Here is a 144,179-nt window from a genome sequence, read left to right as displayed (position 1 = left end):
TAGTCTCTCCCTGACTGGTCAGACACCAATATAACTGTTTAAAAGAGTCTGGTGTAGGCCAGAAAAATATAACAGTGGATTGGCAGTTCCACGGGTCAAATCTCTATATTATCCTTTTTTTTGACATTTTTTTCAGTAAAAAAAAACTGTATTAGTCTCTCCCTGACTGGTCAGACACCAATATATCTGTTTAAAAGAGCCTGGTGTAGGACAGAAAAATATAACTGTTGTTTTGGAGTTATACGGGTCAAATCTCTGTATTATCCTGTTTTTGCCATTTTTTGTTGTAAAAAAAAAATGTAATAGTGTCTCCCTGACTGGTCAGACACCAATATATCTGTTTAAAAGTGTCTGGTGTAGGCCAGAAAAATATAACTGTGGTTTTGCAGTTCTACGGGTCAAATCTGTGTATTATCCTGTTTTTGACATTTTTTGCCGTAAAAAAAAACTGTAATAGTATCTCCCTGACTGGTCAGACACCAATATATCTGTTTAAAAGAGTCTGGTGTAGGCCAGAAAAATATAACTGTGGATTGGTAGTTCCACGGGTTAAATCTCTGTATTATCCTTTTTTTGACATTTTTGGCAGTAAAAAAAATACTGTAATAGTCTCTCCCTGACTGGTCAGACATCAATATATCTGTTTAAAAGATTCTGGTGTAGGCCAGAAAAATATAACTGTGGTTTTGCAGTTCCACGGGTCAAATCTCTGTATTGTCCTGTTTTTGGCATTTTTTGCCATAAAAAAAAAATTGTGTCTCCCTGACTGGTCAGACACCAATATAACTGTTTAAAAGAGTCTGGTGTAGGCCAGAAAAATATAACTGTGGTTTTGCAGTTACACGGGTCAAATCTCTGTATTATCCTGTTTTTGGCATTTTCTGCCGTAAAAAAAAACTGTAATAGTGTCTCCCTGACTGGTCAGACACCAATATATCTGTTTAAAAGAGTCTGGTGTAGGCCAGAAAAATATAACTGTGGAATGGCAGTTCCACGGGTCGAATCTCTGTATTATCCTGTTTTGGGCATTTTTTGCCATAAAAAAAAATTGTGTCTCCCTGACTGGTCAGACACAAATATATCTGTTTAAAAGAGTCAGGTGTAGGCCAGAAAAATATAACTGTGGATTTGAAGTTCCACGGGTCAAATCTCTGTATTATCCTTTTTTTTGACATTTTTTTCAGTAAAAAAAAACTGTATTAGTCTCTCCCTGACTGGTCAGACACCAATATATCTGTTTAAAAGAGTCTGGTGTAGGACAGAAAAATATAATTGTGGTTTTGGAGTTATACGGATCAAATCTCTGTATTATCCTGTTTTTGCCATTTTTTGTTGTAAAAAAAAATGTAATAGTGTCTCCCTGACTGGTCAGAAACCAATATATCTGTTTAAAAGAGTCTGGTGTAGGCCAGAAAAATATAACTGTGGTTTTGCAGTTCTACGGTTCAAATCTCTGTTTTATCCTGTTTTTGACATTTTTTGCCGTAAAAAAAAAACTGCAATAGTGTCTCCCTGACTGGTCAGACACCAATATATCTGTTTAAAAGAGTCTGCTGTAGGCCAGAAAAATATAACTGTGGTTTTGCAGTTCCACGGGTCAAATCTCTGTATTATCCTGTTTTTGACATTTTTTGGCATAAAAAGAGAACTGTAATAGTGACTCCCTGACTGGTCAGACACCAATATATCTGTTTAAAAGAGTCTAGTGTAGGCCAGAAAAATATAACTGTGGATTTGCAGTTCCACGGGTCAAATCTCTGTATTATCCTGTTTTTGAATTTTTTTGCCATAAGAAACTGTATTAGTGTCTCCCTGACTGGTCAGACACCAATATATCTGTTTAAAAAAGTCTGGTGTAGGCCAGAAAAATATAACTGTGGTTTTGCAGTTCCACGGGTCAAATTTCTGTATTATCCTGTTTTGGGCATTTTTTGCCATAAAAAAAAAATTGTGTCTCCCTGACTGGTCAGACACCAATATAACTGATTAAAAGAGTCTGGTGTAGGCCAGAAAAATATAACTGTGGATTGGCAGTTCCACGGGTCAAATCTCTGTATTATCCTTTTTTTTGACTTTTTTTGCAGTGAAAAAAACTGTATTAGTCTCTCCCTGACTGATCAGACACCAATATATCTGTTTAAAAGAGTCTGGTGTAAGACAGAAAAATATAACTGTGGTTTTGCATTTCCATGGGTCAAATCTCTGTATTATCCTGTTTTTGGCATTTTTTGCCGTAAAAAAAAAATTGTGTCTCCCTGACTGCTCAGACACCAATATATCTGTTTAAAAGAGTCTGGTGTAGGCCAGAAAAATATAACTGTAGATTGGCAGTTCCACGGGTCAAATCTCTGTATTTTCCTGTTTTTGACATTTTTTGCCTTAAAAAAAAATTGTAATAGAGTCTCCCTGACTGGTCAGCCACCAATATATCTGTTTAAAAGAGTCTGCTGTTGGACAGAAAAATATAACTGTGGTTTTGCAGTTCCACTCGTCAAATCTCTGTATTATCCTGTTTTTGGCATTTGTTGCCGTAAAAAAAAAAATTGTGTCTCCCTGACTGGTCAGACACCAATACATCTGTTTAAAAGAGTCTGGTGTAGGCCAGAAAAATATAACTGTGGATTGGCAGTTCCACGGGTCAAATCTCTGTATTATCCTTTTTTTGACATTTTTGCAGTAAAAAAAAACTGTAATATTCCCTCCCTGACTGGTCAGACACCAATATATCTGTTTAAAAGAGTCTGTTGCAGGCCAGAAAAATATAACTGTGGTTTTGCAGTTCTACGGGTCAACTCTCTGTATTATCCTGTTTTTGACATTTTTTGCAGTAAAAAATAACTGTAATAGTCTCTCCCTGACTTGTCAGGCACCAATATATCTGTTTAAAAGAGTCTGGTGTAGGCAAGAAAAATATAACTGTGGTTTTGCAGTTCAACGGGTCAAATCTCTGTATTAGCCTGTTTTTGCCATTTTTTGCCGTAAAAAAAACTGTAATAGTGTCTCCCTGACTGGTCAGACACCAATATAACTGTTTAAAAGAGTCTGATGTAGGCCAGAAAAATATAACTGTGGTTTTGCAGTTACACGGGTCAAATCTCTGTATTATCCTGTTTTTGGCATTTTCTGACGTAAAAAAAAAAATGTAAAAGTGTCTCCCTGACTGGTCAGACACCAATAAATCTGTTTAAAAGAGTCTGGTGTAGGCCAGAAAAATATAACTGTGGTTTTGCAGTTTTACGGGTCAAATCTCTGTATTATCCTGTTTTTGACATTTTTTGCCGTAAAAAAAAAACTGTAATATTGTCTCCCTGACTGGTCAGTCACCAATATATCTGTTTAAAAGAGTCTGGTGTAGGCCAGAAAAATATAACTATGGATTGGCAGTTCCATGGGTCAAATCTCTGTATTATCCTGTTTTGACATTTTTTGCCTTAAAAAAAAACTGTAATAGTGTCTCCCTGACTGGTCAGACACCAATATATCTGTTTAAAAGAGTCTGGTGTAGGCCAGAAAAATATAACTGTGGTTTTGCAGTTCCACGGTTCAAATCTCTGTATTATCCTGTTTTTGGCATTGTTTGAAGTAAAAAAAAAAAATTGTGTCTCCCTGACTGGTCAGACACCAAGATATCTGTTTAAAAGAGTATTGTGTAGGCCAGAAAAATATAACTGTGGTTTTGCAGTTCCACGGGTCAAATCTCTATATTATCCTGTATTTGGCAATTTTTGGCGTATAAAAAAACAGTAAAAGTGACTCCCTGACTGGTCAGACACCAATATATCTGTTTAAATGAGTCTAGTGTAGGCAAGAAAAATATAACTGTGGATTTGCCGTTCCATGGGTCAAATGTCTGTATTATCCTGTTTTTGAAATTTTTTGCCATAAGAAACTGTATTAGTGTCTCCCTGACCGGTCAGACAACAATATATCTGTTTAAAAAAGTCTGGTGTAGGCCAGAAAAGCAAAACCGTGGTTTTGCAGTTCCACGGGTCAAATTTCTGTATTATCCTGTTTTTGGCATTTTTTGCCGTAAAAAAAAAAAAACTGTAATAGTGTCTCCCTGACTAGTCAGACACCAATATATCTGTATAAAAGATTCTGGTGTAGGCCAGTAAAATATGACTAGTTTTGCAGTTCCGCGGGTCAAATATGTGTATTATCCTGTTTTGGGCATTTTTTGCCGTAAAAAAAAACAGTAATATATTGGTGTCTGACAATTCAGGGAGACACTATCTGTTGAAAAGTGTCTGGTGTAGGCCAGAAAAATATAACTGTGGTATTGGAGTTCCACGGGTCATAGCTCTGTATTATCCTGTTTTTGGCATTTTTTGCCGTAAAAAAAAAAATTGTGTCTCCCTGACTGGTCAGACACCAATATATCTGTTTAAAAGTGTCTGGTGTAGGCCAGAAAAATATAACTGTGGATGTGCAGTTCCACGGGTCAAATCTCTGTATTATCCTGTTTTTGAATTTTTTTGGCCGTAAAAAACTGTTTTAGTGTCTCCCTGACTGGTCAGACACCAAGATATCTGTTTAAAAGAGTCTGGTGTAGGCCAGAAAAATATAACTGTGGTTTTGCAGTTCCACGGGTCAAATCTCTGTATTATCCTGTTTTTGCCATTGTTTGCTATAAAAAAAACTGTAATAGTGTCTCCCTGACTGGTCAGACACCAATATATCTGTTTAAAAGAGTCTGGTGTAGGCCAGAAAAATATAACTTTGGATTGGCAGTACCACGGGTCAAATCTCTGTATTATCCTTTTTTTAACATTTTTGCGGTAAAAAAAACCGTAATAGTGTCTCCCTAACCGGTCTGACACCAATATATCTGTTTAAAAGATTCTAGTGTAGGCCAGAAAAATATAACTGTGGATTTGCAGTACCACGGTTCAAATCTCTGTATTATCCTGTTTTTGAAATTTTTTGCCACAAAAAAAAAAACTGTAACAGTGTCTCCATGACTGCTCAGACACCAATATATCTGTTTAAAAGATTCTGGTGTTGGCCAGAAAAATATAACTGTGGATTTGCAGTTCCACGGGTCAAATATCTGTATTATCCTGTTTTTGGAATTTTCTGCCGTAAAAAAAACAGTAATAGTGTCTCCCTGACTGGTCATACACCAATATATCTGTTTTAAAGACACTGGTGTAGGCCAGAAAAATATAACTGTGGTTTTGCAGTTCCATGGTTCAAATCTCTGTATTATCCTGTTTTTGGCATTTTTTGCCGTAAAAAAACTGTAATACTGTCTCCCTGACTGGTCAGACACCAAGATATCTGTTTAAAAGAGACTAGCGTAGGCCAGAAAAATATAACTGTGGATTTGCAGTTCCACGGGTCAAATCTCTGTATTATCCTGTTTTTGAAATTTTTTGCCATAAGAAACTGTATTAGTGTCTCCCTGACTGGTCAGACTCCAATATATCTGTTAAAAAAAGGCTGGTGTAGGCCAGAAAAATATAACTGTGGTTTTGCAGTTTCACGGGTCAAATTTCTGTATTATCCTGTTTTTGGCATTTTTTGCCATAAAAAAAAAAACTGTAATAGTGTCTCCCTGACTAGTCAGACACCAATATATCTGTTTAAAATATTCTAGTGTAGGCCAGTAAAATATGACTAGTTTTGCAGTTCCACGGGTCACATCAGTGTATTATCCTGTTTTGGGCATTTTTTGCCATAAAAAAAACAGTAATAGTGTCTCCCTGTCTTGTCAGACACAATATATCTGTTTAAAAGTGTCTGGTGTAGGCCAGAAAAATATAACTGTGGTATTGCAGTTCCACGGGTCAAATCTCTGTATTATCCTGTTTTTGGCATTTTTTGCTGTAAAAAAAAAAAATTATGTCTCCCTGACTGGTCAGACACCAATATATCTGTTTAAAAGATTCTAGTGTAGGCCAGTAAAATATAACTGTGGATTTTCAGTTCCACGGGTCAAATCTCTGTATTATCCTGTATTTGGCATTTTTTACCGTAAAAAAAACTGTAATAGTGTCTCGCTGACTGGTCAGACAAAAATATATCTGTTTAAAAGAGTCTAGTGTAGGCCAGAAAAATATAACTGTGGATTTGCAGTTCCACAGGTCAAATCGCTGTATTATCCTGTTTTTGGCAATTTTTGCCGATAAAAAAAACAGTAATAGTGTCTCCCTGACTGGTCATACACCAATATATCTGTTTTAAAGACACTGGTGTAGGCCAGAAAAATATAACTGTGGTTTTGCAGTTCCACGGGTCAAATCTCTGTATTATCCTGTTTTTGGCATTTTTTGCCGAAAAAAAAAAACTGTAATAGTGTCTCCCTGACTGGTCAGACACCAAGATATCTGTTTAAAAGAGTCTGGTGTAGGCCAGAAAAATATAACTGTGGTTTTGCAGTTCCACGGGTCAAATCTCTGTATTATCCTGTTTTTGGCATTTTTTGCCGTAAAAAAAAAACTGTAACAGTGTCTCCATGACTGCTCAGACACCAATATATCTGTTTAAAATATTCTGGTGTAGGCCAGAAAAATATAACTGTAGTTTTGCAGTTCCACGGTTCAAATCTCTGTATTGTCCTGTTTTTTGCATTTTTTGCCATAAAAAAAAACAGTAATAGTGTCTCCCTGACTGGTCAGACACCAATATATCTGTTTTAAAGAGACTGGTGCAGGCCAGAAAAACATAACTGTGGTTTTGCAGTTCCACGGGTCAAATCTCTGTATTATCCTGTTTTTGCCATTGTTTGCTGTAAAAAAAACTGTAATAGTGTCTCCCTGACTCGTCAGAAACCAATGTAATTGTTTCAGAGTCTGGTGTAGGCCAGAAAAATATAACTGTGGTTTTAAAGTTCCACGGGTCAAATCTCTGTATTATCCTGTTTTTGGCATTTTCTGCAATAAAAAAACTGTAACAGTGTCTCCATGACTGCTCAGACACCAATATATCTGTTTAAAATATTCTGGTGTAGGCCAGAAAAATATAACTGTAGTTTTGCAGTTCCACGGTTCAAATCTCTGTATTGTCCTGTTTTTTGCATTTTTTGCCATAAAAAAAAACAGTAATAGTGTCTCCCTGACTGGTCAGACACCAATATATCTGTTTTAAAGAGACTGGTGCAGGCCAGAAAAACATAACTATGGTTTTGCAGTTCCACGGGTCAAATCTCTGTATTATCCTGTTTTTGCCATTGTTTGCTGTAAAAAAAACTGTAATAGTGTCTCCCTGACTCGTCAGAAACCAATGTAATTGTTTCAGAGTCTGGTGTAGGCCAGAAAAATATAACTGTGGTTTTGCAGTTCCACGGATCAAATCTCTATATTATCCTGTATTTGGCAATTTTTGGCGTATAAAAAAACAGTAATAGTGACTCCCTGACTGGTCAGACACCAATATATCTGTTTAAATGAGTCTAGTGTAGGCCAGAAAAATATAACTGTGGATTTGCCGTTCCACGGGTCAAATCTCTGTATTATCCTGTTTTTGAAATTTTTTGCCATAAGAAACTGTATTAGTGTCTCCCTGACCGGTCAGACAACAATATATCTGTTTAAAAAAGTCTGGTGTAGGCCAGAAAAGCATAACCGTGGTTTTGCAGTTCCACGGGTCAAATTTCTGTATTATCCTGTTTTTGGCATTTTTTGCCGTAAAAAAAAAAAAACTGTAATAGTGTCTCACTGACTAGTCAGACACCAATATATCTGTTTAAAAGATTCTGGTGTAGGCCAGTAAAATATGACTAGTTTTGCAGTTCCACGGGTCAAATCTGTGTATTATCCTGTTTTGGGCATTTTTTGCAGTAAAAAAAAACAGTAATAGTGTCTCCCTGAATTGTCAGACACCAATATATCTGTTTAAAAGTGTCTGGTGTAGGCCAGAAAAATATAACTGTGGTATTGGAGTTCCACGGGTCATAGCTCTGTATTATCCTGTTTTTGGCATTTTTTGCTGTAAAAAAAAAAATTGTGTCTCCCTGACTGGTCAGACACCAATATATCTGTTTAAAAGTTTCTAGTGTAGGCCAGAAAAATATAACTGTGGATTTGCAGTTCCACGGGTCAAATCTCTGTATTATCCTGTTTTTGAATTTTTTTTGCCGTAAAAAACTGTTTTAGTGTCTCCCTGACTGGTCAGACACCAAGATATCTGTTTAAAAGAGTCTGGTGTAGGCCAGAAAAATATAACTGTGGTTTTGCAGTTCCACGGGTCAAATCTCTGTATTATCCTGTTTTTGCCATTGTTTGCTATAAAAAAAACTGTAATAGTGTCTCCCTGACTGGTCAGACACCAATATATCTGTTTAAAAGAGTCTGGTGTAGGCCAGAAAAATATAACTTTGGATTGGCAGTACCACGGGTCAAATCTCTGTATTATCCTTTTTTTAACATTTTTGCCGTAAAAAAAAACCGTAATAGTGTCTCCCTAACCGGTCTGACACCAATATATCTGTTTAAAAGATTCTAGTGTAGGCCAGAAAAATATAACTGTGGATTTGCAGTACCACGGTTCAAATCTCTGTATTATCCTGTTGTGAAATTTTTTGCCACAAAAAAAAAAACTGTAACAGTGTCTCCATGACTGCTCAGACACCAATATATCTGTTTAAAAGATTCTGGTGTTGGCCAGAAAAATATAACTGTGGATTTGCAGTTCCACGGGTCAAATATCTGTATTATCCTGTTTTTGGAATTTTCTGCCGTAAAAAAAACAGTAATAGTGTCTCCCTGACTGGTCATACACCAATATATCTGTTTTAAAGACACTGGTGTAGGCCAGAAAAATATAACTGTGGTTTTGCAGTTCCATGGTTCAAATCTCTGTATTATCCTGTTTTTGGCATTTTTTGCTGTAAAAAAACTGTAATAGTGTCTCCCTGACTGGTCAGACACCAAGATATCTGTTTAAAAGAGTCTAGCGTAGGCCAGAAAAATATAACTGTGGATTTGCAGTTCCACGGGTCAAATCTCTGTATTATCCTGTTTTTGAAATTTTTTGCCATAAGAAACTGTATTAGTGTCTCCCTGACTGGTCAGACTCCAATATATCTGTTAAAAAAAGGCTGGTGTAGGCCAGAAAAATATAACTGTGGTTTTGCAGTTTCACGGGTCAAATTTCTGTATTATCCTGTTTTTGGCATTTTTTGCCATAAAAAAAAAACTGTAATAGTGTCTCCCTGACTAGTCAGACACCAATATATCTGTTTAAAATATTCTAGTGTAGGCCAGTAAAATATGACTAGTTTTGCAGTTCCACGGGTCACATCAGTGTATTATCCTGTTTTGGGCATTTTTTGCCATAAAAAAAACAGTAATAGTGTCTCCCTGACTTGTCAGACACAATATATCTGTTTAAAAGTGTCTGGTGTAGGCCAGAAAAATATAACTGTGGTATTGCAGTTCCACGGGTCAAATCTCTGTATTATCCTGTTTTTGGCATTTTTTGCTGTAAAAAAAAAAAACTATGTCTCCCTGACTGGTCAGACACCAATATATCTGTTTAAAAGGTTCTAGTGTAGGCCAGAAAAATATAACTGTGGATTTGCAGTTCCACGGGTCAAATCTCTGTATTATCCTGTATTTGGCATTTTTTACCGTAAAAAAAACTGTAATAGTGTCTCGCTGACTGGTCAGACAAAAATATATCTGTTTAAAAGAGTCTAGTGTAGGCCAGAAAAATATAACTGTGGATTTGCAGGTCCACAGGTCAAATCTCTGTATTATCCTGTTTTTGGCATTTTTTGCCGATAAAAAAAACAGTAATAGTGTCTCCCTGACTGGTCATACACCAATATATCTGTTTTAAAGACACTGGTGTAGGCCAGAAAAATATAACTGTGGTTTTGCAGTTCCACGGGTCAAATCTCTGTATTATCCTGTTTTTGGCATTTTTTGCCGAAAAAAAAAAAACTGTAATAGTGTCTCCCTGACTGGTCACACACCAAGATATCTGTTTAAAAGAGTCTGGTGTAGGCCAGAAAAATATAACTGTGGTTTTGCAGTTCCACGGGTCAAATCTCTGTATTATCCTGTTTTTGGCATTTTTTGCCGTAAAAAAAAAACTGTAACAGTGTCTCCATGACTGCTCAGACACCAATATATCTGTTTAAAATATTCTGGCGTAGGCCAGAAAAATATAACTGTAGTTTTGCAGTTCCACGGTTCAAATCTCTGTATTGTCCTGTTTTTTGCATTTTTTGCCATAAAAAAAAACAGTAATAGTGTCTCCCTGACTGGTCAGACACCAATATATCTGTTTTAAAGAGACTGGTGCAGGCCAGAAAAACATAACTGTGGTTTTGCAGTTCCACGGGTCAAATCTCTGTATTATCCTGTTTTTGCCATTGTTTGCTGTAAAAAAAACTGTAATAGTGTCTCCCTGACTCGTCAGAAACCAATGTAATTGTTTCAGAGTCTGGTGTAGGCCAGAAAAATATAACTGTGGTTTTAAAGTTCCACGGGTCAAATCTCTGTATTATCCTGTTTTTGGCATTTTCTGCAATAAAAAAACTGTAATAGTGTCTCCCTGACTGGTCAGACACCAATATATCTGTTTAAAAGAGTCTGGTGTAGGCCAGAAAAATATAACTGTGGATTGGCAGAACCACAGGTCAAATCTCTGTATTATCCTTTTTTTGACATGTTTTGAGGTAAAAAAAAACTGTAATAGTGTCTCCCTAACCGGTCAGACACCAATATATCTGTTTAAAAGATTCCAGTGTAGGCCAGAAAAATATAACTGTGGATTTGCAGTTCCACGGGTCAAATCTCTGTATTATCCTGTACTTGGCATTTTTTACCGTTAAAAAAACTGTAATAGTGTCTCCCTGACTGGTCAGACACCAATATATCTGTTTAAAAGAGTCTAGTGTAGGCCAGAAAAATATAACTGTGGATTTGCAGTTCCACGGGTCAAATCTCTGTATTATCATGTTTTTGAATTTTTTTGCCACAAAAAAAAAACTGTAACAGTGTCTCCATGACTGCTCAGACACCAATATATCTGTTTAAAAGAGTCTGGTGTAGGCCAGAAAAATATAACTGTGGATTGGCAGTTCCATCCGTCAAATCTCTGTATTATCCTGTTTTTGACATTTTTTGCCTTAAAAAAAACTGTAATAGTGTCTCCCTGACTGGTCAGACACCAATATATCTGTTTAAAAGAGTCTGGTGTAGGCCAGAAAAATATAACTGTGGTTTTGCAGTTCCACGGTTCAAATCTCTGTATTATCCTGTTTTTGGCATTGTTTGCCGTAAAAAAAAAAAAATTGTGTCTCCCTGACTGATCAGACACCAAGATATCTGTTTAAAAGAGTATTGTGTAGGCCAGAAAAATATAACTGTGGTTTTGCAGTTCCATGGGTCAAATCTCTATATTATCCTGTTTTTGGCAATTTTTGGCGTATAAAAAAACAGTAATAGTGACTCCCTGACTGGTCAGACACCAATATATCTGTTTAAATGAGTCTAGTGTAGGCCAGAAAAATATAACTGTGGATTTGCCGTTCCACGGGTCAAATCTCTGTATTATCCTGTTTTTGAAATTTTTTGCCATAAGTAACTGTATTAGTGTCTCCCTGACTGGTCAGACACCAATATATCTGTTTAAAAGTGTCTGGTGTAGGCCAGAAAAATATAACTGTGGTATTGCAGTTCCACGGGTCAAATCTCTATTATCCTGTTTTGGACATTTTTTGCCGTAAAAAAAAAAAAAATTGTGTCTCCCTGACTGGTCAGACACCAATATATCTGTTTAAAAGATTCTAGTGTAGGCCAGAAAAATATAACTGTGGATTTGCAGTTCCACGGGTCAAATCTCTGTATTATCCTGTTTTTGAATTTTTTTGCCGTAAAAAACTGTTTTAGTGTCTCCCTGACTGGTCAGACACCAAGATATCTGTTTAAAAGAGTCTGTTGTAGGCCAGAAAAATATAACTGTGGTTTTTCAGTTCCACGGGTCAAATCTCTGTATTATCCTGTTTTTGCCATTGTTTGCTATAAAAAAAAACTGTAATAGTGTATCCCTGACTGGTCAGACACCAATATATTTGTTTAAAAGAGTCTGGTGTAGGCCAGAAAAATATAACTGTGGATTGGCAGTACCACGGGTCAAATCTCTGTATTATCCTTTTTTTAACATTTTTGCGGTAAAAAAAAAACGTAATAGTGTCTTCCCAACCGGTCTGACACCAATATATCTGTTTAAAAGATTCTAGTGTAGGCCAGAAAAATATAACTGTGGTTTTGCAGTTCCACGGGTCAAATCTCTGTACTATCCTGTATTTGGCATTTTTTACCGTAAAAAAAACTGTAATAGTGTCTCCCTGACTGGTCATACACCAATATATCTGTTTTAAAGGCACTGGTGTAGGCCAGAAAAATATAACTGTGGTTTTGCAGTTCCACGGGTCAAATCTCTGTATTATCCTGTTTTTGAAATTTTTTGCCGTAAAAAAAACTGTAATAGTGTCTCTCTGACTGGTCAGACACCAATATATCTGTTTAAAGGCACTGGTGTAGGCCAGAAAAATATAACTGTGGTTTTGCAGTTCCATGGGTCAAATCTCTGTATTATCCTGTTTTTGGCATTTTTTGCCATAAAAAAAACTGTAATAGTGTCTCTCTGACTGGTCAGACACCAAGATATCTGTTTAAAAAAGTCTAGTGTAGGCCAGAAAAAGATAACTGTGGATTTGCAGTTCCACGGGTCAAATCTCTGTATTATCCTGTTTTTGAAATTTTTTGCTATAAGAAACTGTATTAGTGTCTCCCTGACTGGTCAGACGCCAATATATCTGTTAAAAAAAGGCTGGTGTAGGGCAGAAAAATATAACTGTGGTTTTGCAGTTTCACGGGTCAAATTTCTGTATTATCCTGTTTTTGGCATTTTTTGCCGTAAAAAAAAAAACTGTAATAGTGTCTCCCTGACTAGTCAGACACCAGTTTATCTGTTTAAAAGATTCTAGTGTAGGCCAGTAAAATATGACTAGTTTTGCAGTTCCACGGGTCAAATCAGTGTATTATCCTGTTTTGGGCATTTTTTGCCATAAAAAAAACAGTAATAGTGTCTCCCTGACTTGTCAGACACAATATATCTGTTTAAAAGTGTCTGGTGTAGGCCAGAAAAATATAACTGTGGTATTGCAGTTCCATGGGTCAAATCTCTGTATTATCCCGTTTTTGGCATTTTTTGCTGTAAAAAAAAAAAATTATGTCTCCCTGACTGGTCAGACACCAATATATCTGTTTAAAAGATTCTATTGTTTGCCAGAAAAATATAACTGTGGATTTGCAGTTCCACGGGTCAAATCTCTGTATTATCCTGTTTTTGAAATTTTTTGACTTAAAAAACTGTTTTAGTGTCTCCCTGACTGGTCAGACACCAAGATATCTGTTTAAAAGAGTCTGGTGTAGGCCAGAAAAATATAACTGTGGTTTTGCAGTTCCACGGGTCAAATCTCTGTATTATCCTGTTTTTGCCATTGTTTGCTGTAAAAAAAACTGTAATAGTGTCTCCCTGACTGGTCAGACACCAATATATTTGTTTAAAAGATTCTGGTGTAGGCCAGAAAAATATAACTGTGGTTTTGCAGTTCCACGGGTCAAATCTCTGTATTATCCTTTTTTTGACATTTTTGTGGTAAATAAAACTGTAATAGTGTCTCCCTAACCGGTCAGACACCAATATATCTGTTTAAAAGATTCTAGTGTAGGTCAGAAAAATATAACTGTGGATTTGCAGTTCCACGGGTCAAATCTCTGTATTATCCTGTTTTTGGCATTTTTTGGCGAAAAAAAAAAAATGTAATAGTTTCTCCCTGACTGGTCAGACACCAAGATATCTGTTTAAAAGAGTCTGGTGTAGGCCAGAAAAATATAACTGTGGTTTTGCAGTTCCACGGGTCAAATCTCTGTATTATCCTGTTTTTGCCATTGTTTGCTGTAAAAAAAACTGTAATAGTGTCTCCCTGACTGGTCAGAAACCAATGTAACTGTTTCAGAGTCTGGTGTGGGCCAGAAAAATATAACTGTGGTTTTGCAGTTCCACGGGTCAAATCTCTGTATTATCCTGTTTTTGGCATTTTCTGCAATAAAAAAACTGTAATAGTGTCTCCCTGACTGGTCATACACCAATATATGTGTTTAAAAGAGTCTGGTTTAGGCCAGAAAAATAAAACTGTGGATTGGCAGAACCACGGGTCAAATCTCTGTATTATCCTTTTTTTGACATGTTTTGAGGTAAAAAAAACTGTAATAGTGTCTCCCTAACCGGTCAGACACCAATATATCTGTTTAAAAGATTCTCGTGTAGGCCAGAAAAATATAAATGTGGATTTGCAGTTCCACGGGTCAAATCTCTGTATTCTCCTGTATTTGGCATTTTTTACCATAAAAAAACTGTAATAGTGTCTCCCTGACTGGTCAGACACCAATATATCTGTTTAAAAGAGTCTAGTGTAGGCCAGAAAAATATAACTGTGGTTTTGCAGTTCCACGGGTCAAATCTCTGTATTATCCTGTTTTTGGCATTTTCTGCAATAAAAAAACTGTAATAGTGTCTCCCTGACTGGTCATACACCAATATATCTGTTTAAAAGAGTCTGGTGTAGGCCAGAAAAATAAAACTGTGGATTGGCAGAACCACAGGTCAAATGTCTGTATTATCCTTTTTTTGACATGTTTTGAGGTAAAAAAAACTGTAATAGTGTCTCCCTAACCGGTCAGACACCAATATATCTGTTTAAAAGATTCTAGTGTAGGCCACAAAAATATAACTGTGGATTTGCAGTTCCACGGGTCAAATCTCTGTATTATCCTGTATTTGGCATTTTTTACCGTAAAAAAACTGTAATAGTGTCTCCCTGACTGGTCAGACACCAATATATCTGTTTAAAAGAGTCTAGTGTAGGCCAGAAAAATATAACTGTGGATTTGCAGTTCCACGGGTCAAATCTCTGTATTATCCTGTTTTTGAATTTTTTTGCCACAAAAAAAAAACTGTAACAGTGTCTCCATGACTGCTCAGACACCAATATATCTGTTTAAAAGATTCTGGTGTAGGCCAGAAAAATATACCTGTAGTTTTGCAGTTCCACGGGTCAAATCTCTGTATTATCCTGTTTTTGGCATTTTTTGCCGTTAAAAAAAAAAAGTAATTGGGTCCCCCTGACTGGTCATACACCAATATATCTGTTTTAAAGACACTGGTGTAGGCCAGAAAAATATAACTGTGGTTTTGCAGTTCCATGGGTCAAATCTCTGTATTTTCCTGTTTTTGGCATTTTTTGCTGTGAAAAAATCTGTAATAGTGTCTCCCTGACTGGTCAGACACCAAGATATCTGTTTAAAAGAGTCTGGTGTAGGCCAAAAAAATATAACTGTGGTTTTGCAGTTCCACGGGTCAAATCTCTGTATTATCCTGTTTTTGGCAATTTTTGCCGCAAAAAAAAATACTGTAACAGTGTCTCCATGACTGCTCAGACACCAATATATCTGTTTAAAAGATTCTGGTGTAGGCCAGAAAAATATAACTGTAGTTTTGCAGTTCCACTGGTCAAATCTCTGTATTGTCCTGTTTTTTGCATTTTTTGTCATAAAAAAAAAACAGTAATAGTGTCTCCCTGACTGGTCAGACACCAAGATATCTGTTTAAAAGAGTCTGGTGTAGGCCAGAAAAATATAACTGTGGTTTTGCAGTTCCACGGGTCAAATCTCTGTATTATCCTGTTTTTGCCATTGTTTGCTGTAAAAAAAACTGTAATAGTGTCTCCCTGACTGGTCAGACACCAATATAACTTTTTCAGAGTCTGGTGTAGGCCAGAAAAATATAACTGTGGTTTTGCAGTTCCACCGGTCAAATCTCTGTATTATCCTGTTTTTGGCATTTTCTGCCATAAAAAACTGTAATAGTGTCTCCCTGACTGGTCAGACACCAATATATCTGTTTAAAAGAGTCTGGTGTAGGCCAGAAAAATATAACTATGGATTGGCAGTACTACGGGTCAAGTCTCTGTATTATCCTTTTTTTGACATTTTTTGCGGTAAAAAAAAACTGTAATAGTGTCTCCCTAACTGGACAGACACCAATATATCTGTTTAAAAGATTCTAGTGTAGGCCAGAAAAATATAACTGTGGATTTGCAGTTCCACAGGTCAAATCTCTGTATTATCCTGTATTTGGCATTTTTACAGTAAAAAAAACTGTAATAGTGTCTCCTTGACTGGTCAGACACCAATATATCTGTTTAAAAGATTCTGGTGTAGGCCAGAAAAATATAACTGTGGTTTTGAAGTTCCACCGGTCAAATCTCTGTATTATCCTGTTTTTGAAATTTTTTGCCACAAAAAAAAAACTGTAACAGTGTCTCCATGACTGCTCAGACACCAATATATCTGTTTAAAAGATTCTGGTGTAGGCCAGAAAAATATAACTGTGGTTTTGCAGTTTCACGGGTCATATCTCTGTATTATCCTCTTTTTTAAATTTTTTGCCGTAAAAAACTGATTTAGTGTCTCCCTGACTGGTCAGACACCAAGATATCTGTTTAAAAGAGCCTGGTGTAGGCCAGAAAAATATAACTGTGGTTTTGCAGTTCCACGGGTCAAGTCTCTGTATTATCCTGATTTTGGCATTTTTTGCCACAAAAAAAAAAACTGTAACAGTGTCTCCATGACTGCTCAGACACCAATATATCTGTTTAAAAGATTCTGGTGTTGGCCAGAAAAATATAACTGTAGTTTTGCAGTTCCATGGGTCAAATCTCTGTATTATCCTGTTTTTGGCATTTTTTGCCGTTAAAAAAAACAGTAATAGTGTCTCCCTGACTGGTCATACACCAATATATCCGTTTTAAAGACACTGGTGTAGGCCAGAAAAATATAACTGTGGTTTTGCAGTTCCACAGGTCAAATTTCTGTATTATCCTGTTTTTGGCATTTTTTGCCGTAAAAAAAAAAACTGTAATAGTGTCTCCCTGACTAGTCAGACACCAGTATATCTGTTTAAAAGATTCTGGTGTAGGCCAGTAAAATATGACTAGTTTTGCAGTTCCATGGGTCAAATCTGCGTATTATCCTGTTTTGGGCATTTTTTGCCATAAAAAAAACAGTAATAGGGTCTCCCTGACTTGTCAGACACAATATATCTGTTTAAAAGTGTCTGGTGTAGGCCAGAAAAATATAACTGTGGTATTGCAGTTCCACGGGTCAAATCTCTGCATTATCCTGTTTTTGGCATTTTTTGCTGTAAAAAAAAAAAATTGTGTCTCCCTGACTGGTCAGACACCAATATGTCTGTTTAAAAGATTCTAGTGTAGGCCAGAAAAATATAACTGTGGATTTGCAGTTCCACGGGTCAAATCTCTGCATTATCCTGTTTTTGAAATTTTTTGCCGTAAAAAACTGTTTTAGTGTCTCCCTGACTGGTCAGATACCAAGATATCTGTTTAAAAGAGTGTGGTGTAGGCCAGAAAAATATAACTGTGGTTTTGCAGTTCCACGGGTCAAATCTCTGTATTATCCTGTTTTTGCCATTGTTTGCTATAAAAAAAAATGTAATAGTGTCTCCCTGACTGGTCAGACACCATATATCTGTTTAAAAGAGTCTGGTGTAGGCCAGAAAAAGATAACTGTGGATTGGCAGTACCACGGGTCAAATCTCTGTTTTATCCTTTTTTTGACATTTTTGCGGTAAAAAAAATACTGTATTGGTGTCTCCCTAACCGGTCAAACACCAATATATCTGTTTAAAAGATTCTAGTGTAGGCCAGAAAAATATAACTGTGGATTTGCAGTTCCACGGGTCAAATCTCTGTATTATCCTGTTTTTGCAATTGTTTTCTGTAAAAAAAACTGTAATAGTGTCTCCCTGGTTAGAAACCAATGTAACTGTTTCAGAGTCTGGTGAAGGCCAGAAAAATATAACTGTGGTTTTAAAGTTCCACGGGTGAAATCTCTGTATTATCCTGTTTTTGGCATTTTCTGCAATAAAAAAACTGTAATAGTGTCTCCCTGACTGGTCATACACCAATATATCTGTTTAAAAGAGTCTGGTGTAGGCCAGAAAAATAAAACTGTGGATTGGCAGAACCACAGGTCAAATCTCTGTATTATCCTTTTTTTGACATGTTTTGAGGTAAAAAAAACTGTAATAGTGTCTCCCTAACCGGTCAGACACCAATATATCTGTTTAAAAGATTATAGTGTAGGCCAGAAAAATATAACTGTGGATTTGCAGTTCCACGGGTCAAATCTCTGTATTATCCTGTATTTGGCATTTTTTACCGTAAAAAAACTGTAATAGTGTCTCCCTGACTGGTCAGACACCAATATATCTGTTTAAAAGAGTCTAGTGTAGGCCAGAAAAATATAACTGTGGATTTGCAGTTCCACGGGTCAAATCTCTGTATTATCCTGTTTTTGAATTTTTTTGCCCCAAAAAAAAAAACTGTAACAGTGTCTCCATGACTGCTCAGACACCAATATATCTGTTTAAAAGATTCTGGTGTAGGCCAGAAAAATATACCTGTAGTTTTGCAGTTCCACGGGTCAAATCTCTGTATTATCCTGTTTTTGGCATTTTTTGCCGTTAAAAAAAACAGTAATTGGGTCCCCCTGACTGGTCATACACCAATATATCTGTTTTAAAGACACTGGTGTAGGCCAGAAAAATATAACTGTGGTTTTGCAGTTCCACGGGTCAAATCTCTGTATTTTCCTGTTTTTGGCAATTTTTTCCGCAAAAAAAAATACTGTAACAGTGTCTCCATGACTGCTCAGACACCAATATATCTGCTTAAAAGATTCTGGTGTAGGCTAGAAAAATATAACTGTAGTTTTGCAGTTCCACTGGTCAAATCTCTGTATTATCCTGTTTTTGCCATTGTTTGCTGTAAAAAAAACTGTAATAGTGTCTCCCTGACTGGTCAGACACCAATATAACTTTTTCAGAGTCTGGTGTAGGCCAGAAAAATATAACTGTGGTTTTGCAGTTCCACCGGTCAAATCTCTGAATTATCCTGTTTTTGGCATTTTCTGCCATAAAAAACTGTATAAGTGTCTCCCTGACTGGTCAGACACCAATATATCTGTTTAAAAGAGTCTGGTGTAGGCCAGAAAAATATAACTATGGATTGGCAGTACCACGGGTCAAATCTCTGTATTATCCTTTTTTTGACATTTTTTGCGGTAAAAAAAAACTGTAATAGTGTCTCCCTAACTGGTCAGACACCAATATATCTGTTTAAAAGATTCTAGTGTAGGCCAGAAAAATATAACTGTGGATTTGCAGTTCCACAGGTCAAATCTCTGTATTATCCTGTATTTGGCATTTTTACAGTAAAAAAAACTGTAATAGTGTCTCCTTGACTGGTCAGACACCAATATATCTGTTTAAAAGATTCTGGTGTAGGCCAGAAAAATATAACTGTGGTTTTGAAGTTCCATGGGTCAAATCTCTGTATTATCCTGTTTTTGACATTTTTTGCCACAAAAAAAAAACTGTAACAGTGTCTCCATGACTGCTCAGACACCAATATATCTGTTTAAAAGATTCTGGTGTAGGCCAGAAAAATAGAACTGTGGTTTTGCAGTTTCACGGGTCATATCTCTGTATTATCCTGTTTTTGAAATTTTTTGCCGTAAAAAACTGATTTAGTGTCTCCCTGAATGGTCAGACACCAAGATATCTGTTTAAAAGAGCCTGGTGTAGGCCAGAAAAATATAACTGTGGATTTGCAGTTCAACGGGTCAAATCTCTGTATTATCATGTTTTTGAATTGTTTTGCCACAAAAAAAAAAACTGTAACAGTGTCTCCATGACTGCTCAGACACCAATATATCTGTTTTAAAGACACTGGTGTAGGCCAGAAAAATATAACTGTGGTTTTGCAGTTCCACAGGTCAAATCTCTGTATTATCCTGTTTTTGGCATTTTTTGCCGTAATAAAATCTGTAATAGTGTCTCCCTGACTGGTCAGACACCAAGATATCTGTTTAAAAGAGTCTGTTGTAGGCCAGAAAAATATAACTGTGGTTTTGCAGTTCCACGGGTCAAATCTCTGTATTATCCTGTTTTTGAATTTTTTTGCCGTAAAAAACTGTTTTAGTGTCTCCCTGACTGGTGAGACACCAAGATATCTGTTTAAAAGAGTCTGTTGTAGGCCAGAAAAATATAACTGTGGTTTTGCAGTTCCACGGTTCAAATCTCTGTATTATCCTGTTTTTGGCATTGTTTGCAGTAAAAAAAAAAAATTGTGTCTCCCTGACTGGTCAGACACCAAGATATCTGTTTAAAAGAGTATTGTGTAGGCCAGAAAAATATAACTGTGGTTTTGCAGTTCCATGGGTCAAATTTCTGTATTATCCTGTTTTTGAAATTTTTTGCCATAAGAAACTGTATTAGTGTCTCCCTGACCGGTCAGACACCAATATATCTGTTAAAAAAACTCTGGTGTAGGCCAGAAAAATATGACTAGTTTTGCAGTTCCACAGGTCAAATCTGTGTATTATCCTGTTTTGGGCATTTTTTGCCGTAAAAAAAAACAGTAATAGTGTCTCCCTGACTTGTCAGACACCAATATATCTGTTTAAAAGAGTCTGGTGTAGGCCAGAAAAATATAACTGTGGTATTGCAGTTCCACGGGTCAAATCTCTATTATCCGGTTTTTGGCATTTTTTGCCGTAAAAAACTGTTTTAGTGTCTCCCTGACTGGTCAGACACCAAGATATCTGTTTAAAAGAGTCTGTTGTAGGCCAGAAAAATATAACTGTGGTTTTGCAGTTCCACGGGTCAAATCTCTGTATTATCCTGTTTTTGCCATTGTTTGCTATAAAAAAAACTGTAATAGTGTATCCCTGACTGGTCAGACACCAATATATCTGTTTAAAAGAGTCTGGTGTAGGCCAGAAAAATATAACTGTGGATTGGCGGTACCACGGGTCAAATCTCTATACTATCCTTTTTTTAACATTTTTGCGGTAAAAAAAAACCGTAATAGTGTCTTCCCAACCGGTCTGACACCAATATATCTGTTTAAAAGATTCTAGTGTAGGCCAGAAAAATATAACTGTGGTTTTGCAGTTCCACGGGTCAAATCTCTGTATTATCCTGTATTTGGCATTTTTTACCGTAAAAAAACCTGTAATAGTGTCTCCCTGACTGGTCAGACAACAATATATCTGTTTAAAAGAGTCTAGTGTAGGCCAGAAAAATATAACTGTGGATTTGCAGTTCCACGGGTCAGATCTCTGTATTATCCTGTTTTTGAAATTTTTTGCCACAAAAAAAAAAACTGTAACAGTGTCTCCATGACTGCTCAGACACCAATATATCTGTTTAAAAGATTCTGGTGTTGGCCAGAAAAATATAACTATGGATTTGCAGTTCCACGGGTCAAATCTCTGTATTATCCTGTTTTTGGCATTTTTTGCCATAAAAAAAACTGTAATAGTGTCTCCCTGACTGGTCAGACACCAAGATATCTGTTTTAAAGGCACTGGTGTAGGCCAGAAAAATATAACTGTGGATTTGCAGTTCCACGGGTCAAATCTCTGTATTATCCTGTTTTTGGCATTTTTTGCCGTAAAAAAAAAAACTGTAATAGTGTCTCCCTGACTAGTCAGACACCAGTATATCTGTTTAAAAGATTGTAGTGTAGGCCAGTAAAATATGACTAGTTTTGCAGTTCCACGGGTCAAATCAGTGTATTATCCTGTTTTGGGCATTTTTTGCCATAAAAAAAACAGTAATAGTGTCTCCCTGACTTGTCAGACACAATATATCTGTTTAAAAGTGTCTGGTGTAGGCCAGAAAAATATAACTGTGGTATTGCAGTTCCACGGGTCAAATCTCTGTATTATCCCGTTTTTGGCATTTTTTTTGCTGTAAAAAAAAAAAAAAATTATGTCTCCCTGACTGGTCAGACACCAATATATCTGTTTAAAAGATTCTAGTGTAGGCCAGAAAAAGATAACTGTGGATTGGCAGTACCACGGGTCAAATCTCTGTATTATCCTGTATTTGGCATTTTTTACCGTAAAAAAAACTGTAATAGTGTCTCCCTGACTGGTCAGACACCAAGATATCTGTTTAAAAGAGTCTGGTGTAGGCCAGAAAAATATAACTGTAGTTTTGCAGTTCCACGGGTCAAATCTCTGTATTATCCTGTTTTTGGCATTTTTTGCCGATAAAAAAAAACTGTAATAGTGTCTCCCTGACTGGTCAGACACCAAGATATCTGTTTAAAAGAGTCTGGTGTAGGCCAGAAAAATATAACTGTGGTTTTGCAGTTCCACGGGTCAAATCTCTGTATTATCCTGTTTTTGCCATTGTTTGCTGTAAAAAAAACTGTAATAGTGTCTCCCTGACTGGTCAGAAACCAATTTCACTGTTTCAGAGTCTGGTGTAGGCCAGAAAAATATAACTGTGGTTTTGCAGTTCCACGGGTCAAATCTCTGTATTATCCTGTTTTTGGCATTTTCTGCAATAAAAAAACTGTAATAGTGTCTCCCTGACTGGTCAGACACCAATATATCTGTTTAAAAGAGTCTGGTGTAGGCCAGAAAAATAAAACTGTGGATTGGCAGTATCACAGGTCAAATCTCTGTATTATCCTGTTTTTGGCATTTTTTGCCGTTAAAAAAAAACAGTAATAGGGTCTCCCTGACTGGTCAGACACCAAGATATCTGTTTAAAAGATTCTGGTGTAGGCCAGAAAAATATAACTGTAGTTTTGCAGTTCCACTGGTCAAATCTCTGTATTGTCCTGTTTTTTGCATTTTTTGTCATAAAAAAAAACAGTAATAGTGTCTCCCTGACTGGTCAGACACCAATATATCTGTTTTAAAGAGACTGGTGTAGGCCAGAAAAATATAACTGTGGTTTTGCAGTTCCATGGGTCAAATCTCTGTATTATCCTGTTTTTGCCATTGTTTGCCGTAAAAAAAACTGTAATAGTGTCTCCCTGACTGGTCAGACACCAATATAACTTTTTCAGAGTCTGGTGTGGGCCAGAAAAATATAACTGTGGTTTTGCAGTTCCACCGGTCAAATCTCTGTATTTTCCTGTTTTTGGCATTTTCTGCCATAAAAAACTGTAATAATGTCTCCCTAACTGGTCAGACACCAATATATCTGTTTAAAAGATTCTAGTGTAGGCCAGAAAAATATAACTGTGGATTTGCAGTTCCACGGGTCAAATCTCTGTTTTATCCTGTATTTGGCATTTTTACCGTAAAAAAAACTGTAATAGTGTCTCCTTGACTGGTCAGACACCAATATATCTGTTTAAAAGAGTCTAGTGTAGGCCAGAAAAACATAACTGTGGTTTTGCAGTTTCACGGGTCAAATCTCTGTATTATCCTGTTTTTGAAATTTTTTGCAACAAAAAAAAAACTGTAACAGTGTCTCCATGACTGCTCAGACACCAATATATCTGTTTAAAAGATTCTGGTGTAGGCCAGAAAAACATAACTGTGGTTTTGCAGTTTCACGGGTCAAATCTCTGTATTATCCTGTTTTTGAAATTTTTTGCCGTAAAAAACTGATTTAGTGTCTCCCTGACTGGTCAGACACCAAGATATCTGTTTAAAAGATTGTGGGGTAGGCCAGTAAAATATGACTAGTTTTGCAGTTCCATGGGTCAAATCTGCGTATTATGCTGTTTTGGGCATTTTTTGCCATAAAAAAAACAGTAATGGTGTCTCCCTGACTTGTCAGACACAATATATCTGTTTAAAAGTGTCTGGTGTAGGCCAGAAAAATATAACTGTGGTATTGCAGTTCTACGGGTCAAATCTCTGTATTATCCTGTTTTTGGCATTTTTTGCTGTAAAAAAAAAAAATTGTGTCTCCCTGACTGGTCAGACACCAATATGTCTGTTTAAAAGATTCTAGTGTAGGCCAGAAAAATATAACTGTGGTTTTGCATTTCCACGGGTCAAATCTCTGTATTATCCTGTTTTTGGCATTTTTTGCCGTAAAAAAAAACTGTAATAGTGTCTCCCTGACTGGTCAGACAACAATATAACTGTTTAAAAGAGTCTAGTGTAGGCCAGAAAAATATAACTGTGGATTTGCAATTCCACGGGTCATATCTCTGTATTATCCTGTTTTTGAAATTTTTTGCCACAAAAAAAAAACTGTAACAGTGTCTCCCTGACTGCTCAGACACCAATATATCTGTTTAAAAGATTCTGGTGTAGGCCAGAAAAATATAACTGTAGTTTTGCAGTTCCACGGGTCAAATCTCTGTATTATCCTGTTTTTGGCATTTTTTGCCGTTAAAAAAAACTGTAATAGTGTCTCCCTGTCTGGTCATACACCAATATATCTGTTTTAAAGTCACTGGTGTAGGCCAGAAAAATATAACTGTGGTTTTGCAGTTCCACGGGTCAAATCTCTGTATTATCCTGTTTTTGGCATTTTTTGCCGTAAAAAAAAAACTGTAATAGTGTCTCCCTGACTGGTCAGACACCAAGATATCTGTTTAAAAGAGTCTGGTGTAGGCCAGAAAAATATAACTGTGATTTTGCAGTTCCACGGGTCAAATCTCTGTATTATCCTGTTTTTGGCAATTTTTGCCGTAAGAAAAAAAACTGTAACAGTGTCTCCATGACTGCTCAGACACCAATATATCTGTTTAAAAGATTCTGGTGTAGGCCAGAAAAATATAACTGTAGTTTTGCAGTTCCACGGGTCAAATCTCTGTATTATCCTGTTTTTTGCATTTTTTGCCATAAAAAAAACAGTAATAGTGTCTCCCTCAGTGGTCAGACACCAATATATCTGTTTCAGAGACTGGTGTAGGTCAGAAAAATATAACTGCGGTTTTGCAGTTCCACGGGTCAAATCTCTGTATTATCCTGTTTTTGGCATTTTCTGCAATAAAAAAACTGTAATAGTGTCTCCCTGACTGGTCAGACACCAATATATCTGTTTAAAAGAGTCTGGTGTAGGCCAGAAAAATAAAACTGTGGATTGGCAGTATCACAGGTCAAATCTCTGTATTATCCTGTTTTTGGCATTTTTTGCCGTTAAAAAAAAACAGTAATAGGGTCTCCCTGACTGGTCATACACCAATATATCTGTTTTAAAAACACTGGTGTAGGCCAGAAAAATATAACTGTGGTTTTGCAGTTCCACGGGTCAAATCTCTGTATTTTCCTGCTTTTTGCATTTTTTGCCGTGAAAAAATCTGTAATGGTGTCTCCCTGACTGGTCAGACACCAAGATATCTGTTTAAAAGATTCTGGTGTAGGCCAGAAAAATATAACTGTAGTTTTGCAGTTCCACTGGTCAAATCTCTGTATTGTCCTGTTTTTTGCATTTTTTGTCATAAAAAAAAACAGAAATAGTGTCTCCCTGACTGGTCAGACACCAATATATCTGTTTTAAAGAGACTGGTGTAGGCCAGAAAAATATAACTGTGGTTTTGCAGTTCCATGGGTCAAATCTCTGTATTATCCTGTTTTTGCCATTGTTTGCCGTAAAAAAAACTGTAATAGTGTCTCCCTGACTGGTCAGACACCAATATAACTTTTTCAGAGTCTGGTGTGGGCCAGAAAAATATAACTGTGGTTTTGCAGTTCCACCGGTCAAATCTCTGTATTTTCCTGTTTTTGGCATTTTCTGCCATAAAAAACTGTAATAGTGTCTCCCTGACTGGTCAGACACCAATATATCTGTTTAAAAGAGTCTGGTGTAGGCCAGAAAAATATAACTATGGATTGGCAGTACCACGGGTCAAATCTCTGTATTATCCTTTTTTTGACACTTTTTGCGGTAAAAAAAAACTATAATAATGTCTCCCTAACTGGTCATACACCAATATATCTGTTTAAAAGATTCTAGTGTAGGCCAGAAAAATATAACTGTGGATTTGCAGTTCCACGGGTCAAATCTCTGTATTATCCTGTATTTGGCATTTTTACCGTAAAAAAAACTGTAATAGTGTCTCCTTGACTGGTCAGACACCAATATATCTGTTTAAAAGAGTCTAGTGTAGGCCAGAAAAACATAACTGTGGTTTTGCAGTTTCACGGGTCAAATCTGTATTATCCTGTTTTTGAAATTTTTTGCAACAAAAAAAAAACTGTAACAGTGTCTCCATGACTGCTCAGACACCAATATATCTGTTTAAAAGATTCTGGTGTAGGCCAGAAAAACATAACTGTGGTTTTGCAGTTTCACGGGTCAAATCTCTGTATTATCCTGTTTTTGAAATTTTTTGCCGTAAAAAACTGATTTAGTGTCTCCCTGACTGGTCAGACACCAAGATATCTGTTTAAAAGAGCCTGGTGTAGGCCAGAAAAATATAACTGTAGTTTTGCAGTTCCATGGGTCAAATCTCTGTATTATCCTGTTTTTGGCATTTTTTGCCGTTAAAAAAAACAGTAATAGTGTCTCCCTGACTGGTCATACACCAATATATCTGTTTTAAAGACACTGGTGTAGGCCAGAAAAATAATACTGTGGTTTTGCAGTTCCACAGGTCAAATTTCTGTATTATCCTGTTTTGGGCATTTTTTGCCGTAAAAAAAAAAACTGTAATAGTGTCTCCCTGACTAGTCAGACACAAATATATCTGTTTAAAAGATTGTGGTGTAGGCCAGTAAAATATGACTAGTTTTGCAGTTCCATGGGTCAAATCTGCGTATTATGCTGTTTTGGGCATTTTTTGCCATAAAAAAAACAGTAATAGTGTCTCCCTGACTTGTCAGACACAATATATCTGTTTAAAAGTGTCTGGTGTAGGCCAGAAAAATATAACTGTGGTATTGCAGTTCTACGGGTCAAATCTCTGTATTATCCTGTTTTTGGCATTTTTTGCTGTAAAAAAAAAAAATTGTGTCTCCCTGACTGGTCAGACACCAATATGTCTGTTTAAAAGATTCTAGTGTAGGCCAGAAAAATATAACTGTGGATTTTCAGTTCCATGGGTCAAATCTCTGTATTATCGTGTATTTGGCATTTTTTACCGTAAAAAAAAACTGTAATAGTGTCTCCCTGACTGGTCAGACAACAATATAACTGTTTAAAAGAGTCTAGTGTAGGCCAGAAAAATATAACTGTGGATTTGCAATTCCACGGGTCAGATCTCTGTATTATCCTGTTTTTGAAATTTTTTGCCACAAAAAAAAAACTGTAACAGTGTCTCCCTGACTGCTCAGACACCAATATATCTGTTTAAAACATTCTGGTGTAGGCCAGAAAAATATAACCGTAGTTTTGCAGTTCCACGGGTCAAATCTCTGTATTATCCTGTTTTTGGCATTTTTTGCCGTTAAAAAAAACTGTAATAGTGTCTCCCTGTCTGGTCATACACCAATATATCTGTTTTAAAGTCACTGGTGTAGGCCAGAAAAATATAACTGTGGTTTTGCATTTCCACGGGTCAAATCTCTGTATTATCCTGTTTTTGGCATTTTTTGCCGTAAAAAAAACTGTAATAGTGTCTCCCTGACTGGTCAGACACCAAGATATCTGTTTAAAAGAGTCTGGTGTAGGCCAGAAAAATATAACTGTGATTTTGCAGTTCCACGGGTCAAATCTCTGTATTATCCTGTTTTTGGCAATTTTTGCCGTAAAAAAAAAAAACTGTAACAGTGTCTCCATGACTGCTCAGACACCAATATATCTGTTTAAAAGATTCTGGTGTAGGCCAGAAAAATATAACTGTAGTTTTGCAGTTCCACGGGTCAAATCTCTGTATTATCCTGTTTTTTGCATTTTTTGCCATAAAAAAAAAACAGTAATAGTGTCTCCCTGACTGGTCAGACACCAATATATCTGTTTTAAAGAGACTGGTGTAGGCCAGAAAAATATAACTGCGGTTTTGCAGTTCCACGGGTCAAATCTCTGTATTATCCTGTTTTTGCCATTGTTTGCTGTAAAAAAAACTGTAATAGTGTCTCCCTGACTGGTCAGAAACCAATGTAACTGTTTCAGAGTCTGGTGTAGGCCAGAAAAATATAACTGTGGTTTTGCAGTTCCACTGGTCAAATCTCTGTATTATCCTGTTTTTGGCATTTTCTGCCATAAAAAAACTGTAATAGTGTCTCCCTGACTGGTCAGACACCAATATATCTGTTTAAAAGAGTCTGGTGTGGGCCAGAAAAATATAACTGTGGATTTGCAGTTCCATGGGTCAAATCTCTGTATTATCCTGTTTTTGAAATTTTTTGCCACAAAAAAAAAAACTGTAACAGTGTCTCCATGACTGCTCAGACACCAATATATCTGTTTAAAAGATTCTGGTGTAGGCATGAAAAACAGAACTGTGGTTTTGCAGTTTCACGGGTCAAATCTCTGTATTATCCTGTTTTTGAAATTTTTTGCCGTAAAAAACTGATTTAGTGTCTCCCTGACTGGTCAGACACCAAGATATCTGTTTAAAAGAGCCTGGTGTAGGCCAGAAAAATATAACTGTGGTTTTGCAGTTCCACGTGTCAAGTCTCTGTATTATCCTGATTTTGGCATTTTTTGCCACAAAAAAAAAACTGTAACAGTGTCTCCATGACTGCTCAGACACCAATATATCTCTTTAAAAGATTCTGGTGTTGGGCAGAAAAATATAACTGTAGTTTTGCAGTTCCATGGGTCAAATCTCTGTATTATCCTGTTTTTGGCATTTTTTGCCGTTAAAAAAAACAGTAATAGTGTCTCCCTGACTGGTCATACATCAATATATCTGTTTTAAAGACACTGGTGTAGGCCAGAAAAATAAAACTGTGGTTTTGCAGTTCCACGGGTCAAATCCCTGTATTATCCTGTATTTGGCATTTTTTACCGTAAAAAAAAACAGTAATAGTGTCTCCCTGACTGGTCAGACTCCAATATATCTGTTTAAAAGATTCTGGTGTAGGCCAGAAAAATATAACTGTAGTCTTGCAGTTCCACGGGTCAAATCTCTGTATTGTCCAGTTTTTTGATTTTTTGTCATAAAAAAAGAGTAATAGTGTCTCCCTGACTGGACAGACACTAATATATCTGTTTTAAAGAGACTGGTATAGGCCAGAAAAATATAACTGTGGTTTTGCAGTTCCAAGGGTCAAATCTCTGTATTATCCTGTTTTTGCCATTGTTTGCTCTAAAAAAACTGTAATAGTGTCTCCCTGACTGGTCAGACACCAATATAACTTTTTCAGAGTCTGGTGTAGGCCAGAAAAATATAACTGTGGTTTTGCAGTTCCACCGGTCAAATCTCTGTATTATCCTGTTTTTGTCATTTTCTGCCATAAAAAACTGTAATAGTGTCTCCCTGACTGGTCAGACACCAATATATCTGTTTAAAAGAGTCTGTTGTAGGCCAGAAAAATATAACTATGGATTGGCAGTACCACGGGTCAAATCTCTGTATTATCCTTTTTTTGCCATTTTTTGCGGTAAAAAAAAACTGTAATAGTGTCTCCCTAACTGGTCAGACACCAATATATCTGTTTAAAAGATTCTAGTGTAGGCCAGAAAAATATAACTGTGGATTTGCAGTTCCACGAGTCAAATCTCTGTATTATCCTGTATTTGGCATTTTTACCGTAAAAAAAACTGTAATAGTGTCTCCTTGACTGGTCAGACACCAATATATCTGTTTAAAAGAGTCTAGTGTAAGCCAGAATAATATAACTGTGGATTTGCAGTTCCACGGGTCAAATCTCTGTATTATCCTGTTTTTGAAATTTTTTGCCACAAAAAAAAAAACTGTAACAGTGTCTCCATGACTGCTCAGACACCAATATATCTGTTTAAAAGATTCTGGTGTAGGCCAGAAAAATATAACTGTGGTTTTGCAGTTTCACGGGTCAAATCTCTGTATTATCCTGTTTTTGAAATTTTTTGCCGTAAAAAACTGATTTAGTGTCTCCCTGACTGGTCAGACACCAAGATATCTGTTTAAAAGAGTCTGGTGTAGGCCAGAAAAATATAACTGTGGTTTTGCAGTTCCACGGGTCAAATCTCTGTATTATCCTGTTTTTGGCATTTTTTGCCACAAAAAAAAACTGTAACAGTGTCTCCATGACTGCTCAGACACCAATATATCTGTTTAAACAATTCTGGTGTTGGGCAGAAAATTATAACTGTAGTTTTGCAGTTCCACGGGTCAAATCTCTGTATTATCCTGTTTTTGGCTTTTTTTGCCGTTATAAAAAACAGTAATAGTGTCTCCCTGACTGGTCATACACCAATATATCTGTTTTAAAGACACTGGTGTAGGCCAGAAAAATATAACTGTGGTTTTGCAGTTCCACGGGTCAAATTTCTGTATTATCCTGTTTTGGGCATTTTTTGCTGTAAAAAAAAAAACTGTAATAGTGTCTCCCTGACTAGCCAGACACCAATATATCTGTTTAAAAGATTCTGGTGTAGGCCAGGAAAATAAGACTAGTTTTGCAGTTCCACGGGTCAAATCTGCGTATTATCCTGTTTTGGGCATTTTTTGCCGTAAAAAAAAACAGTAATAGTGTCTCCCTGACTTGTCAGACACAATATATCTGTTTAAAAGTGTCTGGTGTAGGCCAGAAAAATATAACTGTGGTATTGCAGTTCCACGGGTCAAATCTCTGTATTATCCTGTTTTTGGCATTTTTTGCTGTAAAAAAAAAAAATTGTGTCTCCCTGACTGGTCATACACCAATATATCTGTTTAAAAGAGTCTGGTGTAGGCCAGAAAAAGATAACTGTGGATTGGCAGTACCACGGGTCAAATCTCTGTATTATCCTTTTTTTGACATTTTTGCGGTTAAAAAAAAACTGTAATAGTGTCTCCCTAACCGGTCAGACACCAATATATCTGTTTAAAAGATACTAGTGTAGGCCAGAAAAATATAACTGTGGATTTGCAGTTCCACGGGTCAAATCTCTGTATTATCCTGTATTTGGCATTTTTTTACCGTAAAAAAAACTGTAATAGTGTCTCCCTGACTGGTCAGACAACAATATATCTGTTTAAAAGAGTCTAGTGCAGGCCAGAAAAATATAACTGTGGATTTGCAGTTCCACAGGTCAGATCTCTGTATTATCCTGTTTTTGAAATTTTTTGCCACAAAAAAAAAACTGTAACAGTGTCTCCATGACTGCTCAGACACCAATTTATCTGTTTAAAAGATTCTGGTGTAGGCCAGAAAAATATAACTGTAGTTTTGCAGTTCCACGGGTCAAATCTCTGTATTATCCTGTTTTTGGCATTTTTTGCCGTTAAAAAAAACAGTAATAGTGTCTCCCTGACTGGTCATACAAGAATATATCTGTTTTAAAGACACTGGTGTAGGCCAGAAAAATATAACTGTGGTTTTGCAGTTCCACGGGTCAAATCTCTGTATTATCCTGTTTTTGGCATTTTTTGAAGTAAAAAAAAACTGTAATAGTGTCTCCCTGACTGGTCAGACACCAAGATATCTGTTTAAAAGAGTCTGGTGTAGGCCAGAAAGATATAACTGTGGTTTTGCAGTTCCACGGGTCAAATCTCTGTATTATCCTGTTTTTAGCAATTTTTGCCTCAAAAAAAAAACTGTAACAGTGTCTCCATGACTGCTCAGACACCAATATATCTGTTTAAAAGATTCTGGTGTAGGCCAGAAAAATATAACTGTAGTTTTGCAGTTCCATGGGTCAAATCTCTGTATTGTCCTGTTTTTTGCATTTTTTGCCATAAAAAAAGCAGTAATAGTGTCTCCCTGACTGGTCAGACACCAATATATCTGTTTTAAAGAGACTGGTGTAGGCCAGAAAAATATAACTGCGGTTTTGCAGTTCCACGGGTCAAATCTCTGTATTATCCTGTTTTTGCCAATGTTTGCTGTAAAAAAAACTGTAATAGTGTCTCCCTGACTGGTCAGACACCAATGTAACTGTTTCAGAGTCTGGTGTAGGCCAGAAAAATATAACTGTGGTTTTGCTGTTCCACGGGTCAAATCTCTGTATTATCCTGTTTTTGGCATTTTCTGCCATAAAAAAACTGTAATAGTGTCTCCCTGACTGGTCAGACACCAATATATCTGTTTAAAAGAGTCTGGTGTAGGCCAGAAAAATATAACTGTGGATTGGCAGTACCACGGGTCAAATCTCTGTATTATCCTTTTTTTGACATATTTTTCGGTAAAAAAAAACTGTAATAGTGTCTCCCTAACCGGTCAGACACCAATATATCTGTTTAAAAAATTCTAGTGTAGGCCAGAAAAATATAACTGTGGATTTGCAGTTCCACGGGTCAAATTTCTGCATTATCCTGTATTTGGCATTTTTTACCGTAAAAAAAATAGTAATAGTGTCTCCCTGACTGGTCAGACACCAATATATTTGTTTAAAAGAGTGTAGTGTAGGCCAGAAAAATATAACTGTGGATTTGAAGTTCCACGGGTCAAATCTCTGTATTATCCTGTTTTTCAATTTTTTTGCCACAAAAAAAAAACTGTAACAGTGTCTCCATGACTGCTCAGACACCAATATATCTGTTTAAAAGATTCTGGTGTAGGCCAGAAAAATATAACTGTGGTTTTGCATTTCCACAGGTCAAATCTCTGTATTATCCTGTTTTTGCCATTGTTTGCTATAAAAAAAACAGTAATAGTGTCTCCCTGACTGGTCAGACACCAATATATCTGTTTAAAAGATTGTAGTGTAGGCCAGAAAAAGATAACTGTGGTTTTGCAGTTCCACGGGTCAAATTTCTGTATTATCCTGTTTTTGGCATTTTTTGCCGTAAAAAAAAAAAACTGTAATAGTGTCTCCCTGACTAGTCAGACACCAATATATCTGTTCAAAAGATTCTGGTGTAGGCCAGTAAAATAAGACTAGTTTTGCAGTTCCACGGGTCAAATCTGCGTATTATCCTCTTTTGGGCATTTTTTGCCGTAAAAAAAAACAGTAATAGTGTCTCCCTGACTTGTCAGACACCAATATATCTGTTTAAAAGAGTCTGGTGTAGGCCAGAAAAATATAACTGTGGTTTTGCATTTCCACAGGTCAAATCTCTGTATTATCCTGTTTTTGCCATTGTTTGCTATAAAAAAAAACTGTGATAGTGTCTCCCTGACTGGTCAGACACCAATATATCTGTTTAAAAGAGTCTGGTGTAGGCCAGAAAAAGATAACTGTGGATTGGCAGTACCACGGGTCAAATCTCTGTATTATCCTTTTTTTGACATTTTTGCGGTTAAAAAAAAACTGTAATAGTGTCTCCCTAACCGGTCAGACACCAATATATTTGTTTAAAAGAGTGTAGTGTAGGCCATAAAAATATAACTGTGGATTTGCAGTTCCACGGGTCAAATCTCTGTATTATCCTGTTTCTGAATTTTTTTGCCACAAAAAAAAAAAACTGTAACAGTGTCTCCATGACTGCTCAGACACCAATATATCTGTTTAAAAGATTCTGGTGTAGGCCAGAAAAATATAACTGTAGTTTTGCAGTTCCACGGTTCAAATCTCTGTATCATCCTGTTTTTGGCATTTTTTGCCGTGAAGAAAACAGTAATAGTGTCTCCCTGACTGGTCATACACCAATATATCTGTTTTAAAGACACTGGTGTAGGCCAGAAAAATATAACTGTGGTTTTGCAGTTCCACGGGTCAAATCTCTGTATTATCCTGTTTTTGCCATTGTTTGCTGTACAAAAAAACTGTAATAGTGTCTCCCTGACTGGTCAGACACCAATATAACTTTTTCAGAGTCTGGTGTAGGCCAGAAAAATATAACTGTGGTTTTGCAGTTCCACCGGTCAAATCTCTGTGTTATCCTGTTTTTGTCATTTTCTGCCATAAAAAACTGTAATAGTGTCTCCCTGACTGGTCAGACACCAACATATCTGTTTAAAAGAGTCTGTTGTAGGCCAGAAAAATATAACTATGGATTGGCAGTACCACGGGTCAAATCTCTGTATTATCCTTTTTTTGACATTTTTTGCGGTAAAAAAAACTGTAATAGTGTCTCCCTAACTGGTCAGACACCAATATATCTGTTTAAAAGATTCTAGTGTAGGCCAGAAAAATATAACTGTGGATTTGCAGTTCCACGGGTCAAACCTCTGTATTATCCTGTATTTGGCATTTTTACCGTAAAAAAACTGTAATAGTGTCTCCTTGACTGGTCAGACACCAATATATCTGTTTAAAAGAGTCTAGTGTAGGCCAGAAAAATATAACTGGGGATTTGCAGTTCCACGGGTCAAATCTCTGTATTATCCTGTTTTTGAAATTTTTTGCCACAAAAAAAAAACTGTAACAGTGTCTCCATGACTGCTCAGACACCAATATATCTGTTTAAAAGATTCTGGTGTTGGGTAGAAAAATATAACTGTAGTTTTGCAGTTCCACGGGTCAAATCTCTGTATTATCCTGTTTTTGGAATTTTTTGCCGTAAAAAAAAAACTGTAATAGTGTCTCCCTGACTAGTCAGACACCAATATATCTGTTTAAAAGATTCTGGTGTAGGCCAGTAAAATAAGACTAGTTTTGCAGTTCCACGGGTCAAATCTGCGTATTATCCTGTTTTGGGCATTTTTTGCCGTAAAAAAAAACAGTAATAGTGTCTCCCTGACTTGTCAGACACAATATATCTGTTTAAAAGTGTCTGGTGTAGGCCAGAAAAATATAACTGTGGTATTGCAGTTCCACGGGTCAAATCTCTGTATTATCCTGTTTTTGGCATGTTTTGCTGTAAAAAAAAAAAATTGTGTCTCCCTGACTGGTCAGACACCAATATATCTGTTTAAAAGATTCTAGTGTAGGCCAGAAAAATATAACTGTGGATTTGCAGTTCCACGGGTCAAATCTCTGTATTATCCTGTTTTTGATTTTTTTTGCCGTAAAAAACTGTTTTAGTGTCTCCCTGACTGTTCAGACACTAAGATATCTGTTTAAAAGAGTCTGGTGTAGGCCAGAAAAAGATAACTGTGGATTGGCAGTACCACAGGTCAAATCTCTGTATTATCCTTTTTTTGACATTTTTGCGGTTAAAAAAAAACTGTAATAGTGTCTCCCTAACCGGTCAGACACCAATATATCTGTTTAAAAGATTCTAGTGTAGGCCAGAAAAATATAACTGTGGATTTGCAGTTCCAAGGGTCAAATCTCTGTATTATCCTGTTTTTGAAATTTTTTGCCACAAAAAAAAAACTGTAACAGTGTCTCCATGACTGCTCAGACACCAATAAATCTGTTTAAAAGATTCTGGTGTAGGCCAGAAAAATATAACTGTAGTTTTGCAGTTCCATGGGTCAAATCTCTGTATTGTCATGTTTTTTGCATTTTTTGCCATAAAAAAAAGCAGTAATAGTGTCTCCCTGACTGGTCAGACACCAATATATCTGTTCTAAAGAGACTGGTGTAGGCGAGAAAAATATTTCTGCGGTTTTGCAGTTCCATGGGTCAAATCTCTGTATTATCCTGTTTTTGCCATTGTTTGCTGAAAAAAAAAATGTAATAGTGTCTCCCTGACTGGTCAGACACCAATGTAACTGTTTCAGAGTCTGGTGTAGGCCAGAAAAATATAACTGTGGTTTTGCAGTTCCACAGTTCAAATCTCTGTATTATCCTGTTTTTGGCATTTTCTGCTATAAAAAACTGTAATAGTGTCTCCCTGACTGGTCAGACACCAATATATCTGTTTAAAAGAGTCTGGTGTAGGCCAGAAAAATATAACTGTGGATTGGCAGTACCACGGGTCAAATCTCTGTATTATCCTTTTTTTGACATTTTTTGCGGTAAAAAAAAACTGTAATAGTGTCTCCCTAACCGGTCAGACACCAATATATCTGTTTAAAAAATTCTAGTGTAGGCCAGAAAAATATAACTGTGGATTTGCAGTTCCACGGGTCAAATCTCTGCATTATCCTGTATTTGGCATTTTTTACCATAAAAAAAACAGTAATAGTGTCTCCCTGACTGGTCAGACACCAATATATTTGTTTAAAAGAGTGTAGTGTAGGCCATAAAAATATAACTGTGGATTTGCAGTTCCACGGGTCAAATCTCTGTATTATCCTGTTTTTGAATTTTTTTGCCACCAAAAAAAAACTGTAACAGTGTCTCCATGACTGCTCTGACGCCAATATATCTGTTTAAAAGATTCTGGTGTAGGCCAGAAAAATATAACTGTAGTTTTGCAGTTCTACGGGTCAAATCTCTGTATTATCCTGTTTTTGGCATTTTTTGCCGTGAAAAAAACAGTAATAGTGTCTCCCTGACTGGTCATACACCAATATATCTGTTTTAAAGACACTGGTGTAGGCCAGAAAAATATATCTGTGGTTTTGCAGTTCCACGGGTCAAATCTCTGTATTATCCTGTTTTTGGCATTTTTTGCCTTAAAAAAAAACTGTAATAGTTTCTCCCTGACTGGTCAGACACAAAGATATCTGTTTAAAAGAGTCTGGTGTAGGCCAGAAAAATATAACTGTAGTTTTGCAGTTCCACGGGTCAAATCTCTGTATTATCCTGTTTTTGCCATTGTTTGCTTTAAAAAAAACTGTAATAGTGTCTTCCTGACTGGTCAGACACCAATATGACTGTTTCAGAGTCTGGTGTAGGCCAGAAAAATATAACTGTGGTTTTGCAGTTCCACGGGTCAAATCTCTGTATTATCCTGTTTTTGGCATTTTCTGCCATAAAAAACTGTAATAGTGTCTCCCTGACTGGTCAGACACCAATATATCTGTTTAAAAGATTCTGGTGTAGGCCGAAAAATATAACTGTGGTTTTGCAGTTCCACGGGTCAAATCTCTGTATTATCCTGTTTTTGGCATTTTCTGCCAAAAAAAAACTGTAATAGTGTCTCCCTGACTGGTCAGACACCAATATATCTGTTTAAAAGAGTCTGGTGTAGGCCAGAAAAATCTAACTATGGATTGGCAGTACCACGGGTCAAATCTCTGTATTATCCTTTTTTTGACATTTTTTGCGGTAAAAAAAAACTGTAATAGTGTCTCCCTAACCGTCAGACACCAATATATCTGTTTAAAAGAGTCTGGTGTAGGCCAGAAAAATATGACTAGTTTGGCAGTACCACGGGTCAAATCTCTGTGTTATCCTGTTTTTGGCATTTTTTGCCACAAAAAAAAAACTGTAACAGTGTCTCCATGACTGCTCAGACACCAATATATCTGTTTAAAAGATTCTGGTGTTGGGCAGAAAAATATAACTGTAGTTTTGCAGTTCCACGGGTCAAATCTCTGTATTATCCTGTTTTTGGCTTTTTTTGCCATTAAAAAAAACAGTAATAGTGTCTCCCTGACTGGTCATACACCAATATATCTGTTTTAAAGACACTGGTGTAGGCCAGAAAAATATATCTGTGGTTTTGCAGTTCCACGGGTCAAATCTCTGTATTATCCTGTTTTTGGCATTTTTTGCCGTAAAAAAAAACTGTAATAGTTTCTCCCTGACTGGTCAGACACAAAGATATCTGTTTAAAAGAGTCTGGTGTAGGCCAGAAAAATATAACTGCAGTTTTGCAGTTCCACGGGTCAAATCTCTGTATTATCCTGTTTTTGCCATTGTTTGCTTTAAAAAAAACTGTAATAGTGTCTCCCTGACTGGTCAGACACCAATATGACTGTTTCAGAGTCTGGTGTAGGCCAGAAAAATATAACTGTGGTTTTGCAGTTCCACGGGTCAAATCTCTGTATTATCCTGTTTTTGGCATTTTCTGCCATAAAAAACTGTAATAGTGTCTCCCTGACTGGTCAGACACCAATATATCTGTTTAAAAGAGTCTGGTGTAGGCCAGAAAAATATAACTATGGATTGGCAGTACCACGGGTCAAATCTCTGTATAATCCTTTTTTTGATATTTTTTGCGGTAAAAAAAAACTGTAATAGTGTCTCCCTAACCGGTCAGACACCAATATATCTGTTTAAAAGATTCTGGTGTAGGCCGAAAAATATTCCTGTAGTTTTGCAGTTCCACGGGTCAAATCTCTGTATTATCCTGTTTTTGGCATTTTTTGCCGTTAAAAAAAACAGTAATAGTGTCTCCCTGACTGGTCATACACCAATATATCTGTTTTAAAGACACTGGTGTAGGCCAGAAAAATATAACTGTGGTTTTGCAGTTCCACGGGTCAAATATCTGTATTTTCCTGTTTTTGGCATTTTTTGCCGTAAAAAAAAATACTGTAACAGTGTCTCCATGACTGCTCAGACACCAATATATCTGTTTAAATGATTCTGGTTTAGGCCATAAAAATATAACTGTAGTTTTGCAGTTCCACGGGTCAAATCTCTGTATTGTCCTGTTTTTTGTATTTTTTGTCATAAAAAAAACAGTAATAGTGTCTCCCTGACTGGTCAGACACCAATATATCTGTTTTAAAGAGACTGGTGTATGCCAGAAAAATAAAACTGTGGTTTTGCAGTTCCACGGGTCAAATCTCTTTATTATCCTGTTTTTGCCATTGTTTGCTGTAAAAAAAACTGTAATAGTGTCTCCCTGACTGGTCAGACACCAATATAACTTTTTCAGAGTCTGGTGTAGGCCAGAAAAATATAACTGTGGTTTTGCAGTTCCACCGGTCACATCTCTGTATAATCCTGTTTTTGTCATTTTCTGCCTTAAAAGACTGTAATAGTGTCTCCCTGACTGGTCAGACACCAATATATCTGTTTAAAAGATTCTGGTGTAGGCCAGAAAAATATAACAGTGGTTTTGCAGTTTCACGGGTCAAATCTCTGTATTATCCTGTTTTTGAAATTTTTTGCTGTAAAAAACTGATTTAGGGTCTCCCTGACTGGTCAGACACCAAGATATCTGTTTAAAAGAGTCTGGTGTAGGCCAGAAAAATATGACTAGTTTGGCAGTACCACGGGTCAAATCTCTGTATTATCCTGTTTTTGGCATTTTTTGCCACAAAAAAAAAAACTGTAACAGTGTCTCCATGACTGCTCAGACACCAATATATCTGTTTAAAAGATTCTGGTGTTGGGCAGAAAAATATAACTGTAGTTTTGCAGTTCCACAGGTCAAATCTCTGTATTATCCTGTTTTTGGCTTTTTTTGCCGTTAAAAAAAACAGTAATAGTGTCTCCCTGACTGGTCATACACCAATATATCTGATTTAAAGACACTGGTGTAGGCCAGAAAAATATAACTGTGGTTTTGCAGTTCCACGGGTCATATTTCTGTATTATCCTGTTTTTAGCATTTTTTGCCGTAAAAAAAAAAACTGTAATAGTGTCTCCCTGACTAGTCAGACACCAATATATCTGTTTAAAAGATTCTGGTGTAGGCCAGTAAAATATGACTAGTTTTGCAGTTCCACGGGTCAAATCTGTGTATTATCCTGTTTTGGGCATTTTTTGCAGTAAAAAAAAAACAGTAATAGTGTCTCCCTGACTTGTCAGACACAATATATCTGTTTAAAAGTGTCTGGTGTAGGCCAGAAAAATATAACTGTGGTACTGCAGTTCAACGGGTCAAATCTCTGTATTATCCTGTTTTTGCCATTGTTTGCTGTAAAAAAAACTGTAATAGTGTCTCCCTGACTGGTCAGACACCAATGTAACTGTTTCAGAGTCTGGTGTAGGCCAGAAAAATATAACTGTGGTTTTGCAGTTCCACGGGTCAAATCACTGTATTATCCTGTTTTTGGCATTTTCTGCCATAAAAATCTGTAATAGTGTCTCCCTGAGTGGTAAGACACCAATATATCTGTTTAAAGAGTCTGGTGTAGGCTAGAAAAATATAACTATGGATTGGCAGTACCACGGGTCAAATCTCTGTATTATCCTTTTTTTGACATTTTTTGCGGTAAAAAAAACTGTAATAGTGTCTCCCTAACCGGTCAGACACCAATATATCTGTTTAAAAGATTCTGGTGTAGGCCAGAAAAATATACCTGTAGTTTTTCCACTTCCACGGGTCAAATCTCTGTATTATCCTGTTTTTGGCATTTTTTGCCATTAAAAAAAACAGTAATAGTGTCTCCCTGACTGGTCATACACCAATATATCTGTTTTAAAGACACTGGTGTAGGCCAGAAAAATATAACTGTGGTTTTGCAGTTCCACGGGTCAAATCTCTGTATTTTCCTGTTTTTGGCATTTTTTGCCATAAAAAAAAACTGTAATAGTGTCTCCCTGAATAGTCAGACGCCATGATATCTGTTTAAAAGAGTCTGGTGTAGGCCAGAAAAATATAACTGTGGTTTTGCAGTTCCACTGGTCAAATCTCTGTATTATCCTGTTTTTGGCATTTTTTGCGTAAAAAAAAATGCTGTAACAGTGTCTCCATGACTGCTCAGACACCAATATATCTGTTTAAAAGATTCTGGTGTAGGCCAGAAAAATATAACTGTAGTTTGCAGTTCCACGGGTCAAATCTCTGTATTGTCCTGTTTTTTGTATTTTTTGTCATAAAAAAAAACAGTAATAGTGTCTCCCTGACTGGTCAGACACCAATATATCTGTTTAAAAGAGTCTGGTGTAGGCCAGAAAAATATAACTATGGATTGGCAGTACCACGGGCCAAATCTCTGTATTATCCTTTTTTTGACATTTTTTGCGGTAAAAAAACTGTAATAGTGTCTCCCTAACTGGTCAGACACCAATATATCTGTTTAAAAGATTCTAGTGTAGGCCAGAAAAATATACCTGTGGATTTGCAGTTCCACGGGTCAAAGCTCTGTATTATCCTGTATTTGGCATTTTTACCGTAAAAAAAAACTGTAATAGTGTCTCCTTGACTGGTCTGACACCAATATATCTGTTTACAAGAGTCTAGTGTAGGCCAGAAAAATATAACTGTGTACTTCCAGTTCCACGGGTCAAATCTCTGTATTTTCCTGCTTTTGAAATGTTTTGCCACAAAAAAAAAAACTGTAACAGTGTCTCCATGACTGCTCAGACACCAATATATCTGTTTAAAAGATTCTGGTGTAGGCCAGAAAAATATAACTGTGGTTTTGCAGTTTCATGGGTCAAATCTCTGTATTATCCTGTTTTTGAATTTTTTTTGCCATAAAAAACTGATTTAGTGTCTCCCTGACTGGTCAGACACCAAGATATCTGTTTAAAAGTGTCTGGTGTAAGCCAGAAAAATATAACTGTGGTTTTGCAGTTCCACGCGTCAAATCTCTGAATTATCCTGTTTTTTGCATTTTTTGCCACAAAAAAAAAACTGTAACAGTGTCTCCATGACTGCTCAGACACCAATATATCTGTTTAAAAGATTCTGGTGTTGGCCAGAAAAATATAACTGTAGCTTTCCAGTTCCACGGGTCAAATCTGTGTATTATCCTGTTTTTGGCATTTTTTGCCGTTAAAAAAAACAGTAATAGTGTCTCCCTGACTGCGCATACACCAATATATCTGTTTTAAAGACACTGGTGTAGGCCAGAAAAATATAACTGTGGTTTTGCAGTTCCACGGGTCAAATTTCTGCATTATTCTGTTTTTGGCATTTTTTGCCGTAAAAAAAAAAACTGTAATAGTGTCTCCCTGACTAGTCAGACACCAATATATCTGTTTAAAAGATTCTGGTGTAGGCCAGTAAAATATGACTAGTTTTGCAGTTCCACGGGTCAAATCTGTGTATTATCCTGTTTTGGGCATTTTTTGCCATAAAAAAAAACAGTAATAGTGTCTCCCTGACATGTCAGACACAATATATCTGTTTAAAAGTGTCTGGTGTAGGCCAGAAAAATATAACTGTGGTATTGCAGTTCCACGGGTCAAATCTCTGTATTATCCTGTTTTTGGCATTTTTTGCTGTAAAAAAAAAAATTGTGTCTCCCTGACTGGCCAGACACCAATATATCTGTTTAAAAGATTCTAGTGTAGGCCAGAAAAATATAACTATGGATTTGCAGTTCCACGGGTCAAATCTCTGTATTATCCTGTTTTTGAAATTTTTTGCCATAAAAAAACTGTTTTAGTATCTCCCTCACTGGTCAGACACCAAGATATCTGTTTAAAAGAGTCTGGTGTAGGCCAGAAAAATATAACTGTGGTTTTGCATTTCCAAGGGTTAAATCTCTGTATTATCCTGTTTTTGCCATTGTTTGCTATAAAAAAAACTGTAATAGTGTCTCCCTGACTGGTCAGACACCAATATATCTGTTTAAAAGAGTCTGGTGTAGGCCAGAAAAGATAACTGTGGATTGGCAGTACCACGGGTCAAATCTCTGCATTATCCTTCTTTTGACAATTTTGCGGTAAAAAAAAACTGTAATAGTGTCTCCCTAACCGGTCAGACACCAATATATCTGTTTAAAAGATTCTAGTGTATGCCAGAAAAATATAACTGTGGATCTGCAGTTCCACAGGTCAAATCTCTGTATTATCCTGCTTTTCTTATTTTTTTCCGTAAAAAAAAACTGTAATAGTGTCTCCCTGACTGATCAGACACCACTTTATCTGTTTAAAAGTGTCTGTTGTAGGCCAGAAAAATATAACTGTGGTTTTGCAGTGCCATGGGTCAAATCTCTGTATTATCCTGCTTTTCTAATTTTTGGGCGTAAAAAAAAACTGTAATAGTTTCTCACTGACTGGTCAGACACCAATATATTTGTTGAAAAGAGTCTGGTGTAGGCCAGAAAAATATAACTGTGGTTTTGCAGGTCCACAAGTCAAATCTCTGTATTTTCCTGCTTTTGGCATTTTTTGCCGTAAAAAAAAAACAGTAATAGTGTCTCCCTGACTGGTCAGACACCAATATATCTGTTTAAAAGAGTCTGGAGTAGGCCAGAAAAATATAACTGTGGTTTTGCAGTTCCACGGGTCAAATCTCTGTATTATCCTGTTTTTGGCATTTTTTGCCGTAAAAAAAACTGTAATAGTGTCTCCCTAACCGGTCAGACACCAATATATCTGTTTAAAAGATTCTAGTGTATGCCAAAAAAATATAACTGTGGATTTGCAGTTCCACGGGTCAGATCTCTATATTATCCTGTTTTTGAAATTTTTTGCCACAAAAAAAAAAACTGTAACAGTGTCTCCATGACTGCTCAGACACCAATATATCTATTTAAAAGATTCTGGTGTAGACCAGAAAAATATAACTGTGGTTTTGCAGTTCCACGGGTCAAATCTCTGTATTATCCTGTTTTTGGCATTTTTTGCCGTAAAAAAAAACAGTAATAGTGTCTCCCTGACTGGTCATACACCAATATATCTGTTTTAAAGACACTGGTGTAGGACAGAAAAATATAACTGTGGTTTAGCAGTTTCACGGGTCAAATCTCTGTATTATCCTGTTTTTGGCATTTTTGCCGTAAAAAAAAACTGTAATAGTGTCTCCCTGACTGGTCAGACACCAAGATATCTGTTTAAAAGAGTCTGGTGTAGGCCAGAAAAATATAACTGTGGTTTTGCAGTTCCACGGGTCAAATCTCTGTATTATCCTGTTTTTGGCATTTTTTGCCGTAAAAAAAAAAACTGTAACAGTGTCTCCATGACTGCTCAGACACCAATATATCTGTTTAAAAGATTCTGGTGTAGGCCAAAAAAACATAACTGTAGTTTTGCAGATCCACGGGTCAAATCTCTGTATTGACCTGTTTTTTGCATTTTTTGCCATAAAAAAAAACAGTAATAGTGTCTCCCAGACTGGTCAGACACAAATATATCTGTTTTAAAGAGACTGGTGTAGGGCAGAAAAATATAACTGCTGTTTTGCAGTTCCACGGGTCAAATCTCTGTATTATCCTGTTTTTACCATTGTTTGCTGTAAAAAAAACTGTAATAGTGTCTCCCTGACTGGTCAGACACCAATATATCTGTTTAAAAGAGTCTGCTGTAGGCCAGAAAAATATAACTGTGTTTTTGCAGTTCCACGGGTCAAATCTCTGTATTATCCTGCTTTTGTTATTTTTTTCCGTAAAAAAAAACTGTAATAGTGTCTCCCTGACTGATCAGACACCACTTTATCTGTTTAAAAGTGTCTGGTGTAGGCCAGAAAAATATAACTGTGGTTTTGCAGTGCCATGGGTCAAATCTCTGTATTATCCTGTTTTTCTAATTTTTGGGCGTAAAAAAAAACTGTAATAGTTTCTCACTGACTGGTCAGACACCAATATATTTGTTGAAAAGAGTCTGGTGTAGGCCAGAAAAATATAACTGTGGTTTTGCAGGTCCACAAGTCAAATCTCTGTATTCTCCTGCTTTTGGCATTTTTTGACGTAAAAAAAAACAGTAATAGTGTCTCCCTGACTGGTCAGACACCAATATATCTGTTTAAAAGAGTCTGGAGTAGGCCAGAAAAATATAACTTTGGTTTTGTAGTTCCACGGGTCAAATCTCTGTATTATCCTGTTTTTGGCATTTTTTGCCGTAAAAAAAACTGTAATAGTGTCTCCCTGACTGGTCAGACACCAATATGTCTTTTTAAAAGAGTCTGGTGTAGGCCAGAAAAATGTAACTGTGTATTTGCAGTTCCACGGATCACGTCTCTGTATTATCCTGTTTTTGGCATTATTTGCTGTAAAATAAAACAGTATTAGTGTCTCCCTGACTGGTCAGACACCAATATATCTGTTTAAAAGATTCAAGTGTAGGCCAGAAAAATATAACTGTGGATTTGAAGTTTCACGGGTCAAATCTCTGCATTATCCTGTATTTGGCATTTTTTACCGTAAAAAAAACTGTAATAGTGTCTCCCTGACTGGTCAGACACCAATATATCTGTTTAAAAGAGTGTAGTGTAGGCCAGAAAAATATAACTGTGGATTTGCAGTTCCACGGGTCAAATCTCTGTATTATCCTGTTTTTGAAATTTTTTGCCACAAAAAAAAAACTGTAACAGTGTCTCCATGACTGCTCAGACACCAATATATCTGTTTAAAAGAGTCTGGAGTAGGCCAGAAAAATATAACTTTGGTTTTGTAGTTCCACGGGTCAAATCTCTGTATTATCCTGTTTTTGGCATTTTTTGCCGTAAAAAAAACTGTAATAGTGTCTCCCTGACTGGTCAGACACCAATATGTCTTTTTAAAAGAGTCTGGTGTAGGCCAGAAAAATGTAACTGTGTATTTGCAGTTCCACGGATCACGTCTCTGTATTATCCTGTTTTTGGCATTATTTGCTGTAAAATAAAACAGTATTAGTGTCTCCCTGACTGGTCAGACACCAATATATCTGTTTAAAAGATTCAAGTGTAGGCCAGAAAAATATAACTGTGGATTTGAAGTTTCACGGGTCAAATCTCTGCATTATCCTGTATTTGGCATTTTTTACCGTAAAAAAACTGTAATAGTGTCTCCCTGACTGGTCAGACACCAATATATCTGTTTAAAAGAGTGTAGTGTAGGCCAGAAAAATATAACTGTGGATTTGCAGTTCCACGAGTCAAATCTCTGTATTATCCTGTTTTTGAAATTTTTTGCCACAAAAAAAAAACTGTAACAGTGTCTCCATGACTGCTCAGACACCAATATATCTGTTTAAAAGATTCTGGTGTAGGCCAGAAAAATATAACTGTAGTTTTGCAGTTCCATGGGTCAAATCTCTGTATTATCCTGTTTTTGGCATTTTTTGCCGTAAAAAAAAACTGTAATAGTGTCTCCCTGACTGGTCAGACACCAAGATATCTGTTTAAAAGAGTCTGGTGTGGGCCAGAAAAATATAACTGTGGTTTTGCAGTTCCACGTGTCAAATCTCTGTATTATCCTGTTTTTGGCATTTTTTGCCGTAAAAAAAAAACTGTAACAGTGTCTCCATGACTGCTCAGACACAAATATATCTGTTTAAAAGATTCTGGTGTTGGCCAGAAAAATATAACTGTAGTTTTGCAGTTCCACGGGTCAAATCTCTGTATTGTCCCCTTTTTGCATTTTTTGTCATAAAAAAAACAGTAATAGTGTCTCCCTGACTGGTCAGACAACAATATATCTGTTTTAAAGAGACTGGTGTAGGCCAGAAAAATATAACTGTGGTTTTGCTGTTACACGGGTCAAATCTCTGTATTATCCTGTTTTTGCCATTGTTTGCTGTAAAAAAAACTGTAATAGTGTCTCCCTGACTGGTCAGACACCAATATAACTGTTTCAGAGTCTGGTGTAGGCCAGAAAAATATAACTGTGGTTTTGCAGTTCCACGGGTCAAATCTCTGTATTATCCTGTTTTTGGCACTTAATGCCATAAAAAACTGTAATAGTGTCTCCCTGACTGCTCAGACACCAATATATCTGTTTAAAAGAGTCTGGTGTAGGCCAGAAAAATATAACTATGGATTGGCAGTACCACGGGTCAAATCTCTGTATTATACTTTTTTTGACATTTTTTGCGGTAAAAAAAAACTGTAATAGTGTCTCCCTAACCGGTCAGACACCAATATATCTGTTTAAAAGAGTCTGGTGTAGGCCAGAAAAAATTGTGGTTTTGCAGTTCCATGGGTCAAATCTCTGTATTATCCTGTTTATGACAATTTTTGCCGTAAAAAAAAAAAATAGTGTCTCCCTGACTGGTCAGACACCAATATATCTGTTTAAAAGAGTCTGCTGTAGGCCAGAAAAATATAACTGTGGTTTTGCAGTTCCACGGGTCAAATCTCTGTATTATCCTGATTTTGTCATTTTTTGCCGTAAAAAAAAACTGTAATAGTGTCTCCCTGACTGATCAGACACGACTTTATCTGTTTAAAAGAGTCTGGTGTAGGCCAGAAAAATATAACTGTGGTTTTACAGTGCCATGGGTCAAATCTCTGTATTATCCTGTTTTTCTAATTTTTGGGCGTAAAAAAAAACTGTAATAGTTTCTCACTGACTGGTCAGACACCAATATATCTGTTGAAAAGAGTCTGGTGTAGGCCAGAAAAATATAACTGTGGTTTTGCAGGTCCACAGGTCAAATCTCTGTATTTTCCTGCTTTTTTCATTTTTTGCCGTAAAAAAAAACAGTAATAGTGTCTCCCTAACCGGTCAGACACCAATATATCTGTTTAAAAGATTCTAGTGTAGGCCAGAAAAATATAACTGTGGATTTGCAGTTTCACGGGTCAAATCTCTGCATTACCCTGTATTTTACATTTTTTACCGTAAAAAAAACAGTAATAGTGCTTCCCTGACTGGTCAGACACCAATATATCTGTTTAAAAGAGTGTAGTGTAGGCCAGAAAAATATAACTGTGGATTTGCAGTTCCACGGGTCAAATCTCTGTATTATCCTGTTTTTGAAATTTTTTGCCACAAAAAAAAAAACTGTAACAGTGTCTCCATGACTGCTCAGACACCAATATATCTGTTTAAAAGATTCTGGTGTAGGCCAGAAAAATATAACTGCAGTTTTGCAGTTCCACGGGTCAAATCTCTGTATTATCCTGTTTTTGGCATTTTTTGCCGTTAAAAAAAACAGTAATAGTGTCTCCCTGACTGGTCATACACCAATATATCTGTTTTAAAGACACTGGTGTAGGCCAGAAAAATATAACTGTGGTTTTGCTGTTCCATGGGTCAAATCTCTGTATTATCCTGTTTTTGCCATTGTTTGCTGTAAAAAAAACTGTAATAGTGTCTCCCTGACTGGTCAGACACCAATATAACTGTTTCAGAGTCTGGTGTAGGCCAGAAAAATATAACTGTGGTTTTGCAGTTCCACCGGTCAAATCTCTGTATTATCCTGTTTTTGGCATTTTCTGCCATAAAAAACTGTAATAGTGTCTCCCTGACTGGTCAGACACCAATATATCTGTTTAAAAGAGTCTGGTGTAGGCCAGAAAAATATAACTATGGATTGAGAGTACCACGGGTCAAATCTCTGTATTACAGTTTTTTTGAAATTTTTTAGGGTAAAAAAAAACTGTAATAGTGTCTCCCTAACCGGTCAGACACCAACATATCTGTTTAAAAGACTCTAGTGTAGAAAAAAAAAATATAACTGTGGATTTGCAGTACCACGGGTCAAATCTCTGTATTATCCTGTATTTGGCATTTTTACCGTTAAAAAAACTGTAATAGTGTATCCCTGACTGGTCAAATGCCAATATATCTGTTTAAAAGAGTCTAGTGTAGACCAGAAAAATATAACTGTGGAATTGCAGTTCCATGGGTCAAATCTCTGTATTATCCTGTTTTTGAAATTTTTTGCCACAAAAAAAAAACTGTAACAGTGTCTCCATGACTGCTCAGACACCAATATATCTGTTTAAGAGATTCTGGTGTAGGCCAGAAAAATATAACTGTGGTTTTGCAGTTTCACGGGTCAAATCTCTGTATTATCCTGTTTTTGAAATTTTTTGCCACAAAAAAAAAAACTGTAACAGTGTCTCCATGACTGCTCAGACACCAATATATCTGTTGAAACGAGTCTGGTGTAGGCCAGAAAAATATAACTGTGGTTTTGCAGTTCCACGGGTCAAATCTCTGTATTATCCTGTTTTTGGCATTTTTTGCCATAAAAAAAAAACTGTAACAGTGTCTCCATGACTGCTCAGACACCAATATATCTGTTTAAAAGATTCTGGTGTAGGCAAGAAAAATATAACTGTAGTTTTGCAGTTCCACGGGTCAAATCTCTGTATTATCCTGTTTTTGGCATTTTTTGCCGTAAAAAAAAACTGTAATAGTGTCTCCCTGACTGGTCAGACACCAATATATCTGTTTAAAAGAGTCTAGTGTAGGCCAGAAAAATATAACTGTGGATTTGCAGTTTCACGGGTCAAATCTCTGTATTATCCTGTTATTGAAATTTTTTGCCGTAAAAAACTGATTTAGTGTCTCCTGACTGGTCAAACACCAAGATATCTGTTTAAAAGATTCTGGTGTAGGCCAGAAAAATATAACTGTGGTTTTGCAGTTCCACGGGTCAAATCTCTGTATTATCCTGTTTTTGGCATTTTTTGCCGTAAAAAAAAAACTGTAACAGAGTCTCCATGACTGCTCAGACACCAATATATCCGTTTAAAAGATTCTGGTGTAGGCCAGAAAAATATAACTGTAGTTTTGCAGTTCCACAGGTCAAATCTCTGTATTATTTTGTTTTTGCCATTTTTTGCTGTAAAAAAAAACAGTAATAGTGTCTCCCTGACTGGTCAGACACCAATATATCTGTTTTAAGGAGACTGGTGTAGGACAGAAAAATATAACTGTGGTTTTGCAGTACCACGGGTCAAATCTCTGTATTATCCTGTTTTTCACATTGTTTGCCGTAAAAAAAACTATAACAGTGTCTCCCTGACTGGTCAGACACCAATATAACTGTTTCAGAGTCTGGTGTAGGCGAGAAAAATATAACTGTCGTTTTGCAGTTCCACGGGTCAAATCTCTGTATTTTCCTGTATTTGGAATTTTTTGCCGTAAAAAAAACTGTAATAGTGTCTCACTGACTGGTCAGACACCAATATATCTGTTTAAAAGAGTCTAGTGTAGGCCAGAAAAATATAACTGTGGATTTGCAGTTCCATGGGTCAAATCTCTGTATTATCCTGTTTTTTAAATTTTTTGCCACAAAAAAAAAACTGTAACAGTGTCTCCATGACTGCTCAGACACCAATATATCTGTTTAAAAGATTCTGGTGTAGGCCAGAAAAATATACCTGTAGTTTTGCAGCTCCACGGGTCAAATCTCTGTATTATCCTGTTTTTGGCATTGTTTGCCGTAAAAAAAACTGTAATAGTGTCTACCTGACTGGTCAGACGCCAACATAACTGTTTCAGAGTCTGGTGTAGGCCAGAAAAATATAACTGTGGTTTTGCAGTTCCACGGGTCAAATCTCTGTATTATACTGTTTTTTGGCATTTTCTGTCATAAAAAAAAACTGTAATAGTGTCTCCCTTACTGGTCAGACACCAATATATCTGTTTAAAAGAGTCTGGTGTAGGCCAGAAAAATATAACTGCGGATTGGTAATTCCACGGGTCAAATCTCTGTATTATCCTTTTTTGACATTTTTTGCGGTAAAAAAACTGTAATAGTGTCTACCTAACTGGTCAGGCACCAATATATCTGTTTAAAAGAGTCTGGTGTAGGCCCGAAAAATATAACTGTGGTTTTGCAGTTCCACGGGTCAAATCTCTGTATTATCCTGTTTTTGGCATTTTTGCCGTAAAAAAAAAATTTGTCTCCCTGACTGGTCAGACACCAATATATCTGTTTAAAAGAGTCTGGTGTAGGCCAGAAAAATATAACTGTGGATTGGCAGTTCCACGGGTCAATTCTCTGTATTATCCTGTTTATGACATTTTTTGCCTTAAAAAAAACTGTAATAGTGTCTCCCTCACTGGGCAGACACCAATATATCTGTTTAAAAGAGTATCGTGTAGGCCAGAAAAATATAACTTTGGTTTTGCAGTTCCACGCGTCAAATCTCTGTATTGACCTGTTTTTGGCATTTTTTGCAGTAAAAAAAAAAAATTGTGTCTCCCTGACTGGTCAAACATCAAGATATCTGTTTAAAAGTGTATTGTGCAGGACAGAAAAATATAACTGTGGTTTTGCAGTTCCACGGGTCAAATCTCTGATTTATCCTGTTTTTGGCATTTTTTGCTGTAAAAAAAACCTGTAATAGTGTGTCCCTGACTGGTCAGACACCAATATATCTGTTTAAAAGAGGCTGGTGTAGGCCTGGAAAATATAACTGTGGTTTTGCAGTTCCACGGGTCAAATCTCTATATTATCCTGTTTTTGGCAATTTTTGGCGTAAAAAAAACAGTAATAGTGTCTCCCTGACTGGCAAGACGCCAATATATCTGTTTAAAAGATTCTGGTGTACGCCAGTAAAATATAACTAGTTTTGCAGTTCCACGGGTCAAATCTGTGTATTATCCTGTTTTGGGCATCTTTTGCCGTAAAAAAAAACAGTAATAGTGTCTCCCTGACTGGTCAGACACCAATATATCTGTTTAAAAGAGTCTGGTGTAGGCCAGAAAAATATAACTGTGGTTTTGCAGTTCCACGGGTCAAATCTCTGTATTATCCTGTTTTTGAATTTTTTTGCCGTAGGAAACTGTAATAGTGTCTCCCTGACTGGTCAGACACCAAAATATCTGTTTAAAAGAGTCTGGTGTAGGCTAGAAAAATATAACTGTGGTTTTGCAGTTCCACAGATCAAATTTCTGTATTATCCTGTTTTTGGCATTTTTTGCCGTTAAAAAAAAAAAACTGTAACAGTGTCTCCATGACTGCTCAGACACCAATATATCTGTTTAAAAGATTCTGGTGTAGGCCAGAAAAATATAACTGTGGATTGTCAGTTCCACGGGTCAAATCTCTGTAATATCCTGTTTTTGACATTTTTTGCCTTAAAAAAACTGTAATAGTGTCTCCATGACTGGTCAGACACCAATATATCTGTTTAAAAGAGTCTGGTGTAGGCCAGAAAAATATAACTGCGGTTTTGCAGTTCCACACCTCAAATCTCTGTATTTTCCTGTTTTTGGCATTTATTGCTGTAAAAAAAAAAAATTGTGTCTCCCTGACAGGTCAGACACCAAGATATCTGTTTAAAAGAGTATTGTGTAGGCCAGAAAAATATAACTGTTGTTTTGCAGTTCCACGGTTCAAATCTCTGTATTATCCTGTTTTTGGCATATTTTGCTATAAAAAAACCTGTGATAGTGTCTCCCTGACTAGACAGACACCAATATATCTGTTTTAAAGAGTCTGGTGTAGGCCAGGAAAATATAACTGTGGTTTTGCAGTTCCACGGGTCAAATCTCTACATCATCCTGTTTTTGGCAATTTTTGGCATAAAAAAAAGCAGTAATAGTGTCTCCCTGACTGGTCAGACACCAATATATCTGTTTAAAAGATTCTGGCATAGGCCAGAAAAATTTAACTGTGGTTTTGCAGCTCCACGGGTCAAATCTCTGTATTATCCTGTTTTTGGCATTTTTTGTCGTAAAAAAACTGTAATAGTGTCTCCCTGACTGGTCAGACACCAATATATCTGTTTAAAAGAGTCTAGTGTAGGTCAGAAAAATATAACTGCGGATTTGCAGTTCCACGGGTCAAATCTCTGTATTATCCTGTTTTTGAAATTTTTTGCCGTAAGAAACTGTAATAGTGTCTCCCTGACTGGTCAAACACCAATATATCTGTTTAAAAGAGTCTGGTGCAGGCCAGAAAAATAGAACTGTGGTTTTGCAGCTCCACGGGTTAAATATCTGTATTATTCTGTTTTTGGCATTTTTTGCCGTAAAAAAAACTGTAATAGTGTCTCCCTGACTGGTCAGACACCAATATAACTGTTTCAGAGTCTGTTGTAGGCCAGAAAAATATAACTGTCGTTTTGCAGCTCCACAGGTCAAATCTTTGTATTATCCTGTTTTTGGCATTTTCTGCCATAAAAAAACTGTAATAGTGTCTCAATGACTGGTCAGACACCAATATATCTGTTTAAAAGAGTCTGGTGTAGGCCAGAAAAATATAACTGTGGATTGGCAGTACCACGGGTAAAATCTCTGTATTATCCTTTTTTGACATTTTTTGCGGTAAAAAAAAACTGCAATAGTGTCTCCCTAACTGGTCAGACACCAATATATCAATTTAAATAATTCTAGTGTAGGCCAGAAAAATATAACTGTGGTTTTGCAGTTCCACGTGTCAAATCTCTGTATTATCCTTTTTTTGTCATTTTTTGCTGTAAAAAAAAAACTGTAACAGTGTCTCCATGACTGCTCAGACACCATTATATCTTTTAAAAGATTCTAGTGTAGGCCAGAAAAGTATAACTGTGCATTTGCAGTTCCACGGGTCAAATCTCTGTATTATCCTGTTTTTGGCATTTTTTGCCATAAAAAAACTGTAATAGTGTCTCCCTGACTGGTCAGACACCAATATATCTGTTTAAAAGAGTCTGGTGTAGGCCAGAAAAAAATGTGGTTTTGCAGTTCCACGGGTCAAATCTCTATTATCCTGTTTATGACAATTTTTGCCGTAAAAAAAAAAAATAGTGTCTCCCTGACTGGTCAGACACCAATATATCTGTTTAAAAGAGTCTGCTGTAGGCCAGAAAAATATAACTGTGGTTTTGCAGTTCCACGGGTCAAATCTCTGTTTTATCCTGCTTTGTCATTTTTTGCAGTAAAAAAAAACTGTAATAGTGTCTCCCTGACTAATCAGACACCAATTTATCTGTTTAAAAGAGTCTGGTGTAGGCCAGAAAAATATAACTGTGGTTTTACAGTGCCATGGGTCAAATCTCTGTATTATCCTGTTTTTCTAATTTTTGGGCGTAAAAAAAAACTGTAATAGTTTCTCACTGACTGGTCAGACACCAATATATCTGTTGAAAAGAGTCTGGTGTAGGCCAGAAAAATATAACTGTGGTTTTGCAGGTCCACAGGTCAAATCTCTGTATTATCCTGTTTTTGGCATTTTTTGCCGTAAAAAAAACTGTAATAGTGTCTCCTTGACTTGTCAGACACCAATATATCTGTTTAAAAGTGTCTGGTGTAGGCCAGAAAAATATAACTGTGGATTGGCAGTACCACGGGTCAAATCTCTGTATTATCCTTTTTTTGACTTTTTTTGCGGTAAAAAAAACTGGAATAGGGTCTCCCTAACCGGTCAGACACCAATATATCTGTTTAAAAGATTCTAGTGTAGGCCAGAAAAATGTAACTGTGGATTTGCAGTTTCATGCGTCAAATCTCTGCATTATCCTGTATTTGACATTTTTTACCGTAAAAAAAACAGTAATAGTGTTTCCCTGACTGGTCAGACACCAATATATCTGTTTAAAAGAGTGTAGTGTAGGCCAGAAAAATATAACTGTGGTTTTGCAGTTCCACGGGTCAAATCTCTGTATTATCCTGTTTTTGGCATTTTTTGCCGTAAAAAAAAAACTGTAACAGTGTTTCCATGACTGCTCAGACACCAATATATCTGTTTAAAAGAGTCTGGTGTAGGTCAGAAAAATATAACTGTAGTTTTGCAGTTCCACGGGTCAAATCTCTGTATTATCCTGTTTTTGGCATTTTTTGCCATAAAAAAAACAGTAATAGTGTCTCCCTGACTGGTCAAACACCAATATATCTGTTTAAAAGAGTCTGGTGTAGGCCAGAAAAATATAACTGTGGTTTTGCAGTTCCACGGGTAAAATCTCTGTATTATCCTGTTTTTGGCATTTTTTGCCGTAAAAAAAAACTGTAACAGTGTCTCCATGACTGCTCAGACACCAATATATCTGTTTAAAAGATTCTGGTGTAGGCAAGAAAAACATAACTGTAGTTTTGCAGTTCCACGGGTCAAATCTCTGTATTATCCTGTTTTTGGCATTTTTTGCCGTAAAAAAAAACAGTAATAGTGTCTCCCTGACTGGTCAGACACCAATATATCTGTTTTAAAGACACTGGTGTAGGCCAGAAAAATATAACTGTGGTTTTGCAGTTCCACGGGTCAAATCTCTGTATTATCCTGTTTTTGGCATTTTTTGCCGTAAAAAAAAACTGTAATAGTGTTTCCCTGACTGGTCAGACACCAATATATCTGTTTAAAAGAGTCTAGTGTAGGCCAGAAAAATATAACTGTGGATTTGCAGTTCCACGGGTCAAATCTCTGTATTATCCTGTTATTGAAATTTTTTGCTGTAAAAAACTGATTTAGTGTCTCCTGACTGGTCAGACACCAAGATATCTGTTTAAAAGAGTCTGGTGTAGGCCAGAAAAATATAACTGTGGTTTTGCAGTTCCACGGGTCAAATCTCTGTATTATCCTGTTTTTGGCATTTTTTGCCGTAAAAAAAAAACTGTAACAGTGTCTCCATGACTGCTCAGACACCAATATATCTGTTTAAAAGATTCTGGTGTAGGCCAGAAAAATATAATGTAGTTTTGCAGTTCCACAAGTCAAATCTCTGTATTATTTTGTTTTTGCCATTTTTTGCTGTAAAAAAAAACAGTAATAGTGTCTCCCTGACTGGTCAGACACCAATATATCTGTTTTAAAGAGACTGGTGTAGGACAGAAAAATATAACTGTGGTTTTGCAGTACCACGGGTCAAATCTCTGTATTATCCTGTTTTTGACATTGTTTGCCGTAAAAAAAACTATAACAGTGTCTCCCTGACTGGTCAGACACCAATATAACTGTTTCAGAGTCTGGTGTAGGCGAGAAAAATATAACTGTCGTTTTGCAGTTCCACGGGTCAAATCTCTGTATTTTCCTGTATTTGGCATTTTTTGCCGTAAAAAAAACTGTAATAGTGTCTCCCTGACTGATCAGACACCAATATATCTGTTTAAAAGAGTCTAGTGTAGGCCAGAAAAATATAACTGTGGATTTGCAGTTCCATTGGTCAAATCTCTGTATTATCCTGTTTTTTAAATTTTTTGCCACAAAAAAAAAACTGTAACAGTGTCTCCATGACTGCTCAGACACCAATATATCTGTTTAAAAGATTCTGGTGTAGGCCAGAAAAATATACCTGTAGTTTTGCAGTTCCACGGGTCAAATCTCTGTATTATCCTGTTTTTGGCATTGTTTGCCGTAAAAAAAACTGTAATAGTGTCTACCTGACTGGTCAGACACCAATATATCTGTTTAAAAGAGTCTGGTGTAGGCCAGAAAAATATAACTGTGGATTGGCAGTTCCACGGGTCAATTCTCTGTATTATCCTGTTTATGATATTTTTTGCCTTAAAAAAAACTGTAATAGTGTCTCCCTGACTGGTCAGACACCAATATATCTGTTTAAAAGAGTATTGTGTAGGCCAGAAAAATATAACTTTGGTTTTGCAGTTCCACGCGTCAAATCTCTGTATTGTCCTGTTTTTGGCATTTTTTGCCGTAAAAAAAAAAAATTGTGTCTCCCTGACTTTTCAAACATCAAGATATCTGTTTAAAAGAGTATTGTGTAGGACAGAAAAATATAACTGTAGTTTTGCAGTTCCACGGGTCAAATCTCTGAATTATCCTGTTTTTGGCATTTTTTGCTATAAAAAAACCTGTAATAGTGTGTCCCTGACTGGTCAGACACCAATATATCTGTTTAAAAGAGTCTGGTCTAGGCCTGGAAAATATAACTGTGGTTTTGCAGTTCCACGGGTCAAATCTCTATATTATCCTGTTTTTGGCAATTATTGGCGTAAAAAAAACAGTAATAGTGTCTCCCTGAATGGTCAGACACCAATATATCTGTTTAAAAGAGTCTGGTGTAGGTCAGGAAAATATAACTGTGGTTTTGCAGTTCCACAGGTCAAATCTCTGTATTATCCTGTTTTTGGCATTTTCCGCCATAAAAATACTGTAATAGTGTCTCCCTGACTGGTCAGACACCAATATATCTGTTTAAAAGAGTCTGGTGTAAGCCATAAAAATATAACTGTGGATTGGCAGTACTACGGGTCAAATCTCTGTATTATCCTTTTTTTGACATTTTTTGCAGTAAAAAAAACAGTAATAGTGTCTCCCTGACTGGTCAGACACCAATATATCTGTTTTAAAGAGACTGGTGTAGGCCAGAAAAATGTAACTGTGGTTTTGCAGTTCCACGGGCCAAATCTCTGTATTATCCTGTTTTTGGCATTGTTTGCCGTAAAAAAACTGTAAAAGTATCTCCCTGACTGGTCAGACACCAATACAACTGTTTTAGAGTCTGGTGTAGGCCAGAAAAATATAACTGTCGTTTTGCAGTTCCACGGGTCAAATCTCTGTATTATCCTGTTTTTGGCATATTCTGTCATAAAAAAAACTGTAATAGTGTCTCCCTGACTGGACAGACACCAATATATCTGTTTAAAAGAGTCTGGTGTAGGCCAGAAAAATATAACTGTGGATTGGCAGTTCCACGGGTCAAATCTCTGTATTATCCTTTTTTTGAATTTTTTTGCGGTAAAAAAAAACTGTAATAGTGTCTCCCTAACTGGTCAGACACCAATATATCTGTTTAAAAGAGTCTGGTGTAGGCCAGAAAAATATAACTGTGGTTTTGCAGTTCAACGGGTCAAATCTCTGTATTATCCTGTTTTTGACATTTTTTGCCGTAAATAAAAACTGTAATAGTGTCTCCCTGACTGGTCAGACACCAATATATCTGTTTAAAAAAGTCTGGTGAAGGCCAGAAAAATATAACTGTGGTTTTGCAGTTCCACGGGTCAAATCTCTGTATTATCCTGTTTTTGGCATTTTTTGACGCAAAAAAAAAATTGTGTCTCCCTGACTGGTCAGACACCAATATATCGGTTTAAAAGAGTCTAGTGTAGGCCAGAAAAATATAACTGTGGATTTGCAATTCCACGGGTCAAATCTCTGTATTATCCTGTTTTTGAAATTTTTTGCCGTAAAAAACTGTAGTAGTGTCTCCCTGACTGTTCAGACACCAATATATCTGTTTAAAAGAGTCGGGTGTAGGCCAGAAAAATAACTGTGGTTTTGCAGTTCCACAGGTCAAATCTGTGTATTATCCTGTTTTTGGCATTTTTTGCCGTAAAAAATTACTGTAATAGTGTCTCCCTGACTGGTCAGACACCAATATATCTGTTTAAGAGTCTGGTGTAGGCCAGGAAAATATAACTCTGGTTTTGCATTTTCACGGGTCAAATCTCTATATTATCCTGTTTTTGGCAATTTTTGCCGTAAAAAAAACAGTAATAGTGTCTCCCTGACTGGTCAGACAGCAATATATATGTTTAAATCAGTCTGATGTAGGCCAGAAAAATATAACTGTGGTTTTGCATTTTCACGGGTCAAATCTCTGTATTATCCTGTTTTTGGCATTGTTTGCCGTAAAAAAAACAGTAATAGTGTCTCCCTGACTGGACAGACACCAATATATCTGTTTCAGAGTCTGGTGTAGGCCAGAAAAATATAACTGTCGTTTTGCAGTTCCACGGGTCAAATCTCTGTATTATCCTGTTTTTGACATTTTTTGCCTTAAAAAAGAACAGTAATAGTGACTCCCTGACTGGTCAGACACAAATATATCTGTTTAAAAGAGTCTGGTGTTGGCCAGAAAAATATAACTGTGGTTTTGCAGCTCCACGGGACAAATCTCTGTATTATCCTGTTTTTGGCATTTTTTGCCGTAAAAAAAAACTGTAATAGTGTCTCCCTGACTGGTCAGACACCAATATATCTGTTTAAAAGAGTCTAGTGTAGGCCAGAAAAATATAACTGTGGATTTGCAGTTCCACGGGTCAAATCTCTGTATTATCCTGTTATTGAAATTTTTTGCTGTAAAAAACAGATTTAGTGTCTCCTGACTGGTCAGACACCAAGATATCTGTTTAAAAGAGTCTGGTGTAGGCCAGAAAAATATAACTGTGGTTTTGCAGTTCCACGGGTCAAATCTCTGTATTATCCTGTTTTTGGCATTTTTTGCCGTAAAAAAAAAACTGTAACAGTGTCTCCATGACTGCTCAGACACCAATATATCTGTTAAAGATTCTGGTGTAGGCCAGAAAAATATAATGTAGTTTTGCAGTTCCACAAGTCAAATCTCTGTATTATTTTGTTTTTGCCATTTTTTGCTGTAAAAAAAAACAGTAATAGTGTCTCCCTGACTGGTCAGACACCAATATATCTGTTTTAAAGAGACTGGTGTAGGACAGAAAAATATAACTGTGGTTTTGCAGTACCACGGGTCAAATCTCTGTATTATCCTGTTTTTGACATTGTTTGCCGTAAAAAAAACTATAACAGTGTGTCCCTGACTGGTCAGACACCAATATAACTGTTTCAGAGTCTGGTGTAGGCGAGAAAAATATAACTGTCGTTTTGCAGTTCCACCGGTCAAATCTCTGTATTTTCCTGTATTTGGCATTTTTTGCCGTAAAAAAAACTGTAATAGTGTCTCCCTGACTGATCAGACACCAATATATCTGTTTAAAAGAGTCTAGTGTAGGCCAGAAAAATATAACTGTGGATTTGCAGTTCCATTGGTCAAATCTCTGTATTATCCTGTTTTTTAAATTTTTTGCCACAAAAAAAAAACTGTAACAGTGTCTCCATGACTGCTCAGACACCAATATATCTGTTTAAAAGATTCTGGTGTAGGCCAGAAAAATATACCTGTAGTTTTGCAGTTCCACGGGTCAAATCTCTGTATTATCCTGTTTTTGGCATTGTTTGCCGTAAAAAAAACTGTAATAGTGTCTACCTGACTGGTCAGACGCCAACATAACTGTTTCAGAGTCTGGTGTAGGCCAGAAAAATATAACTGTGGTTTTGCAGTTCCACGGGTCAAATCTCTGTATTATCCTGTTTTTTTCATTTTCTGTCATAAAAAAAACTGTAATAGTGTCTCCCTTACTGGTCAGACACCAATATATCTGTTTAAAAGAGTCTGGTGTAGGCCAGAAAAATATAACTGTGGATTGGCAGTTCCACGGGTCAATTCTCTGTATTATCCTGTTTATGATATTTTTTGCCTTAAAAAAAACTGTAATAGTGTCTCCCTGACTGGTCAGACACCAATATATCTGTTTAAAAGAGTATCGTGTAGGCCAGAAAAATATAACTGTGGATTTGCAGTTCCATTGGTCAAATCTCTGTGTTATCCTGTTTTTTAAATTTTTTGCCACAAAAAAAAAACTGTAACAGTGTCTCCATGACTGCTCAGACACCAATATATCTGTTTAAAAGATTCTGGTGTAGGCCAGAAAAATATACCTGTAGTTTTGCAGTTCCACGGGTCAAATCTCTGTATTATCCTGTTTTTGGCATTGTTTGCCGTAAAAAAAACTGTAATAGTGTCTACCTGACTGGTCAGACGCCAACATAACTGTTTCAGAGTCTGGTGTAGGCCAGAAAAATATAACTGTGGTTTTGCAGTTCCACGGGTCAAATCTCTGTATTATCCTGTTTTTTTCATTTTCTGTCATAAAAAAAACTGTAATAGTGTCTCCCTTACTGGTCAGACACCAATATATCTGTTTAAAAGAGTCTGGTGTAGGCCAGAAAAATATAACTGTGGATTGGCAGTTCCACGGGTCAATTCTCTGTATTATCCTGTTTATGATATTTTTTGCCTTAAAAAAAACTGTAATAGTGTCTCCCTGACTGGTCAGACACCAATATATCTGTTTAAAAGAGTATCGTGTAGGCCAGAAAAATATAACTTTGGTTTTGCAGTTCCACGCGTCAAATCTCTGTATTGTCCTGTTTTTGGCATTTTTTGCCGTAAAAAAAAAAAATTGTGTCTCCCTGACTTTTCAAACATCAAGATATCTGTTTAAAAGAGTATTGTGTAGGACAGAAAAATATAACTGTAGTTTTGCAGTTCCATGGGTCAAATCTCTGAATTATCCTGTTTTTGGCATTTTTTGCTATAAAAAAACCTGTAATAGTGTGTTCCTGACTGGTCAGACACCAATATATCTGTTTAAAAGAGTCTGGTCTAGGCCTGGAAAATATAACTGTGGTTTTGCAGTTCCACGGGTCAAATCTCTATATTATCCTGTTTTTGGCAATTATTGGCGTAAAAAAAACAGTAATAGTGTCTCCCTGAATGGTCAGACACCAATATATCTGTTTAAAAGAGTCTGGTGTAGGTCAGGAAAATATAACTGTGGTTTTGCAGTTCCACAGGTCAAATCTCTGTATTATCCTGTTTTTGGCATTTTCCGCCATAAAAATACTGTAATAGTGTCTCCCTGACTGGTCAGACACCAATATATCTGTTTAAAAGAGTCTGGTGTAAGCCATAAAAATATAACTGTGGATTGGCAGTACTACGGGTCAAATCTCTGTATTATCCTTTTTTTGACATTTTTTGCAGTAAAAAAAACAGTAATAGTGTCTCCCTGACTGGTCAGACACCAATATATCTGTTTTAAAGAGACTGGTGTAGGCCAGAAAAATGTAACTGTGGTTTTGCAGTTCCACGGGCCAAATCTCTGTATTATCCTGTTTTTGGCATTGTTTGCCGTAAAAAAACTGTAATAGTATCTCCCTGACTGGTCAGACACCAATACAACTGTTTTAGAGTCTGGTGTAGGCCAGAAAAATATAACTGTCGTTTTGCAGTTCCACGGGTCAAATCTCTGTATTATCCTGTTTTTGGCATATTCTGTCATAAAAAAAACTGTAATAGTGTCTCCCTGACTGGACAGACACCAATATATCTGTTTAAAAGAGTCTGGTGTAGGCCAGAAATATATAACTGTGGATTGGCAGTTCCACGGGTCAAATCTCTGTATTATCCTTTTTTTGAATTTTTTTGCGGTAAAAAAAAACTGTAATAGTGTCTCCCTAACTGGTCAGACACCAATATATCTGTTTAAAAGAGTCTGGTGTAGGCCAGAAAAATATAACTGTGGTTTTGCAGTTCAACGGGTCAAATCTCTGTATTATCCTGTTTTTGACATTTTTTGCCGTAAATAAAAACTGTAATAGTGTCTCCCTGACTGGTCAGACACCAATATATCTGTTTAAAAAAGTCTGGTGAAGGCCAGAAAAATATAACTGTGGTTTTGCAGTTCCACGGGTCAAATCTCTGTATTATCCTGTTTTTGGCATTTTTTGACGCAAAAAAAAAAATTGTGTCTCCCTGACTGGTCAGACACCAATATATCGGTTTAAAAGAGTCTAGTGTAAGCCAGAAAAATATAACTGTGGATTTGCAATTCCACGGGTCAAATCTCTGTATTATCCTGTTTTTGAAATTTTTTGCCGTAAAAAACTGTAGTAGTGTCTCCCTGACTGTTCAGACACCAATATATCTGTTTAAAAGAGTCGGGTGTAGGCCAGAAAAATAACTGTGGTTTTGCAGTTCCACAGGTCAAATCTGTGTATTATCCTGTTTTTGGCATTTTTTGCCGTAAAAAATTACTGTAATAGTGTCTCCCTGACTGGTCAGACACCAATATATCTGTTTAAGAGTCTGGTGTAGGCCAGGAAAATATAACTCTGGTTTTGCATTTTCACGGGTCAAATCTCTATATTATCCTGTTTTTGGCAATTTTTGCCGTAAAAAAAACAGTAATAGTGTCTCCCTGACTGGTCAGACAGCAATATATATGTTTAAATCAGTCTGATGTAGGCCAGAAAAATATAACTGTGGTTTTGCATTTTCACGGGTCAAATCTCTGTATTATCCTGTTTTTGGCATTGTTTGCCGTAAAAAAAACAGTAATAGTGTCTCCCTGACTGGACAGACACCAATATATCTGTTTCAGAGTCTGGTGTAGGCCAGAAAAATATAACTGTCGTTTTGCAGTTCCACGGGTCAAATCTCTGTATTATCCTGTTTTTGACATTTTTTGCCTTAAAAAAGAACAGTAATAGTGACTCCCTGACTGGTCAGACACAAATATATCTGTTTAAAAGAGTCTGGTGTTGGCCAGAAAAATATAACTGTGGTTTTGCAGCTCCACGGGACAAATCTCTGTATTATCCTGTTTTTGGCATTTTTTGAGGTAAAAAAAACTGTAATAGTGTCTCCCTGACTGGAAAGACGCCAATATATCTGTTTAAAAGATTCTGGTGTACGCCAGTAAAATATAACTAATTTTGCAGTTCCACGGGTCAAATCTGTGTATTATCCTGTTTTGGGCATCTTTTGCCGTAAAAAAAAACAGTAATAGTGTCTCCCTGACTGGTCAGACACCAATATATCTGTTTAAAAGAGTCTGGTTTAGGCCAGAAAAATATAACTGTGGTTTTGCAGTTCCACGGGTCAAATCTCTGTATCATCCTGTTTTTGAAATTTTTTGCCATAGGAAACTGTAATAGTGTCTCCCTTACTGGTCAGACACCAATATATCTGTTTAAAAGAGTCTGGTGTAGGCCAGAAAAATATAACTGTGGTTTTGCAGTTCCACAGATCAAATTTCTGTATTATCCTGTTTTTGGCATCTTTTGCCGTAAAAAAAAAAACTGTAATAGTGTCTCCCTGACTGGTCAGACACCAATATATCTGTTTAAAAGAGTCTAGTGTAGGCCAGAAAAATAAAACTGTGGATTTGCAGTTCCACGGGTCAAATCTCTGTATTATCCTGTTTTTGACATTTTTTGCCTTAAAAAAACTGTAATAGTGTCTCCATGACTGGTCAGACACCAATATATCTGTTTAAAAGAGTCTTGTGTAGGCCAGAAAAATATAACTGCGGTTTTGAAGTTCCACACGTCAAATCTCTGTATTTTCCTGTTTTTGGCATTTTTTGCTGTAAAAAAAAAAAAATTGTGTCTCCCTGACAGGTCAGACACCAAGATATCTGTTTAAAAGAGTCTTGTGTAGGCCAGAAAAATATAACTGTGGTTTTGCAGTTCCACGGTTCAAATTTCTGTATTATCCTGTTTTTGCCATTTTTTGCTATAAAAAATCCTGTGATAGTGTCTCCCTGGCTGGTCAGACACCAATATATCTGTTTTAAAGAGTCTGGTGTAGGCCAGGAAAATATAACTGTGGTTTTGCAGTTCCACGGGTGAAATCTCTACATCATCCTGTTTTTGGCAATTTTTGGCATAAAAAAAAGCAGTAATAGTGTCTCCCTGACTGGTCAGACACCAATATATCTGCTTAAAAGATTCTGGGGTAGGCCAGAAAAGTGTACCTGTGGTTCTGCAGCTCCACGGGTCAAATCTCTGTATTATCCTGTTTTTGGCATTTTTTGTCGTAAAAAAAACTGTAATAGTGTCTCCCTGACTGGTCAGACACCAATATATCTGTTTAAAAGAGTCTGGTGTAGGTCAGAAAAATATAACTGTGGATTTGCCGTTCCACGGGTCAAATCTCTGTATTATCCTGTTTTTGAAATTTTTTGCCGTAAGAAACTGTAATAGTGTCTCCCTGACTGGTCAGACACCAATATATCTGTTTAAAAGAGTCTGGTGTAGGCAAGAAAAATATAACTGTGGTTTTGCAGTTCCACAGATCAAATTTCTGTATTATCCTGTTTTTGGCATCTTTTGCCGTAAAAAAAAAAACTGTAATAGTGTCTCCCTGACTGGTCAGACACCAATATATCTGTTTAAAAGAGTCTAGTGTAGGCCAGAAAAATAAAACTGTGGATTTGCAGTTCCACGGGTCAAATCTCTGTATTATCCTGTTTTTGGCATTTTCTGCCATAAAAAAAACTGTAATAGTGTCTCAATGACTGGTCAGACACCAATATATCATTTTAAATAATTCTAGTGTAGGCCAGAAAAATATAACTGTGGTTTTGCAGTTCCACGGGTCAAATCTCTGTATTCTCCTGTTTTTGGCATTTTTTGCCGCAAAAAAAAATAATTGTTAATCCCTGACTGGTCAGACACCAATATATCTGTTTAAAAGAGTATCATGTAGGCCAGAAAAATATAACTGTGGTTTTGCAGTTCCACGGGTCAAATCTCTGTATTATCCTGTTTTTGGCATTTTTTGCTGCAAAAAAAAAACTGTAATAGAGTCTCCCTGACTGGTCAGACACCAGTATATCTGTTTAAAAGAGTCTGGTGTAGGCCAGGAAAATATAACTGTGGTTTTGCAGTTCCACGGGTCAAATCTCTATATTATCCTCTTTTTGACAATTTTTGCCGTGAAAAAAAAGTAATAGTGTCTCCCTGACTGGTCAGACACCAATATATCTGTTTAAAAGAGTCTGGTGTAGGCCAGAAAAATTTAACTGTGGTTTTGCAGCTCCACGGGTCAAATCTCTGTATTATCCTGTTTTTGGCATTGTTTGCCTTAAAAAAACTGTAATAGTGTCTCCCTGACTGGTCAGACACCAATACAACTGTTTTAGAGTCTGGTGTAGGCCCGAAAAATATAACTGTCGTTTTGCAGTTCCACGGGTCAAATCTCTGTATTATCCTGTTTTTGGCATTTTCTGTCATAAAAAAAAACTGCAATAGTGTCTCCCTGACTGGTCAGACACCAATATATCTGTTTAAAAGAGTCTGGTGTAGGCCAGAAAAATATAACTGTGGTTTTGCAGTTCAACGGGTCAAATCTCTGTATTATCCTGTTTTTGACATTTTTTGCCATAAATAAAAACTGTAATAGTGTCTCCCTGACTGGTCAGTCACCAATATATCTGTTTAAAAGAGTCTGGTGAAGGCCAGAAAAATATGACTGTGGTTTTGCAGTTCCACGGGTCAAATCTCTGTATTATCCTGTTTTTGAAATTTTTTGCCGTAAAAAACTGTAATAGTGTCTCCCTGACTGTTCAGACACCAATATATCTGTTTAAAAGAGTCGGGTGTAGGCCAGAAAAATAACTGTGGTTTTGCAGTTCCACAGGTCAAATCTCTATATTATCCTGTTTTTGGCAATTTTTGCTGTAAAAAAAACAGTAATAGTGTCTCCCTGACTGGTCAGACAGCAATATATATGTTTAAATCAGTCTGATGTAGGCCAGAAAAATATAACTGTGGTTTTGCATTTTCATGGGTCAAATCTCTGTATTATCCTGTTTTTGGCATTGTTTGACTTAAAAAAAACAGTAATAGTGTCTCCCTGACTGGACAGACACCAATATATCTGTTTCAGAGTCTGGTGTAGGCCAGAAAAATATAACTGTCGTTTTGCATTTCCATGGGTCAAATCTTTGTATTATCCTGTTTTTGGCATTTTCCGCCATAAAAATACTGTAATAGTGTCTCCCTGACTGGTCAGACACCAATATATCTGTTTAAAAGAGTCTGGTGTAAGCCATAAAAATATAACTGTGGATTGGCAGTACTACGGGTCAAATCTCTGTATTATCCTTTTTATGACATTTTTTGCAGTAAAAAAAACTGTAATAGTGTCTCCCTGACTGGTCAGACACCAATATATCAGTTTTAAAGAGACTGGTGTAGGCCAGAAAAATATAACTGTGGTTTTGCAGTTCCACGGGCCAAATCTCTGTATTATCCTGTTTTTGGCATTGTTTGCCGTAAAAAAACTGTAATAGTGTCTCCCTGACTGGTCAGACACCAATACAACTGTTTTAGAGTCTGGTGTAGGCCAGAAAAATATAACTGTGGTTTTGCAGTTCCACGGGACAAATCTCTGTATTATCCTGTTTTTGGCATTTTCTGCAATAAAAAAACTGTAATAGTGTCTCCCTGACTGGTCAGACACCAATATATCTGTTTAAAAGAGTCTGGTGTAGGCCAGAAAAATATAACTGTGGTTTTGCAGTTCAACGGGTCAAATCTCTGTATTATCCTGTTTTTGACATTTTTTGCCGTAAATAAAAACTGTAATAGTGTCTCCCTGACTGGTCAGACACCAATATATCTGTTTAAAAGAGTCTGGTGAAGGCCAGAAAAATATAACTGTGGTTTTGCAGTTCCACGGGTCAAATCTCTGTATTATCCTGTTTTTGGCAATTTTTGCCGCAAAAAAAAAAAATTGTGTCTCCCTGACTGGTCAGACACCAATATATCGGTTTAAAAGAGTCTAGTGTAGGCCAGAAAAATATAACTGTGGATTTGCAATTCCACGGGTCAAATCTCTGTATTATCCTGTTTTTGAATTTTTTTGCCGTAAAAAACTGTAATAGTGTCTCCCTGACTGTTCAGACACCAATATATCTGTTTAAAAGAGTCGGGTGTAGGCCAGAAAAATAACTGTGGTTTTGCAGTTCCACAGGTCAAATCTGTGTATTATCCTGTTTTTGGCATTTTTTGCCGTAAAAAATTACTGTAATAGTGTCTCACTGACTGGTCAGACAGCAATATATATGTTTAAAAGAGTCTGATGTAGGCCAGAAAAATATAACTGTGGTTTTGCATTTTCACGGGTAAAATCTCTGTATTATCCTGTTTTTGGCATTGTTTGCCGTAAAAAAAACAGTAATAGTGTCTCCCTGACTGGACAGACACCAATATATCTGTTTCAGAGTCTGGTGTAGGCCAGAAAAATATAACTGTCGTTTTGCAGTTCCACGGGTCAAATCTTTGTATTATCCTGTTTTTGGCATTTTCCGCCATAAAAATACTGTAATAGTGTCTCCCTGACTGGTCAGACACCAATATATCTGTTTAAAAGAGTCTGGTGTAAGCCATAAAAATATAACTGTGGATTGGCAGTACTACGGGTCAAATCTCTGTATTATCCTTTTTTTGAATTTTTTTGCGGTAAAAAAAAACTGTAATAGTGTCTACCTAACTGGTCAGACACCAATATATCTGTTTAAAAGAGTCTGGTGTAGGCCAGAAAATTATAACTGTGGTTTTGCAGTTCATCGGGTCAAATCTCTGTAATATCCTGTTTTTGACATTTTTTGCCGTAAATAAAAACTGTAATAGTGTCTCCCTGACTGGTCAGACACCAATATATCGGTTTAAAAGAGTCTAGTGTAGGCCAGAAAAATATAACTGTGGATTTGCAATTCCACGGGTCAAATCTCTGTATTATCCTGTTTTTGAATTTTTTTGCCGTAAAAAACTGTAATAGTGTCTCCCTGACTGTTCAGACACCAATATATCTGTTTAAAAGAGTCGGGTGTAGGCCAGAAAAATAACTGTGGTTTTGCAGTTCCACAGGTCAAATCTGTGTATTATCCTGTTTTTGGCATTTTTTGCCGTAAAAAATTACTGTAATAGTGTCTCCCTGACTGGTCAGACACCAATATATCTGTTTAAGAGTCTGGTGTAGGCCACGAAAATATTACTGTGGTTTTGCATTTTCACGGGTCAAATCTCTATATTATCCTGTTTTTGGCAATTTTTGCCGTAAAAATATCAGTAATAGTGTCTCACTGACTGGTCAGACAGCAATATATATGTTTAAAAGAGTCTGATGTAGGCCAGAAAAATATAACTGTGGTTTTGCATTTTCACGGGTAAAATCTCTGTATTATCCTGTTTTTGGCATTGTTTGCCGTAAAAAAAACAGTAATAGTGTCTCCCTGACTGGACAGACACCAATATATCTGTTTCAGAGTCTGGTGTAGGCCAGAAAAATATAACTGTCGTTTTGCAGTTCCACGGGTCAAATCTTTGTATTATCCTGTTTTTGGCATTTTCCGCCATAAAAATACTGTAATAGTGTCTCCCTGACTGGTCAGACACCAATATATCTGTTTAAAAGAGTCTGGTGTAAGCCATGAAAATATAACTGTGGATTGGCAGTACTACGGGGCAAATCTCTGTATTATCCTTTTTTTGAATTTTTTTGCGGTAAAAAAAAACTGTAATAGTGTCTACCTAACTGGTCAGACACCAATATATCTGTTTAAAAGTGTCTGGTGTAGGCCAGAAAATTATAACTGTGGTTTTGCAGTTCAACGGGTCAAATCTCGGTTATATCCTGTTTTTGACATTTTTTGCCGTAAATAAAAACTGTAATAGTGTCTCCCTGACTGGTCAGACACCAATATATCTGTTTAAAAGAGTCTGGTGAAGGCCAGAAAAATATAACTGTGGTTTTGCAGTTCCACGGGTCAAATCTCTGTATTATCCTGTTTTTGGCATTTTTTGCCGCAAAAAAAAAAAATGTGTCTCCCTGACTGGTCAGACACCAATATATCTGTTTAAAAGAGTCTAGTGTAGGCCAGAAAAATATAACTGTGGATTTGCAATTCCACGGGTCAAATCTCTGTATTATCCTGTTTTTGAAATTTTTTGCCGTAAAAAACTGTAATAGTGTCTCCCTGACTGTTCAGACACCAATATATCTGTTTAAAAGAGTCTGGTGTAGGCCAGAAAAATATAACTGTGGATTGGCAGTTCCACGGGTCAAATATCTGTATTATCCTTTTTTTGAATTTTTTTGCGGTAAAAAAAAACTGTAATAGTGTCTCCCTAACTGGTCAGACACCAATATATCTGTTTAAAAGAGTCTGGTGTAGGCCAGAAAAATATAACTCTGGTTTTGAAGTTCAACGGGTCAAATCTCTGTATTATCCTGTTTTTGAAATTTTTTGCCGTAAAAAACTGTAATAGTGTCTCCCTAACTGGTCAGACACCAATATATCTGTTTAAAAGAGTCTGGTGTAGGCCAGAAAAATATAACTGTGGATTTGCAATTCCACAGGTCAAATCTCTGTATTATCCTGTTTTTGAAATTTTTTGCCGTAAAAAACTGTAATAGTGTCTCCCTGACTGTTCAGACACCAATATATCTGTTTAGAAGAGTCGGGTGTAGGCCAGAAAAATAACTGTGGTTTTGCAGTTCCACAGGTCAAATATGTGTATTATCCTGTTTTTGGCATTTTTTGCCGTAAAAAATTACTGTAATAGTGTCTCCCCGACTGGTCAGACACCAATATATCTGTTTAAGAGTCTGGTGTAGGCCAGGAAAATATAACTGTGGTTTTGCATTTTCACGGGTCAAATCTCTATATTATCCTGTTTTTGGCAATTTTTGCTGTAAAAAAAACAGTAATAGTGTCTCCCTGACTGGTCAGACAGCAATATATATGTTTAAATCAGTCTGATGTAGGCCAGAAAAATATAACTGTGGTTTTGCATTTTCACGGGTCAAATCTCTGTATTATCCTGTTTTTGGCATTGTTTGCCTTAAAAAAAACAGTAATAGTGTCTCCCTGACTGGACAGACACCAATATATCTGTTTCAGAGTCTGGTGTAGGCCAGAAAAATATAACTGTCGTTTTGCAGTTCCACGGGTCAAATCTTTGTATTATCCTGTTTTTGGCATTTTCCGCCATAAAAAAAACTGTAATAGTGTCTCCCTGACTGGACAGACACCAATATATCTGTTTAAAAGAGTCTGGTGTAGGCCAGAAAAATATAACTGTGGATTGGCAGTTCCACGGGTCAAATCTCTGTATTATCCTTTTTTTGAATTTTTTTGCGGTAAAAAAAAACTGTAATAGTGTCTCCCTAACTGGTCAGACACCAATATATCTGTTTAAAAGAGTCTGGTGTAGGCCAGAAAAATATAACTGTGGTTTTGAAGTTCAACGGGTCAAATCTCTGTATTATCCTGTTTTTGAAATTTTTTGCCGTAAAAAACTGTAATAGTGTCTCCCTAACTGGTCAGACACCAATATATCTGTTTAAAAGAGTCTGGTGTAGGCCAGAAAAATATAACTGTGGTTTTGCAGTTCAACGGGTCAAATCTCTGTATTATCCTGTTTTTGACATTTTTTGCCGTAAATAAAAGCTGTAAGTGTCTCCCTGACTGGTCAGACACCAATATATCTGTTTAAAAGAGTCTGGTGAAGGCCAGAAAAATATAACTGTGGTTTTGCAGTTCCACGGTTCAAATCTCTGTATTATCCTGTTTTTGGCATTTTTTGCCTCAAAAAAAAAAATTGTGTCTCCCTGACTGGTCAGACACCAATATATCGGTTTAAAAGAGTCTACTGTAGGCCAGAAAAATATAACTGTGGATTTGCAATTCCACGGGTCAAATCTCTGTATTATCCTGTTTTTCAAATTTTTTGCCGTAAAAAACTGTAATAGTTTCTCCCTGACTGTTCAGACACCAATATATCTGTTTAAAAGAGTCGGGTGTAGGCCAGAAAAATAACTGTGGTTTTGCAGTTCCACAGGTCAAATCTGTGTATTATCCTGTTTTTGGCATTTTTTGCCGTAAAAAATTACTGTAATAGTGTCTCCCTCAGACACCAATATATCTGTTTAAGAGTCTGGTGTAGGCCAGGAAAATATAACTGTGGTTTTGCAGTTCCATGGGTCAAATCTCCGTATTATCCTGTTTTTGGCATTTTTTGCCGTAAAAAAAAACAGTAATAATGTCTCCCTAACTGGTCAGACACCAATATATCTGTTTAAAAGAGTCTGGTGTAGGCCAGAAAAATATAACTGTGGATTTGCAATTCCACGGGTTAAATCTCTGTATTATCCTGTTTTTGAATTTTTTTGCCGTAAAAAACTGTAATAGTGTCTCCCTGACTGTTCAGACACCAATATATCTGTTTAAAAGAGTCGGGTGTAGGCCAGAAAAATAACTGTGGTTTTGCAGTTCCACAGGTCAAATCTGTGTATTATCCTGTTTTTGGCATTTTTTGCCGTAAAAAATTACTGTAATAGTGTCTCCCTGACTGGTCAGACACCAATATATCTGTTTAAGAGTCTGGTGTAGGCCACGAAAATATTACTGTGGTTTTGCATTTTCACGGGTCAAATCTCTATATTATCCTGTTTTTGGCAATTTTTGCCGTAAAAAAATCAGTAATAGTGTCTCACTGACTGGTCAGACAGCAATATATATGTTTAAAAGAGTCTGATGTAGGCCAGAAAAATATAACTGTGGTTTTGCATTTTCACGGGTAAAATCTCTGTATTATCCTGTTTTTGGCATTGTTTGCCGTAAAAAAAACAGTAATAGTGTCTCCCTGACTGGACAGACACCAATATATCTGTTTCAGAGTCTGGTGTAGGCCAGAAAAATATAACTGTCGTTTTGCAGTTCCACGGGTCAAATCTTTGTATTATCCTGTTTTTGGCATTTTCCGCCATAAAAATACTGTAATAGTGTCTCCCTGACTGGTCAGACACCAATATATCTGTTTAAAAGAGTCTGGTGTAAGCCATAAAAATATAACTGTGGATTGGCAGTACTACGGGTCAAATCTCTGTATTATCCTTTTTTTGAATTTTTTTGCGGTAAAAAAAAACTGTAATAGTGTCTACCTAACTGGTCAGACACCAATATATCTGTTTAAAAGAGTCTGGTGTAGGCCAGAAAATTATAACTGTGGTTTTGCAGTTCAACGGGTCAAATCTCTGTAATATCCTGTTTTTGACATTTTTTGCCGTAAATAAAAACTGTAATAGTGTCTCCCTGACTGGTCAGACACCAATATATCGGTTTAAAAGAGTCTAGTGTAGGCCAGAAAAATATAACTGTGGATTTGCAATTCCACGGGTCAAATCTCTGTATTATCCTGTTTTTGAATTTTTTTGCCGTAAAAAACTGTAATAGTGTCTCCCTGACTGTTCAGACACCAATATATCTGTTTAAAAGAGTCGGGTGTAGGCCAGAAAAATAACTGTGGTTTTGCAGTTCCACAGGTCAAATCTGTGTATTATCCTGTTTTTGGCATTTTTTGCCGTAAAAAATTACTGTAATAGTGTCTCCCTGACTGGTCAGACACCAATATATCTGTTTAAGAGTCTGGTGTAGGCCACGAAAATATTACTGTGGTTTTGCATTTTCACGGGTCAAATCTCTATATTATCCTGTTTTTGGCAATTTTTGCCGTAAAAAAATCAGTAATAGTGTCTCACTGACTGGTCAGACAGCAATATATATGTTTAAAAGAGTCTGATGTAGGCCAGAAAAATATAACTGTGGTTTTGCATTTTCACGGGTAAAATCTCTGTATTATCCTGTTTTTGGCATTGTTTGCCGTAAAAAAAACAGTAATAGTGTCTCCCTGACTGGACAGACACCAATATATCTGTTTCAGAGTCTGGTGTAGGCCAGAAAAATATAACTGTGGTTTTGCAGTTCCACGGGTCAAATCTCTGTATTATCCTGTTTTTGGCATTTTTTGCCGCAAAAAAAAAAAATGTGTCTCCCTGACTGGTCAGACACCAATATATCTGTTTAAAATAGTCTAGTGTAGGCCAGAAAAATATAACTGTGGATTTGCAATTCCACGGGTCAAATCTCTGTATTATCCTGTTTTTGAAATTTTTTGCCGTAAAAAACTGTAATAGTGTCTCCCTGACTGTTCAGACACCAATATATCTGTTTAAAAGAGTCTGGTGTAGGCCAGAAAAATATAGCTGTGGATTGGCAGTTCCACGGGTCAAATCTCTGTATTATCCTTTTTTTGAATTTTTTTGCGGTAAAAAAAAACTGTAATAGTGTCTCCCTAACTGGTCAGACACCAATATATCTGTTTAAAAGAGTCTGGTGTAGGCCAGAAAAATATAACTGTGGTTTTGAAGTTCAACGGGTCAAATCTCTGTATTATCCTGTTTTTGAAATTTTTTGCCGTAAATAACTGTAATAGTGTCTCCCTAACTGGTCAGACACCAATATATCTGTTTAAAAGAGTCTGGTGTAGGCCAGAAAAATATAACTGTGGATTTGCAATTCCACGGGTCAAATCTCTGTATTATCCTATTTTTGAAATTTTTTGCCGTAAAAAACTGTAATAGTGTCTCCCTGACTGTTCAGACACCAATATATCTGTTTAAAAGAGTCGGGTGTAGGCCAGAAAAATAACTGTGGTTTTGCAGTTCCACAGGTCAAATCTGTGTATTATCCTGTTTTTGGCATTTTTTGCCGTAAAAAATTACTGTAATAGTGTCTCCCCGACTGGTCAGACACCAATATATCTGTTTAAGAGTCTGGTGTAGGCCAGGAAAATATAACTGTGGTTTTGCATTTTCACGGGTCAAATCTCTATATTATCCTGTTTTTGGCAATTTTTGCCGTAAAAAAAACAGTAATAGTGTCTCCCTGACTGGTCAGACAGCAATATATATGTTTAAATCAGTCTGATGTAGGCCAGAAAAATATAACTGTGGTTTTGCATTTTCAAGGGTCAAATCTCTGTATTATCCTGTTTTTGGCATTGTTTGCCTTAAAAAAAACAGTAATAGTGTCTCCCTGACTGGACAGACACCAATATATCTGTTTCAGAGTCTGGTGTAGGCCAGAAAAATATAACTGTAGTTTTGCAGTTCCACGGGTCAAATCTTTGTATTATCCTGTTTTTGGCATTTTCCGCCATAAAAAAAACTGTAATAGTGTCTCCCTGACTGGACAGACACCAATATATCTGTTTAAAAGAGTCTGGTGTAGGCCAGAAAAATATAACTGTGGATTGGCAGTTCCACGGGTCAAATCTCTGTATTATCCTTTTTTTGAATTTTTTTGCGGTAAAAAAAAACTGTAATAGTGTCTCCCTAACTGGTCAGACACCAATATATCTGTTTAAAAGAGTCTGGTGTAGGCCAGAAAAATATAACTGTGGTTTTGAAGTTCAACGGGTCAAATCTCTGTATTATCCTGTTTTTGAAATTTTTTGCCGTAAATAAAAACTGTAAGTGTCTCCCTGACTGGTCAGACACCAATATATCTGTTTAAAAGAGTCTGGTGAAGGCCAGAAAAATATAACTGTGGTTTTGCAGTTCCACGGTTCAAATCTCTGTATTATCCTGTTTTTGGCATTTTTTGCCTCAAAAAAAAAAATTGTGTCTCCCTGACTGGTCAGACACCAATATATCGGTTTAAAAGAGTCTACTGTAGGCCAGAAAAATATAACTGTGGATTTGCAATTCCACGGGTCAAATCTCTGTATTATCCTGTTTTTCAAATTTTTTGCCGTAAAAAACTGTAATAGTGTCTCCCTGACTGTTCAGACACCAATATATCTGTTTAAAAGAGTCGGGTGTAGGCCAGAAAAATAACTGTGGTTTTGCAGTTCCACAGGTCAAATCTGTGTATTATCCTGTTTTTGGCATTTTTTGCCGTAAAAAATTACTGTAATAGTGTCTCCCTCAGACACCAATATATCTGTTTAAGAGTCTGGTGTAGGCCAGGAAAATATAACTGTGATTTTGCAGTTCCATGGGTCAAATCTCCGTATTATCCTGTTTTTGGCATTTTTTGCCGTAAAAAAAAAACAGTAATAATGTCTCCCTAACTGGTCAGACACCAATATATCTGTTTAAAAGAGTCTGGTGTAGGCCAGAAAAATATAACTGTGGTTTTGCAGTTCCACGGGTCAAATTTCTGTATTATCCTGTTTTGGCATTTTTTGCCGTAAGAAAAAAAACTGTAATAGAGTCTCCCTGACTGGACAGACACCAATATTTCTGTTTAAAATTTCTAGTGTAGGCCAGAAAACAATAACTGTGGATTTTCAGTTCCATGGGTCAAACCTCTGTATTATTCTGTTTTTGGAATTTTTTTCTGTAAAAAACTGTAATAGTGTCTCCCTGACTGGTCAGACACCAATATATCTGTTTAAAAGAGTCTGGTGTAGGCCAGAAAAATTTAACAGTGGTTTTGCAGTTCCATGGGTCAAATCTCTGTATTATCCTGTTTTTGAAATTTTTTGCCGTAAGAACTGTAATAGTGTCTCCCTGACTGGCCAGACACCAATATATCTGTTTAAAAGAGTCTGGTGTAGGCCAGAAAAATATAACTGTGTTTTTGCAGTTCCATGGGTCAAATCTCTGTATTATCCTGCTTTAGGCATTTTTTGCTGTTTAAAAAAAAATTGTGTCTCCCTGACTGGTCAGACACCAATATATCTGTTTAAAAGAGTCTTGTGAAGGCCAGAAAAATACAACTGTGGTTTTGCAGCTCCACGGGTCAAATCTCTGTAATATCCTGTTTTTGGCATTTTTTGCCGCAAAAAAAAAAAAAATTGTGTCTCCCTGACTGGTCAGACACCAATATATCTGTTTAAAAGAGTCTGGTGTAGACCAGAAAAATATAACTGTGGTTTTGCAGTTCCACGGGTCAAATCTCTGTATTATCCTGTTTTTGGAATTTTTTGCCGTAAAAAAAACTGTAATAGTGTCTCCCTGACTGGTTAGACACCAATATATCTGTTTAAAAGATTCTGGTGTAGGCTAGAAAAATATAACTGTAGTTTTGCAGTTCCACGGGTCAAATCTCTGTACTATCCTGTCTTTGGCATTTTTTGCCGTTAAAAAAAATCTGTAATAGTGTTTCCCTGACTGGTCAGACACCAATATATCTGTTTAAAAGATTCTGGTGTAGGCCAGAAAAATATAACTGTAGTTTTGCAGTTCCACGGTTCAAATCTCTGCATTATCCTGTTTTTGGAATTTTTTGCCGTAAAAAAAACTGTAATAGTGTCTCCCTGACTGGTCAGACACCAAAATATCTGTTTAAAAGAGTCTGGTGTAGGCCAGAAAAATATAACTGTGGTTTTGCAGTTCCACGGGTCACATCTTTATATTATCCTGTTTTCAGGCATATTTTGCCGTAAAAAAAAACAGTAATAATATCTCCATGACTGGTCAGACACCAATATATCTGTTTAAAAGAGTCTGGTGTAGGCCAGAAAAATATAACTGTGGTTTTACAGTTCCACGTGTCAAATCTCTGTATTATCCTGTTTTTGGCATTTTTGGCCGTAGAAAAAAACTGTAATAGTGTCTCCCTGACTGGTCAGACACCAATATATCTTTTTAAAAGAGTGTGGTATAGGCCAGAAAAATATAACTGTGGTTTTGCAGTTCCATGTGTCAAATCTCCGTATTATCCTGTTTTGTCATTTTTTGCCATAAAAAAAAACTGTAATAGTGTCTCCCTGGCTGGTCAGACACCAATATTTCTGTTTAAAAGTTTCTAGCCTAGGCCAGAAAAATATAACTGTAGTTTTGCAGTTCCACAAGTCAAATCTCTGTATGATCCTGCTTTTGGCATTTTTTGCCGTAATAAAAACAGTAATAGCGTCTCCCTGAATGGTCAGACACCAAAATATCTGTTTAAAAGAGTCTGGTGTAGGCCAGAAAAATATAACTGTGATTTTGCAGTTCCACGTGTCAAATCTCTGTATTATCCTGTTTTTGGCTTTTTCTGCTGTAAAAAAAAACTGTAATAGTGTCTCCCTGACTGGTCAGACACCAATATATCTGTTTAAAAGAGTCTGGTGTAGGCCAGAAAAATATAACTGTGGTTTTACAGTTCCTCGTGTCAAATCTCTGTATTATCCTGTTTTTGGCATTTTTGGCCGTAAAAAAAAACTGTAATAGTGTCTCCCTGACTGGTCAGACACCAATATATCTGTTTAAAAGAGTCTGTTGTAGGCCAGAAAAATATAACTGTGGATTTGCAGTTCCATTGGTCAAATCTCTGTATTATCCTGCTTTTGGCATTTTTTGCCATAAAAAAAACAGTAATAGTGTCTCCCTGAATGGTCAGACACCAAAATATCTGTTTAAAAGAGTCTGGTTTAGGCCAGAAAAATATAACTGTGGTTTTGCAGTTCCACGGGTCCAATCTCTGTATTATCCTGCTTTTGGCATTTTTTGCTGTAAAAAAAAAACGGTAATAGTGTCTCCCTGAATGGTCAGACACCAAAATATCTGTTTAAAAGAATCTGGTGTAGGCCAGAAAAATATACCTGTGGATTTGCAGTTCCACGGGTCAAATCTCTGTATTATCCTGTTTTTGGCATTTTTTGCCGTAAAAAAACTGTAATAGTGTCTCCATACTGGTCAGCCACCATTATATCTGTTTTAAAGAGTCTGGTGTAGGCCAGAAAAATATAACTGTGGTTTTGCAGTTCCATAGGTCAAATCTCTGTATTATCCAGCTTTTGGCATTTTTTGCCGTAAAAAAAACAGTAATAGTGTCTCCCTGAATGGTGAGACACCAAAATATCTGTTTAAAAGAGTCTGGTGTAGGCCAGAAAAATACAACTGTGGTTTTGCAGTTCCACGGGTCAAATCTCTGTATTATCCTGCTTTTGGCATTTTTTGCTGTAAAAAAAAACTGTAATAGTTTCTCCCTGAATGCTCAGACACCAAAATATCTGTTTAAAAGAGTCTGGTGTAGGCCAGAAAAATATACCTGTGGTTTTGCAGTTCCACGGGTCAAATCTCTGTATTATCCTGTTTTTGGCATTTTTTGCCGTAAAAAAACTGTAATAGTGTCTCGTTACTGGTCAGACACCATTATATCTGTTTTAAAGAGTCTGGTGTAGGCCAGAAAAATATAACTGTGGTTTTGCAGTTCCACTGGTCAAATCTCCGTATTATCCTGTTTTTGGCATTTTTTGCCGTAAAAAAAAAAAACAGTAATAATGTCTCCCTAACTGGTCAGACACCAATATATCTGTTTAAAAGAATCTGGTGTAGGCCAGAAAAATATAACTGTGGTTTTGCAGTTCCACGGGTCAAATTTCTGTATTATCCTGTTTTGGCATCTTTTGCCGTAAAAAAAAAACTGTAATAGTGTCTCCCTGACTGATCAGACACCAATATATCGGTTTAAAAGAGTCTGATGTAGGCCAGAAAAATATAACTGTAGTTTTGCAGTTCCACGGGTCAAATCTCTGTATTATCCTGCTTTTGCCATTTTTTGCCGTAAAAAAAACTGTAATAGTGTCTACCTGACTGGTCAGACACCAATATTTCTGTTTAAAAGTTTCTAGCCTAGGCCAGAAAAATATAACTGTGTTTTTTTCAGTTCCACGGGTCAAACCTCTGTATTATCCTGTTTTTGAAATTTTTTACCGTAAAAAAAACTGTAATAGTGTCTGCCTGACTGGTCAGACACCAATATATCTGTTTAAAAGAGTCTGGTGTAGGCCAGAAAAATATAACTGTGGTTTTGCAGTTCCACGGGTCAAATCTCTTTATTATCCTGTTTTTGGCATTTTTTGCCGTAAAAAAAAAAACTGGAATAGTTTCTCCCTGACTGGTCAGACACCAATATATCTGTTTAAAAGATTCTGGTGTAGGCCAGAAAAATATAACTGAAGTTTTGCAGCTCCATGGGTCAAATCTCTGAATTGTCCTGTTTTTGGCATTTTTGGCAGGAAAAAAAAACAGTAATAGTGTGTCCCTGATGGGACAGACACCAATATATCTGTTTAAAAGAGTCTGATGTAGGCCAGAAAAATATAACTGTGGTTTTGCAGTTCCACGGGTCACATCTTTATATTATCCTGTTTTTGGCATTTTTTGCCGTAAAAAAAAACAGTAATAGCATCTCCCTGAATGGTCAGACACCAATATATCTGTTTAAAAGAGTCTGGTGTAGGCCAGAAAAATATAACTGTGGTTTTACAGTTCCACGGGTCAAATCTCTGTATTATCCTGTTTTTGGCATTTTTGGCCGTAAAAAAAACTGTAATAGTGTCTCCCTGACTGGTCAGACACCAATATATCTGTTTAAAAGAGTCAGGTGTAGGCCAGAAAAATATAACTGTGGTTTTGCAGTTCCACGGGTCAAATCTCTGCATTATCCTGCTTTTGGCATTTTTTGCCATAAAAAAAAACAGTAATAGTGTCTCCCTGAATGGTCAGACACCAAAATATCTGTTTAAAAGAGTCTGGTGTAGGCCAGAAAAATATAACTGTGGTTTTGCAGTTCCACGGGTCAAATCTCTGTATTATCCTGTTTTTGACATATTTTGCAGTAAAAAAAACTATAGTGTCTCCCTGACTGGTCAGACACCAATATAACTGTTTCAGAGTCTGGTGTAGGCCAGAAAAATATAATTGTAGATTGTCAGTTCCACGGGTCAAATCTCTGTATTATCCTGCTTTTGGCATTTTTTGCCGTAAAAAAAACAGTATTAGCGTCTCCCTGAATGGTCAGACACCAAAATATCTTTTTAAAAGAGTGTGGTATAGGCCAGAAAAATATAACTGTGGTTTTGCAGTTCCATGTGTCAAATCTCCGTATTATCCTGTTTTGTCATTTTTTGCCATAAAAAAAAACTGTAATAGTGTCTCCCTGGCTGGTCAGACACCAATATTTCTGTTTAAAAGTTTCTAGCCTAGGCCAGAAAAATATAACTGTAGTTTTGCAGTTCCACAAGTCAAATCTCTGTATGATCCTGCTTTTGGCATTTTTTGCCGTAATAAAAACAGTAATAGCGTCTCCCTGAATGGTCAGACACCAAAATATCTGTTTAAAAGAGTCTGGTGTAGGCCAGAAAAATATAACTGTGATTTTGCAGTTCCACGTGTCAAATCTCTGTATTATCCTGTTTTTGGCTTTTTCTGCTGTAAAAAAAAACTGTAATAGTGTCTCCCTGACTGGTCAGACACCAATATATCTGTTTAAAAGAGTCTGGTGTAGGCCAGAAAAATATAACTGTGGTTTTACAGTTCCTCGTGTCAAATCTCTGTATTATCCTGTTTTTGGCATTTTTGGCCGTAAAAAAAAACTGTAATAGTGTCTCCCTGACTGGTCAGACACCAATATATCTGTTTAAAAGAGTCTGTTGTAGGCCAGAAAAATATAACTGTGGATTTGCAGTTCCATTGGTCAAATCTCTGTATTATCCTGCTTTTGGCATTTTTTGCCATAAAAAAAACAGTAATAGTGTCTCCCTGAATGGTCAGACACCAAAATATCTGTTTAAAAGAGTCTGGTTTAGGCCAGAAAAATATAACTGTGGTTTTGCAGTTCCACGGGTCCAATCTCTGTATTATCCTGCTTTTGGCATTTTTTGCTGTAAAAAAAAAACGGTAATAGTGTCTCCCTGAATGGTCAGACACCAAAATATCTGTTTAAAAGAATCTGGTGTAGGCCAGAAAAATATACCTGTGGATTTGCAGTTCCACGGGTCAAATCTCTGTATTATCCTGTTTTTGGCATTTTTTGCCGTAAAAAAACTGTAATAGTGTCTCCATACTGGTCAGCCACCATTATATCTGTTTTAAAGAGTCTGGTGTAGGCCAGAAAAATATAACTGTGGTTTTGCAGTTCCATAGGTCAAATCTCTGTATTATCCAGCTTTTGGCATTTTTTGCCGTAAAAAAAACAGTAATAGTGTCTCCCTGAATGGTGAGACACCAAAATATCTGTTTAAAAGAGTCTGGTGTAGGCCAGAAAAATACAACTGTGGTTTTGCAGTTCCATGGGTCAAATCTCTGTATTATCCTGTTTTTGGCTTTTTCTGCTGTAAAAAAAAACTGTAATAGTGTCTCCCTGACTGGTCAGACACCAATATATCTGTTTAAAAGAGTCTGGTGTAGGCCAGAAAATTATAACTGTGGTTTTGCAGCTCCACAGGTCAAATCTCTGAATTGTCCTGTTTTTGGCATTTTTGGCAGTAAAAAAAAACAGTAATAGTGTGTCCCTGATGGGACAGACACCAATATATCTGTTTAAAAGAGTCTGGTGTAGGCCAGAAAAATATAACTGTGCTTTTTCAGTTCCACGGGTCAAATCTCTGTATTATCCTGTTTTTGGCATTTTTGGCCGTAAAAAAAAACTGTAATAGTGTCTCACTGACTGGTCAGACACCAATATATCTGTTTAAAAGAGTCAGGTGTAGGCCAGAAAAATATAACTGTGGTTTTGCAGTTCCACGGGTCAAATCTCTGCATTATCCTGCTTTTGGCATTTTTTGCCATAAAAAAAAACAGTAATAGTGTCTCCCTGAATGGTCAGACACCAAAATATCTGTTTAAAAGAGTCTGGTGTAGGCCAGAAAAATATAACTGTGGTTTTGCAGTTCCACGGGTCAAATCTCTGTATTATCCTGTTTTTGACATATTTTGCAGTAAAAAAAACTATAGTGTCTCCCTGACTGGTCAGACACCAATATAACTGTTTCAGAGTCTGGTGTAGGCCAGAAAAATATAATTGTAGATTGTCAGTTCCACGGGTCAAATCTCTGTATTATCCTGCTTTTGGCATTTTTTGCCGTAAAAAAAACAGTATTAGCGTCTCCCTGAATGGTCAGACACCAAAATATCTTTTTAAAAGAGTGTGGTATAGGCCAGAAAAATATAACTGTGGTTTTGCAGTTCCATGTGTCAAATCTCCGTATTATCCTGTTTTGTCATTTTTTGCCATAAAAAAAAACTGTAATAGTGTCTCCCTGGCTGGTCAGACACCAATATTTCTGTTTAAAAGTTTCTAGCCTAGGCCAGAAAAATATAACTGTAGTTTTGCAGTTCCACAAGTCAAATCTCTGTATGATCCTGCTTTTGGCATTTTTTGCCGTAATAAAAACAGTAATAGCGTCTCCCTGAATGGTCAGACACCAAAATATCTGTTTAAAAGAGTCTGGTGTAGGCCAGAAAAATATAACTGTGATTTTGCAGTTCCACGTGTCAAATCTCTGTATTATCCTGTTTTTGGCTTTTTCTGCTGTAAAAAAAAACTGTAATAGTGTCTCCCTGACTGGTCAGACACCAATATATCTGTTTAAAAGAGTCTGGTGTAGGCCAGAAAAATATAACTGTGGTTTTACAGTTCCTCGTGTCAAATCTCTGTATTATCCTGTTTTTGGCATTTTTGGCCGTAAAAAAAAACTGTAATAGTGTCTCCCTGACTGGTCAGACACCAATATATCTGTTTAAAAGAGTCTGTTGTAGGCCAGAAAAATATAACTGTGGATTTGCAGTTCCATTGGTCAAATCTCTGTATTATCCTGCTTTTGGCATTTTTTGCCATAAAAAAAACAGTAATAGTGTCTCCCTGAATGGTCAGACACCAAAATATCTGTTTAAAAGAGTCTGGTTTAGGCCAGAAAAATATAACTGTGGTTTTGCAGTTCCACGGGTCCAATCTCTGTATTATCCTGCTTTTGGCATTTTTTGCTGTAAAAAAAAAACGGTAATAGTGTCTCCCTGAATGGTCAGACACCAAAATATCTGTTTAAAAGAATCTGGTGTAGGCCAGAAAAATATACCTGTGGATTTGCAGTTCCACGGGTCAAATCTCTGTATTATCCTGTTTTTGGCATTTTTTGCCGTAAAAAAACTGTAATAGTGTCTCCATACTGGTCAGCCACCATTATATCTGTTTTAAAGAGTCTGGTGTAGGCCAGAAAAATATAACTGTGGTTTTGCAGTTCCATAGGTCAAATCTCTGTATTATCCAGCTTTTGGCATTTTTTGCCGTAAAAAAAACAGTAATAGTGTCTCCCTGAATGGTGAGACACCAAAATATCTGTTTAAAAGAGTCTGGTGTAGGCCAGAAAAATACAACTGTGGTTTTGCAGTTCCATGGGTCAAATCTCTGTATTATCCTGTTTTTGGCTTTTTCTGCTGTAAAAAAAAACTGTAATAGTGTCTCCCTGACTGGTCAGACACCAATATATCTGTTTAAAAGAGTCTGGTGTAGGCCAGAAAATTATAACTGTGGTTTTGCAGCTCCACAGGTCAAATCTCTGAATTGTCCTGTTTTTGGCATTTTTGGCAGTAAAAAAAAACAGTAATAGTGTGTCCCTGATGGGACAGACACCAATATATCTGTTTAAAAGAGTCTGGTGTAGGCCAGAAAAATATAACTGTGCTTTTTCAGTTCCACGGGTCAAATCTCTGTATTATCCTGTTTTTGGCATTTTTGGCCGTAAAAAAAAACTGTAATAGTGTCTCACTGACTGGTCAGACACCAATATATCTGTTTAAAAGAGTCAGTTGTAGGCCAGAAAAATATAACTGTGGTTTTGCAGTTCCACGGGTGAAATCTCTGTATTATCCTGCTTTTGGCATTTTTTGCCATAAAAAAACAGTAATAGTGTCTCCCTGACTGGTCAGACACCAATATAACTGTTTCACAGTCTGGTGTAGGCCAGAAAAATATAATTGTAGATTGGCAGTTCCACGGGTCAAATCTCTGTATTATCCTGCTTTTGGCATTTTTTGCCGTAAAAAAACAGTATTAGCGTCTCCCTGAATGGTCAGACACCAAAATATCTTTTTAAAAGAGTGTGGTATAGGCCAGAAAAATATACCTGTGGTTTTGCAGTTCGATGGGTCAAATCTCTGTATTATCCTGCTTTTGCCATTTTTTGCCGTAAAAAAAACTGTAATAGTGTCTTCCTGACTGGTCAGACACCAATATTTCTGTTTAAAAGTTTCTAGCCTAGGCCAGAAAAATATAACTGTGGTTTTTCAGTTCCACGGGTCAAACCTCTGTATTATCCTGTTTTTGAAATTTTTTGCCGTAAACAAATGTAATAGTGTCTGCCTGACTGGTCAGACACCAATATATCTGTTTAAAAGAGTCTGGCATAGGCCAGAAAAATATAACTGTGGTTTTGCAGTTCCACGGGTCAAATCTCTTTATTATCCTGTTTTTGGCATTTTTTGCCGTAAAAAAAAAACTGTAATAGTTTCTCCCTGACTGTTCAGACACCAATATATCTGTTTAAAAGATTCTGGTGTAGGCCAGAAAAATATAACTGTGGTTTTGCAGTTCCACGGGTCAAATTTCTGTATTATCCTGTTTTGTCCTTTTTTGCCGTAAAAAAAAAAACTGTAATAGTGTCTCCCTGACTGGTCAGACACCAATATTTCTGTTTAAAAGTTTCTAGCCTAGGCCAGAAAAATATAACTGTAGTTTTGCAGTTCCACAAGTCAAATCTCTATATGATCCTGCTTTTGGCATTTTTTGCTGTAATAAAAACAGTAATAGCGTCTCCCTGAATGGTCAGACACCAAAATATCTGTTTAAAAGAGTCTGGTGTAGGCCAGAAAAATATAACTGTGATTTTGCAGTTCCACGTGTCAAATCTCTGTATTATCCTGTTTTTGGCTTTTTCTGCCGTAAAAAAAAACTCTAATAGTGTCTCCCTGACTGGTCAGACACCAATATATCTGTTTAAAAGAGTCTGGTGTAGGCCAGAAAAATATAACTGTGGTTTTGCAGTTCCACTGGTCAAATCTCTGTATTATCCTGTTTTTGGCATTTTTTGCGGTAAAAAAAAAAATTGTGTCTCCCTGACTGGTCAGACACCAAAATATCTGTTTAAAAGAGTCTGGTGTAGGCCAGAAAATTATAACTGTGGTTTTGCAGCTCCACGGGTCAAATCTCTGAATTGTCCTGTTTTTGGCAGTTTTGGCATTAAAAAAAAACAATAATAGTGTGTCCCTGATGGGACAGACACCAATATATCTGTTTAAAAGAGTCTGGTGTAGGCCAGAAAAATATAACTGTGGTTTTGCAGTTCCACGGGTCACATCTTTATATTATCCTGTTTTTGGCTTTTTTTGCCGTAAAAAAAAACAGTAATAATATCTCCCTGACTGGTCAGACACCAATATATCTGTTTAAAAGAGTCTGGTGTAGGCCAGAAAAATATAACTGTGGTTTTACAGTTCCACGTGTCAAATCTCTGTATTATCCTGTTTTTGGCATTTTTGGCCGTAAAAAAAAACTGTAATAGTGTCTCCCTGACTGGTCAGACACCAATATATCTGTTTAAAAGAGTCTGTTGTAGGCCAGAAAAATATAACTGTGATTTTGCAGTTCGATGGGTCAAATCTCTGTATTATCCTGCTTTTGCCATTTTTTGCCGTAAAAAAAACTGTAATAGTGTCTTCCTGACTGGTCAGACACCAATATTTCTGTTTAAAAGTTTCTAGCCTAGGCCAGAAAAATATAACTGTGGTTTTTCAGTTCCACGGGTCAAACCTCTGTATTATCCTGTTTTTGAAATTTTTTGCCGTAAACAAATGTAATAGTGTCTGCCTGACTGGTCAGACACCAACCAATATATCTGTTTAAAAGAGTCTGGCATAGGCCAGAAAAATATAACTGTGGTTTTGCAGTTCCACGGGTCAAATCTCTTTATTATCCTGTTTTTGGCATTTTTTGCCGTAAAAAAAAAACTGTAATAGTTTCTCCCTGACTGTTCAGACACCAATATATCTGTTTAAAAGATTCTGGTGTAGGCCAGAAAAATATAACTGTAGTTTTGCAGCTCCATGGGTCAAATCTCTGAATTGTCCTGTTTTTGGCATTTTTGGCAGTAAAAAAAAACAGTAATAGTGTGTCCCTGATGGGACAGACACCAATATATCTGTTTAAAAGAGTCTGATGTAGGCCAGAAAAATATAACTGTGGTTTTGCAGTTCCACGGGTCACATCTTTATATTATCCTGTTTTTGGCATTTTTTGCCGTAAAAAAAACAGTAATAGCGTCTCCCTGAATGGTCAGACACCAATATATCTGTTTAAAAGAGTCTGGTGTAGGCCAGAAAAATATAACTGTGGTTTTACAGTTCCACAGGTCAAATCTCTGTATTATCCTGTTTTTGGCATTTTTGGCCATAAAAAAAAACTGTAATAGTGTCTCCCTGACTGGTCAGACACCAATATATCTGTTTAAAAGAGTCAGGTGTAGGCCAGAAAAATATAACTGTGGTTTTGCAGTTCCTCGGGTCAAATCTCTGTATTATCCTGCTTTTGGCATTTTTTGCTGTAAAAAAAACAGTAATAGTGTCTCCCTGAATGGTCAGACACCAAAATATCTGTTTAAAAGAGTCTGGTGTAGGCCAGAAAAATATAACTGTGGTTTTGCAGTTCCAAGGGTCAAATCTCTGTATTATCCTGTTTTTGACATTTTTTGCAGTAAAAAAAAACTGTAATAGTGTCTCCCTGACTGGTCAGACACCAATATAACTGTTTCAGAGTCTGGTGTAGGCCAGAAAAATATAATTGTAGATTGGCAGTTCCACGAGTCAAATCTCTGTATTATCCTGCTTTTGGCATTTTTTGCCGTAAAAAAAACAGTATTAGCGTCTCCCTGAATGGTCAGACACCAAAATATCTTTTTAAAAGAGTGTGGTATGGGCCAGAAAAATATAACTGTGGTTTTGCAGTTCCATGTGTCAAATCTCCGTATTATCCTGTTTTTGGCATTTTTAGGCGTAAAAAAAAAAACAGTAATAATGTCTCCCTAACTGGTCAGACACCAATATATCTGTTTAAAAGAGTCTGGTGTAGGCCAGAAAAATATAACTGTGGTTTTGCAGTTCCACGGGTCAAATTTCTGTATTATCCTGTTTTGTCCTTTTTTGCCGTAAAAAAAACAACTGTAATAGTGTCTCCCTGACTGGTCAGACACCAATATTTCTGTTTAAAAGTTTCTAGCCTAGGCCAGAAAAATATAACTGTAGTTTTGCAGTTCCACAAGTCAAATCTCTATATGATCCTGCTTTTGGCATTTTTTGCTGTAATAAAAACAGTAATAGCGTCTCCCTGAATGGTCAGACACCAAAATATCTGTTTAAAAGAGTCTGGTGTAGGCCAGAAAAATATAACTGTGATTTTGCAGTTCCACGTGTCAAATCTCTGTATTATCCTGTTTTTGGCTTTTTCTGCCGTAAAAAAAAACTCTAATAGTGTCTCCCTGACTGGTCAGACACCAATATATCTGTTTAAAAGAGTCTGGTGTAGGCCAGAAAAATATAACTGTGGTTTTGCAGTTCCACTGGTCAAATCTCTGTATTATCCTGTTTTTGGCATTTTTTGCGGTAAAAAAAAAAATTGTGTCTCCCTGACTGGTCAGACACCAAAATATCTGTTTAAAAGAGTCTGGTGTAGGCCAGAAAATTATAACTGTGGTTTTGCAGCTCCACGGGTCAAATCTCTGAATTGTCCTGTTTTTGGCAGTTTTGGCATTAAAAAAAAACAATAATAGTGTGTCCCTGATGGGACAGACACCAATATATCTGTTTAAAAGAGTCTGGTGTAGGCCAGAAAAATATAACTGTGGTTTTTCAGTTCCACGGGTCAAATCTCTGTATTATCCTGTTTTTGGCATTTTTGGCCGTAAAAAAAACTGTAATAGTGTCTCCCTGACTGGTCAGACACCAATATATCTGTTTAAGAGATTCTGGTGTAGGCCAGAAAAATATAACTGTAGTTTTGCAGTTCCACGGGTCAAATCTCTGAATTGTCCTGTTTTTGGCATTTTTGGCAGTAAAAAAAAACAGTAATAGTGTGTCCCTGATAGGACAGACACCAATATATCTGTTTAAAAGAGTCTGGTGTAGGCCAGAAAAATATAACTGTGGTTTTGCAGTTCCACGGGTCACATCTTTATATTATCCTGTTTTTGGCTTTTCTTGCCGTAAAAAAAAACAGTAATAATATCTCCCTGACTGGTCAGACACCAATATATCTGTTTAAAAGAGTCTGGTGTAGGCCAGAAAAATATAACTGTGGTTTTACAGTTCCACGTGTCAAATCTCTGTATTATCCTGTTTTTGGCATTTTTGGCCGTAAAAAAAAACTGTAATAGTGTCTCCCTGACTGGTCAGACACCAATATAGCTGTTTAAAAGAGTCTGTTGTAGGCCAGAAAAATATAACTGTGATTTTGCAGTTCCATTGGTCAAATCTCTGTATTATCCTGCTTTTGGCATTTTTTGCCATAAAAAAAACAGTAATAGTGTCTCCCTGAATGGTCAGACACCAAAATATCTGTTTAAAAGAGTCTGGTTTAGGCCACAAAAATATAACTGTGGTTTTGCAGTTCCACGGGTCCAATCTCTGTATTATCCTGCTTTTGGCATTTTTTGCTGTAAAAAAAAAACGGTAATAGTGTCTCCCTGAATGGTCAGACACCAAAATATCTGTTTAAAAGAATCTGGTGTAGGCCAGAAAAATATACCTGTGGATTTGCAGTTCCACGAGTCAAATCTCTGTATTATCCTGTTTTTGGCATTTTTTGTCGTAAAAAAACTGTAATAGTGTCTCCTTACTGGTCAGCCACCATTATATCTGTTTTAAAGAGTCTGGTGTAGGCCAGAAAAATATAACTGTGGTTTTGCAGTTCCACGGGTCAAATCTCTGTATTATCCAGCTTTTGGCATTTTTTGCCGTAAAAAAAACAGTAATAGTGTCTCCCTGAATTGTGAGACACCAAAATATCTGTTTAAAAGAGTCTGGTGTAGGCCAGAAAAATACAACTGTGGTTTTGCAGTTCCACGGGTCAAATCTCTGCATTATCCTGCTTTTGGCATTTTTTGCTGTAAAAAAAAACTGTAATAGTGTCTCCCTGAATGCTCAGACACCAAAATATCTGTTTAAAAGAGTCTGGTGTAGGCCAGAAAAATATACCTGTGGTTTTGCAGTTCCACGGGTCAAATCTCTGTATTATCCTGTTTTTGGCATTTTTTGCCGTAAAAAAACTGTAATAGTGTCTCGTTACTGGTCAGACACCATTATATCTGTTTTAAAGAGTCTGGTGTAGGCCAGAAAAATATAACTGTGGTTTTGCAGTTCCATTTGTCAAATCTCCGTATTATCCTGTTTTTGGCATTTTTTGCCGTAAAAAAAAAACAGTAATAATGCCTCCCTAACTGGTCAGACACCAATATATCTGTTTAAAAGAATCTGGTGTAGGCCAGAAAAATATGACTGTGGTTTTGCAGTTCCACGGGTCAAATTTCTGTATTATCCTGTTTTGGCATTTTTTGCCATAAAAAAAAAACTGTAATAGTGTCTCCCTGACTGATCAGACACCAATATATCGGTTTAAAAGAGTCTGATGTAGGCCAGAAAAATATAACTGTAGTTTTGCAGTTCCACGGGTCAAATCTCTGTATTATCCTGCTTTTGCCATTTTTTGCCGTAAAAAAAACTGTAATAGTGTCTACCTGACTGGTCAGACACCAATATTTCTGTTTAAAAGTTTCTAGCCTAGGCCAGAAAAATATAACTGTGTTTTTTTCAGTTCCACGGGTCAAACCTCTGTATTATCCTGTTTTTGAAATTTTTTGCCGTAAATAAATGTAATAGTGTCTGCCTGACTGGTCAGACACCAATATATCTGTTTAAAAGAGTCTGGTGTAGGCCAGAAAAATATAACTGTGGTTTTGCAGTTCCACGGGTCAAATCTCTTTATTATCCTGTTTTTGGCATTTTTTGCCGTAAAAAAAAAAACTGGAATAGTTTCTCCCTGACTGGTCAGACACCAATATATCTGTTTAAAAGATTCTGGTGTAGGCCAGAAAAATATAACTGAAGTTTTGCAGCTCCATGGGTCAAATCTCTGAATTGTCCTGTTTTTGGCATTTTTGGCAGGAAAAAAAAACAGTAATAGTGTGTCCCTGATGGGACAGACACCAATATATCTGTTTAAAAGAGTCTGATGTAGGCCAGAAAAATATAACTGTGGTTTTGCAGTTCCACGGGTCACATCTTTATATTATCCTGTTTTTGGCATTTTTTGCCGTAAAAAAAAACAGTAATAGCATCTCCCTGAATGGTCAGACACCAATATATCTGTTTAAAAGAGTCTGGTGTAGGCCAGAAAAATATAACTGTGGTTTTACAGTTCCACGGGTCAAATCTCTGTATTATCCTGTTTTTGGCATTTTTGGCCGTAAAAAAAACTGTAATAGTGTCTCCCTGACTGGTCAGACACCAATATATCTGTTTAAAAGAGTCAGGTGTAGGCCAGAAAAATATAACTGTGGTTTTGCAGTTCCACGGGTCAAATCTCTGCATTATCCTGCTTTTGGCATTTTTTGCCATAAAAAAAAACAGTAATAGTGTCTCCCTGAATGGTCAGACACCAAAATATCTGTTTAAAAGAGTCTGGTGTAGGCCAGAAAAATATAACTGTGGTTTTGCAGTTCCACGGGTCAAATCTCTGTATTATCCTGTTTTTGACATATTTTGCAGTAAAAAAAACTGTAATAGTGTCTCCCTGACTGGTCAGACACCAATATAACTGTTTCAGAGTCTGGTGTAGGCCAGAAAAATATAATTGTAGATTGTCAGTTCCACGGGTCAAATCTCTGTATTATCCTGCTTTTGGCATTTTTTGCCGTAAAAAAAACAGTATTAGCGTCTCCCTGAATGGTCAGACACCAAAATATCTGTTTAAAAGAGTCTGGTGTAGGCCAGAAAAATACAACTGTGGTTTTGCAGTTCCACGGGTCAAATCTCTGTATTATCCTGCTTTTGGCATTTTTTGCTGTAAAAAAAAACTGTAATAGTGTCTCCCTGAATGCTCAGACACCAAAATATCTGTTTAAAAGAGTCTGGTGTAGGCCAGAAAAATATACCTGTGGTTTTGCAGTTCCACGGGTCAAATCTCTGTATTATCCTGTTTTTGGCATTTTTTGCCGTAAAAAAACTGTAATAGTGTCTCGTTACTGGTCAGACACCATTATATCTGTTTTAAAGAGTCTGGTGTAGGCCAGAAAAATATAACTGTGGTTTTGCAGTTCCATTTGTCAAATCTCCGTATTATCCTGTTTTTGGCATTTTTTGCCGTAAAAAAAAAACAGTAATAATGTCTCCCTAACTGGTCAGACACCAATATATCTGTTTAAAAGAATCTGGTGTAGGCCAGAAAAATATAACTGTGGTTTTGCAGTTCCACGGGTCAAATTTCTGTATTATCCTGTTTTGGCATTTTTTGCCGTAAAAAAAAAACTGTAATAGTGTCTCCCTGACTGATCAGACACCAATATATCGGTTTAAAAGAGTCTGATGTAGGCCAGAAAAATATAACTGTAGTTTTGCAGTTCCACGGGTCAAATCTCTGTATTATCCTGCTTTTGGCATTTTTTGCCGTAAAAAAACAGTATTAGCGTCTCCCTGAATGGTCAGACACCAAAATATCTTTTTAAAAGAGTGTGGTATAGGCCATAAAAATATACCTGTGGTTTTGCAGTTCGATGGGTCAAATCTCTGTATTATCCTGCTTTTGCCATTTTTTGCCGTAAAAAAAACTGTAATAGTGTCTTCCTGACTGGTCAGACACCAATATTTCTGTTTAAAAGTTTCTAGCCTAGGCCAGAAAAATATAACTGTGGTTTTTCAGTTCCACGGGTCAAACCTCTGTATTATCCTGTTTTTGAAATTTTTTGCCGTAAAGAAATGTAATAGTGTCTGCCTGACTGGTCAGACACCAATATATCTGTTTAAAAGAGTCTGGCATATGCCAGAAAAATATAACTGTGGTTTTGCAGTTCCACGGGTCAAATCTCTTTATTATCCTGTTTTTGGCATTTTTTGCCGTAAAAAAAAAAACTGTAATAGTTTCTCCCTGACTGTTCAGACACCAATATATCTGTTTAAAAGATTCTGGTGTAGGCCAGAAAAATATAACTGTAGTTTTGCAGCTCCATGGGTCAAATCTCTGAATTGTCCTGTTTTTGGCATTTTTGGCAGTAAAAAAAAACAGTAATAGTGTGTCCCTGATGGGACAGACACCAATATATCTGTTTAAAAGAGTCTGATGTAGGCCAGAAAAATATAACTGTGGTTTTGAAGTTCCACGGGTCACATCTTTATATTATCCTGTTTTTGGCATTTTTTGCCGTAAAAAAAAACAGTAATAGCATCTCCCTGAATGGTCAGACACCAATATATCTGTTTAAAAGAGTCTGGTGTTAGCCATAAAAATATAACTGTGGTTTTACAGTTCCACGGGTCAAATCTCTGTATTATCCTGTTTTTGGCATTTTTGGCCGTAAAAAAAACTGTAATAGTGTCTCCCTGACTGGTCAGACACCAATATATCTGTTTAAAAGAGTCAGGTGTAGGCCAGAAAAATATAACTGTGGTTTTACAGTTCCACGGGTCAAATCTCTGTATTATCCTGTTTTTGGCATTTTTGGCCGTAAAAAAAACTGTAATAGTGTCTCCCTGACTGGTCAGACACCAATATATCTGTTTAAAAGAGTCAGGTGTAGGCCAGAAAAATACAACTGTGGTTTTGCAGTTCCACGCGTCAAATCTCTGTATTATCCTGTTTTTGGCATTTTTTGCCGTAAAAAAACTGTAATAGTGTCTCGTTACTGGTCAGACACCATTATATCTGTTTTAAAGAGTCTGGTGTAGGCCAGAAAAATATAACTGTGGTTTTGCAGTTCCATTTGTCAAATCTCCGTATTATCCTGTTTTTGGCATTTTTTGCCGTAAAAAAAAAACAGTAATAATGTCTCCCTAACTGTTCAGACACCAATATATCTGTTTAAAAGAATCTGGTGTAGGCCAGAAAAATATAACTGTGGTTTTGCAGTTCCACGGGTCAAATTTCTGTATTATCCTGTTTTGGCATTTTGTGCCGTAAAAAAAAAACTGTAATAGTGTCTCCCTGACTGATCAGACACCAATATATCGGTTTAAAAGAGTCTGATGTAGGCCAGAAAAATATAACTGTAGTTTTGCAGTTCCACGGGTCAAATCTCTGTATTATCCTGCTTTTGCCATTTTTTGCCGTAAAAAAAACTGTAATAGTGTCTACCTGACTGGTCAGACACCAATATTTCTGTTTAAAAGTTTCTAGCCTAGGCCAGAAAAATATAACTGTGTTTTTTTCAGTTCCACGGGTCAAACCTCTGTATTATCCTGTTTTTGAAATTTTTTGCCGTAAATAAATGTAATAGTGTCTGCCTGACTGGTCAGACACCAATATATCTGTTTAAAAGAGTCTGGTGTAGGCCAGAAAAATATAACTGTGGTTTTGCAGTTCCACGGGTCAAATCTCTTTATTATCCTGTTTTTGGCATTTTTTGCCGTAAAAAAAAAAACTGGAATAGTTTCTCCCTGACTGGTCAGACACCAATATATCTGTTTAAAAGATTCTGGTGTAGTCCAGAAAAATATAACTGAAGTTTTGCAGCTCCATGGATCAAATCTCTGAATTGTCCTGTTTTTGGCATTTTTGGCAGTAAAAAAAAACAGTAATAGTGTGTCCCTGATGGGACAGACACCAATATATCTGTTTAAAAGAGTCTGATGTAGGCCAGAAAAATATAACTGTGGTTTTGCAGTTCCACGGGTCACATCTTTATATTATCCTGTTTTTGGCATTTTTTGCCGTAAAAAAAAACAGTAATAGCATCTCCCTGAATGGTCAGACACCAATATATCTGTTTAAAAGAGTCTGGTGTAGGCTATAAAAATATAACTGTGGTTTTACAGTTCCACGGGTCAAATCTCTGTATTATCCTGTTTTTGGCATTTTTGGCCGTAAAAAAAACTGTAATAGTGTCTCCCTGACTGGTCAGACACCAATATATCTGTTTAAAAGAGTCAGGTGTAGGCCAGAAAAATATAACTGTGGTTTTGCAGTTCCACGGGTCAAATCTCTGCATTATCCTGCTTTTGGCATTTTTTGCCATAAAAAAAAACAGTAATAGTGTCTCCCTGAATGGTCAGACACCAAAATATCTGTTTAAAAGAGTCTGGTGTAGGCCAGAAAAATATAACTGTGGTTTTGCAGTTCCACGGGTCAAATCTCTGTATTATCCTGTTTTTGACATTTTTTGCAGCAAAAAAAACTGTAATAGTGTCTCCCTGACTGGTCAGACACCAATATAACTGTTTGAGAGTCTGGTGTAGGCCAGAAAAATATAATTGTAGATTGGCAGTTCCACGGGTCAAATCTCTGTATTATCCTGCTTTTGGCATTTTTTGCCATAAAAAAAACAGTATTAGCGTCTCCCTGAATGGTCAGACACCAAAATATCTTTTTAAAAGAGTGTGGTATAGGCCAGAAAAATATAACTGTGGTTTTGCAGTTCCATGTGTCAAATCTCCGTATTATCCTGTTTTGTCATTTTTTGCCATAAAAAAAAACTGTAATAGTGTCTCCCTGGCTGGTCAGACACCAATATTTCTGTTTAAAAGTTTCTAGCCTAGGCCAGAAAAATATAACTGTAGTTTTGCAGTTCCACAAGTCAAATCTCTGTATGATCCTGCTTTTGGCATTTTTTGCCGTAATAAAAACAGTAATAGCGTCTCCCTGAATGGTCAGACACCAAAATATCTGTTTAAAAGAGTCTGGTGTAGGCCAGAAAAATATAACTGTGATTTTGCAGTTCCACGTGTCAAATCTCTGTATTATCCTGTTTTTGGCTTTTTCTGCTGTAAAAAAAAACTGTAATAGTGTCTCCCTGACTGGTCAGACACCAATATATCTGTTTAAAAGAGTCTGGTGTAGGCCAGAAAAATATAACTGTGGTTTTGCAGTTCCACTGGTCAAATCTCTGTATTATCCTGTTTTTGGCATTTTTTGCTGTAAAAAAAAAAAATTGTGTCTCCCTGACTGGTCAGACACCAATATATCTGTTTAAAAGAGTCTGGTGTAGGCCAGAAAATTATAACTGTGGTTTTGCAGCTCCACAGGTCAAATCTCTGAATTGTCCTGTTTTTGGCATTTTTGGCAGTAAAAAAAAACAGTAATAGTGTGTCCCTGATGGGACAGACACCAATATATCTGTTTAAAAGAGTCTGGTGTAGGCCAGAAAAATATAACTGTGGTTTTTCAGTTCCACGGGTCAAATTTCTGTATTATCCTGTTTTTGGCATTTTTGGCCGTAAAAAAAAACTGTAATAGTGTCTCACTGACTGGTCAGACACCAAAATATCTGTTTAAAAGAGTCTGGTGTAGGCCAGAAAAATATAATTGTAGATTGGCAGTTCCACGGGTCAAATCTCTGTATTATCCTGCTTTTGTCATTTTTTGCCGTAAAAAAACAGTATTAGCGTCTCCCTGAATGGTCAGACACCAAAATATCTTTTTAAAAGAGTGTGGTATAGGCCAGAAAAATATACCTGTGGTTTTGCAGTTCGATGGGTCAAATCTCTGTATTATCCTGCTTTTGCCATTTTTTGCCGTAAAAAAAACTGTAATAGTGTCTTCCTGACTGGTCAGACACCAATATTTCTGTTTAAAAGTTTCTAGCCTAGGCCAGAAAAATATAACTGTGGTTTTTCAGTTCCACGGGTCAAACCTCTGTATTATCCTGTTTTTGAAATTTTTTGCCGTAAAGAAATGTAATAGTGTCTGCCTGACTGGTCAGACACCAATATATCTGTTTAAAAGAGTCTGGCATATGCCAGAAAAATATAACTGTGGTTTTGCAGTTCCACGGGTCAAATCTCTTTATTATCCTGTTTTTGGCATTTTTTGCCGTAAAAAAAAAAACTGTAATAGTTTCTCCCTGACTGTTCAGACACCAATATATCTGTTTAAAAGATTCTGGTGTAGGCCAGAAAAATATAACTGTAGTTTTGCAGCTCCATGGGTCAAATCTCTGAATTGTCCTGTTTTTGGCATTTTTGGCAGTAAAAAAAACAGTAATAGTGTGTCCCTGATGGGACAGACACCAATATATCTGTGTAAAAGAGTCTGATGTAGGCCAGAAAAATATAACTGTGGTTTTGCAGTTCCACGGGTCACATCTTTATATTATCCTGTTTTTGGCATTTTTTGCCGTAAAAAAAAACAGTAATAGCATCTCCCTGAATGGTCAGACATCAATATATCTGTTTAAAAGAGTCTGGTGTAGGCCATAAAAATATAACTGTGGTTTTACAGTTCCACGGGTCAAATCTCTGTATTATCCTGTTTTTGGCATTTTTGGCCGTAAAAAAAACTGTAATAGTGTCTCCCTGACTGGTCAGACACCAATATATCTGTTTAAAAGAGTCAGGTGTAGGCCAGAAAAATACAACTGTGGTTTTGCAGTTCCACGGGTCAAATCTCTGTATTATCCTGTTTTTGGCATTTTTTGCCGTAAAAAAACTGTAATAGTGTCTCGTTACTGGTCAGACACCATTATATCTGTTTTAAAGAGTCTGGTGTAGGCCAGAAAAATATAACTGTGGTTTTGCAGTTCCATTTGTCAAATCTCCGTATTATCCTGTTTTTGGCATTTTTTGCCGTAAAAAAAAAACAGTAATAATGTCTCCCTAACTGGTCAGACACCAATATATCTGTTTAAAAGAATCTGGTGTAGGCCAGAAAAATATAACTGTGGTTTTGCAGTTCCACGGGTCAAATTTCTGTATTATCCTGTTTTGGCATTTTTTGCCGTAAAAAAAAAACTGTAATAGTGTCTCCCTGACTGATCAGACACCAATATATCGGTTTAAAAGAGTCTGATGTAGGCCAGAAAAATATAACTGTAGTTTTGCAGTTCCACGGGTCAAATCTCTGCATTATCCTGCTTTTGGCATTTTTTGCCATAAGAAAAACAGTAATAGTGTCTCCCTGAATGGTCAGACACCAAAATATCTGTTTAAAAGAGTCTGGTGTAGGCCAGAAAAATATAACTGTGGTTTTGCAGTTCCACGGGTCAAATCTCTGTATTATCCTGTTTTTGCCATTTTTTGCAGTAAAAAAAACTGTAATAGTGTCTCCCTGACTGGTCAGACACCAATATAACTGTTTCAGAGTCTGGTGTAGGCCAGAAAAATATAATTGTAGATTGGCAGTTCCACGGGTCAAATCTCTGTATTATCCTGCTTTTGGCATTTTTTGCCGTAAAAAAACAGTATTAGCGTCTCCCTGAATGGTCAGACACCAAAATATCTTTTTAAAAGAGTGTGGTATAGGCCAGAAAAATATAACTGTGGTTTTGCAGTTCCATGTGTCAAATCTCCGTATTATCCTGTTTTGTCATTTTTTGCCATAAAAAAAAACTGCAATAGTGTCTCCCTGGCTGGTCAGACACCAATATTTCTGTTTAAAAGTTTCTAGCCTAGGCCAGAAAAATATAACTGTAGTTTTGCAGTTCCACAAGTCAAATCTCTGTATGATCCTGCTTTTGGCATTTTTTGCCGTAATAAAAACAGTAATAGCATCTCCCTGAATGGTCAGACACCAAAATATCTGTTTAAAAGAGTCTGGTGTAGGCCAGAAAAATATAACTGTGATTTTGCAGTTCCATGTGTCAAATCTCTGTATTATCCTGTTTTTGGCTATTTCTGCTGTAAAAAAAAACTGTAATAGTATGTCCCTGACTGGTCAGACACCAATATATCTGTTTAAAAGAGTCTGGTGTAGGCCAGAAAAATATAACTGTGGTTTTGCAGTTCCACTGGTCAAATCTCTGTATTATCCTGTTTTTGGCATTTTTTGCTGTAAAAAAAAAATTGTGTCTCCCTGACTGGTCAGACACCAATATATCTGTTTAAAAGAGTGTGGTGTAGGCCAGAAAATTATAACTGTGGTTTTGCAGTTCCACAGGTCAAATCTCTGAATTGTCCTGTTTTTGGCATTTTTGGCAGTAAAAAAAAACAGTAATAGTGTGTCCCTGATGGGACAGACACCAATATATCTGTTTAAAAGAGTCTGGTGTAGGCCAGAAAAATATAACTGTGGTTTTTCAGTTCCACGGGTCAAATCTCTGTATTATCCTGTTTTTGGCATTTTTGGCCGTAAAAAAAACTGTAATAGTGTCTCACTGACTGGTCAGACACCAATATATCTGTTTAAAAGAGTCAGGTGTAGGCCAGAAAAATATAACTGTGGTTTTGCAGTTCCACGGGTCAAATCTCTGTATTATCCTGATTTTGGCATTTTTTGCCATAAAAAAAACAGTAATAGCGTCTCCCTGAATGGTCAGACACCAAAATATCTGTTTAAAAGAGTCTGGCATAGGCCAGAACAATATAACTGTGGTTTTGCAGTTCCACAGGTCAAATCTCTGTATTATCCTGTTTTTGGCATTTTCTTCCGTAAAAAATAAATGTAATAGTGTCTCCCTGACTGGTCAGACACCAATATATCTGTTTAAAAGAGTCTGGCATAGGCCAGAACAATATAACTGTGGTTTTGCAGTTCCACAGGTCAAATCTCTGTATTATCCTGTTTTTGGCATTTTTTGCCGTAAAAAAAAAAAATTGTGTCTCCCTGACTGGTCAGACACCAATTTATTTGTTTAAAAGAGTCTGGTGTAGGCCAGAAAATTATAACTGTGGTTTTGCAGCTCCACGGGACAAATCTCTGTATTATCCTGTTTTTGGCATTTTTTGCCGTAAAAAAAACACTGTAATAGTGTCTCCCTGACTGGTCAGACACCAATATATCTGTTTAAAAGATTCTAGTGTAGGCCAGAAAAATGTAACTGTGGATTTGCAGTTCCACGGGTCAAATCTCTGTATTATCCTGTTTTTGGCATTTTTTGCCATAAAAAAACCAGTAATAGCGTCTCCCTGAATGGTCAGACACCAAAATATCTGTTTAAAAGAGTCTGGTGTAGGCCAGAAAAATATAACTGTGGTTTTGCAGTTCCACGGGTCAAATCTCTGTATTATCCTGTTTTTGGCATTTTCTTCCGTTAAAAAAAACTGTAATAGTGTCTCCCTGACTGGTCAGACACCAATATATCTGTTTAAAAGAGTCTGGTGTAGGCCAGAAAAATATAACTGTAGATTGGCAGTTCCATGGGTCAAATCTCTGTATTATCCTGTTTTTGACATTTTTTGCCGTAAAAAAAAACTGTAATAGTGTCTCCCTTAATGGTCATTCACCAATATAACTGTTCCAGAGTCTGGTGTAGGCCAGAAAAATATAACTTTAGATTGGCAGTTCCATGGGTCAAATCTCTGTATTATCCTGTTTTTGGCATTTTTTGCCATAAAAAAAACAGTAATAGCGTCTCCCTGAATGGTCAGACACCAAAATATCTGTTTAAAAGAGTCTGGTGTAGGCCAGAAAAATATAACTGTGGTTTTGCAGTTTCACGGGTCAAATCTCTGTATTATCGTGTTTTTGTCATTTTCTTATGTAAAAGTAAATGTAATAGTGTCTCCCTGACTGGTCAGACACCAATATATCTGTTTAAAAGAGTTTGGTGTAGGCCAGAAAAATATAACTGTGGTTTTGCAGTTCCACGGGTCAAATCTCTGTATTATCCTGTTTTTGGCATTTTTTGCCGCAAAAAAAAAAACTGTAATAGTGTCTCCCTGACTGGTCAGACACCAATATATCTGTTTAAAAGATTCTAGTGTAGGCCAGAAAAATATAACTGTGGATTTGCAGTTCCACGGGTCAAATCTCTGTATTATCCTGATTTTGGCATTTTTTGCCATAAAAAAAACAGTAATAGCGTCTCCCTGAATGGTCAGACACCAAAATATCTGTTTAAAAGAGTCTGGTGTAGGCCAGAAAAATATAACTGTGGTTTTGCAGTTCCACAGGTCAAATCTCTGTATTATCCTGTTTTTGGCATTTTCTTCCGTAAAAAATAAATGTAATAGTGTCTCCCTGACTGGTCAGACACCAATATATCTGTTTAAAAGAGTCTGGCATAGGCCAGAACAATATAACTGTGGTTTTGCAGTTCCACAGGTCAAATCTCTGTATTATCCTGTTTTTGGCATTTTTTGCCGTAAAAAAAAAAAATTGTGTCTCCCTGACTGGTCAGACACCAATATATTTGTTTAAAAGAGTCTGGTGTAGGCCAGAAAATTATAACTGTGGTTTTGCAGCTCCACGGGACAAATCTCTGTATTATCCTGTTTTTGGCATTTTTTGCCGTAAAAAAAACACTGTAATAGTGTCTCCCTGACTGGTCAGACACCAATATATCTGTTTAAAAGATTCTAGTGTAGGCCAGAAAAATGTAACTGTGGATTTGCAGTTCCACGGGTCAAATCTCTGTATTATCCTGTTTTTGGCATTTTTTGCCATAAAAAAAACAGTAATAGCGTCTCCCTGAATGGTCAGACACCAAAATATCTGTTTAAAAGAGTCTGGTGTAGGCCAGAAAAATATAACTGTGGTTTTGCAGTTCCACGGGTCAAATCTCTGTATTATCCTGTTTTTGGCATTTTCTTCCGTTAAAAAAAACTGTAATAGTGTCTCCCTGACTGGTCAGACACCAATATATCTGTTTAAAAGAGTCTGGTGTAGGCCAGAAAAATATAACTGTAGATTGGCAGTTCCATGGGTCAAATCTCTGTATTATCCTGTTTTTGACATTTTTTGCCGTAAAAAAAAACTGTAATAGTGTCTCCCTTAATGGTCATTCACCAATATAACTGTTCCAGAGTCTGGTGTAGGCCAGAAAAATATAACTTTAGATTGGCAGTTCCATGGGTCAAATCTCTGTATTATCCTGTTTTTGGCATTTTTTGCCATAAAAAAACAGTAATAGCGTCTCCCTGAATGGTCAGACACCAAAATATCTGTTTAAAAGAGTCTGGTGTAGGCCAGAAAAATATAACTGTGGTTTTGCAGTTCCACGGGTCAAATCTCTGTATTATCGTGTTTTTGTCATTTTCTTATGTAAAAGTAAATGTAATAGTGTCTCCCTGACTGGTCAGACACCAATATATCTGTTTAAAAGAGTTTGGTGTAGGCCAGAAAAATATAACTGTGGTTTTGCAGTTCCACGGGTCAAATCTCTGTATTATCCTGTTTTTGGCATTTTTTGCCGCAGAAAAAAAAACTGTAATAGTGTCTCCCTGACTGGTCAGACACCAATATATCTGTTTAAAAGAGTCTGGCATAGGCCAGAACAATATAACTGTGGTTTTGCAGTTCCACAGGTCAAATCTCTGTATTATCCTGTTTTTGGCATTTTTTGCCGTAAAAAAAAAAAATTGTGTCTCCCTGACTGGTCAGACACCAATATATTTGTTTAAAAGAGTCTGGTGTAGGCCAGAAAATTATAACTGTGGTTTTGCAGCTCCACGGGACAAATCTCTGTATTATCCTGTTTTTGGCATTTTTTGCCGTAAAAAAAACACTGTAATAGTGTCTCCCTGACTGGTCAGACACCAATATATCTGTTTAAAAGATTCTAGTGTAGGCCAGAAAAATGTAACTGTGGATTTGCAGTTCCACGGGTCAAATCTCTGTATTATCCTGTTTTTGGCATTTTTTGCCATAAAAAAAACAGTAATAGCGTCTCCCTGAATGGTCAGACACCAAAATATCTGTTTAAAACAGTCTGGTGTAGGCCAGAAAAATATAACTGTGGTTTTGCAGTTCCACGGGTCAAATCTCTGTATTATCCTGTTTTTGGCATTTTCTTCCGTTAAAAAAAACTGTAATAGTGTCTCCCTGACTGGTCAGACACCAATATATCTGTTTAAAAGAGTCTGGTGTAGGCCAGAAAAATATAACTGTAGATTGGCAGTTCCATGGGTCAAATCTCTGTATTATCCTGTTTTTGACATTTTTTGCCGTAAAAAAAAACTGTAATAGTGTCTCCCTTAATGGTCATTCACCAATATAACTGTTCCAGAGTCTCGTGTAGGCCAGAAAAATATAACTTTAGATTGGTAGTTCCATGGGTCAAATCTCTGTATTATCCTGTTTTTGGCATTTTTTGCCATAAAAAAAAATGTAATAGTGTCTCCCTGACTGGTCAGACACCAATATATCTGTTTAAAAGATTCTAGTATAGGCCAGAAAAGTATAACTGTGGATTTGCAGTTGCACGGGTCAAATCTCTGTATTATCCTGTTTATTGGCATTTTTTGCTGTAAAAAACCCTGTAATAGTGTCTCCCTGACTGTTCAGACACCAATATATCTGTTTAAAAGATTCTAGTGTAGGCTATTAAAATAAAACTGTTGATTTGCAGTTCCACGGGTCAAATCTCTGTATTATCCTGTTTTGGGCATTTTTTGCCATAAAAAAAAACTGTAATAGTGTCTCCCTGACTGGTCAGACACCAATATATCTGTATAAAAGAGTCTAGTGTAGGGCAGTAAAATATAACTGGGGATTTGCAGTTCCACGAGTCAAATCTCTGTATAATCCTGTTTTTGAAATTTTTTGCGGTAAAAAACTGTTTTAGCGTCTCCCTGACTGGTCAGACACCAATATATCTGTTTAAAAGGGTCTGGTGTAGGCCAGAATAATATAACTGTTTTTTTGCAGTTCCACGTGTCAAATTTCTGTATTATCCTATTTTTGTCATTTTTTGCCGTAAGAAAAAAAACTGTAATAGTGTTTCCCTGACTGGTCAGACACCAAGAGATCTGTTTAAAAGAGTCTGGTGTAGGCCAGAAAAATATAACTGGTTTTACAGTTCCACGGGTCAAATCTCTGCATTATAATCTTTTTGGCATTTTTGGCCATAAAAAAAAAAATGTAATAGTGTCTCCGTGACTGGTCAGACACCAAAATGTCTGTTTAAAAGAGTCTGGTGTAGGCCAGAAAAATATAACTGTAGTTTTGCAGTTCCACGAGCCAAATCTCTGTAATATCCTGCTTTTGGCATTTTTTGCCGTAAAAAAAACAGTAATAGCGTCTCCCTGAATGGTCAGACATCAAAATATCTGTTTAAAAGAGTCTGGTGTATGCCAGAAAATTATAACTGTGGTTTTGCAGCTCCACGGGTCAAATCTCTGTATTATCCTGTTTTTGGCATTTTTTGCCGTAAAAAAAAAACTGTAATAGTGTCTCCCTGACTGGTCAGACACCAAAATATCTGTTTAAAAGATTCTAGTGTAGGCCATTAAAATATAACTGTGGTTTTGCAGTTCCACGGGTCAAATCTCTGTATTATCCTGTTTTAGGCATTTTTTGCCATAAAAAAAAACAGTAATAGCGTCTCCCTGAATGGTCAGACACCTAAATATCTGTTTAAAAGAGTCTGGTGTAGGCCATAAAAATATAACTGTGGTTTTGCAGCTCCACGGAACAAATCTCTGTATTATCCTGTTTTTGGCATTTTCTGCCGTAAAAAAACACTGTAATAGTGTCTCCCTGACTGGTCAGACAACAATATATCTGTTTAAAAGAGTCTGGTGTAGGCCAGAAAAATATAACTGTGGTTTTGCAGGTCCACGGGTCAAATCTCTGTATTATCCTGTTTTTGGCATTTTTTGCGGTAAAAAAAAAAATTGTGTCTCCCTGAATGGTCAGACAACAATATATCTGTTTAAAAGAGTCTGGTGTAGGCCAGAAAATTATAACTGTGGTTTTGCAACTCCACGGGTCAAATCTCTGTATTATCCTGTTTTTGCCATTTTTTGCCGTAAAAAAAAAACTGTAATAGTGTCTCCCTGACTGGTCAGACACCAAAATATGTGTTTAAAAGATTCTAGTGTAGGTCTGAAAAATATAACTGTGGATTTGCAGTTCCACGGGTGAAATCTCTGTATTATCCTGATTTTGGCATTTTTTGCCATAAAAAAACAGTAATAGCGTCTCCCTGAATGGTCAGACACCAAAATATCTGTTTAAAAAAGTCTGGCGTAGGCCAGAAAAATATAACTGTGGTTTTGCAGTTCCACGGGTCAAATCTCTGTATTATCCTGTTTTTGGCATTTTTTGCCGTAAAAAATAAACTGCAATAGTGTCTCCCTGACTGGTCAGACACCAATATATCTGTTTAAAAGATTCTAGTGTAGGCCAGAAAAATATAACTGTGGATTTGCTGTTCCACGGGTCAAATCTCTGTAATATCCTGTTTTTGGCATTTTTTGCCATAAAAAAAACAGTAATAGCGTCTCCCTGAATGGTCAGACACCAAAATATCTGTTTAAAAGAGTCTGGTGTAGGCCAGAAAAATATAACTGTGGTTTTACAGTTCCACGGGTCAAATCTCTGTATTATCCTGTTTTTGGCATTTTCTTCCGTAAAAAAAAACTGTAATAGTGTCTCCCTGACTGGTCAGACACCAATATATCTGTTTAAAAGAGTCTGGTGTAGGCCAGAAAAATATAACTGTAGATTGGCAGTTCCATGGGTCAAATCTCTGGATTATCCTGTTTTTGGCATTTTCTGCCGTAAAAAAAAAAACTGTAATAGTGTCTCCCTGACTGGTCAGACACCAATATATCTGTTTAAAAGAGTCTGGTGTAGGCCAGAAAAATATAACTGTAGATTGGCAGTTCCATGGGTCAAATCTCTGTATTATCCTGTTTTTGGCATTTTCTGCCGTAAAAAAAATACTGTAATAGTGTCTCCCTGACTGGTCAGACAACAATATATCTGTTTAAAAGAGTCTGGTGTAGGCCAGAAAAATATAACTGTAGATTGGCAGTTCCATGGGTCAAATCTCTGTATTATCCTGTTTTTGACATTTTTTGCCGTAAAAAAAAACAGTAATAGTGTCTCCCTTAATGGTCAGACACCAATATAACTGTTTCAGAGTCTGGTGTAGGCCAGAAAAATATAACTGTAGATTGGCAGTTCCACGGGTCAAATCTCTGTATAATTCTCTTTTTGAAATTTTTTGCCGTAAAAAACTGTTTTAGCGTCTCCCTGACTGGTCAGACACCAATATATCTGTTTAAAAGGGTCTGGTGTAGGCCAGAAAAATATAACTGTGGTTCTGCAGTTCCACGTGTCAAATTTCCGTATTATCCTGTTTTTATCATTTTTTGCCGTAAAAAAAACAGTAATAGCGTCTCCCTGAATGGTCAGACACCAAAATATCTGTTTAAAAGAGTCTGGTGTAGGCCATAAAATTATAACTGTGGTTTTGCAGCTCCACAGGTCAAATCTCTGTATTATCCTGTTTTTGGAATTTTCTGCTGTAAAAAAAAACTGTAATAGTGTCTCCCTGACTGGTCAGACACCAATATATCTGTTTAAAAGTGTCTGGTGTAGGCCAGAAAAATATAACTGTGGTTTTGCAGTTCCACCGGTCAAATCTCTGTATTATCCTGTTTTTGGCATTTTTTGCGGTAAAAAAAAAAATTGTGTCTCCCTGACTGCTCAGACACCAATATATCTGTTTAAAAGAGTCTGGTGTAGGCCAGAAAATTATAACTGTGGTTTTGCAGCTCCACGGGTCAAATCTCTGTATTATCCGTTTTTTGGCATTTTTTGCCGTAAAAAAAAAACTGTAATAGTGTCTCCCTGAATGGTCAGACACCAAAATATCTGTTTAAAAGAGTCTGGTGTAGGCCAGAAATTTATAACTGTGGTTTTGCAGCTCCACGGGTCAAATCTCTGTATTATCCTGTTTTTGGCATTTTTTGCCGTAAAAAAAAAACTGTAATAGTGTCTCCCTGACTGGTCAGACACCAATATATCTGTTTAAAAGATTCTAGTGTAGGCCAGAAAAATATAACTGTGGATTTGCAGTTCCACGGGTCAAATCTCTGTATTATCCTGATTTTGGCATTTTTTGCCATAAAAAAAACAGTAATAGTGTCTCCCTGAATGGTCAGACACCAAAATATCTGTTTAAAAGAGTCTGGTGTAGGCCAGAAAAATATAACTGTGGTTTTGCAGTTCAACGGGTCAAATCTCTGTATTATCCTGTTTTTGGCATTTTCTTCCGTAAAAAAAACTGTAATAGTGTCTCACTGATTGGTCAGACACCAACATATCTGTTTAAAAGAGTCTGGTGTAGGCCAGAAAAATATAACTGAGGTTTTGCAGTTCCATGGGTCAAATCTCTGTATTATCCTGTTTTTGGCATTTTTTGCCGTAAAAAAAAAATTGTGTCTCCCTGATTGGTCAGACACCAATATATCTGTTTAAAAGAGTCTGGTGTAGGCCAGAAAAATATAACTGTGGTTTTGCAGTTCCACGGGTCAAATCTCTGTATTATCCTGTTTTTGGCATTTTCTTCCGTAAAAAAAAACTGTAATAGTGTCTCCCTGACTGGTCAGACACCAATATAACTGTTTCAGAGTCTGGTGTAGGCCAGAAAAATATAACTGTAGATTGGCAGTTCCACGGGTCAAATCTCTGGATTATCCTGTTTTTGGCATTTTCTGCCGTAAAAAAAAACTGTAATAGTGTCTCCCTGACTGGTCAGTCACCAATATATCTGTTTAAAAGAGTCTGGTGTAGGCCAGAAAAATATAACTGTAGATTGGCATTTCCATGGGTCAAATCTCTGTATTATCCTGTTTTTGACATTTTTTGCCATAATAAAAAACTGTAATAGTGTCTCCCTTAATGGTCAGACACCAATATAACTGTTTCAGTGTCTGGTGTAGGTCAGAAAAATATAACTGTAGATTGGCAGTTCCACGGGTCAAATCTCTGTATTATCCTGTTTTTGACATTTTTTGCCGTAAAAAAAAAAATTGTAGTAGTGTCTCCCTGACTGGTCAGACACCAAAATATCTGTTTAAAAGATTCTAGTGTAGGTCAGAAAAATATAACTGTGGATTTGCAGTTCCACTGGTCAAATCTCTGTATTATCCTGTTTTTGGCATTTTTTGCGGTAAAAAAAAAAAATTGTGTCTCCCTGACTGGTCAGACACCAATATATCTGTTTAAAAGAGTCTGGTGTAGTCCAGAAAATTATAACTGTGGTTTTGCAGTTCCACGGGTCAAATCTCTGTATTATCCTGTTTTTGGCATTTTTTGCCGTAAAAAAAAAAACTGTAATAGTGTCTCCCTGACTGGTCAGACACCAATATATCTGTTTAAAAGAGTCTGGTGTAGGCCAGAAAAATATAAGTGTGGTTTTGCAGTTCCATGGGTCAAATCTCTGTATTATCCTGTTTTTGGCATTTTTTGCCGTAAAAAAAAAAAAAGGTGTCTCACAGACTGTTCAGACACCAATATATCTGTTTAAAAGAGTCTGGTGTAGGTCAGAAAATTATAACTGTGGTTTTGCAGCTCCACAGGTCAAATCTCTGTATTATCCTGTTTTTGGCATTTTTTGCCGTAAAAAAAACCTGTAATAGTGTCTACCTGACTGGTCAGACACCAATATATCTGTTTAAAAGATTCTAGTGTAGGCCAGAAAAATATAACTGTGGATTTGCAGTTCCACGGGTCAAAGCTCTGTATTATCCTGTTTTGGGCATTTTTTGCTGTAAAAAAAACTGTAATAGTGTCTCCCTGACTGGTCAGACACCAATATATCTGTTTAAAAGAGTCTGGTGTAGGCCAGAAAAATGTAACTGTAGATTGGCAGTTCCATGGGTCAAATCTCTGTATTATCCTGTTTTTTGCATTTTTTTGCAGTAAAAAAAGAACTGTAATAGTGACTACCTGACTGGTCAGACACCAATAAATCTGTTTAAAAGGTTCTACTGTAGGCCAGAAAAATATAACTGTGGATTTGCAGTTCCACTCGTCAAATCTCTGTATTATCCTGTTTTTGAAATTTTTTGCCGTAAAAAACTGTAATAGTGTCTCCCTGACTGGTCAGACACCAATATATCTGTTTAAAAGAGTCTGGTGTAGGCCAGAAAGATATAACTGTAGTTTTGCAGTTCCCCAGGTAAAATCTCTGTATTGTCCTGTTTTTGGCATTTTTTGCCGTAAAAAAAACTGCAATATTGTCTCCCTGAATGGTCAGACACCAATATAACTGTTAAAAAGAGTCTGGTGTAGGCCAGAAAAATATAACTGTGGTTTTGCAGTTGCACGGGTCAAATCTCTGTATTATCCTGTTTTTGGCATTTTCTGGCGTAAAAAAAAAACTGTAATAGTGTCTCCCTGACTGGTCAGACACCAATATATCTGTTTAAAAGAGTCTGGTGTAGGCCAGAAAAATATAACTGTGGTTTTGCAGTTCAACGGGTCAAATCTCTGTATTATCCTGTTTTTGGCATTTTTTGCCGTAAAAAAAAACAGTAAAAGTGTCTCCCTGACTGGTCAGACACCAATATATTTGTTTTAAAGAGACTGCTGTAGGTCAGAAAAATATAACTGTGGTTTTGCAGTTCCACGGGTCAAATCTCTGTATTACCCTGTTTTTGGCATTGTTTGCCGTAAAAAAAACTGTAATAGTGTCTCCCTGACTGGACAGACACCAATATAACTGTTTTAGACTCTGGTGTAGGCCAGAAAAATATAACTGTTGTTTTGCAGTTCCACGGGTCAAATCTCAATATTATCCTGTTTTTGGCATTTTCTGCCATAAAAAAAACTGTAATAGTGTCTCCCTGACTGGTCAGACACCAATATATCTGTTTAAAAGAGTCTGGTGTAGGCCAGAAAAATATAACTGTGGATTGGCAGTTCCACGGGTCAAATCTCTGTATTATCCCTTTTTTGACATTTTTTGCGGTAAAAAAAAACTGTAATAGTGTCTCCCTGACTTGTCAGACACCAATATATCTGTTTAAAAGAGTCTGGTGTAGGCCAGGAAAATATAACTGTGGTTTTGCCGTTCCACGGGTCAAATCTCTATATTATCCTGTTTTTGGAAATTTTTGCCGTGAAAAAAACAGTACTAGTGTCTCCCTGACTGGTCAGACACCAATATATCTGTTTAAAAGAGCCTGATGTAGGCCAGAAAAATATAACTGTGATTTTGCAGTTCCTCGGATCAAATCTCTGTATTATCCTGTTTTTTGCATTTTTTGCCGTAAAAAAAACTGTAATAGTGTCTCTCTGACTGGTTAGACACCAAGATATCTGTTTAAAAAAGTCTAGTGTAGGCCAGAAAAAGATAACTGTGGATTTGCAGTTCCACGGGTCAAATCTCTGTATTATCCTGTTTTTGAAATTTTTTGCTATAAGAAACTGTATTAGTGTCTCCCTGACTGGTCAGACGCCAACATATCTGTTAAAAAAAGGCTGGTGTAGGCCAGAAAAATATAACTGTGGTTTTGCAGTTTCACGGGTCAAATTTCTGAATTATCCTGTTTTTGGCATTTTTTGCCGTAAAAAATACAGTAATAGTGTCTCCCTGACTTGTCAGACACAATATATTTGTTTAAAAGTGTCTGGTGTAGGCCAGAAAAATATAACTGTGTTATTGCAGTTCCATGGGTCAAATCTCTGTATTATCCCGTTTTTGGCATTTTTTGCTGTAAAAAAAAAAAATTATGTCTCCCTGACTGGTCAGACACCAATATATCTGTTTAAAAGATTCTATTGTTTGCCAGAAAAATATAACTGTGGATTTGCAGTTCCACGGGTCAAATCTCTGTATTATCCTGTTTTTGAAATTTTTTGCCTTAAAAAACTGTTTTAGTGTCTCCCTGACTGGTCAGACACCAAGATATCTGTTTAAAAGAGTCTGGTGTAGGCCAGAAAAATATAACTGTGGTTTTGCAGTTCCACGGGTCAAATCTCTGTATTATCCTGTTTTTGCCATTGTTTGCTGTAAAAAAAACTGTAATAGTGTCTCCCTGACTGGTCAGACACCAATATATTTGTTTAAAAGATTCTGGTGTAGGCCAGAAAAATATAACTGTGGTTTTGCAGTTCCACGGGTCAAATCTCTGTATTATCCTTTTTTTGACATTTTTGTGGTAAATAAAACTGTAATAGTGTCTCCCTAACCGGTCAGACACCAATATATCTGTTTAAAAGATTCTAGTGTAGGTCAGAAAAATATAACTGTGGATTTGCAGTTCCACGGGTCAAATCTCTGTATTATCCTGTATTTGGCATTTTTTACCGTAAAAAAAACTGTAATAGTGTCTCCGTGACTGGTCAGACAAAAATATATCTGTTTAAAAGAGTCTAGTGCAGGCCAGAAAAATATAACTGTGGATTTGCAGTTCCATGGGTCAGATCTCTGTATTATCCTGTTTTTGAAATTTTTTGCCACAAAAAAAAAACTGTAACAGTGTCTTCATGACTGCTCAGACACCAATATATCTCTTTAAAAGATTCTGGTGTAGGCCAGAAAAATATAACTGTAGTTTTGCAATTCCACGGGTCAAATCTCTGAATTATCCTGTTTTTGGCATTTTTTGTCGAAAAAAAAAAACTGTAATAGTTTCTCCCTGACTGGTCAGACACCAAGATATCTGTTTAAAAGAGTCTGGTGTAGGCCAGAAAAATATAACTGTGGTTTTGCAGTTCCACGGGTCAAATCTCTGTATTATCCTGTTTTTGCCATTGTTTGCTGTAAAAAAAACTGTAATAGTGTCTCCCTGACTGGTCAGAAACCAATGTAACTGTTTCAGAGTCTGGTGTGGGCCAGAAAAATATAACTGTGGTTTTGCAGTTCCACGGGTCAAATCTCTGTATTATCCTGTTTTTGGCATTTTCTGCAATAAAAAAACTGTAATAGTGTCTCCCTGACTGGTCATACACCAATATATCTGTTTAAAAGAGTCTGGTTTAGACCAGAAAAATAAAACTGTGGATTGGCAGAACCACGGGTCAAATCTCTGTATTATCCTTTTTTTGACATGTTTTGAGGTAAAAAAAACTGTAATAGTGTCTCCCTAACCGGTCAGACACCAATATATCTGTTTAAAAGATTCTCGTGTAGGCCAGAAAAATATAACTGTGGATTTGCAGTTCCACGGGTCAAATCTCTGTATTATCCTGTATTTGGCATTTTTTACCGTAAAAAAACTGTAATAGTGTCTCCCTGACTGGTCAGACACCAATATATCTGTTTAAAAGAGTCTAGTGTAGGCCAGAAAAATATAACTGTGGTTTTGCAGTTCCACGGGTCAAATCTCTGTATTATCCTGTTTTTGGCATTTTCTGCAATAAAAAAACTGTAATAGTGTCTCCCTGACTGGTCATACACCAATATATCTGTTTAAAAGAGTCTGGTGTAGGCCAGAAAAATAAAACTGTGGATTGGCAGAACCACAGGTCAAAACTCTGTATTATCCTTTTTTTGACATGTTTTGAGGTAAAAAAAACTGTAGTAGTGTCTCCCTAACCGGTCAGACACCAATATATCTGTTTAAAAGATTCTAGTGTAGGCCAGAAAAATATAACTGTGGATTTGCAGTTCCACGGGTCAAATCTCTGTATTATCCTGTATTTGGCATTTTTTACCGTAAAAAAACTGTAATAGTGTCTCCCTGACTGGTCAGACACCAATATATCTGTTTAAAAGAGTCTAGTGTAGGCCAGAAAAATATAACTGTGGATTTGCAGTTCCACGGGTCAAATCTCTGTATTATCCTGTTTTTGAATTTTTTTGCCACAAAAAAAAAAACTGTAACAGTGTCTCCATGACTGCTCAGACACCAATATATCTGTTTAAAAGATTCTGGTGTAGGCCAGAAAAATATACCTGTAGTTTTGCAGTTCCACGGGTCAAATCTCTGTATTATCCTGTTTTTGGCATTTTTTGCCGTTAAAAAAAACAGTAATTGGGTCCCCCTGACTGGTCATACACCAATATATCTGTTTTAAAGACACTGGTGTAGGCCAGAAAAATATAACTGTGGTTTTGCAGTTCCACGGGTTAAATCTCTGTATTTTCCTGCTTTTGGCATATTTTGCCGTGAAAAAATCTGTAATAGTGTCTCCCTGACTGGTCAGACACCAAGATATCTGTTTAAAAGAGTCTGGTGTAGGCCAAAAAAATATAACTGTGGTTTTGCAGTTCCACGGGTCAAATCTCTGTATTATCCTGTTTTTGGCAATTTTTGCCGCAAAAAAAAATACTGTAACAGTGTCTCCATGACTGCTCAGACACCAATATATCTGTTTAAAAGATTCTGGTGTAGGCCAGAAAAATATAACTGTAGTTTTGCAGTTCCACTGGTCAAATCTCTGTATTGTCCTGTTTTTTGCATTTTTTGTCATAAAAAAAAAACAGTAATAGTGTCTCCCTGACTGGTCAGACACCAAGATATCTGTTTAAAAGAGTCTGGTGTAGGCCAGAAAAATATAACTGTGGTTTTGCAGTTCCACGGGTCAAATCTCTGTATTATCCTGTTTTTGCCATTGTTTGCTGTAAAAAAAACTGTAATAGTGTCTCCCTGACTGGTCAGACACCAATATAACTTTTTCAGAGTCTGGTGTAGGCCAGAAAAATATAACTGTGGTTTTGCAGTTCCACCGGTCAAATCTCTGTATTATCCTGTTTTTGGCATTTTCTGCCATAAAAAACTGTAATAGTGTCTCCCTGACTGGTCAGACACCAATATATCTGTTTAAAAGAGTCTGGTGTAGGCCAGAAAAATATAACTATGGATTGGCAGTACCACGGGTCAAATCTCTGTATTATCCTTTTTTTGACATTTTTTGCGGTAAAAAAAAAACTGTAATAGTGTCTCCCTAACTGGTCAGACACCAATATATCTGTTTAAAAGATTCTAGTGTAGGCCAGAAAAATATAACTGTGGATTTGCAGTTCCACAGGTCAAATCTCTGTATTATCCTGTATTTGGCATTTTTACAGTAAAAAAAACTGTAATAGTGTCTCCTTGACTGGTCAGACACCAATATATCTGTTTAAAAGATTCTGGTGTAGGCCAGAAAAATATAACTGTGGTTTTGAAGTTCCACCGGTCAAATCTCTGTATTATCCTGTTTTTGAAATTTTTTGCCACAAAAAAAAAACTGTAACAGTGTCTCCATGACTGCTCAGACACCAATATATCTGTTTAAAAGATTCTGGTGTAGGCCAGAAAAATATAACTGTGGTTTTGCAGTTTCACGGGTCATATCTCTGTATTATCCTGTTTTTGAAATTTTTTGCCGTAAAAAAAAACAGTAATAGTGTCTCCCTGACTGGTCATACACCAATATATCTGTTTTAAAGGCACTGGTGTAGGCCAGAAAAATATAACTGTGGTTTTGCAGTTCCATGGGTCAAATCTCTGTATTATCCTGTTTTTGGCATTTTTTGCCATAAAAAAAACTGTAATAGTGTCTCCCTGACTGGTCAGACACCAAGATATCTGTTTAAAAGATTCTAGTGTAGGCCAGAAAAATATAACTGTGGATTTGCAGTTCCACGGGTCAAATCTCTGTATTATCCTGTTTTTGGCATTTTTTGCCGTAAAAAAAAAAACTGTAATAGTGTGTCCCTGACTAGTCAGACACCAGTATATCTGTTTAAAAGATTGTAGTGTAGGCCAGTAAAATATGACTAGTTTTGCAGTTCCACGGGTCAAATCAGTGTATTATCCTGTTTTGGGCATTTTTTGCCATAAAAAAAACAGTAATAGTGTCTCCCTGACTTGTCAGACACAATATATCTGTTTAAAAGTGTCTGGTGTAGGCCAGAAAAATATAACTGTGGTATTGCAGTTCCACGGGTCAAATCTCTGTATTATCCCGTTTTTGGCATTTTTTGCTGTAAAAAAAAAAAATTATGTCTCCCTGACTGGTCAGACACCAATATATCTGTTTAAAAGATTCTAGTGTAGGCCAGAAAAAGATAACTGTGGATTGGCAGTACCACGGGTCAAATCTCTGTATTATCCTTTTTTTGACATTTTTGTGGTAAAAAAAACTGTAATAGTGTCTCCCTAACCGGTCAGACACCAATATATCTGTTTAAAAAATTCTAGTGTAGGCCAGAAAAATATAACTGTGGATTTGCAGTTCCACGGGTTAAATCTCTGTATTATCCTGTATTTGGCATTTTTTATCGTAAAAAAAACTGTAATATTGTCTCCCTGACTGGTCAGACAAAAATATATCTGTTTAAAAGAGTCTAGTGTAGGCCAGAAAAATATAACTGTGGATTTGCAGTTCCACGGGTCAGATCTCTGTATTATCCTGTTTTTGAAATTTTTTGCCACAAAAAAAACACTGTAACAGTGTCTCCATGACTGCTCAGACACAAATATATCTCTTTAAAAGATTCTGGTGTAGGCCAGAAAAATATAACTGTAGTTTTGCAGTTCCACGGGTCAAATCTCTGTATTATCCTGTTTTTGGCATTTTTTGCCGATAAAAAAAAACAGGAATAGTGTCTCCCTGACTGGTCATACACCAATATATCTGTTTTAAAGACACTGGTGTAGGCCAAAAAAATATAACTGTGGTTTTGCAGTTCCACGGGTCAAATCTCTGTATTATCCTGTTTTTGGCATTTTTTGCCGAAAAAAAAAAACTGTAATAGTGTCTCCCTGACTGGTCAGACACCAAGATATCTGTTTAAAAGAGTCTGGTGTAGGCCAGAAAAATATAACTGTGGTTTTGCAGTTCCACGGGTCAAATCTCTGTATTATCCTGTTTTTGGCATTTTCTGCAATAAAAAAACTGTAATAGTGTCTCCCTGACTGGTCAGACACCAATATATCTGTTTAAAAGAGTCTGGTGTAGGCCAGAAAAATAAAACTGTGGATTGGCAGTATCACAGGTCAAATCTCTGTATTATCCTGTTTTTGGCATTTTTTGCCGTTAAAAAAAAACAGTAATAGTGTGTCCCTGACTAGTCAGACACCAGTATATCTGTTTTAAAGACACTGGTGTAGGCCAGAAAAATATAACTGTGGTTTTGCAGTTCCACGGGTCAAATCTCTGTATTTTTATGCTTTTTGCATTTTTTGCCGTGAAAAAATCTGTAATGGTGTCTCCCTGACTGGTCAGACACCAAGATATCTGTTTAAAAGATTCTGGTGTAGGCCAGAAAAATATAACTGTAGTTTTGCAGTTCCACTGGTCAAATCTCTGTATTGTCCTGTTTTTTGCATTTTTTGTCATAAAAAAAAACAGTAATAGTGTCTCCCTGACTGGTCAGACACCAATATATCTGTTTTAAAGAGACTGGTGTAGGCCAGAAAAATATAACTGTGGTTTTGCAGTTCCATGGGTCAAATCTCTGTATTATCCTGTTTTTGCCATTGTTTGCCGTAAAAAAAACTGTAATAGTGTCTCCCTGACTGGTCAGACACCAATATAACTGTTTTAGAGTCTGGTGTGGGCCAGAAAAATATAACTGTGGTTTTGCAGTTCCACCGGTCAAATCTCTGTATTTTCCTGTTTTTGGCATTTTCTGCCATAAAAAACTGTAATAGTGTCTCCCTGACTGGTCAGACACCAATATATCTGTTTAAAAAAGTCTGGTGTAGGCCAGAAAAATATAACTATGGATTGGCAGTACCACGGGTCAAATCTCTGTATTATCCTTTTTTTGACACTTTTTGCGGTAAAAAAAACCTATAATAATGTCTCCCTAACTGGTCAGACACCAATATATCTGTTTAAAAGATTCTAGTGTAGGCCAGAAAAATATAACTGTGGATTTGCAGTTCCACGGGTCAAATCTCTGTATTATCCTGTATTTGGCATTTTTACCGTAAAAAAAACTGTAATAGTGTCTCCTTGACTGGTCAGACACCAATATATCTGTTTAAAAGAGTCTAGTGTAGGCCAGAAAAACATAACTGTGGTTTTGCAGTTTCACGGGTCAAATCTCTGTATTATCCTGTTTTTGAAATTTTTTGCAACAAAAAAAAAACTGTAACAGTGTCTCCATGACTGCTCAGACACCAATATATCTGTTTAAAAGATTCTGGTGTAGGCCAGAAAAACATAACTGTGGTTTTGCAGTTACACGGGTCAAATCTCTGTATTATCCTGTTTTTGAATTTTTTTGCCGTAAAAAACTGATTTAGTGTCTCCCTGACTGGTCAGACACCAAGATATCTGTTTAAAAGAGCCTGGTGTAGGCCAGAAAAATATAACTGTAGTTTTGCAGTTCCATGGGTCAAATCTCTGTATTATCCTGTTTTTGGCATTTTTTGCCATTAAAAAAAACAGTAATAGTGTCTCCCTGACTGGTCATACACCAATATATCTGTTTTAAAGACAATGGTGTAGGCCAGAAAAATAAAACTGTGGTTTTGCAGTTCCACAGGTCAAATTTCTGTATTATCCTGTTTTGGGCATTTTTTGCCGTAAAAAAAAAAACTGTAATAGTGTCTCCCTGACTAGTCAGACACAAATATATCTGTTTAAAAGATTGTGGTGTAGGCCAGTAAAATATGACTAGTTTTGCAGTTCCATGGGTCAAATCTGCGTATTATGCTGTTTTGGGCATTTTTTGCCATAAAAAAAACAGTAATAGTGTCTCCCTGACTTGTCAGACACAATATATCTGTTTAAAAGTGTCTGGTGTAGGCCAGAAAAATATAACTGTGGTATTGCAGTTCTACGGGTCAAATCTCTGTATTATCCTGTTTTTGGCATTTTTTGCTGTAAAAAAAAAAAATTGTGTCTCCCTGACAGGTCAGACACCAATATGTCTGTTTAAAAGATTCTAGTGTAGGCCAGAAAAATATAACTGTGGATTTGCAGTTCCATGGGTCAAATCTCTGTATTATCGTGTATTTGGCATTTTTTACCGTAAAAAAAAACTGTAATAGTGTCTCCCTGACTGGTCAGACAACAATATAACTGTTTAAAAGAGTCTAGTGTAGGCCAGAAAAATATAACTGTGGATTTGCAATTCCACGGGTCAGATCTCTGTATTATCCTGTTTTTGAAATTTTTTGCCACAAAAAAAAAACTGTAACAGTGTCTCCCTGACTGCTCAGACACCAATATATCTGTTTAAAAGATTCTGGTGTAGGCCAGAAAAATATAACTGTAGTTTTGCAGTTCCACGGGTCAAATCTCTGTATTATCCTGTTTTTGGCATTTTTTGCCGTTAAAAAAAACTGTAATAGTGTCTCCCTGTCTGGTCATACACCAATATATCTGTTTTAAAGTCACTGGTGTAGGCCAGAAAAATATAACTGTGGTTTTGCATTTCCACGGGTCAAATCTCTGTATTATCCTGTTTTTGGCATTTTTTGCCGTAAAAAAAAACTGTAATAGTGTCTCCCTGACTGGTCAGACACCAAGATATCTGTTTAAAAGAGTCTGGTGTAGGCCAGAAAAACATAACTGTGGTTTTGCAGTTTCACGGGTCAAATCTCTGTATTATCCTGTTTTTGGCATTTTTTGCCGTTAAAAAAAACTGTAATAGTGTCTCCCTGTCTGGTCATACACCAATATATCTGTTTTAAAGTCACTGGTGTAGGCCAGAAAAATATAACTGTGGTTTTGCATTTCCACGGGTCAAATCTCTGTATTATCCTGTTTTTGGCATTTTTTGCCGTAAAAAAAAACTGTAATAGTGTCTCCCTGACTGGTCAGACACCAAGATATCTGTTTAAAAGAGTCTGGTGTAGGCCAGAAAAACATAACTGTGGTTTTGCAGTTTCACGGGTCAAATCTCTGTATTATCCTGTTTTTTGCATTTTTTGCCATAAAAAAAAAACAGTAATAGTGTCTCCCTGACTGGTCAGACACCAATATATCTGTTTTAAAGAGACTGGTGTAGGCCAGAAAAATATAACTGCGGTTTTGCAGTTCCACGGGTCAAATCTCTGTATTATCCTGTTTTTGCCATTGTTTGCTGTAAAAAAAACTGTAATAGTGTCTCCCTGACTGGTCAGAAACCAATGTAACTGTTTCAGAGTCTGGTGTAGGCCAGAAAAATATAACTGTGGTTTTGCAGTTCCACGGGTCAAATCTCTGTATTATCCTGTTTTTGGCATTTTCTGCCATAAAAAAACTGTACTAGTGTCTCCCTGACTGGTCAGACACCAATATATCTGTTTAAAAGAGTCTGGTGTAGGCCAGAAAAATATAACTGTGGATTTGCAGTTCCATGGGTCAAATCTCTGTATTATCCTGTTTTTGAAATTTTTTGCCACAAAAAAAAAACTGTAACAGTGTCTCCATGACTGCTCAGACACCAATATCTCTGTTTAAAAGATTCTGGTGTAGGCCAGAAAAATATAACTGTGGTTTTGCAGTTTCACGGGTCAAATCTCTGTATTATCCTGTTTTTGGCATTTTCTGCAATAAAAAAACTGTAATAGTGTCTCCCTGACTGGTCAGACACCAATATATCTGTTTAAAAGAGTCTGGTGTAGGCCAGAAAAATAAAACTGTGGATTGGCAGTATCACAGGTCAAATCTCTGTATTATCCTGTTTTTGGCATTTTTTGCCGTTAAAAAAAAACAGTAATAGGGTCTCCCTGACTGGTCATACACCAATATATCTGTTTTAAAGACACTGGTGTAGGCCAGAAAAATATAACTGTGGTTTTGCAGTTCCACGGGTCAAATCTCTGTATTTTCCTGCTTTTGGCATTTTTTGCCGTGAAAAAATCTGTAATGGTGTCTCCCTGACTGGTCAGACACCAAGATATCTGTTTAAAAGAGTCTGGTGTAGGCCAAAAAAATATAACTGTGGTTTTGCAGTTCCACGGGTCAAATCTCTGTATTATCCTGTTTTTGGCAATTTTTGCCGCAAAAAAAAATACTGTAACAGTGTCTCCATGACTGCTCAGACTCCAATATATCTGTTTAAAAGATTCTGGTGTAGGCCAGAAAAATATAACTGTAGTTTTGCAGTTCCACGGGTCAAATCTCTGTATTGTGCTGTTTTTTGCATTTTTTGTCATAAAAAAAACAGTAATAGTGTCTCCCTGACTGGTCAGACACCAATATATCTGTTTTAAAGAGACTGGTGTAGGCCAGAAAAATATAACTGTGGTTTTGCAGTTTCATGGGTCAAATCTCTGTATTATCCTGTTTTTGCCATTGTTTGCTGTAAAAAAAACTGTAATAGTGTCTCCCTGACTGGTCAGACACCAATATAACTTTATCAGAGTCTGGTGTGGGCCAGAAAAATATAACTGTGGTTTTGCAGTTCCACCGGTCAAATCTCTGTATTTTCCTGTTTTTGGCATTTTCTGCCATAAAAAACTGTAATAGTGTCTCCCTGACTGGTCAGACACCAATATATCTGTTTAAAAGAGTCTGGTGTAGGCCAGAAAAATATAACTATGGATTCGCAGTTCCACGGGTCAAATCTCTGTATTATCCTTTTTTTGACATTTTTTGCGGTAAAAAAAAACTGTAATAGTGTCTCCCTAACTGGTCAGACACCAATATATCTGTTTAAAAGATTCTAGTGTAGGCCAGAAAAATATAACTGTGGATTTGCAGTTCCACAGGTCAAATCTCTGTATTATCCTGTATTTGGCATTTTTACCGTAAAAAAAACTGTAATAGTGTCTCCTTGACTGGTCAGATACTAAAATATCTGTTTAAAAGAGTCTAGTGTAGGCCAGAAAAACATAACTGTGGTTTTGCAGTTTCACGGGTCAAATCTCTGTATTATCCTGTTTTTGAAATTTTTTGCCGTAAAAAACTGATTTAGTGTCTCCCTGACTGGTCAGACACCAAGATATCTGTTTAAAAGAGCCTGGTGTAGGCCAGAAAAATATAACTGTAGTTTTGCAGTTCCATGGGTCAAATCTCTGTATTATCCTGTTTTTGGCATTTTTTGCCGTTAAAAAAAACAGTAATAGTGTCTCCCTGACTGGTCATACACCAATATATCTGTTTTAAAGACACTGGTGTAGGCCAGAAAAATAAAACTGTGGTTTTGCAGTTCCACAGGTCAAATTTCTGTATTATCCTGTTTTGGGCATTTTTTGCCGTAAAAAAAAAAACTGTAATAGTGTCTCCCTGACTAGTCAGACACCAATATATCTGTTTAAAAGATTCTGGTGTAGGCCAGTAAAATATGACTAGTTTTGCAGTTCCATGGGTCAAATCTGCGTATTATCCTGTTTTGGGCATTTTTTGCCATAAAAAAAACAGTAATAGTGTCTCCCTGACTTGTCAGACACAATATATCTGTTTAAAAGTGTCTGGTGTAGGCCAGAAAAATATAACTGTGGTATTGCAGTTCTACGGGTCAAATCTCTGTATTATCCTGTTTTTGGCATTTTTTGCTGTAAAAAAAAAAAATTGTGTCTCCCTGACTGGTCAGACACCAATATGTCTGTTTAAAAGATTCTAGTGTAGGCCAGAAAAATATAACTGTGGATTTGCAGTTCCATGGGTCAAATCTCTGTATTATCGTGTATTTGGCATTTTTTACCGTAAAAAAAAACTGTAATAGTGTCTCCCTGACTGGTCAGACAACAATATAACTGTTTAAAAGAGTCTAGTGTAGGCCAGAAAAATATAACTGTGGATTTGCAATTCCACGGGTCAGATCTCTGTATTATCCTGTTTTTGAAATTTTTTGCCACAAAAAAAAAACTGTAACAGTGTCTCCCTGAATGCTCAGACACCAATATATCTGTTTAAAAGATTCTGGTGTAGGCCAGAAAAATATAACTGTAGTTTTGCAGTTCCACGGGTCAAATCTCTGTATTATCCTGTTTTTGGCATTTTTTGCCGTTAAAAAAAACTGTAATAGTGTCTCCCTGTCTGGTCATACACCAATATATCTGTTTTAAAGTCACTGGTGTAGGCCAGAAAAATATAACTGTGGTTTTGCAGTTCCACGGGTCAAATCTCTGTATTATCCTGTTTTTGGCATTTTTTGCCGTAAAAAAAAAACTGTAATAGTGTCTCCCTGACTGGTCAGACACCAAGATATCTGTTTAAAAGAGTCTGGTGTAGGCCAGAAAAATATAACTGTGATTTTGCAGTTCCACGGGTCAAATCTCTGTATTATCCTGTTTTTGGCAATTTTTGCCGTAAAAAAAAAAACTGTAACAGTGTCTCCATGACTGCTCAGACATCAATATATCTGTTTAAAAGATTCTGGTATAGGCCAGAAAAACATAACTGTGGTTTTGCAGTTTCACAGGTCAAATCTCTGTATTATCCTGTTTTTGGCATTTTCTGCAATAAAAAAAACTGTAATAGTGTCTCCCTGACTGGTCAGAAACCAATGTAACTGTTTCAGAGTCTGGTGTAGGCCAGAAAAATATAACTGTGGTTTTGCAGTTCCACGGGTCAAATCTCTGTATTATCCTGTTTTTGGCATTTTCTGCCATAAAAAAACTGTAATAGTGTCTCCCTGACTGGTCAGACACCAATATATCTGTTTAAAAGAGTCTGGTGTAGGCCAGAAAAATATAACTGTGGATTTGCAGTTCCATGGGTCAAATCTCTGTATTATCCTGTTTTTGAAATTTTTTGCCACAAAAAAAAAACTGTAACAGTGTCTCCATGACTGCTCAGACACCAATATATCTGTTTAAAAGATTCTGGTGTAGGCCAGAAAAACATAACTGTGGTTTTGCAGTTTCACGGGTCAAATCTCTGTATTATCCTGTTTTTGGCATTTTCTGCAATAAAAAAACTGTAATAGTGTCTCCCTGACTGGTCAGACACCAATATATCTGTTTAAAAGAGTCTGGTGTAGGCCAGAAAAATAAAACTGTGGATTGGCAGTATCACAGGACAAATCTCTGTATTATCCTGTTTTTGGCATTTTTTGCCGTTAAAAAAAAACAGTAATAGGGTCTCCCTGACTGGTCATACACCAATATATCTGTTTTAAAGACAGTGGTGTAGGCCAGAAAAATATAACTGTGGTTTTGCAGTTCCACGGGTCAAATCTCTGTATTTTCCTGCTTTTGGCATTTTTTGCCGTGAAAAAATCTGTAATGGTGTCTCCCTGACTGGTCAGACACCAAGATATCTGTTTAAAAGAGTCTGGTGTAGGCCAAAAAAATATAACTGTGGTTTTGCAGTTCCACGGGTCAAATCTCTGTATTATCCTGTTTTTGGCAATTTTTGCCGCAAAAAAAAATACTGTAACAGTGTCTCCATGACTGCTCAGACACCAATATATCTGTTTAAAAGATTCTGGTGTAGGCCAGAAAAATATAACTGTAGTTTTGCAGTTCCACTGGTCAAATCTCTGTATTGTCCTGTTTTTTGCATTTTTTGTCATAAAAAAAAACAGTAATAGTGTCTCCCTGACTGGACAGACACCAATATATCTGTTTTAAAGAGACTGGTGTAGGCCAGAAAAATATAACTGTGGTTTTGCAGTTTCATGGGTCAAATCTCTGTATTATCCTGTTTTTGCCATTGTTTGCTGTAAAAAAAACTGTAATAGTGTCTCCCTGACTGGTCAGACACCAATATAACTTTATCAGAGTCTGGTGTGGGCCAGAAAAATATAACTGTAGTTTTGCAGTTCCACGGGTCAAATCTCTGTATTATCCTGTTTTTTGCATTTTTTGCCATAAAAAAAACCAGTAATAGTGTCTCCCTGACTGGTCAGACACCAATATATCTGTTTCAAAGAGACTGGTGTAGGTCAGAAAAATATAACTGCGGTTTTGCAGTTTCACGGGTCAAATCTCTGTATTATCCTGTTTTTGGCATTTTCTGCAATAAAAAAACTGTAATAGTGTCTCCCTGACTGGTCAGACACCAATATATCTGTTTAAAAGAGTCTGGTGTAGGCCAGAAAAATAAAACTGTGGATTGGCAGTATCACAGGTCAAATCTCTGTATTATCCTTTTTTTGACATTTTTGCGGTTAAAAAAAAACTGTAATAGTGTCTCCCTAACCGGTCAGACACCAATATATTTGTTTAAAAGAGTGTAGTGTAGGCCATAAAAATATAACTGTGGATTTGCAGTTCCACGGGTCAAATCTCTGTATTATCCTGTTTCTGAATTTTTTTGCCACAAAAAAAAAAACTGTAACAGTGTCTCCATGACTGCTCAGACACCAATATATCTGTTTAAAAGATTCTGGTGTAGGCCAGAAAAATATAACTGTAGTTTTGCAGTTCCACGGTTCAAATCTCTGTATCATCCTGTTTTTGGCATTTTTTGCCGTGAAGAAAACAGTAATAGTGTCTCCCTGACTGGTCATACACCAATATATCTGTTTTAAAGACACTGGTGTAGGCCAGAAAAATATAACTGTGGTTTTGCAGTTCCACGGGTCAAATCTCTGTATTATCCTGTTTTTGCCATTGTTTGCTGTACAAAAAAACTGTAATAGTGTCTCCCTGACTGGTCAGACACCAATATAACTTTTTCAGAGTCTGGTGTAGGCCAGAAAAATATAACTGTGGTTTTGCAGTTCCACCTTTCAAATCTCTGTATTATCCTGTTTTTGTCATTTTCTGCCATAAAAAACTGTAATAGTGTCTCTCTGACTGGTCAGACACCAATATATCTGTTTAAAAGAGTCTATTGTTGGCCAGAAAAATATAACTATGGATTGGCAGTACCACGGGTCAAATCTCTGTATTATCCTTTTTTTGACATTTTTTGCGGTAAAAAAAACTGTAATAGTGTCTCCCTAACTGGTCAGACACCAATATATCTGTTTAAAAGAGTCTGGTGTAGGCCAGAAAAATATAACTGTGGTTTTGCATTTCCACAGGTCAAATCTCTGTATTATCCTGTTTTTGCCATTGTTTGCTATAAAAAAAAACTGTAATAGTGTCTCCCTGACTGGTCAGACACCAATATATCTGTTTAAAAGAGTCTGGTGTAGGCCAGAAAAAGATAACTGTGGATTGGCAGTACCACCGGTCAAATCTCTGTATTATCCTTTTTTTGACATTTTTGCGGTTAAAAAAAAACTATAATAGTGTCTCCCTAACCGGTCAGACACCAATATATTTGTTTAAAAGAGTGTAGTGTAGGCCATAAAAATATAACTGTGGATTTGCAGTTCCACGGGTCAAATCTCTGTATTATCCTGTTTCTGAATTTTTTTGCAACAAAAAAAAAAACTGTAACAGTGTCTCCATGACTGCTCAGACACCAATATATCTGTTTAAAAGATTCTGGTGTAGGCCAGAAAAATATAACTGTAGTTTTGCAGTTCCACGGGTAAAATCTCTGTATCATCCTGTTTTTGGCATTTTTTGCCGTGAAAAAAACAGTAATAGTGTCTCCCCGACTGGTCATACACCAATATATCTGTTTTAAAGACACTGGTGTAGGCCAGAAAAATATAACTGTGGTTTTGCAGTTCCACGGGTCAAATCTCTGTATTATCCTGTTTTTGCCATTGTTTGCTGTACAAAAAAACTGTAATAGTGTCTCCCTGACTGGTCAGACACCAATATAACTTTTTCAGAGTCTGGTGTAGGCCAGAAAAATATAACTGTGGTTTTGCAGTTCCACTGGTCAAATCTCTGTATTATCCTGTTTTTGTCATTTTCTGCCATAAAAAACTGTAATAGTGTCTCCCTGACTGGTCAGACACCAATATATCTGTTTAAAAGAGTCTGTTGTAGGCCAGAAAAATATAACTATGGATTGGCAGTACCACGGGTCAAATCTCTGTATTATCCTTTTTTTGACATTTTTTGCGGTAAAAAAAACTGTAATAGTGTCTCCCTAACTGGTCAGACACCAATATATCTGTTTAAAAGATTCTAGTGTAGGCCAGAAAAATATAACTGTGGATTTGCAGTTCCACGGGTCAAATCTCTGTATTATCCTGTATTTGGCATTTTTACCGTAAAAAAAACTGTAATAGTGTCTCCTTGACTGGTCAGACACCAATATATCTGTTTAAAAGAGTCTAGTGTAGGCCAGAAAAGTATAACTGTGGATTTGCAGTTCCACGGGTCAAATCTCTTTATTATCCTGTTTTTGAAATTTTTTGCCACAAAAAAAAAAACTGTAACAGTGTCTCCATGACTGCTCAGACACCAATATATCTGTTTAAAAGATTCTGGTGTTGGGCAGAAAAATATAACTGTAGTTTTGCAGTTCCACGGGTCAAACCTCTGTATTATCCTGTTTTTGGCATTTTTTGCCGTAAAAAAAAAAACTGTAATAGTGTCTCCCTGACTAGTCAGACACCAATATATCTGTTTAAAAGATTCTGGTGTAGGCCAGTAAAATAAGACTAGTTTTGCAGTTCCACGGGTCAAATCTGCGTATTATCCTGTTTTGGGCATTTTTTGCCGTAAAAAAAAACAGTAATAGTGTCTCCCTGACTTGTCAGACACAATATATCTGTTTAAAAGTGTCTGGTGTAGGCCAGAAAAATATAACTGTGGTATTGCAGTTCCACGGGTCAAATCTCTGTAATATCCTGTTTTTGGCATGTTTTGCTGTAAAAAAAAAAAATTGTGTCTCCCTGACTGGTCAGACACCAATATATCTGTTTAAAAGATTCTAGTGTAGGCCAGAAAAATATAACTGTGGATTTGCAGTTCAACGGGTCAAATCTCTGTATTATCCTGTTTTTGAATTTTTTTGCCGTAAAAAACTGTTTTAGTGTCTCCCTGACTAGTCAGACACCAAGATATCTGTTTAAAAGAGTCTGGTGTAGGCCAGAAAAATATAACTGTGGTTTTGCATTTCCACGGGTGAAATCTCTGTATTATCCTGTTTTTGCCATTGTTTGCTATAAATAAAACAGTAATAGTGTCTCCCTGACTGGTCAGACACCAATATATCTGTTTAAAAGAGTCTGGTGTAGGCCAGAAAAAGATAACTGTGGATTGGCAGTACCACGGGTCAAATCTCTGTATTATCCTTTTTTTGACATTTTTGCGGTTAAAAAAAAACTGTAATAGTGTCTCCCTAACCGGTCAGACACCAATATATCTGTTTAAAAGATTCTAGTGTAGGCCAGAAAAATATAACTGTGGATTTGCAGTTCCACGGGTCAAATCTCTGTATTATCCTGTTTTTGGCTTTTTTTGCCGTTATAAAAAACAGTAATAGTGTCTCCCTGACTGGTCATACACCAATATATCTGTTTTAAAGACACTGGTGTAGGCCAGAAAAATATAACTGTGGTTTTGCAGTTCTACGGGTCAAATTTCTGTATTATCCTGTTTTTGGCATTTTTTGCCGTAAAAAAAAAAAACTGTAATAGTGTCTCCCTGACTAGTCAGACACCAATATATCTGTTTAAAAGATTCTGGTGTAGGCCAGTAAAATAAGACTAGTTTTGCAGTTCCACGGGTCAAATCTGCGTATTATCCTGTTTTGGGCATTTTTTGCCGTAAAAAAAAACAGTAATAGTGTCTCCCTGACTTGTCAGACACAATATATCTGTTTAAAAGTGTCTGGTGTAGGCCAGAAAAATATAACTGTGGTATTGCAGTTCCACGGGTCAAATCTCTGTATTATCCTGTTTTTGGCATTTTTTGCTGTAAAAAAAAAAATTGTGTCTCCCTGACTGGTCAGACACCAATATATCTGTTTAAAAGAGTCTGGTGTAGGCCAGAAAAATATAACTGTGGTTTTGCATTTCCATAGGTCAAATCTCTGTATTATCCTGTTTTTGCCATTGTTTGCTATAAAAAAAACTGTAATAGTGTCTCCCTGACTGGTCAGACACCAATATATCTGTTTAAAAGAGTCTGGTGTAGGCCAGAAAAAGATAACTGTGGATTGGCAGTACCACGGGTCAAATCTCTGTATTATCCTTTTTTTGACATTTTTGCGGTAAAAAAAAAACTGTAATAGTGTCTCCCTAACCGGTCAGACACCAATATATTTGTTTAAAAGAGTGTAGTGTAGGCCAGAAAAATATAACAGTGGTTTTGCAGTTTCACGGGTCAAATCTCTGTATTATCCTGTTTTTGAAATTTTTTGCCGTAAAAAACTGATTTAGTGTCTCCCTGACTGGTCAGACACCAAGATATCTGTTTAAAAGAGTCTGGTGTAGGCCAGAAAAATATGACTAGTTTGGCAGTACCACGGGTCAAATCTCTGTATTATCCTGTTTTTGGCATTTTTTGCCACAAAAAAAAAAACTGTATCAGTGTCTCCATGACTGCTCAGACACCAATATATCTGTTTAAAAGATTCTTTTGTTGGGCAGAAAAATATAACTGTAGTTTTGCAGTTCCACGGGTCAAATCTCTGTATTATCCTGTTTTTGGCTTTTTTTGCCGTTAAAAAAAACAGTAATACTGTCTCCCTGACTGGTCATACACCAATATATCTGTTTTAAAGACACTGGTGTAGGCCAGAAAAATATAACTGTGGTTTTGCAGTTCCACGGGTCAAATTTCTGTATTATCCTGTTTTTGGCATTTTTTGCCGTAAAAAAAAAACTGTAATAGTGTCTCCCTGACTAGTCAGACACCAATATATCTGTTTAAAAGATTCTGGTGTAGGCCAGTAAAATATGACTAGTTTTGCAGTTCCACGGGTCAAATCTGTGTATTATCCTGTTTTGGGCATTTTTTGCCGTAAAAAAAAACAGTAATAGTGTCTCCCTGACTGGTCAGACACCAATGTAACTGTTTCAGAGTCTGGTGTAGGCCAGAAAAATATAACTGTGGTTTTGCAGTTCCACGGGTCAAATCTCTGTATTATCCTGTTTTTGGCATTTTCTGCCAAAAAAAAACTGTAATAGTGTCTCCCTGACTGGTCAGACACCAATATATCTGTTTAAAAGAGTCTGGTGTAGGCCAGAAAAATATAACTGTGGATTGACAATACCACGTGTCAAATCTCTGTATTATCCTTTTTTTGACATTTTTTGCCGTAAAAAAAAACTGTAATAGTGTCTCCCTAACCGATCAGATACCAATATATCTGTTTAAAAAATTCTAGTGTAGGCCAGAAAAATATAACTGTGGATTTGCAGTTCCACGGGTCAAATCTCTGCATTATCCTGTATTTGGCATTTTTTACCATAAAAAAAACAGTAATAGTGTCTCCCTGACTGGACAGACACCAATATATTTGTTTAAAAGAGTGTAGTGTAGGCCATAAAAATATAACTGTGGATTTGCAGTTCCACAGGTCAAATCTCTGTATTATCCTGTTTTTGAATTTTTTTGCCACAAAAAAAAAAACTGTAACAGTGTCTCCATGACTGCTCAGACACCAATATATCTGTTTAAAAGATTCTGGTGTAGGCCAGAAAAATATAACTGTAGTTTTGCAGTTCCATGGGTCAAATCTCTGTATTATCCTGTTTTTGGCATTTTTTGCCATCAAAAAAACAGTAATAGTGTCTCCCTGACTGGTCATACACCAATATATCTGTTTTAAAGACACTGGTGTAGGCCAGAAAAATATAACTGTGGTTTTGCAGTTCCACGGGTCAAATCTCTGTATTATCCTGTTTTTGCCATTGTTTGCTGTAAAAAAACTGTAATAGTGTCTCCCTGACTGGTCAGACACCAATGTAACTGTTTCAGAGTCTGGTGTAGGCCAGAAAAATATAACTGTGGTTTTGCAGTTCCACAGGTCAAATCTCTGTATTATCCTGCTTTTGGCATTTTCTGCCATAAAAAAACTGTAACAGTGTCTCCCTGACTGGTCAGACACCAATATACAGTATCTGTTTAAAAGAGCCTGGTGTAGGCCAGAAAAATATAACTGTGGATTGACAGTACCACGGGTCAAATCTCTGTATTATCCTTTTTTTGACATTTTTTGCGGTAAAAAAAACTGTAATAGTGTCTCCCTAACCATTCAGACACCAATATATCTGTTTATAAAATTCTAGTGTAGGCCAGAAAAATATAACTGTGGATTTGCATTTCCACTTGTCAAATCTCTGTATTATCCTGTTTTTGCCATTGTTTGCTATAAAAAAAACTGTAATAGTGTCTCCCTGAGTGGTCAGACACCAATATATCTGTTTAAAAGAGTCTGGTGTAGGCCAGAAAAAGATAACTGTGGATTGGCAGTACCACGGGTCAAATCTCTGTATTATCCTTTTTTTGACATTTTTGCGGTTAAAAAAAAAACTGTAATAGTGTCTCGCTAACCGGTCAGACACCAATATATCTGTTTAAAAGATTCTAGTGTAGGCCAGAAAAATATAACTGTGGATTTACAGTTCCACGGGTCAAATCTCTGTATTATCCTGTATTTGGCATTTTTTTACCGTAAAAAAAACTGTAATAGTGTCTCCCTGACTGGTCAGACAACAATATATCTGTTTAAAAGAGTCTAGTGCAGGCCAGAAAAATATAACTGTGGATTTGCAGTTCCACGGGTCAGATCTCTGTATTATCCTGTTTTTGAAATTTTTTGCCACAAAAAAAAACTGTAACAGTGTCTCCATGACTGCTCAGACACCAATTTATCTGTTTAAAAGATTCTGGTGTAGGCCAGAAAAATATAACTGTAGTTTTGCAGTTCCACGGGTCAAATCTCTGTATTATCCTGTTTTTGGCTTTTTTTGCCGTTATAAAAAACAGTAATAGTGTCTCCCTGACTGGTCATACACCAATATATCTGTTTTAAAGACACTGGTGTAGGCCAGAAAAATATAACTGTGGTTTTGCAGTTCCACGGGTCAAATTTCTGTATTATCCTGTTTTTGGCATTTTTTGCCGTAAAAAAAAAAAACTGTAATAGTGTCTCCCTGACTAGTCAGACACCAATATATCTGTTTAAAAGATTCTGGTGTAGGCCAGTAAAATAAGACTAGTTTTGCAGTTCCACGGGTCAAATCTGCGTATTATCCTGTTTTGGGCATTTTTTGCCGTAAAAAAAAACAGTAATAGTGTCTCCCTGACTTGTCAGACACAATATATCTGTTTAAAAGTGTCTGGTGTAGGCCAGAAAAATATAACTGTGGTATTGCAGTTCCACGGGTCAAATCTCTGTATAATCCTGTTTTTGGCATTTTTTGCTGTAAAAAAAAAAAATTGTGTCTCCCTGACTGGTCAGACACCAATATATCTGTTTAAAAGAGTCTGGTGTAGGCCAGAAAAATATAACTGTGGTTTTGCATTTCCACAGGTCAAATCTCTGTATTATCCTGTTTTTGCCATTGTTTGCTATAAAAAAAACTGTAATAGTGTCTCCCTGACTGGTCATACACCAATATATCTGTTTTAAAGACACTGGTGTAGGCCAGAAAAATATAACTGTGGTTTTGCAGTTCCACGGGTCAAATCTCTGTATTATCCTGTTTTTGCCATTGTTTGCAGTACAAAAAAACTGTAATAGTGTCTCTCTGACTGGTCAGACACCAATATAACTTTTTCAGAGTCTGGTGTAGGCCAGAAAAATATAACTGTGGTTTTGCAGTTCCACTGGTCAAATCTCTGTATTATCCTGTTTTTGTCATTTTCTGCCATAAAAAACTGTAATAGTGTCTCCCTGACTGGTCAGACACCAATATATCTGTTTAAAAGAGTCTGTTGTAGGCCAGAAAAATATAACTATGGATTGGCAGTACCACGGGTCAAATCTCTGTATTATCCTGTATTTGGCATTTTTTTACCGTAAAAAAAACTGTAATAGTGTCTCCCTAACTGGTCAGACACCAATATATCTGTTTAAAAGATTCTAGTGTAGGCCAGAAAAATTTAACTGTGGATTTGCAGTTCCACGGGTCAAATCTCTGTATTATCCTTTATTTGGCATTTTTACCGTAAAAAAAACAGTAATAGTGTCTCCCTGACTGGTCATACACCAATATATCTGTTTTAAAGACACTGGTGTAGACCAGAAAAATATAACTGTGGTTTTGCAGTTCCACGGGTCAAATCTCTGTATTATCCTGTTTTTGGCATTTTTTGAAGTAAAAAAAAACTGTAATAGTGTCTCCCTGACTGGTCAGACACCAAGATATCTGTTTAAAAGAGTCTGGTGTAGGCCAGAAAGATATAACTGTGGTTTTGCAGTTCCACGGGTCAAATCTCTGTATTATCCTGTTTTTAGCAATTTTTGCCACAAAAAAAAACTGTAACAGTGTCTCCATGACTGCTCAGACACCAATATATCTGTTTAAAAGATTCTGGTGTAGGCCAGAAAAATATAACTATAGTTTTGCAGTTCCATGGGTCAAATCTCTGTATTGTCCTGTTTTTTGCATTTTTTGCCATAAAAAAAGCAGTAATAGTGTCTACCTGACTGGTCAGACACCAATATATCTGTTTTATAGACACTGGTGTAGGCCAGAAAAATATAACTGTGGTTTTGCAGTTCCACGGGTCAAATCTCTGTATTATCCTGTTTTTGCCATTGTTTGCTGTACAAAAAAACTGTAATAGTGTCTCCCTGACTGGTCAGACACCAAGATATCTGTTTAAAACAGTCTGGTGTAGGCCAGAAAAATATAACTGTGGATTGGCAGTACCACGGGTCAAATCTCTGTATTATCATTTTTTTGACATATTTTGCGGTAAAAAAAAACTGTAATAGTGTCTCCCTAACCGGTCAGACACCAATATATCTGTTTAAAAAATTCTAGTGTAGGCCAGAAAAATATAACTGTGGATTTGCAGTTCCACGGGTCAAATTTCTGCATTATCCTGTATTTGGCATTTTTTACCGTAAAAAAAACAGTAATAGTGTCTCCCTGACTGGTCAGACACCAATATATTTGTTTAAAAGAGTGTAGTGTAGGCCATAAAAATATAACTGTGGATTTGAAGTTCCACGGGTCAAATCTCTGTATTATCCTGTTTTTGAATTTTTTTGCCACAAAAAAAAAACTGTAACAGTGTCTCCATGACTGCTCAGACACCAATATATCTGTTTAAAAGATTCTGGTGTTGGGCAGAAAACTATAACTGTAGTTTTGCAGTTCCACGGGTCAAATCTCTGTATTATCCTGTTTTTGGCTTTTTTTGCCGTTATAAAAAACAGTAATAGTGTCTCCCTGACTGGTCATACACCAATATATCTGTTTTAAAGACACTGGTGTAGGCCAGAAAAATATAACTGTGGTTTTGCAGTTCCACGGGTCAAATTTCTGTATTATCCTGTTTTTGGCATTTTTTGCCGTAAAAAAAAAAAACTGTAATAGTGTCTCCCTGACTAGTCAGACACCAATATATCTGTTTAAAAGATTCTGGTGTAGGCCAGTAAAATAAGACTAGTTTTGCAGTTCCACGGGTCAAATCTGCGTATTATCCTGTTTTGGGCATTTTTTGCCGTAAAAAAAAACAGTAATAGTGTCTCCCTGACTTGTCAGACACAATATATCTGTTTAAAAGTGTCTGGTGTAGGCCAGAAAAATATAACTGTGGTATTGCAGTTCCACGGGTCAAATCTCTGTATAATCCTGTTTTTGGCATTTTTTGCTGTAAAAAAAAAAAATTGTGTCTCCCTGACTGGTCAGACACCAATATATCTGTTTAAAAGAGTATGGTGTAGGCCAGAAAAATATAACTGTGGTTTTGCATTTCCACAGGTCAAATCTCTGTATTATCCTGTTTTTGCCATTGTTTGCTATAAAAAAAACTGTAATAGTGTCTCCCTGACTGGTCATACACCAATATATCTGTTTTAAAGACACTGGTGTAGGCCAGAAAAATATAACTGTGGTTTTGCAGTTCCACGGGTCAAATCTCTGTATTATCCTGTTTTTGCCATTGTTTGCTGTACAAAAAAACTGTAATAGTGTCTCTCTGACTGGTCAGACACCAATATAACTTTTTCAGAGTCTGGTGTAGGCCAGAAAAATATAACTGTGGTTTTGCAGTTCCACTGGTGAAATCTCTGTATTATCCTGTTTTTGTCATTTTCTGCCATAAAAAACTGTAATAGTGTCTCCCTGACTGGTCAGACACCAATATATCTGTTTAAAAGAGTCTGTTGTAGGCCAGAAAAATATAACTATGGATTGGCAGTACCACGGGTCAAATCTCTGTATTATCCTTTTTTTGACATTTTTTGCGGTAAAAAAAACTGTAATAGTGTCTCCCTAACTGGTCAGACACCAATATATCTGTTTAAAAGATTCTAGTGTAGGCCAGAAAAATTTAACTGTGGATTTGCAGTTCCACGGGTCAAATCTCTGTATTATCCTTTATTTGGCATTTTTACCGTAAAAAAAACTGTAATAGTGTATCCTTGACTGGTCAGACACCAATATATCTGTTTAAAAGAGTCTAGTGTAGGCCAGAAAAATATAACTGTGGATTTGCAGTTCCACGGGTCAAATCTCTGTATTATCCTGTTTTTGAAATTTTTTGCCACAAAAAAAAAACTGTAACAGTGTCTCCATGACTGCTCAGACACCAATATATCTGTTTAAAAGATTCTGGTGTTGGGCAGAAAAATATAACTGTAGTTTTGCAGTTCCACGGGTCAAATCTCTGTATTATCCTGTTTTTGGCATTTTTTGCCGTAAAAAAAAAACTGTAATAGTGTCTCCCTGTCTAGTCAGACACCAATATATCTGTTTAAAAGATTCTGGTGTAGGCCAGTAAAATAAGACTAGTTTTGCAGTTCCACGGGTAAAATCTGCGTATTATCCTGTTTTGGGCATTTTTTGCCGTAAAAAAAAACAGTAATAGTGTCTCCCTGACTTGTCAGACACAATATATCTGTTTAAAAGAGTCTGGTGTAGGCCAGAAAAATATAACTGTGGTATTGCAGTTCCACGGGTCAAATCTCTGTATTATCCTGTTTTTGGCATGTTTTGCTGTAAAAAAAAAAAATTGTGTCTCCCTGACTGGTCAGACACCAATATATCTGTTTAAAAGATTCTAGTGTAGGCCAGAAAAATATAACTGTGGATTTGCAGTTCCACGGGTCAAATCTCTGTATTATCCTGTTTTTGAATTTTTTTGCCATAAAAAACTGTTTTAGTGTCTCCCTGACTGGTCAGACACCAAGATATCTGTTTAAAAGAGTCTGGTGTAGGCCAGAAAAATATAACTGTGGTTTTGCATTTACACGGGTCAAATCTCTGTATTATCCTGTTTTTGCCATTGTTTGCTATAAAAAAAACAGTAGTAGTGTCTCCCTGACTGGTCAGACACCAATATATCTGTTTAAAAGAGTCTGGTGTAGGCCAGAAAAAGATAACTGTGGATTGGCAGTACCACGGGTCAAATCTCTGTATTATCCTTTTTTTGACATTTTTGCGGTAAAAAAAAAACTGTAATAGTGTCTCCCTAACCGGTCAGACACCAATATATCTGTTTAAAAGATTCTAGTGTAGGCCAGAAAAATATAACTGTGGATTTGCAGTTCCACGGGTCAAATCTCTGTATTATCCTGTTTTTGAAATTTTTTGCCACAAAAAAAAAACTGTAACAGTTTCTCCATGACTGCTCAGACACCAATAAATCTGTTTAAAAGATTCTGGTGTAGGCCAGAAAAATATAACTGTAGTTTTGCAGTTCCATGGGTCAAATCTCTGTATTGTCCTGTTTTTTGCATTTTTTGCCATAAAAAAAAGCAGTAATAGTGTATCCCTGACTGGTCAGACACCAATATATCTGTTTTAAAGAGACTGTTGTAGGCCAGAAAAATATTTCTGCGGTTTTGCAGTTCCATGGGTCAAATCTCTGTATTATCCTGTTTTTGCCATTGCTTGCTGAAAAAAAAATGTAATAGTGTCTCCCTGACTGGTCAGACACCAATGTAACTGTTTCAGAGTCTGGTGTAGGCCAGAAAAATATAACTGTGGTTTTGCAGTTCCACGGTTCAAATCTCTGTATTATCCTGTTTTTATCATTTTCTGCCATAAAAAACTGTAATAGTGTCTCCCTGACTGGTCAGACACCAATATATCTGTTTAAAAGAGTCTGGTGTAGGCCATAAAAATATAACTGTGGATTGGCAGTACCACGGGTCAAATCTCTGTATTATCCTTTTTTTGACATTTTTTGCGGTAAAAAAAAACTGTAATAGTGTCTCCCTAACCGGTCAGACACCAATATATCTGTTTAAAAAATTCTAGTGTAGGCCAGAAAAATATAACTGTGGATTTGCAGTTCCACGGGTCAAATCTCTGCATTATCCTGTATTTGGCATTTTTTACCATAAAAAAAACAGTAATAGTGTCTCCCTGACTGGTCAGACACCAATATATTTGTTTAAAAGAGTGTAGTGTAGACCATAAAAATATAACTGTGGATTTGCAGTTCCACGGGTCAAATCTCTGTATTATCCTGTTTTTGAATTTTTTTGCCACAAAAAAAAAAAACTGTAACAGTGTCTCCATGACTGCTCTGACACCAATATATCTGATTAAAAGATTCTGGTGTAGGCCAGAAAAATAAAACTGTAGTTTTGCAGTTTCACGGGTCAAATCTCTGTATTATCCTGTTTTTGAAATTTTTTGCTGTAAAAAACTGATTTAGTGTCTCCCTGACTGGTCAGACACCAAGATATCTGTTTAAAAGAGTCTGGTGTAGGCCAGAAAAATATGACTAGTTTGGCAGTACCACGGGTCAAATCTCTGTATTATCCTGTTTTTGGCATTTTTTGCCACAAAAAAAAAAACTGTAACAGTGTCTCCATGACTGCTCAGACACCAATATATCTGTTTAAAAGATTCTGGTGTTGGGCAGAAAAATATAACTGTAGTTTTGCAGTTCCACGGGTCAAATCTCTGTATTATCCTGTTTTTGGCTTTTTTTGCCATTAAAAAAAACAGTAATAGTGTCTCCCTGACTGGTCATACACCAATATATCTGTTTTAAAGACACTGGTGTAGGCCAGAAAAATATATTTGTGGTTTTGCAGTTCCACGGGTCAAATCTCTGTATTATCCTGTTTTTGGCATTTTTTGCCGTAAAAAAAAACTGTAATAGTTTCTCCCTGACTGGTCAGACACAAAGATATCTGTTTAAAAGAGTCTGGTGTAGGCCAGAAAAATATAACTGTAGTTTTGCAGTTCCACGGGTCAAATCTCTGTATTATCCTGTTTTTGCCATTGTTTGCTTTAAAAAAAACTGTAATAGTGTCTTCCTGACTGGTCAGACACCAATATGACTGTTTCAGAGTCTGGTGTAGGCCAGAAAAATATAACTGTGGTTTTGCAGTTCCACGGGTCAAATCTCTGTATTATCCTGTTTTTGGCATTTTCTGCCATAAAAAACTGTAATAGTGTCTCCCTGACTGGTCAGACACCAATATATCTGTTTAAAAGAGTCTGGTGTAGGCCAGAAAAATATAACTATGGATTGGCAGTACCACGGGTCAAATCTCTGTATAATCCTTTTTTTGACATTTTTTGCGGTAAAAAAAAACTGTAATAGTGTCTCCCTAACCGGTCAGACACCAATATATCTGTTTAAAAGATTCTGGTGTAGGCCGAAAAATATACCTGTAGTTTTGCAATTCCACGGGTCAAATCTCTGTATTATCCTGTTTTTGGCATTTTTTGCCGTTAAAAAAAACAGTAATAGTGTCTCCCTGACTGGTCATACACCAATATATCTGTTTTAAAGACACTGGTGTAGGCCAGAAAAATATAACTGTGGTTTTGCAGTTCCATGGGTCAAATATCTGTATTTTCCTGTTTTTGGCATTTTTTGCCGTAAAAAAAAATACTGTAACAGTGTCTCCATGACTGCTCAGACACCAATATATCTGTTTAAATGATTCTGGTGTAGGCCATAAAAATATAACTGTAGTTTTGCAGTTCCACGGGTCAAATCTCTGTATTGTCCTGTTTTTTGTATTTTTTGTCATAAAAAAAACAGTAATAGTGTCTCCCTGACTGGTCAGACACCAATATATCTGTTTTAAAGAGACTGGTGTATGCCAGAAAAATAAAACTGTGGTTTTGCAGTTCCACGGGTCAAATCTCTTTATTATCCTGTTTTTGCCATTGTTTGCTGTAAAAAAAACTGTAATAGTGTCTCCCTGACTGGTCAGACACCAATATAACTTTTCCAGAGTCTGGTGTAGGCCAGAAAAATATAACTGTGGTTTTGCAGTTCCACCGGTCAAATCTCTGTATAATCCTGTTTTTGTCATTTTCTGCCATAAAAGACTGTAATAGTGTCTCCCTGACTGGTCAGACACCAATATATCTGTTTAAAAGATTCTGGTGTAGGCCAGAAAAATATAACAGTGGTTTTGCAGTTTCACGGGTCAAATCTCTGTATTATCCTGTTTTTGAAATTTTTTGCTGTAAAAAACTTATTTAGTGTCTCCCTGACTGGTCAGACACCAAGATATCTGTTTAAAAGAGTCTGGTGTAGGCCAGAAAAATATGACTAGTTTGGCAGTACCACGGGTCAAATCTCTGTATTATCCTGTTTTTGGCATTTTTTGCCACAAAAAAAAAAACTGTAACAGTGTCTCCATGACTGCTCAGACACCAATATATCTGTTTAAAAGATTCTGGTGTTGGGCAGAAAAATATAACTGTAGTTTTGCAGTTCCACGGGTCAAATCTCTGTATTATCCTGTTTTTGGCTTTTTTTGCCATTAAAAAAAACAGTAATAGTGTCTCCCTGACTGGTCATACACCAATATATCCGATTTAAAGACACTGGTGTAGGCCAGAAAAATATAACTGTGGTTTTGCAGTTCCACTGATCAAATCTCTGTATTATCATGTTTTGGCATTTTTGGCCGTAAAAAAAACTTTAATAGTGTCTCCCTGACTGGTCAGACACCAATATATCTGTTTAAAAGAGTGTGGTGTAGGCCAGAAAAATATAACTGTGGTTTTGCAGTTCCACCGGTCAAATCTCTGTATTATCCTCTTTTTGGCATTTTTTGCCGTAAAAAAATGTAATAGTGTCTCCCTGACTGTTTAGACACCAATATTACTGTTTAAAAGAGTCTGGTGTAGGCCAGAAAAATATAACTGTGGTTTTGCAGTACCACGGGTCAAATCTCTGTATTATCCTGCTTTTGGCATTTTTTGCTGTAAAAAAAAAACAGTAATAGTGTCTCCCTGACTGGTCAGACACAAATATATCTGTTTAAAAGAGTCTGGTATAAGCCAGAAAAATATAACTGTGATTTTGCCATTCCACGGGTCAAATCTCTGTATTATCCTGTTTTTGGCAATTTTTGCTGGAAAAAAAACTGTAATAGTGTCTCCCTAACTTGTCAGACACCAATATATCTGTTTAAAAGAGTCTGGTGTAGGCCAGAAAAATATAACTGTGGTATTGCAGTTCCACGGGTCCAATCTCTGCAATATCCTGCTTTTGGCATTTTTTGCCATAAATAAAACAGTAATAGTGTCTCCCTGACTGGTCTGACACCAATATATCTGTTTAAAAGAGTCTGGTGTAGGTCAGAAAAATATCACTGTTGTTTTGCAGTTCCACTGGTCAAATCTCTGTATTATCCTCTTTTTACCATTTTTTGCCATAAAAAAAAGTAATAGTTTCTCCCTGACTGGTCAGACACCAATATATCTGTTTAAAAGAGTCTGGTGTAGGCCAGCAAAATATAACTGTGTTTTTGCAGTTCCACGGGTCAAATCTCTGCATTATCCTGCTTTTGGCATTTTTTGCCGTAAATAAAACAGTAATATTGTCTCCGTGACTGGTCAGACACCAATATATCTGTTTAAAAGAGTCTGGTGTAGGCCAGAAAAATATAACTGTGGTTTTGCAGTTCCACGGGTCAAATCTCTGTATTATCCTCTTTTTACCATTTTTTGCCGTAAAAAAAATGTAATAGTTTCTCCCTGACATGTCAGACACCAGTAAATCTGTTTAAAAGAGTCTGGTGTAGGCCAGAGAAATATAACTGTGGTTTTGCAGTTCCACGGGTCAAATCTCTGTATTTTCCTGTTTTTGGCATTTTTTGCCGTAAAAAAACCTGTAATAGTGTCTCTCTGACTGGTGAGACACCATTATAACTGTTTAAAAGAGTCTGGTGTAGGCCAGAAAAATATAACTGTGGTTTTGCAGATCCACGGGTCAAATCTCTGTATTATCCTGTTTTTGGCATTTTTTGCTGTAAAAAAAAACTGTAATAGTGTCTCACTGAATGGTCAGACACCAGTTTATCTGTTTAAAAGAGTCTGGTGTAGGCCAGAAAAATATAACTGTGTTTTTGAAGTTCCACAGGTCAAATCTCTGCATTATCCTGCTTTTGGCATTTTTTGCCGTAAATAAAACAGTAATAGTGTCTCCCTGACTGTTCAGACACCAATATTACTGTTTAAAAGAGTCTGGTGTAGGCCAGAAAAATATAACTGTGGTTTTGCAGTACCACGGGTCAAATCTCTGCATTATCCTGCTTTTGGCATTTTTTGCTGTTAAAAAAAAACAGTAATAGTGTCTCCCTGACTGGTCAGACACCAATATATCTGTTTAAAAGTGTCTGGTATAGGCCAGAAAAATATAACTGTGGTTTTGCAGTTCCACGCGTCAAATCTCTGCATTATCCTGCTTTTGGCTATTTTGCCATAAATAAAACAGTAATAGTGTCTCCCTGACTGGTCAGACACCAATATATCTGTTTACAAGAGTCTGGTGTAGGCCAGAAAAATATAACTGTGGTTTTGCAGATCCATGGGTCAAATCTCTGTATTATCCTGTTTTTGGCATTTGTTGCCGGAAAAAAAAACAGTAAAAGTGTCTCCCTGACTGGTCAGACACCAATATATCTGTTTAAAAGAGTCTGGTGTAGGCCAGAAAAATATAACTGTGGTTTTGCAGTTCCACGGGTCAAATCTCTGTATTATCCTCTTATTACCATTTTTTTCCGTAAAAAAAAATGTAATAGTTTATCCCTGACTGTTCAGACACCAATATTACTGTTTAAAAGAGTCTGGTGTAGGCCAGAAAAATATATCTGTGGTTTTGCAGTTCCACGGGTCAAATCTCTGCATTATCCTGCTTTTGGCATTTTTTGCTGTTAAAAAAAACAGTAATAGTGTCTCCCTGACTGGTCAGACACCAATATATCTGTTTAAAAGAGTCTGGTATAGGCCAGAAAAATATAACTGTGATTTTGCAATTCCATGGGTCAAATCTCTGTATTATTTTGTTTTGAGCAATTTTTGCTGTAAAAAAAAACAGTAATAGTGTCTCCCTGACTGGTCAGACACCAATATATCTGTTTAAAAGTGTCTGGTGTAGGCCAGAAAAAGATAACTGTGGTTTTGCAGTTCCACAGGTCAAATCTCTGTATTATCCTCTTTTTACCATTTTTTGCCGTAAAAAAAAATGTAATAGTTTCTCCCTGACTTGTCAGACACCAGTAAATCTGTTTAAAAGAGTCTGGTGTAGGCCAGAAAAATATAACTGTGGTTTTGCAGTTCCACGGGTAAAATCTCTGTATTATCCTGCTTTTGGCATTTTTTGCCATAAAAAAAAACAGTAATAGTGTCTCCCTGACTGGTCAGACACCAATATATCTGTTTAAAAGAGTCTGGTGTAGGTCAGAAAAATATAACTGTTGTTTTGCAGTTCCACGGGTCAAATCTCTGTATTATCCTCTTTTTACCATTTTTTGCCGTAAAAAAAAATGTAATAGTTTCTCCCTGACTGGTCAGACACCAATAAATCTGTTTAAAAGAGTCTGGTGTAGGCCAGAAAAATATAACTGTGTTTTTGCAGTTCCATGGGTCAAATCTCTGCATTATCCTGCTTTTAGCATTTTTTGCCTAAATAAAACAGTAATAGTGTCTCCCTGACTGGTCAGACACCAATATATCTGTTTGAAAGAGTCTGGTGTAGGCCAGAAAAATATAACTGTGGTTTTGCAGTTCCATGTGTAAAATCTCTGTCTTATCCTGTTTTTGGCATTTTCTGCCGTAAAAAAAACAGTAATAGTGTCTCCCTGAGTGGTCAGACACCAATATATCTGTTTAAAAGAGTCTGGTGTAGGCCATAAAAATATAACTGTGGTTTTGCAGTTCCACGGGTCAAATCTCTGTATTATCCTCTTTTCACCATTTTTTGCCGTAAAAAAAAATGTAATAGTTTCTCCCTGACATGTCAGACACCAGTAAATCTGTTTAAAAGAGCCTGGTGTAGGCCAGAAAAATATAACTGTGGTTTTGCAGTTCCACGGGTCAAATCTCTGTATTTTCCTGTTTTTGGCATTTTTTGCCATAAAAAAACTGTAATAGTGTCTCCCTGACTGGTCAGACACCAATATATTTTTTTAAAAGAGTCTGGTATAGGCCAGAAAAATATAACTGTGATTTTGCAATTCCATGGGTCAAATCTCTGTATTATCCTGTTTTTGGCAATTTTTGCTGTAAAAAAAACTGTAATAGTGTCCCCTAACTTGTCAGACACCAATTTATCTGTATAAAAGAGTCTGGTATAGGCCAGAAAAATATAACTGTGGTTTTGCAGATAAATAGGTCAAATCTCTGTATTATCCTGTTTTTGGCATTTTTGCCATAAAAAAAACTGCAATAGTGTCTCCCTGACAGGTCAGACACCAAAATATCTGTTTAACAGAGTCTGATGTAGGCCAGAAAAATATAACTGTGGTTTTGCAGTCCCACGCGTCAATTCTCTGCATTATCCTGCTTTTGGCATTTTTTGCCGTAAATAAAACAGTAATAGTGTCTACATGACTGGTCAGACACCAATATATCTGTTTAAAAGAGTCTAGTGTAGGTCAGAAAAATATAACTGTTGTTTTGGAGTTCCACGGGTCAAATCTCTGTATTATCCTCTTTTTACCATTTTTTGCCATAAAAAAAATGTAATAGTTTCTCCCTGACTGGTCAGACACCAGTAAATCTGTTTACAAGAGCCTGGTGAAGGCCAGAAAAATATAACTGTGGTTTTGCAGATCCATGGGTCAAATCTCTGTATTATCCTGTTTTTGGCATTTGATGCCGGAAAAAAAAACAGTAATAGTGTCTCCCTGAATAGTCAGACACCAATATATCTGTTTAAAAGAGTCTGGTGTAGGCCAGAAAAATATAACTGTGGTTTTGCAGTTCCACGGGTCAAATCTCTGTGTTATCCTCTTTTTACCATTTTTTGCCGTAAAAAAATATGTAATAGTTTCTCCCTGTCTTGTCAGACACCAGTAAATCTGTTTAAAAGAGTCTGGTGTAGGCCAGAAAAATATAACTGTGGTTTTGCAGTTCCACGGGTCAAATCTCTGTATTACCCTGTTTTTGGCTTTTTTTGCCGTAAAAAAATGTAATAGTGTCTCCCTGACTGTTCAGACACCAATATTACTGTATAAGAGAGTCTGGTGTAGGCTAGAAAAATATAACTGTGGTTTTGCAGTTCCACGGGTCAAATCTCTGTATTATCCTGCTTTTGGCTTTTTTGCTCTAAAATAAAACAGTAATAGTGTCTCCCTGACTGGTCAGACACCAATATATCTTTTTAAAAGAGTCTGGTATAGGCCAGAAAAATATAACTGTGATTTTGCAATTCCACGGGTCAAATCTCTGTATTATCCTGTTTTTGGCAATTTTTGCTGTAAAAAAAACTGTAATAGTGTCTCCCTAACTTGTCAGACAACAATTTATCTGTTTAAAAGAGTCTGGTGTAGGCCAGAAAAATATAACTGTGGTTTTGGAGATAAAGGGGTCAAATCTCTGTATTATCCTGTTTTTGGCATTGTTGCCATAAAAAAAACTGTAATAGTGTCTCCCTGACTGGTCAGACACCAAAATATCTGTTTAAAAGAGTCTGATGTAGGCCAGAAAAATATAACTGTGGTTTTGCAGTTCCACGCATCAAATCTCTGCATTATACTGCTTTTGGCATTTTTTGCCGTAAATAAAACAGTAATAGTGTCTCCCTGACTGGCCAGACACCAATATATCTGTTTAAAAGAGTCTGGTGTAGGCCAGAAAAATATAACTGTGGTTTTGCAGTTCCATGGTTCAAATCTCTGTATTATCCTGCTTTTGTCATTTTTTGCTGTAAAAAAAAATGTAATAGTTTCTCCCTGACATGTCAGACACCAATATATCTGTTTAAAAGAGTCTGGTGTAGGCCAGAAAAATATAACTGTGGTTTTGCAGATCCATGGGTCAAATCTCTGTATTATCCTGTTTCTGGCATTTTTTGCCGTAAAAAAAACAGTAATAGTGTCTCCCTGACTGGTCAGACACCAATATATCTGTTTAAAAGAGTATGGTGTAGGCCATAAAAATATAACTGTGGTTTTGCAGTTCCACGGGTCAAATCTCTGTACTATCCTGTTTTTGGCATTTTTTGCCGTAAAAAAAAACAGTAAAAGTGTCTCCCTGACTGGTCAGACACCAATATATCTGTTTAAAATAGTCTGGTGTAGGCCAGAAAAAACTGTGGTTTTCCAGTTCCACGGGTCAAATCTTGGTATTATCCTGTTATTGGCATTTTTGGCCGTAAAAAAAAACAGTAATAGTGTCTCCCTGACTGGTCAGACACCAATATTAATGTTTAAAAAAGTCTGGTGTAGGCCAGAAAAATATAACTGTGGTTTTGCAGTTCCACGGGTCAAATCTCTGTATTATCCTGCTTTTGGCATTTTTTGCTGTTAAAAAAAACAGTAATAGTGTCTCCCTGACTGGTCAGACACCAATATATCTGTTTAAAAGAGTCTGGTATAGGCCAGAAAAATATAACTGTGATTTTGCAATTCCACGGGTCAAATCTCTGTATTATCCTGTTTTTTGCAATTTTTGCTGTAAAAAAAAACAGTAATAGTGTCTCCCTGACTGGTCAGACACCAATATATCTGTTTAAAAGTGTCTGGTGTAGGCCAGAAAAAGATAACTGTGGTTTTGAAGTTCCACAGGTCAAATCTCTGTATTATCCTCTTTTTACCATTTTTTGCCGTAAAAAAAAATGTAATAGTTTCTCCCTGACTTGTCAGACACCAGTAAATCTGTTTAAAAGAGTCTGGTGTAGGCCAGAAAAATATAACTGTGGTTTTGCAGTTCCACGGGTCAAATCTCTGTATTATCCTGATTTTGGCATTTTTTGCTGTAAAAAAAAACAGTAAAAGTGTCTCCCTGACTGGTCAGACACCAATATATCTGTTTAAAAGAGTCTGGTGTAGGCCAGAAAAATGTAACTGTGATTTTGCAATTCCACGGGTCAAATCACTGTATTATCCTGTTTTTGGCAATTTTTGCTGTAAAAAAACTGTAATAGTGTCTCCCTGACTGGTCAGACACCAATATATCTGTTTAAAAGAGTCTGGTGTAGGCCAGAAAAATATAACTGTGGTTTTTCAGATCCATGGGTCAAATCTCTGTATTATCCTGTTTCTGGCATTTTCTGCCGTAAAAAAAACAGTAATAGTGTCTCCCTGACTGGTTAGAAACAAGTAAATCTGTTTAAAAGAGTCTGATGTAGGCCATAAAAATATAACTGTGGTTTTGCAGTTCAACGGGTCAAATCTCTGTATTATCTTGTTTTTGGCATTTTTTGCCTTAAAAAAAACAGTAATAGTGTCTCCCTGACTGCTCAGACATGAATATATCTGTTTAAAGGAGTCTGGTGTAGGCCAGAAAAATATAACTGTGGTTTTGCAGTTCCACGGGTCAAATCTCTATATTATCCTTTTTTTGGCATTTTTTGCCGCCAAAAAAAAACTGTAATAGTGTCTCCCTGACTGGTCAGACACCAATATATCTGTTTAAAAGAGTCTGGTGTAGGGCAGAAAAATATAACGGTGGTTTTGCAGTTCCACTGGTCAAATCTCTGTATTATCCTCTTTTTACCATTTTTTGCCGTAAAAAAAAAATGTAATAGTTTCTCCCTGACTGGTCAGACACCAGTAAATCTGTTTACAAGAGCCTGGTGAAGGCCAGAAAAATATAACTGTGGTTTTGCAGATCCATGGGTCAAATCTCTGTATTATCCTGTTTTTGGCAATTTTTGCTGTAAAAAAAACTGTAATAGTGTCTCCCTAACTTGTCAGACAACAATTTATCTGTTTAAAAGAGTCTGGTGTAGGCCAGAAAAATATAACTGTGGTTTTGGAGATAAAGGGGTCAAATCTCTGTATTATCCTGTTTTTGGCATTTTTGCTATAAAAAAAACTGTAATAGTGTCTCCCTGACTGGTCAGACACCAAAATATCTGTTTAAAAGAGTCTGATGTAGGCCAGAAAAATATAACTGTGGTTTTGCAGTTCCACGCATCAAATCTCTGCATTATACTGCTTTTGGCATTTTTTGCCGTAAATAAAACAGTAATAGTGTCTCCCTGACTGGTCAGACACCAATATATCTGTTTAAAAGAGTCTGGTGTAGGCCAGAAAAATATAACTGTGGTTTTGCAGTTCCATGGGTCAAATCTCTGTATTATCCTGCTTTTGTCATTTTTTGCTGTAAAAAAAAATGTAATAGTTTCTCCCTGACATGTCAGACACCAATATATCTGTTTAAAAGAGTCTGGTGTAGGCCAGAAAAATATAACTGTGGTTTTG

This window comes from Phyllobates terribilis, unplaced genomic scaffold, assembly GCF_046119375.1.
Source record: "Phyllobates terribilis strain yellow unplaced genomic scaffold, ASM4611937v1 Scaffold_2__4_contigs__length_985480577, whole genome shotgun sequence".
Lineage (NCBI taxonomy): Eukaryota > Metazoa > Chordata > Amphibia > Anura > Dendrobatidae > Phyllobates > Phyllobates terribilis.
The sequence above is the reverse complement of the archived record's forward strand: the minus strand, read 5'-3'. Positions refer to the sequence as shown.